The sequence below is a fragment of the Passer domesticus genome, chromosome 31, assembly GCF_036417665.1.
Source record: "Passer domesticus isolate bPasDom1 chromosome 31, bPasDom1.hap1, whole genome shotgun sequence".
Lineage (NCBI taxonomy): Eukaryota > Metazoa > Chordata > Aves > Passeriformes > Passeridae > Passer > Passer domesticus.
In genome coordinates, this window is record NC_087504.1 from 1,383,247 (window position 1) to 1,509,846 (window position 126,600).

General features: G+C 49.9%; 7 protein-coding genes, 2 long non-coding RNA genes and 1 pseudogene across 12 annotated transcripts; 8 read left to right on the top strand and 2 right to left on the bottom strand.

Annotated features, from left to right (window-relative positions):
• The first annotated feature begins 15,258 nt into the window (after window positions 1-15,258).
• Window positions 15,259-20,745, top strand: LOC135287816 (keratin, type II cytoskeletal 4-like). Its single transcript, XM_064401034.1, has 9 exons — window positions 15,259-15,714; window positions 16,712-16,926; window positions 17,295-17,355; window positions 18,028-18,123; window positions 18,672-18,836; window positions 18,916-19,041; window positions 19,285-19,505; window positions 19,762-19,790; window positions 20,270-20,745. The coding sequence occupies exons 1-9, from the start codon at window positions 15,259-15,261 to the stop codon at window positions 20,743-20,745; spliced, it is 1,845 nt and encodes a 614-aa protein (XP_064257104.1).
• A 2,797-nt stretch (window positions 20,746-23,542) lies between these two features.
• LOC135287847 (uncharacterized) lies at window positions 23,543-27,573 on the top strand. Its single transcript, XR_010351328.1, has 3 exons — window positions 23,543-23,968; window positions 26,745-26,873; window positions 27,465-27,573. It is a non-coding gene; the product is annotated as an uncharacterized LOC135287847 (long non-coding RNA).
• A 9,275-nt stretch (window positions 27,574-36,848) lies between these two features.
• On the top strand, window positions 36,849-43,824 carry LOC135287815 (keratin, type II cytoskeletal 7-like). Its single transcript, XM_064401033.1, has 9 exons — window positions 36,849-37,394; window positions 38,532-38,746; window positions 39,771-39,831; window positions 40,089-40,184; window positions 40,919-41,083; window positions 41,561-41,686; window positions 42,215-42,435; window positions 42,794-42,822; window positions 42,937-43,824. The coding sequence occupies exons 1-9, from the start codon at window positions 36,849-36,851 to the stop codon at window positions 43,356-43,358; spliced, it is 1,881 nt and encodes a 626-aa protein (XP_064257103.1). The 3' UTR covers window positions 43,359-43,824.
• Window positions 43,825-48,186: 4,362 nt separating this feature from the next.
• LOC135287807 (keratin, type II cytoskeletal 5-like) lies at window positions 48,187-54,274 on the top strand. Of its 3 annotated transcripts, XM_064401024.1 has the most exons (12): window positions 48,187-48,652; window positions 48,692-48,709; window positions 48,755-48,900; window positions 49,725-49,945; window positions 50,750-50,810; window positions 51,336-51,431; window positions 51,538-51,702; window positions 51,824-51,949; window positions 52,249-52,469; window positions 52,582-52,616; window positions 53,063-53,173; window positions 53,279-54,274. In XM_064401024.1, the coding sequence occupies exons 1-12, from the start codon at window positions 48,187-48,189 to the stop codon at window positions 53,539-53,541; spliced, it is 1,929 nt and encodes a 642-aa protein (XP_064257094.1). In that variant the 3' UTR covers window positions 53,542-54,274. The 3 variants fall into 3 exon arrangements, with proteins under 3 accessions (XP_064257094.1, XP_064257093.1, XP_064257092.1); XM_064401023.1 differs by having other exon boundaries at window positions 48,187-48,628; window positions 53,063-54,274; XM_064401022.1 differs by lacking the exon at window positions 48,692-48,709 and having other exon boundaries at window positions 53,063-54,274.
• Window positions 54,275-59,269: 4,995 nt separating this feature from the next.
• On the top strand, window positions 59,270-65,880 carry LOC135287814 (keratin, type II cytoskeletal 6A-like). Its single transcript, XM_064401032.1, has 9 exons — window positions 59,270-60,031; window positions 60,588-60,802; window positions 62,419-62,479; window positions 63,089-63,184; window positions 63,434-63,598; window positions 63,972-64,097; window positions 64,299-64,519; window positions 64,814-64,848; window positions 65,005-65,880. Exons 1-9 carry the CDS (start codon window positions 59,462-59,464, stop codon window positions 65,295-65,297), a joined length of 1,782 nt encoding a protein of 593 aa, XP_064257102.1. The 5' UTR covers window positions 59,270-59,461; the 3' UTR covers window positions 65,298-65,880.
• A 618-nt stretch (window positions 65,881-66,498) lies between these two features.
• On the bottom strand, window positions 66,499-72,672 carry LOC135287845 (uncharacterized). Of its 2 annotated transcripts, XR_010351326.1 has the most exons (4): window positions 71,541-72,672; window positions 70,184-70,228; window positions 69,692-69,805; window positions 66,499-67,886 (listed from the first exon to the last, which is right to left on the bottom strand). It is a non-coding gene; the product is annotated as an uncharacterized LOC135287845 (long non-coding RNA). The 2 variants fall into 2 exon arrangements; XR_010351324.1 differs by having other exon boundaries at window positions 70,184-72,672.
• Window positions 72,673-72,710: 38 nt separating this feature from the next.
• LOC135287822 (keratin, type II cytoskeletal 6A-like) lies at window positions 72,711-77,342 on the top strand. Its single transcript, XM_064401039.1, has 9 exons — window positions 72,711-73,304; window positions 74,238-74,452; window positions 74,961-75,021; window positions 75,215-75,310; window positions 75,523-75,687; window positions 75,859-75,984; window positions 76,226-76,446; window positions 76,693-76,724; window positions 76,831-77,342. The coding sequence occupies exons 1-9, from the start codon at window positions 72,810-72,812 to the stop codon at window positions 77,025-77,027; spliced, it is 1,608 nt and encodes a 535-aa protein (XP_064257109.1). The 5' UTR covers window positions 72,711-72,809; the 3' UTR covers window positions 77,028-77,342.
• Window positions 77,343-81,409: 4,067 nt separating this feature from the next.
• LOC135287818 (keratin, type II cytoskeletal 75-like) lies at window positions 81,410-86,018 on the top strand. Its single transcript, XM_064401036.1, has 10 exons — window positions 81,410-81,536; window positions 82,238-82,711; window positions 83,092-83,306; window positions 83,573-83,633; window positions 83,743-83,838; window positions 84,084-84,248; window positions 84,503-84,628; window positions 85,020-85,240; window positions 85,495-85,529; window positions 85,649-86,018. Exons 1-10 carry the CDS (start codon window positions 81,438-81,440, stop codon window positions 85,837-85,839), a joined length of 1,683 nt encoding a protein of 560 aa, XP_064257106.1. The 5' UTR covers window positions 81,410-81,437; the 3' UTR covers window positions 85,840-86,018.
• A 4,277-nt stretch (window positions 86,019-90,295) lies between these two features.
• Window positions 90,296-95,700, top strand: LOC135287776 (keratin, type II cytoskeletal 75-like; annotated as a pseudogene).
• Window positions 95,701-107,165: 11,465 nt separating this feature from the next.
• Window positions 107,166-117,697, bottom strand: LOC135287826 (keratin, type II cytoskeletal cochleal). The gene is made up of 9 exons (XM_064401044.1): window positions 117,088-117,697; window positions 116,127-116,335; window positions 113,524-113,584; window positions 112,792-112,887; window positions 111,957-112,121; window positions 111,310-111,435; window positions 109,742-109,962; window positions 109,188-109,222; window positions 107,166-108,340 (listed from the first exon to the last, which is right to left on the bottom strand). The coding sequence occupies exons 1-9, from the start codon at window positions 117,472-117,474 to the stop codon at window positions 108,153-108,155; spliced, it is 1,488 nt and encodes a 495-aa protein (XP_064257114.1). The 5' UTR covers window positions 117,475-117,697; the 3' UTR covers window positions 107,166-108,152.
• Between the last annotated feature and the right edge of the window lie 8,903 nt (window positions 117,698-126,600).

Sequence of the window (126,600 nt, forward strand, 5' to 3'; positions counted from 1 at the left end):
ACAAAAACTTAAGACCAACACAAATATTCAGGTCTTGGACCACATGAATTTAAGACAAGACCAAATTTCTGAGGTTTAGACACAAGTTTATGTTCAAGATCAAGTTTTAGGTCTTGGGACCACAAAAACTTAAGACCAACACAAATATTCAGGTCTTTGGACCACACAAGTTTGAAATCAAGGTCAAATTTAAGGTGTTTGGACCACAAAAATTTAAGACCAAGGCTAAATCCCAGGGGTTTGGCTCACAGAGATCTAAGACCAAGCACAAATTCAGGTTTTCAGACCACACAAATTTAAGACCAGCACCAACATTCAGTTCTATGGACTGCAGAAATTTACGATGAAGGCTGAGATTCAGTTCTTTGGACCATTCAGATTTGAGCTGGGGAGATCAAGAGGATAATTTTCTTTCCAGTGCCAAAGCATATTAAAAATGTGTGGAAAAATAAAAAAAAAAAAAAAGCAATGTTGATGTTTCCATGGCCATGTCCACTGCTGGCTCCTCATTGGCTCATCCCTAAGTTCATAGAACAACAGAATATATCCTGAACTGTGTGGGACCCACAAGGATCAGGCAAGGCCAGCCTCTGTTTCAAATGCCAATTTGAGATCACCCATGAAAATGCCACGAGACTGACTCCATAAGGCTGCAGACATCTCAAGTTTTGGCATTCAGGGGCTGAGCTGAAGCTGTGAGAAGAAGAGGGAGCCCCGGCTGATGTCTTGGTGTGTGTTTTCCATCACCATGGATGATGCCAAGAGAAGGAGTTTGCTGACACCCTGTGCCCAGGCAGAGCAGGAGCCTCTGGGAGTGCTGGTGGATGAGCAGGATCTCGGGAATGAGGGGAGGACAGGGAGAAGGGAGGAGCTGGAGGAAGGTCAGTTCTCTTGGAAGCTGCTGGTAACTGTCTCATTGCTGGTTTTATGCCAGAGGTTCACACATGTTGTACAGAACATGCCAGGCTGAGTCAGCCTCGGAGCATGAGTCCATGGGGAACGTCAGCTTCCATGGATTGAGTACCTCGTTGTCCAAATGCTGTCCTGAATATTATCTCCCACTGCTTGTGGCATCCTGGGAGGTTCCTGAGTACTTCCAGGTGTGAACTGGCTCATCCCATGGAATCACAGAGCTATGGAATATCCTGAGCTGGAAGGGACCCACAAGGATCTTTGAGTCCAACTCCAGACCCTGCACTGACACCCCCAAAATCCCATTAATTACAAAATCCCTCCTCCTGAGAGCATTGTCCAAATGTTCCTGGAGCTCTGGTAGCCTTGGGGCCATGATCATTCCCTGGGGAGCCTGGGCAGATTTTGACCATTCCCCAGGGAAGAACCTTTTCCTGATATCCAACCTAAACCTCTCTTGACACAGCTCCAGCCATTCCCTGGGTCCTGTCCCTGGTTCCCAGAGCAAAGATTGGAGCTGTCCCTTGGGATGAAGCTTCAGCCCACAATGAATCTCCCCTCAAACTCCTCCAGCCAGACAAATCAACCCTCAGCTGCTCCTCATGTGGCCCCTCCAGACCCTTCCCCATCCTCACAGCGCTGCTTTGGGTGCTTCAGGATTCTCCAGGATGCTCCTGGCACCCCCAGGAACACAGCAGGGGCCCAAATGCACTAGATACCACCATCTAGTGGGAGGAAAAGGTTGTGCTGTGCTAGTGTGGAGCTGGTCTTTGCCCCACTTCTCCCAGTCTGACTAGTGGAGGTTTTTACATCTTTGCTGTGCAGATGTGACGAGAACAACATGTTCCCTCCTGATTTACTTTGGCAAAAAGCCGTGAAATTAGTCATGGCTGTATTGTAGAACCATCAAAATTATGGGGCTCATTGCTGGGCCTCTTTCCAAAATTCCTGGTGATTAGAAGAGCGCTGGCGAGCTGTGATTACCCTGGTACAGAGGCCACATCCAACCCTCCCTGTCCTGGGAGGTAGCTGCAGAAAGGTGACTGCTCTGACACAGATACACTGAGTTCCACCTGATGGGTGGGAGAAGTGGAGAAGGCTTGGTGTGCTTCAAATTTGGGGACCTTCGGCTGTCAAATGAGGCAATATTTGATCTCCTGCAGCAATTTGTGTGGGATGGGGTAGAACTGGGAGAGGGAGGCAGAGCTGATGTTGTGGCCCTGTAAGCTACAGCCTAAGGGTGACATCAGGTGGCCTCAGGTACCTTTTGGGGACCCGGGGTCGTTAGGGGTCAAGTGGGCTGGGAGCCAGAATAGGGTGATCCAATGGATGAATCTTTTGTGACATCCATGGCTGTGAAAACCCAAATTCAGGAGTTTGGCTTAGAAAAGTAGAAGAAAACTCAATTAAACCATCCATGACCTTTTGCAATTTATTCTGGGAGGACAGCCTGGACCCAACCATGAACCTGTTGTCTCTGGCCACAGGAAGGAAATAAAGACTCACTATATTCACTATGAAGGAAATAAAGCTCACTATGTGAACTCTTTCTTTGCTTGAAAACCTCCAAAATTTCAAGGCAGGTGCTGTTAGAACCCTGCTCAGGTCCATTGGGGTACCAGGAGGGGGACTCAGCAGAGCCCAAGAAGAGATGAACTGGAGGCAAAAATGAAGCTGAATCAGAGCAGCTCCAGGCCAAAAGTCCTCCCCTGGGCTCCAATCCTGCTCTTCCAGCTGGGAATGCCATGGACGCTGCCTCTGTTTAAATGAACATCCAGACTTCAATTGCTGCCCTGTGTGGGTGTAATTGATAGCGCTGTCAAGAACCCCTAATTAAGCTGCTTGTCTTTCCAGCTGTCTCATCCTATCAATTATCTCCCTTGCTGGGCCGAGGGCAAAGTGTTCCAGAACAGAACATTTGCAAATAATGAGGTAAAGGGAAACCTTCGGCACCAGCTGATTTTGGAAACAGAATTCCAGCAAGGTTCCTTGTAACCAGATTGGTTTTTCATCAGCTTTCTTGTGAAAACCACTTTGACAAGCCCAGGAACTGAAAAAATAATTTAAAAATTAAAAAATTCCTGAAAAACCAAGGAGTGAAATGAGCAGGGGAAATATGATCCCATTTTTTGGTGATTTGAAATGCTTAAATGTTTAATGGGCACAAAAACACTGAGGTTTGAGCCCATTGAAAAAGTTCAGGATTGATCTGGTGGAGTAGCAGAGGAAAATTGTTTCTTCTAAGTGATCTGAAATGAAACCTTCACCACATTTTGTTTTGAAAGAGACTTTGGCAGGAAGCCACAAGCAGAGAGATGGAATCTTGACTCCACCTCTCGGGCTCTCAGCAACTCTGTGAAACTTCTCAGCCTTTTCTTCTCCACCTGTCAAGACACTCCAATAAATCCTTTTTTTTTTGCCTTGAGCTATCCCAAGGGTTTTAATTACAAGCTCCCATATAAAGGATAGTGACAAGGAGTAGCAGATGGATTAATAAGGAATTTTGCAGGATACAGGTTGCTTTATGCTCTGCCCATCACAGCCAACTTACCACTACTCTCAATTAAAAGATTAACCAGTGTCCAATTAACAGACTTGGGATAGAGCCTCCTAGTTTCATAGTTTTTATTGTCTTCTCCATGTGAGTTTTATTTTCCAGGTGTTCTACACAAAGCCAAAGACTTAACAAGAAACACAGAACCATGGATTGGGTTGGAAGGAAACTTAAAATTTGTCCAATTCCACCTCTGCCATGGGTGGGGAAAACTTTCATTTCCAGGGTGCTCCAAGCCCCATCCAACCTGGCCTGGGACACTTCCAGGGATGGGGCAGCAGCCACAGCTGCTCTGGGAAATCCATTCCAGGGCCACACCACCCTCACAGCCAGGAATTCCTTCCCAATATCCCATCCAAACGTATCCTCTGGCAGTGGGAGCCATTCCCTGTGTCCTGTCCCTCCATCCCTTCTCCCACATTCTCGCCAGCTCTTCTGGAGCCCCTTTAGGGACTGGAAGAGGCTCCAGGGTTTCCCTGGGGCCTTCTGTTCTCCAGGCTAACACCCTCAGCTCTCCCACCCTGTTTTCATGTCAGAAGAAACTGTCCTTGGAAGAAATAAACACTCTCCAAGCCATTTCCTAACCTGTATTCACTGTAAGGAAGGGGAACAAACTAACCCAATAGAAGAATCCAAGCTGACTGCATTTACACCTAGAGAAATTCCATTGGATTTCACAAATGTTCACTTGTATTGTATATTGAAACTTCCTAATTCCTAGCCGGTACTGCAAACCCCAGGAAAAGCCCAAATTATTCCTTTTCATCAAGCAAGCTCCACTCCTGATATGTGTATAAAGGAGCACAGACATGTCAGGGCAAAGGGATCCTTCTGGGCTGTGTCCTCTCCTCCATGGTGTCTTCCAGCATGAGCCAGCAGCTGTCAGCTGGGTGCACTTCCCACGGGAGAAGATTCTTCTCACCATCCTCTGCTTCTAGTGGGTTGATCCTTGGCTGAACCAGCACTTCTGCCTCCTGGCATTGTTTGGGAGAGGATATGGAACCTGGAGCCATGGCCAGAGACTCCAAAACACAGAGGGATGGAAATGGGTTTGTTCTGGGCTCTGGGGAGTTCAGGGGTGCTGGGGCACCAGTGGGTTGGTCAGCAAATGTGGAGGTGCTCACCTCATGCAGGTAAACAGGGACCTCCTGCAGCCCCTGGATATGAAGGTCAACCCTGAAATCCAGTGGATCTGAAAGCAGGAGAGGGAGCAGCTGAAGGGCCTCCACAGCCAATGTTGCCTCTTTGATTGACAAAGTGAGAGTTGAGAGAAGACTTTGGCGTCCCAGACTTCGGTTTCTCTTCTTCTCCACTGCAGTTCATGAGCCTTGAGCTGGTTTTGGTATGTGTTACCCCGGTGCCATGAATGCAGGTCAAGCACGTTATGTTTTTTTAATCTGGTTTATGCTTTTAAATACTTTGATAAACTGCATCGGGTTTTATTATTAATAGTGGGAGGGGGCTGGTCCTCCAAAGTGTTCAGCAGGGCTTTGGCACTGTTGGCTTCTTCCTGCAGCCAGATTTTTTTCCATGGTCTCCTCTCCATGAATGAGGATTTCTACTTTCAGCCCATTGATGCAGATATATTTAAAAGTTTGGTGTTTCATTAGCTGCCACAAAAGCTGTGCTGTCCAGGACTTCCTTGGAGAAGGGATGAGCAGCAGGCTCACCTTGCTCTAGGATTCATGGAATCATGGAACTACAGAATATGCTAAGTTGGAAGGCTCAGCCCACCAGGATCATTGAGTCTAACTCCTGGCCCCACGCAGGACACCCCAACAATCCCACTATGAATAGCTTGGGTTGGGATGGACCCCAAGGATCATCCAGTTCCAACCCCTTTCCATTGCAGAGACTCCTCCCACTTGATTGTAGGTTTGGGAAGGTCATGTTGACCCCCTTTTTCCTCTCATCTGATTCAACGAGCCTGGGGACTGCTGGCCCAGAAGAGCAGATTCCTTGTGTCGCCCCACTCCTGTGGTCCCAGTAGGAGTCATCCCAACACGCACCTGAACAGGTGGCTTTGCTCTCTGGGTGCAGGTGAAGCTTCTGGAGCAGCAGAACAGGGCGTTGGTTGCCTAATGGGATGTCCTCTGGAAGCAGGAGCTGCCAGCCCAGAGGGACATCAAAGATGTCTTGGGCAGCTTTGCCTGCTGCTGGTGGCAGTGGCTGGACTCACTGCAGTGGGAACAGGACCAGGTGGAGCCCGAGCTGAGCCACTCTGAGGAGTTTGTGCAGGAGTTCAGGTGCCAGTGAGTGAGGAGAAACTACCCTCGGGGCAGGAGCTCCAAGAGCTGCACTAAGGGGACTCTTGGCTTGGGCCATATCAATAGACTTCCAAAAAACTGAGATAATGAAGGCTGCGAGTCAAAGGGCTAAGACTTAAGGAGCTGAGATCCAAAAGGGTGATGTGCAAAAATCTGGGATCCAAAAACCTGAGACCCAAAAAAAGGTCACCCGAAATGTTGAGATCCAAGAGCCTGAGATCCAAAAGTTTGATATTCAAAAGTTGATATCCAAAAGGTTGAGATCCAAAAGGATGGGATCTGAAGCACTTGTCCGCTAAATATCCACTCAAACGAGGTCTCCACTCTTGGCATGACCCCTTCACTGGTCTCCTCTTTTCCCCACCAGATATGAGCAGGAAGTGAACAGATGTGCCACTGCTGAGACTGACTTGGTGTTGCTGAAGAAGGTAAGGAATTGGGATCAATGTAAGGTTTGGGTGCAGAGACCCAAGGGGTTTCCTCTGATCCACTCCTTGCAAGGCAAGGGGCAGGTCTAGAGAATCTTAGAAGTCCTTGGACAGGTGTGGGGTGTGGAAAAACCTGCCACGGAGAGAATATTTTATTTTAAACTGGTGTTTTTTTTGCTCCTCATGCTTGAATTATGATAGTTTTTCAGCAAGAACTCTTCAATATTGGATATATTCTTGGGAACCCCTTAGCTGTTGCTGATCAGGAGATAACTGAGTTTCTCAAACAAAATTTCTTACTCCAAAAATATAATGGAATTGCCTTAGATCCTTGTGTAGGCATAGTTTTTTCTCCTAAATATCTGGAAGCTCTTTTAGGATGTGCAGTGTGTCCATCTGACCAAAACAGAGCTGGAAGCATAGGTGGAAACCCTAAAGATGGAGTTCTTGAAATGTATTTCTGCTCAGGTAGGCATGTTCCTCTCCCAACCGTTCCTCGTGGCAGCTCTTCCTCCCACCCACTCATTGTCTATATAAATGTGGGCCAGATTAACCAATCAGGCTCTTTTTGGGAATCCCAGTCAGGAAGATTTTGAGATCTGAAAAAAATAAACCAAACCCACTTTCAACTCCTGGGCTGTGGCTCAGGTCAGATTCTCCATGGTGGTGTTACTCCCACTGGGATGTGAGATAAGAAATCCAGACAGGGATGCTCTGGTGACTTATGGCTGCCCAGCACGGCTTCTAGAAAAAAGTGTGAGCTGGAGAGAAGTCCCTGTGATGCCTCTGTCACTGTGAAAATGGACAACAGCTGAGCCCTGGACAGGGGGTATCCTTGGGGGCATGGAGTGCAGGTGTGAGGGTACAGCTTGGAAAAGCAAATCCCAGCGGGAAGCATTGTGCTGAGCCACGGTGGGTCTGGTGACAGCTTCTTAAGCCTTTCACTGTCAGAAATAACAGTGCAAAAGTGGTGGGATTTGTTTCCTGTCTTCAGTAAGTGATTTCTGGATCTAAATTTCCCTTCTGATAAACTCTGTGAGTCTCAAAGCTGGGAGAACACCCCTGGAACAAAGGTGATGGCATGTGCTGGGAATAGGGAGTTGTAGGTGAATTGACTATTTTCTGCTAGCACTCTCAGGATCCACAAATCTTTTTTTCAAAACTGAGTTTAATTCACTCTGGAAAGAGACACAAGGCTCCTATGTAAGCCACAAATATCAACTCCCAGCTCTCTCCTTCCTTACTAACAGTTCTAAGAGCTTGAGGAGGAAAAGTGGAAGCCCTTCAAGAAGCTGAAGTCCCACCAGCGAGAGATGAAAGAGTTGAGTTTTGTGATCCAGAGGAGGCAATATGACCTGGAAAACGTGAAGGAACAGGTGGGAAGGATAGGATTTAATATCTGCATCCTATGTGTCATATCCCAAGTTGTGTTTTCTACACCTTTGTGGCATCTATAAAAAAAATGGGAACAAATCTTTTAGCAGGGCCTGTGGCAACAGGACAAGGGGTGATAGTTTTAAACTCGAGGTGGATTTAGATTAGATTTGAGGAAGAAATTCTTCCCTGTGAGGGTGATGAGGTCCTGGAATGGATATCCCAGAGCAGCTGTGGCTGCCCCACCCCTGGAAGTGTCCAAGGCCAGGTTGGATGGGGCTTGGAGCAGCCTGGGATAGTGGGAGGTGTCCCTGCCCATGGCAGGGGTGGGACTGGATCAGCTTTAGTGCCCTTTCCTGCCCAAACAATTCCATGATGCCACAATTTCTTTCATCTTTATCAAAGTGAGTTGCCTCACACTGGTTCCATCAGTCTACGGAAACTCTTCCCAGAGCTGAGCAGGGAAGAAGGATTATCTCCCTGCCTATTTTCTCTTGGATCCTTTTGATTATTGCAAAGAACTAATTGCACCAAATTAGATCATGGGATTAGCTACAGCTCTCAGAAAATTGCTGAAATTGCTTCAGCAGGAATTCTGCCTTCTGACATAGGTTCAAAGCATCCAACGAATGGGTAGAATTATGACTCACCAGTAATTCAGCACCTGTAGAAACTGGTATAATTTCCAGACCATCTAATTCATTATATAGTTTATAACGGGAAGCAATGGGAAACCTTAATTATTAGTTCCAGTTAGGGCAGAGTATTGGTATTTTCCAAACAAAACTCAAACCCAGTCTGGCAGCACAGGGACATGTTCAGACTTCTTAGAGTATTTTATAATTGATTATTGATTTTGGGAATGTTTGGCTTTCCTAAAAAAAGCCCCAATATCCCCCCAGTTTAAGACTCTCAAAATAAGCAGGATTTTTTCATTTAGAGGTGGGAATGATGAGAAAGAAGACACAAAAAGGCAGGATGCCTCATGCCCCCCAGAAGGTGTCTTTGCAAACATCACCTGGTGACATTGAGCAGCACAGGAGTCATGCTCTCAGAGATGCTTGGGGGAGGCACAGTGAGCTGCACAATGAGCTCCAGAAGGCCAAGGATGAGCTGACATGGATGCTGCAGGATTCCCAGGAGATGTGGAATGGCAAGATGGCCCTGGATATTGAGATTACAACCTACAAGACTCTGCTGGAGGGGGAGGAGAGCAGGTAGGCTCCACCACAGCCATGTGTGGGCAAAACTCAGTCCTTGGGGCTTCTCCACAGCCCCAGGAGGGTGAAAAGTGCTAGAAATGCTCATTGCATCATGGATAACCTTGTGACCTCGTTCTCCTCTGGGATCTGCCTCAGGAATCCTGTTGGAGTGTGTAAGATAAAGGTTTTTAAATTTCCTTACAAAATTAAACCATCTCACTGTGGCTTGGAGAGGCAGAAGAAGGAGGAGGAAGAGGAGGAGGAGGAGAAGGAAGTCTGCATCCTCTCCATGAGCCACTCCCATTATGTTTTCCCACAACAGTGATTTCCATCAGCTCTGGGACTGACCTGGGATGTGGGTCTGGACAGCCCAGAAGATTCAAGTCCTCCCGCAGTGCTGCATCCCAACCCCACGACACTTGTGCCTCTCATGGACAATTCACCTCCAGAAGTGTAGCTAGCTCCAAAGTGAGGAAATTTATTCTATTCCTGGTTGCATCCCCAGAAGAGAGGAATTTAGGGCTAGAGCTGGGGCTTAGCCTTTCCAGATACTGGGGCACTTGGGAGGTGTGGGAAGAGCTGCAGGGCTGCCAAGAGCATGGGCAGCTCTGCTCAGCCATGGGGGATGTGTGGACCAGGGGTGAGGATTTCAACTGGACGTCCTTGTCCCAGGAACAGCCAGATCTGAACTTCAGCTGTGACAAGTAGGATTTAAGGGCTAAAGTAGAAAAATAAAAGTCCTGCTCCACTTTTAGTGCTGAAAGTAACCTCAACTCCACCTGAACAAGAGGGAGAGGCAGATTGGGTGTGAGAACACTGGAGCATCAGGAAACCACATCAGAAAAGCTCCTCCACTGGGATCACATCAAAAAGGGACACTCGAAACATTAAAAAACCCCAAATCCTTTTGATTACCACTCTTTCTTTAAAGGGTTGTTGGTTGTGTTGGGGCACTTACCCTCTTATCACTCAATTCCTGTTTCCCTTTTATTTTTCCTCATTAAACCTTTGCTATCTCTGTGCCGCACAGTGAGATTTAATCCAGAATCTTTTCCCTAAAGTGTTCTGGGAAGTGTTTCTGGAAAAGGAACTCATCAAAGTCTCTCTGATGTAGCTTTAGGAGACTTAGTGGAGGTTTGTGATGTGACACAAAGTCAAGGAGAGGAAGGAAGGATTTTAGTGATGTCCTGGGAATGATTGGTCATCCATGTGCAGGCAGGGAAGCCATAAAGAAAATCTTAATTCAGAATTCCACCTGCTGGAGCCAGCAAAAATTAATTACTCCACTGGTGCTCCTTGGACACACATAAATTACACCTACCTCACCTCTCCTGGGTGGCTTTAGACCTGTTGCTCCTTTTCCAGTAAAATTAATGGAGAACCAACATGTTTCTCTTTGCTTTTAGGTGTTTACCAAAAGTACAGAAATGCCCATTCCTTAATTGCACAAGATATATCTAATTATTAGAAGTCTTAATGAAACAGAGGAGGCAGAGAGATCTGGAGAGAGTCATGGAATCATGGAATGGTTTGGGATGGGAGGAACCTTAAAGTCCAGTTCCACACCCTGCCATGGGAAGGGACAACTTCAACTGGACCAGGTGGCACCAAGCCCCTTGCAGCCTGGCCTTGGAGACTTCCAGGGCTGGGGTGATGTGGATCCAATAATGTAGATCCAGTCTTTGGTTGGTGCAAATTTAAGGTCTTTTAAGATGATTTGCACCAAATTTGACTCCTACCTGAATTCAATGGGTGTTCTCAAATTCAGAATGAAATCATGTCCGCCTTTGTGTTTTTATGTTCTGTCTGTCGCAGATATAAGATGACAAAACACATTTTTGATAGGTCTTCAAAATCTGCTGGAAGAGGTTATTAGGGCAGGGAAAGCCTCGTAATGTGCTTGGTTGGTTTTTCAACATAGTTTTCATGGTCCTATGATTATGATTCAGGCTTTTAAAAAGATCAAATGGGGATCTTTTTGTTTCATTGTACAGTTGAGCAGATTAAAAAACAAATCAGAATTGAGTAACATAAATCAACATAAAATCAAAAATAAAAAAAGTATTACAGTGTTTTGTGATTAGACTGATGAAACAGCACAACAAAGAAGTGAACCTGAGGTTGGGCAGATACATGTTACCAAAGGCAAAATCAAGAATAAAGGTTTTTTCTTGCCGAAATTATTGGGATTCAGAACTGGAAGATCTTCTTCTCCCCCCACACTCTCATGTGATAAGAAGTTATTTCCCAATCAAATATGAGAAGCAGAAAATACGTAAGGCTCAATTATTAATGAAGGAAACCACAAGAAAGTTTGACAAGAAAAGAGCAATCAAACAGGTATAAATATTCATTAGGAGGGCTCTGATTGCCAAAGGTTTCCCATTGGAAACAGGCCATCCTCTCACTTTTTATGCAAGAGGAGAATAATCAGTGCAATGACATGGAATTAGGGTTATTTCTTTGCCTCCAAACTTCCCTATCACAGTTTCAAAATGTGATAAATTAATTTGGCAAGTGTTGAACTTAAACCCGGCCTCTCTGAACATCAGACATTCTGCAGCACCTCCCAAAGCTGCACCAATGCAATCCAATCCAATCCAATCCAATCCAATCCAATCCAATCCAATCCAATCCAATCCAATCCAATCCAATCCAACCCAATCCAACCCAATCCAATCCAATCCAATCCAATCCAATCCAATCCAATCCAATCCAATCCAATCCAATCCAATCCAATCCAATCCAATCCAATCCAACCCAATCCAATCCAATCCAATCCAATCCAATCCAATCCAATCCAATCCAATCCTTTATTTGGGCACTGGACTTTTGGCACAGGAAGAGCTTTCCTCCTGGCTGAATATGCTTCCCACTTTCCACAGGCAGTTCCTTCCTTGGGATGGCTCAGGGAATCTCTTCAACTGGAAAACTGCTTCACCTGGAAGGGATCAGCAATCTTGTGGATTTACAGGGACATTTCTGTGACCTTTTTACAACTGAGGTACTTTTCTCACCTTTTCTAACACTTTTGCTGTGCCAGGCATTGGGATACCATCCTGACCCAGGATTGCCATACATCCCACATTCATTTCCACTGCAGGAGGAAGAAAACAACAGGAGGAAGATCAAACCAAGCCTTTGCTTTGTTGGGAGCCTCAGCTCTGGTGCCTCCAGTTGCAGGATCGGGCGATGTGGCACTGAGAGCCGAGTGGATCCAGGAGCGTGGGATGTTGGGGCTCTCATTAGGACTTCAAAGGTGCTGAAGAAATGTAGTGCCCAAAGGGTGGGACTCATTTCACCTCCCTCAACCTCCCCAAGCAGGCGCCGGGGCCGGTGTCTGGTTGTCTAGACGGCCTCTGGTCTCCAGGAAGAACAGAGGGAAGGAGCTGCAGAGGTGGATTCCTCCCACCTGCCTCCACTGCCTATTTTGGGAGGTGATGATTCACTGTCTGGAGATGCCAGATCTCTTTCCATGAGCCAGAGAGGGAGTCTCAAAGAGGAAATTAGAATCCACGGCCAGGTTGATGGCTGAAGGAAGGAGGAAAGTGCACCCAGGCCCAGTGTTTTATGAAGTTTATGAGGAATATCCCTTGAAAATCTCAGCTTTGATTTCTCACATGGATTGTTAATGAGAGACAAAAACATATGACTGAATTTCAAAAGCATATGACCGAACAGCCTGAATTGCCTTGGATAACTTTGGCTTTAGGATACAAGAGGCTGCACTAATCAAATCAATCCTCCAACATGTCATTAATAACTTGGAAAAGAATCTGCCCAGTCCAAGAAACTGTAAAAGTCCATGTTCCAACTCAATCTTACATGGATCAAATGGTTGTGGCACAGGCAGATTCCTGCCATTGTCCAACCTGACTGTGAGGAGGTCTCAATGGCTAAGGATAATAACAGAGCCCTTTGAGACTATCGCATAAAACACCTTCTGAGAGCTCATCTGGATTCATTTCCAGAGGCAACAAACAAATTAGTGAACGCCACTGTTCCACTAATGAATTCCCTTTTCGGCAGCGCATTCAGGGAGTGAAATGCTGACAAAGGAAGCGGTTGCAAGTTGTCAAAATGACTCATCCAATCCCTCATAAAAATATTTTCCTTTTTGATTTCCTCACTTCTTCCCCCCTTTTTTTTTTTTTTTCTTTTCTTTTGAGTAAAAAAGCTGCAGGTTTTTCTTCAGAGTGCTCTCCCCTTTCCCACATCCATATTCACAAAAGCAAATTGGCTATTCTTGAGGTCTTATGCACCACTTATTATTCATTGGAAACACCTAAAAGACATTAAATGAAGCTGCCTTACCACTGGGATCCAGAAGAAACCACAGGAATTTGGCCAACACACATTTTACCCAATGCTGAGCAACTTTACCCAAAATCTCTTCCCTCTCAGGAACCCAGTGGCTCTCAGGAGTTTGGGAACTGGGGCTGCTGCAGCACAGCTGTTTCACAGATGTTTAATTGCAGCCTATGCTGCATTCCAAGTGTCTCCCACACATCTGACTATGGGATAATGGGGTGCAGAGTGGGAATGGGGCACATCTTCATTCTGGTGATGAGGCTGGTTTCCTCCACAGGTTCCAAACAACTGCTCTTCTTTGGAGTCAAATCTGCATTTTGCTTCTGATAAATCTGTTTAGAACTTCAAGGACTAAACTGCAGTTCCAAACTGCAGCTTTTGAAGCACCTCATATTTGTTTAATCTGATTTTTCCAACTGTGCTGGCAGTCCAGTTTACACTGTAAGCCTGAACTACTACAAACAAAGGTGTAATCTGAACGTGGTAAATATCTGGAATTATCCCTTTTGGATACAGCAAAAGTAGCAGTTTACACAACTAATTTATACCACCAGACCCTCAAACTCACAGAAGTTGCAATTACAGGTTCAATTAATGGCTTTGAGGATCCTGGAGCTGCAGTCATATCCCGTGGTTTCCATGTGCATCGTCTTTTCAACCAGTAAATATTAGAAAGTTGCATGTTTAGAGGAGGATTGGCATAATTTTTGTCATCCTGACTCTTGGAAAATGTTTTTGGAGGAGGTTAAAGAGGATGAGGGAACATAGAACCTGGGTGTCTCCAGCTGCCATCCTGTGATATAATATGGAGATTCCTCCAAGCATTGCTCCCTTGGAAAGGAAGGACTGAGGGTGTTCAGTTGTTTCAACTATAATGTCCTTTTTTTCTCACAAACACTTCTTCTGTGAAGGGCTGAAAGAGCCCTTTTGTTTTGACTTTCCAACTGCCAGTTTGGAGAAGGCCTCTCTAGGTTTCCTGCCTCACCTGCTTGGGCTGGTGATTAGGAGAGAGAGGGATTCATCTCCCCAGTGTGAGTCAGAGCCTTCCCTGGTGTCCAGCCTAATCCACTCATTAAGACTTCCTCTGTTGGTGCAGAAAGCCCAACCCCCGCGGAGAGCAAATTGCCCCCATTCCCCTGAGCACAGCCCCAGGGACTCCTTGCCTTGGAGCTGTCTCCCCAAGTCTCAAGGACATGTCTGGCAAAGTCACCCAAACCCAGCCGTCACTTGGTGAATGGGGCGGATCTCACCAAGCTGGAACAGACTATTGTTCCTTTTTTGTTCCCCCTAGAGACTTCCAGGAGGTGAGTCTGAAAGCGCTCTGACACCCAGCCTTGGGAGAAGCTCCAGAGTAGTGAAAGCCAAAGAATTAACTGTCACAAATAAGAACTTCCAGCTTAATTCTAGAAAAAATGATCACTGATGGCACAGAACACACACCTGTGAGCAAACAGAAATATGTCACGGATCCTGGATGAAACCTGATCTGCTTCACTGGTGTTTCAGGGAAGATCATCGTGAAATGCTGCACATTCTCAGGCTTCTGCATATTCCCAGAATTCCCAGAATTCTGTGATTCTGTGGATGTAACTGGGAGATACTTTGAGTCCTTGCATGCAAACCCAGACCTTAAGCTCAGTGAATTTACTGGCATTTCAGATACAGAAATGATCCATTATGACACAACTTCCACAGCGTTTGTTGTTCTACAGTTGACTTTCTTCTTTTATTTTTCCTTTGAGTTACTTTTCCGCACCCAAAATTGTGAAATTACCCCCACAAAGTGCAATTCCGCAAAACATCCCATCACACACAGCCCTATGAGACACAAAACCCCAAACGACACACTGCAAACAAATCACAAAGAGTTCTTCAAAAATGTTCCTAAACTATAATTAGCACTAAGTTAGGGGAGCACTTCAAACTGTAATGTATTCGAAGGCAACTTGCAAACAGAGCACTTTTAGATTCCTTTTTATTTCCTCAGTAGTTAGTATTTGCTGGGCTGGTTTGCATTTTGAGGAGCATTTATTGCTGCCAGGCAAACCAAACCCTTAAGTACTTAAATTACCGTCCTGATCCTATCAAGGCCAGCTTCCCAAAATATATATAAGGGACAGCATCTCCGTGTCTCTCCAGTGGGATCCCTGTTCCTATCCTGCACCAGAGCAGCCCCATAACTTTGCTATTCCACCTCTAAATAAGCCACAATGAGCAGGCAGGCACCGACGGTGAGATCCGTGCTGGGACGAAGAGGCTTCAGCTCAGCCTCGGAGATCTGTGGTCGCAGCTACGCCGCGTCCGCCAGCCAGCCGGCGCGCTGCGGCGCCTACAGCAGCAGGAGCGTCTGCAACCTGGGCGGCAGCAGGAGGATCTCCTACGTCAACGGGAGCTGCGGCACCGGCTGCTTTGGGGAGATGGGGTTCGGAGGCATGAGCTATGGGAACGCTGGAGGAGGAAGGGTTGGCCTGTGCGGCCCCCGGGGATACAGCATTGTGCGGGGGTACCCCGAGCGCAAGGCCGACGGCATCCAAGGGATCTGCATCGACGAGCGGCTGCTGAAGCCCCTCTGTGTCGGGGTGGACCCGCTGGAACACGAGATACGCTGCCAGGAGAAGGAGCAGATCAAGACCCTCAACACGCAGTTTGCCTGTTTCATTGACAAGGTGAGTCCAGACCTGGTCCAGAATTGCTCTCCCTCCAGGAAAATAAAACCTAACCAAACCCTTCCCAAACCCATCTTGTGCCATGAGTCCATCAACCTTCTCCAAAGCCTCAGTCCAGCTCTGCCATGAGTCCCTGAGCTGGGTCCATGCAGGGGTCCAACTTTTAAGAGAGAATTTAAAGATAAATCTAACAATTTTTAATAACTAATAATCATTTTAAGATCATGTTGGTCCAGACTGAGATTTTTTAAATGGGGCTCATTTCACCCCTGTCCCTGCTCTGGCATTCCATGGCCTTTGAATCATGGTCATGGTTTCACGGCTTTCTTGCAGGTGTTTCCTCTTGGACAGTCTCAGTTTAAACTGGATTTCTTGCTGCAGCTTAGGTGGAAGTTAAGCCCTGATAGGTTCATCTTTCTGTCCTGTGTTAAATAATTTTAGTGATTCCCTCCTCTCTTTGACTTTAAATATAGTGACAGTTGCAAAAACTTTCCTGAAGGCAAAGGTGGTTAATCTTGATCCAGACATATGAAAGTTAGAGATAAAATCTGATCTGTCACCCAACGATCCCTTTGTAGAAAAAGCAGAGACAAAGCAATATCACTATCTGGGGACTAATTTTTCTCCTAAAATATATCAGAGGCACCATCTGGAGTTTTGTTCCTAATACTTGTTAAGAAAATGCAGGTTTAGACACCAGGCTCCTGAATTTCTAAATTATGTAGACATGGGACTCTTTGATTTCTAAATAATGTAGACATGACATTTAGATTTCTAAATAATTTACATGTCTGAATTCTAGATTTTGAAATAATTCAGACTCGTGGCATAAAGACTTTTTAATAAGGGCAGATAACTTTCAGATCATGGTGCCGTATCATCTCTTACTTCCTGAAAATCCCATTCCTGCACCTGTGGTTAAGAGCAGAGACTTAAACAGGTGCTGAGTCCCTGCCTTCACCTTTTTACTTGAAGAATTGCTATCTTTTGCCTTCAGGTCCGCTTCCTGGAACAGCAGAACAAAGTGCTGGAGACCAAGTGGGGCCTCCTGCAGCAATACGTGCTGCCAAAAAAGGGGAAAAACCTGGAACTGTACTTTGAGAATTACATCTGTGACCTGCGGAAGCGCCTGGACTGTTTGCTGTGTGAAAAGCAGAAACTGGGCAGTGAAGAATGTGCCACAAGCCAGCTGGTGGAGGAGTTCAAGTGCAAGTAAGGACCTTCTGGGCTCCTCTAGCTGGTGATGTTTTGATTTTCTGGTTCATCTTGGGCAACTTCTCCAAGACTTGTGGCATGTCCCCTGTGGGAGTGCCACATTCTTCTGTCTCACTGGCAAGCTCTTTGCATTGGTAATGTTGTTGCTCATGGAGAAGCTTCTGATCTTGGGATGATTTAATGCTGGTCTCCAGACACTGATCTGGCAGTGCCCGGTGGCAGTCCCACCAAGAGAGAGTTGTCATTTTCACCTGGTGGTTATTGTCATTTATGCCTGAAGTTATTATAGTTTATACCTGATGGTTGATATCTGAGTGTCTGAGCATTTTTTGTTCCTCAGCCCTTTTTTCCTCCTTTTCCAACAGGTATGAAGAAGAAATCAACAGACGCACAACTGTTGAAAATGAATTTGTGGCACTCAAAAAGGTGAGAAACTCAAACAACATTAATTGTTATATATATATATATATATATATATATATATATATATATATATATACACACCTGTAGTAGGTTTTTTTTTGGAGCAAACCTTGGCTGAAATAGTTAATTATTAACAAAAACCCACAAAAGTATTATGATGAGTTGGAGGGAAACTTAGAAAGAGGCACAGGGTTGGGAAAAGAGGCAAGTAGAAAGTAAAAATAATGTCTCATCAAAGTTTACATCATCAGCACTACAGCACCAGTTTTGTTGCCTCAAAAACATTCCTGAAGTGTGGGAGGGGGACAGAGAAGGACAGGTCACACCAGAACACCAGGTTATTTCTGTCTGTCTCTCCACATCCTTTATTCTTGGACATCAGAAAAGCAGGAATCATTTGAAGAATATTAAAAAATTTTGTTTAAATACTCATTAGTCAGTTGTGGGTTTGTAGCTGCGTCCTAAGTGATAAATCAACTAATTCCTGTAAGTCATGTTGGAATGGTTTCGTTTTCCTTCAGGAGGCACCAGGATATCCTGACTCACCCTCTCACACCTTTTTTCTCTTGAAATCTTGTTGAGACACATTTCTGTCTTGTTGGTGTTGCCTCTGTGTGTTTCTCCAACATTTACAGCCAGGTTTGGGCTGGAATGTGTGTGTTTCTCCTCTTGCAGGATGCAGACTGCATCTTCTTGAACAAGGAAGAGCTGGAGGTGAAAGTGGATCTGTTAAGGAGGCAGCTGGAGCTGCTGAAATGTGTGTTTGAGGAGGTGAGTTCCTCTGGTACATCCTGGGACTTCAGTGGTCCTGTCCTCTGGGATGTGGCTCACACAAAGCTCTGAATAACTAAAAGTGTGGAAGTACAAGGTTGATAATAAAATTAACATAATTATGCTGGAGATAGGGTGGTTCCCCCTTCCTTCATGCAGCTCCAGGTAGGAATTGGCTGTGTCCTAACTCTACCCTGGAGAAAAGATGAGTCCGTCTCGTTCCTCCGGATTGCAGCTGCCTGATTAGAGCTGAAGCAACTCCCAGCTCAGTCCTGTCATTAAATCACTCAGGCAGCAGGAGATGAGAGGATACTAAGGGTTAAGTCACTCCAATTCCTTGCCCTTGATGTGGACAGAATTGCTGCAGGTCAGCACGTAGGTCAGCAGTCACAGGTGGCAATTCATCTCACCGCAAGATTTTCTGCTGAGCCATCCCAAGGGACATTTCTTGACTTGTTCTATCCCTCAGCCACTCCGTATCCCAGCCCTTCCCTCCCTACAGAGCCTGAGAGGTGAGAAGAGCTGACAAAGCCCTTCTCACCCCGCAGGAAAGGGCCCAGGTCGATCGCCAGCTCTGCGACACCTCGGTCATCGTCAAGATGGACAACAACCGAGACCTGGACATGGAAAGCATCATCAAGAACGTCGAGTGCTGGTACCAGGAGATCGCCCAGAAGAGCAAAGAAGAAGTCGATGCTTTCTACCAGAACAGGGTGAGTAAGAGGCCAGCTGGGTCTGGGCCTGGCAATGTCACAGTCCAAAAGTGACGACTGTTCTATTTCTTTGTTCCAGTTTCAGGAGCTGCAGGATAAGAGAGGGAAATACTGCCATGACCTGCAGAGCAACAAGTGTGAGATTTCAGAGCTGACCCGGATGATCCAGAAGCTGCAGTGTGAGCTGGAGAGCGTCAAGAAGCAGGTAGGAGATGTTTCCAGAGAAGTAGGACAGCTCAGACACAGGGCAAGGTGATGCATTGATCTTTAGAAGATTTTACATCTGCTCTAGGCCCAGCTGGAAAGTGAAAAGTGGGTGCAGAGGGATGGGATGCTGGTGGATTTTCCCTGTTTGCAATAGGAAGAGAAGATTTATCCAAACCCAGAGTGTCCAAGAACTAGGATAAGAAGTTTTATAGACACCTACACTGCTGTCCTCCTCTGACAGGTCTCCTGCCTGCAAACCTCCATTTGTGACGTTGAGCAGCGTGGGGATTGTGCCCTCAAAGATGCTCGGGAAAAGCATGTTGAGCTGCAGAATGCTCTGCAGAAGGCCAAGGACGAGCTGGCCTGCATGCTGCGGGACTATCAGGAGCTGCTCAATGTCAAGCTGGCCCTGGACATCGAGATTGCCACCTACAAGACTCTGCTGGAGGGTGAAGAGAGCAGGTTGGTGACACGTTTCCCTCCTGTGTATCTGTGGCCATGGCAGTTCCTGCTCCCAAGTGAATTCTACCTCCAAGGTCTCCCCAGGCTCACAGAAACTGGACCTGGAGAGGTGCCTGGAGGCCATGAAGGCCACATGGGTGCCAGCAAAAACAGTTCCTGTCTTAGGGATAGTGAGGCGTATTGCAACAAGGGACTAAGTGGTCTGGATTGTGGCTGGAAGTTGTGAGTAACATGTGTTTCTCTTTTCTCCCCACAGGATATGTGTGGGGAACCCTGTGAGCGTGTGTAAGTAACTGCACCTTTTTCAGCCATGAAGATTTCTTGTTTTAGGACAGATACATTGGGGAGCAGCATTATCTGTCTGCCCCAGGTCCCTCTGCCTCCCTTTTCCAGTTCTGGAAAGTTTAGCCCCAGAAATCTCAAATACCTTTGAATTAAAAAAAGCCCAGCTTTTGGAATGAGGGGAGAAGGTCAAACTCAAGACCCTTTTCCACCCTTGGAGGCAACAGGGAGATGTCCTAGGGACCATGGGATTTGTCCCATGATATACTGAACCTGGGAGGCACCAGCAACATGGGAAGGGGAAGGATCCATGAGGGGATGTGTTGGGACACGGGGGAGGAGTAGGAAGGAGTAGGGGCTCAGACACATTGGACAAATCTGGAGGAAATGAGGTTTGGTTGGTTCTGTCGCTTGTGGAAGTGCCTTGTGGAAGTCATCCAGTTTTCCTCCCTAACTGCTGACTCCCATGGGCTCTGTTGCAGCTGTGGTCAGCAGTGGCTATAACATCCCTGATGACTGCGGGATGATGGCCAACGGGGCCGTGTGTGGCTATGGCTCCCTGGGCAGGCGGGCCGGGCGGCACAGCTCCCAGACCGGCGGATTCAGCTCCCGCAGCGCTGGCATCCACCCCAAGAGAGTCCTCAGCTCCGTGGCTAAGCAGTGCATCCCAGAGGTGTTTTGCCAGGCTGGAGGGGTTAGCTGCAAAGCCGGGGGCTTCAGCTCCCGCAGCGGCGGGTACCCAGCCCGCACCGTGGTCAGCACTGGGAGCGCGGGCCTGAATGCCAGGATGACGCCCTGCCAGGCTGGACAAGTGCTCAGCTTTGGGAACCAGGGCTGCGTCATCCGGCAGCTGGCGGGGCCCCCCGTCGTTGTGTCCAGCAGCCCTGAGGTCATGGGGTGCAACAATGGCGTGGTGGGGAATTTTGGGGTTGTCAGAGACCCCTGTGTGGTCCCATAGGACAGCGGCGCTCAGATGCGCCAGCCCCGTGCCAACATGATGGAGGGTGATTCCTCTGCCCGTTAGTAGCAACGTTTGTCACCAAACCCATTCCCACATTTATTAGCCCCAGATTTGTCCCCCCGAGCTGTGTGTTCAGAATCCCCAAGCCTAAAGACCCCTCTAGAAATTTCTCCTGCAGGTGCTCAGCACAGTGTGATTTCTGAATCCTTACTTTAGGTTATCACAGCTTTAAGGGTTTGTTTGTTGTGCTGCTTCCCCTTCTGTCTTTTCCCATAACAAGCAGATTAATTAACAATATTCCCCCCTCCACGAGCCCTCTTTTTTCTTCCAGCCCCTCCCAAAGCATTTCAGAAAAGAGAGTGAGGATTTAACTGCTTAACTTTCCCAGGAGATGCTGCAAAGGGCAGACTCCCTCTATTTTTATCCTGTCTTTTTTGGTCCAAGAAAACCCTGCACTGCAAATTTATGCTTAAATATGAAACAAGGCAATTTTCAAAGCACCTGCTGGTTACTTCACAGCCATCAGCTTTTTATTTGTGTGTGGAATTTGCTCATGGATGAACACATAGTACTTTTGTTTGCTTCTGCATGTTGGGGTGGCTGGGTCAAGGTGTGCTGATTTTTAGAAGAGATCACCCCTTTTCCTTTTCCATCCCCCCAAAATGCCAAGGGAAGTTACTGGTGAATAAATTGTCCATGTTGACATGTGGACAAATGGAGCTGTTCCCATTGACTGCTCAAACTTCCAGCTTCTCACTGTGTCCTCAATAAACTGCTTTGAAAGGACATCTTTTGTCTCTCAGTTTTTCCATTGATAGTATTTAAAGAAACTACAAAATAGGTGAAAAAATACTCTGGGGAAAATAAGAACCAAAGACACCTTTGGATTCTCTGTGGGCAGTTTGGGGACATGGTGGGGCTCAGGTGTCACTCAGGGTTACTGTGGTTTGTTTATCTCCTCATATCACATAAGATATTTTACAGACCAGTTAACAATTGATGTCAAAGATTTCTAGAAACCTCCAAAATAATCCTGAGCACCACATGGTAGTATTTTCCAGCCTGTTGCAACCTCCAAACAATATATTTGTTTGAGCCTTTCAAGTCAGAACAGTTGAATGAAGATGAATTCAGCATTCTGGGCTCATAGGTCTGGTGGTCAGGGCTGTGGGACCAGAGACATATTTCAGACACGAAAACTTGGCTTTAGTGGCTTTTTTGGTAATGACAAAGTGTTAACAGAACTGTGTGACCTAAAAGGCACTGAGATCTCTTGGCCATAGTGAGGTGGGATTGACTTTGCCCTGGTTTTGGAGTCTCCCATGTTGAGCTCAGCAGGGTTGCTGGGGATTTATTTCATGGAAGAAACGACATTTCCACAGGGTGATTCATCTGGCCAAACACAGGTGCATAATTTAGCATGAAATGCATGGAGCTTGAGGCTGTCTGCACCAATGGGATCCATCCTGGCTCTGGAGGCAGCCCCGGGCAGGGGGATTAACCCAAACATGGGTGTCCCATGCCAGGCGCCTGCAAGTTCCCAGGAATCCTCCCTGCCTCTCCCCGCCGGACTTGCAGACGTTATTATCACAGGGAATTTCTTCCTGTCTCCAACCCAGGAAGAATTACAGGCCACGCAGCCCCAGTAATCTCTCAACTCTCACAGGGCAGCATTCTAATTGCAACCTGAAAAAAGGGGACAATTAAAGGGCGAGGAGGGGAAGAAGATCAGCACCTTTGGCGAATGGCAGGGGATGTAATTTCTGTGCTGAGAGTGGAAAATGCTTCATCCAGCTCTGACCAGCTGCACGTCAGACCCTGGTAGGGTGAGGTGGATGGCTGTCCTCCACCTGTGCCCCCTCTCCAATGAGGAATCCCAGTTCAGCAGTTTCAATTTTAATGGGCTCCAAGTAGACGGGATGGAGCCCACTCAGTGGGGAATTCTGCATCTGAACTTGCTTCATTCACCACTTGCAAATGGAATTTGGAAACAGGAGTCCCTCACATCAGGCAGCTTCCATTAATTGTGTGAACATCATGGATTTGTAGTGTGGTGTCCAGATGTCACTCAGCCTTGGCCAAGTGTTCAGGAAATTCTGCAGCTCCAAATTTGGGCCTTGTGTCTGTGAGGAGGCCTGGCCATCCCTTTGTTATGAATAGAAAGTTGTAATTTTTTTTAGGTTTCAGAGTTAAAAAAACCAAGCCAGACCGAGTCAGACTTCTTTAGGTTCCCTGCGAAGAAAAGCCCTTAATCACTCGTTGATGGTGGGTGATTAACCGATTGTTTCCCTGATGCTGGCTGCATACCAAGAAGATACCAAGAGAAACCCTCCAGGGTAAAGAGACAACCCTCCAGTGACACCAGAGACAACATGCAAATGAGAAACGCAGTGCACCCTGGATTGTTACAGTTTTACAGTTTTTATAAGAAAAACCCCTAAAATCACGAGCCATAAGTGACTTAAAGTGACGTCTAAGGATGGGAGCATTGTCCCGTACCTGCTTAAACCTTTTTATTTCTCACTCTAACTTGAAAAGAAACTGATTAAAGAGACCCCCCCGGGTTTCTAAACCAACAAACCAAGGACTCAACGACTCTCCCGTGAGGACAGAGTCCCCAGTTCTGTCTGCAGACCAGCGGACAAAACTGCATCATCCTCCTGCTTCGTGCCACGCCTGGGAGCGGCGGCGGCGAGGGCGCAACCCGTCGATTTCTTCCCACCTGAGCTGATTCTTCTTAATAAAGGCATTAAAAAGGAGAAAGATCTCCTGCCCATTTATTTCACCTTCACAATCCTTACGCAGCATGATTCATCTTGGCTTTGTGCCGAGGTCACTTTCTGCTGGGTTTTGCTAAAAATATGGCTTCTTGAGGAAGAGGAGGGGGAGGAAGCCCTGCTTTGGAGCTGGGGTTTGGTCCTCACCTGGTTGACCTGACCCATTGCTCTTCCCCTACCTTCTCTGCCTTTATGGCCTGGAAAAACAGGAACTGGCTTTGCAAGGCATTCCCAGCTCAGAGGGGCGGGGGCCTGGCAAGCCCCAGGATTTCCAGAGCTCCCCCCCTGACCATTAAAGTCAGACACTGAGGCAGCCCCAGGTGAGAGAGGACTCGAGCCTGGGCTGTCCCTCTGGGGCCTTGGGCTGAGCTCAGACAGAAGCCTGAAATATTCGGAGCATTACCAAGGGTGACTCTTCCCATTCCTGACTGAGGAAGCAAGAGGTGACTGCCTAATTTCAGAGGAATAATTAACTTTTACTAGCCTGAATAACAGAGACAAGAAAGGGAGGTGATCCTGCCTCACCCCAAACAAGGGCAGCTCCTTTCCTCCTCCTCCTCCTGGAGCCAACACCCAAATATTCTGAGCTATATTAGCAAACCAAAGAGGGAAATGAAGGCTGCATTTATTTTTCTCTCTCTGGCTACAGCTCTTAAAAATTTTATTTCAGGCGCAAAGGGAAAAGGTTCATCTCAAATGGTTTTTAAACCATTCATTAAAGCTGTAAAACAAGCTCAAAATTCTCTCCTGGCAAGGCATTGCTACCTGTCTTCCCAATATTTATTTTGTGTTTTAATCTTGGGGATTGTTTTGACTTTATTATTTTTATTTCCTTTTTAATCTTAAGGAGTGTTTTGACTATTTTTCCCTTCCTTTTCAATAGCAACAAGTTCAAACACTCTTTATAACTTGGGGAACTGGAATTCCAGTCAATTAAAAATAATCAAAGAAAACATGTTGATACTGGAGCAATGTCTCCATGAAGTTCTTCTAGCAATAATAATTAAAAAAAATTAGAAATAACATTCCAGGAATTTTATTCTATTAAATGTCTTGGGTTTGGTTGACTAATTTAATAAAATTAACGTCATCCCAACCAAACCCAGGACACTAAATCAAAGCCTACCATGGTTGAGGAGATGAAGAAGAGCATGGGCAGAAGCAAATCCATCCAGGCTGAGTGTACAGTCCAGGTCTCTTCCATCATCCAGGGGACACGTGGACCAGTCAGAGGGCTCCCCCTCCAAAAAACAAACGTGTGCTGACAGAAGAGCAAAATGAGGAGAGGGGAGACTTTTGTCCTGCATCAGAACCCTCCCCACCCTTCCTAACAAGCATCTTCCACTTCAACCATCCTGAGCAGGGTGGGAAAATTCTGCCATAAATTCATCTTTGAAACAGGAGAGATTCATGGCACCAACCCACCCAACCTGAGCTTAATTTATAGACTAAAAAGGTGAGGGTTGGGCCTAGCACAGGGTGCCCAGGGAAGCTGTGGCTGCCCCATCTCTGGAAGTTCCAAGACCAGGTTGGACAAGGCTTGGAGCAACCTGCAATGGGATGGGCTTTACGATCCTTCAATGGGATTCTCCTTCTCCTACATCATCTCTCTGCACTGATTGCACCAAGACTGGAATGTAGGAAGAGGAGGAAGACGTGGGGCTCTGACAGGAACAGAGAGAAAGTAATCTCCCAGAAAACCATCTCCCAGAAAACCATCTCCCAGAAAACCATCTCCCAGAAAATCATCTCCCAGAAAATCATCTCTCAGAAGTCCTGGCCACAGCGTGTCCCTGCAGCACAAGGCAGGAACAGCAGCACAACTGCAGCCACAGCAGGAAGAACACCCATCACAGTAAATAGTTGAGCTGGTAATTAACCCCTGCAGAATGAATGGAACAAGGAAATGTTCTCTGAGCCAAGGTTGTCATTTAAGATTTTCCACTTGCTCATTATTCCCTGTGTGTAAGAGTTGCCAAAATGTGGGGGTTTTTTTACGTCAAAAGCTGACACCAACCATCACAAACCAAACAAAACCAGGCAGGCTCAAGAGACATTTCTTCAATCCAGCCTGGATAAGGAATCCAAGATAAAGAATTTTCTTAGGTCTGCCACTAGACAGGCTCTTTCCCTGGCCTCTCTGCCCCTTCCTTCTCTCCTGACCTGGAATAAGATAAAGATGCTGAACCTCTGCACTTTAGCATTGAATTAGGAGTTTTTCAAGCCTTTTAGCTCAGGAGCAGCAGAAAAGAGAAAACCAAACTCAACCAACCTTTGAATCAATAGCAACAGAAAAAATTGGATCAGATTTACAGGAACAAGAACCTTCTTTGGCCCCTGTGATGATGGTGGTGGTGGAGCATGTCAGGAGGAGGCAAGAGGCCCATGAGGGGAGGACGTTTCTTAGGACGTGTCTTAGGCTTGACTTTAGCAATCTCAGAATCTGGGGAGTGCAGAGATTTGATGTTCTGGCAGCAGAGAAGTTGGAGGATGAATTCTGGTCATGGTGATCCCAGTTGCTTCCACTCTGCAAAAAAATTAAATAGCTGGAGCATGAGCAGAGATCCTGGGATGAATCACCTGGGACTGTGAGAGAGATATAGAAATCTCAAAAGCAAATCTGCCTCCTTTTCTGACAATGTAGGAGTGGGATTTTTGCTTTACTCCATGGTGGATTCCTTACGGAATCAAACTGGGAAGTTCCCAGTCACACCACAATTATTTGGGTTGGAATATCTCACTTTAAACCTAATCAACTTGTACCATTTCAGCTTTTGATTCTAGGTGTTAACAAAAAGGTTTAAATGTCTCAGAAGTTGTTTCTGGAGGACAGAGGGTGACTGGTGAGTTCCCATCCTTGGAGGTATCCAAGGAATAACTGGACATGGTGTTCATAGCTCTGGTATGGGTGACAAGGTGGGGATTGGTCACAAGTCGGACTTGGTCATCCTGGAAGGCTTTTCCAGCCTCAGTGATTCCAGATTCTGTGGGGTGGATGCAGATTTATGGCTTCTTTTACCCAGGGAATGAATATCAGGAATAATCTGTTCTTCTTTGTTTTCAGCTATCCAATTATCATTCTGTTTCCAGCTCCTGGGAAGTCCAGTGGTTTTTTTTCCCCTTTCTGATCCCAAATGAGGTGTCTCTTCTCCTGAGACATTGCTCTCTATTAATTACCAAACACACAATTTACTACACCCATTACTCCATTGTTGCTAGAGCCAAATGGGGGACTCCTAGCTGCACTGATGGGAAATGCAAGGTTGGATTTTCAGTCCTGCAGCCCCGAGGAGGTGGGAACAAACAAGACCCAAAGAACCTGAAACAGAGCAGATGGTGGATAGATAGGTAAGAAATTAGTCCCTAATTAGTTCCTCCTGACAACATTCATCCCTTGCAGTCAGATGGCTCCACAATCCCCGCTTTATTCCAAAGCAAGTTGTTCCCTGGGATGTGGTCAGTGTTACTAATGGGAGGGAGGGGGAGGGTTTGGTCAGAGATCTGAGTTGTGAAGGGGTGGATCAGGGCAGGACAAAGATATTCCAGGGCTGTGGTCCAGGCTTAGTGTGTGGGGAGGATTCTCCACCTCCTTGAATAAAGCAAAGTGGGATCGTGCAGGGGTTTTTTCTCCTCTGCCTAACACAGCTTCCCTTTAAGGTGGTTTTAGTAGAAATCCCAATGGTTTTTTTAATTCTTCAGCCCTGGAACATGGGGAACATTGTACCTATTTCTTTGGTGGCCAAACCAAATATCTGGGTAAATTCTAACCTAATTTTAAGGGGTTCAAGGTTTTTTTCTATTACCATGAAACCTCAGGAAATTTGCTCTTCCCAGAGCACAGACAAGCAGATTTATCTCTGTAAAAATTAGGCTTGGTGATCCTTTTGAGTCCCTTCCAACTGAGAATATTCTGTGATTCCTCCTCTCCTCTTTTTCCAGGTCTGTGTCATTGAGGCGGCTTGAGGAAGCTCCTGACCACAGACAACACCCTCCACAAATCTGCTCAGAAGAAAGGAAAGGAACCCATGCCCTAGCCAGCCATGCAAAGCAGCCAAGTGTGAACCAGTGTCACCGGTCCTGTACAGGCTCTGGGAGCTGGAGGTGCTGCAAGAGCCCCTGGGGCAGGGTAGGCTGAGGGAGGCAGGAGCTGGGGCTGCTGAGATGGGTTTGAAGAGCAGAAATGCCTCCCTTTCTGTCCATAGGGAAATGCAGGTTGGATTTGCTTTTTTTCCTTGAGACAGCCTTGTGTTCAGCACAGCCTAGTTTGGTGGTGACAGAGCTGGGCTGTGTTACCCACCAAGGTTTATGGGCTGGTTCTATATGGGAACAAAAATACCACCAATATTCTTCAGGGTTCAGGTGGGGAATCCTCTGTCTCCACCCAGCGCTCACTGGCCATGGCCCAGCACAGGGGATTTATTAATTTCTGGGATTAAAGGAGGTTTTGGTGGTTTCTTCTGCACTGAATCATCCCAATCTGGGCTGTAGCTGCAGGAGGGAGACTCCCATTAGATAATTAGTTCTGCTTTTCCCCAAAAGTGATGCAAATGAGGGGGATTCACTCTGGACAGCAGCTTTTCTACAACCTTTAGGCACAAGGTTTGTGACACCTCCATTGCTGTGAAAATGGACAATTTCTGGGATACAGGCCCTGTCAGAAATCACAAGGCATAGCCCAGAGCAGACTTCAAGACTTGAAACTGTAAAGGAAGGAGGAATCAGCTACTGAATATTATTGCACAAGAGCACTTCCAGTTCTGGAGGAGCCCAGACGTTGATCTGGGACAGGGAATTAAACAGGACCTCCGCCAGCTGCCTTGAAATGTGTTGTTCTGTACAACAAAAATTAAATTGGCAGTTGCTATGTGAATAAAGTAAGGGGAAAGAAGGGAAAGGATAAAAACCTTTCAGATTTCAAGGTTTTTGTTCAGTTTGGGGGCCAAAGAATGAGAATCCAGGGGAAAGGAGTGAACTGTGCATCCAAGACCTCTGGATTCAGAGTGGTGGCCAACAGGCTGCCCTGCAGAGCTCTGTGTGTGACAGTGACGAGGGTTTGGGTGGGAAGGAGCTGCTAAACCCTGCAGGGTGACAGGCATTTATGCCAAACCCAGTAGCTAGTCCCCTTTATCATGAACTCTTGGAATGACTTGAAAGGAGTTGCTCAAAGGGGCAGTGATGTTTTGGGGACAGCCCAGGGTGTTTGTCAGCCCTTAATGAAATGAGGCTGAGGAAGCCACAGTTGTCGTGCTCAGTAATTAAGGGGAAAGTAAAGCCTCCCGTCTGTGCTTTGGGAGCAGCCTGGCTGCAGACAGGATCAGGAAGGCTAAGCTGAGCAGTGACACCATTGCAAAAATGCCCGGGAGGAAAAAAAACAAGGAATGATTTCCAGGTGAAGCCAAGGAGGAGCTTGGAATACCAGGGGTGCAATTTCTGGGATGCCTTGAACACCAAGCTGGCATTGAATCATTGAGATTTCCACATGCAAACCATTCTGTATGGGGAACAAGAGACACAGGTGCTTCACCCTCCCTGGGATCACATGCAGTGCCCAGCAGGTGGATTTCCCCATGGGATATTAAGGGAGAAAAATCAACCACATAATAACAAGAACAAAGGGAATAACAAGGCCAAACACTGATGTGTGTTTGCTGCTCTGAGAAATTGCCCTGGAGTTCCCCCAGTGAATGTCCCCAGTGTGTCTATCCTGCCAAGCCGAGGGGGAAGAGGGAGCCTGAATCACTTGGGATCACCCAGGTGCTGAGCTGGAAATGAGAATGTGAATTTCTAAGATCCCACTCAGCACAGTTTGCCCAGAAAAGTGTAGGTTTACCTAAAGTGCTTTCTTTGATCCTCTAACAGAGCATGGCCAGAGAGTCCTGTTGGCAGGAAATAGAGATTCATGGAATGGTTTGGGTTGGAAGGAACCTGAAAGTTCATCTAATGCCACCCCTGCCATGGGCCGGGACACCTTCCACTCTCCCAGGCTGCTCCACACTCTATCCAGCCTGGCCTTGGACCCTCACAAGGAGGAATTTCTTCCCAAACCTTGCCCTCTGCCAGTGGGAAGCCATTCCCCCCTGTCCTGGCACTCCAGGCCCCTGTCCAAAGTCCTTCTCCTGCTCTCTTGGAGTCCATTTAGGTACTGGAAGGGGCTCCAAGATCTCCCTGGATTCTTTTTTTCTCCAGTCTGACCCACACATGCATCCAGTGCCACCCCTACATGGACAAGGACACCTTCCACAGCCCCAGGCTGCTCCAAGCCTTGTCCAAACTGGCCTTGGACACTTCCAGGGATGGGGCAGCCACAATTTCTCTGGGGAACCTGTGCCAGGGCCTCCCCACCCTCACAGGGAAGAATTTTTCCCTGATACCTAATCTCCACTTTCTTTCAGTGGGAAGCCATTCCCCCTTGTCCTGGCACTCCAAATAGTCTCTCTATATGATCCTTGTTGTCTCCTTCGGGCCCTGGAAGGCCACAATTAGGTCACCCCAGAGCCTTCTCTTCTCCAGGCTGAACAATCACAATTCTCTCAGCCTTTCCTCATAGCATCTGCTCCATCCCTTTAATCATCTCCATTGCCTCCTCTGGACTCTCTCCAGCAGCTCCATGTCCTGCCTGTGCTGGCTCCCAGGGCTGGGGTAGCCCTGCAGGTGGGGTCTCACCTGAGCAGGGCACAGTGGCAGAACCACCCTCCTTGCCTGCTGCCCACGATGGGGTCTCAGCACAAGACAGGATTCACAGGAGGATTTTCCATTCCCATTTCTCTGTGCTGTTTCTTGGCTTTCTTTTCCAGTCACTCGGTGATGGATGTTCCTGCAGCCCAAGTTCCCAAGCCTGCTGCCAACAGAGAGGGCCCTGCTGGATTTAAAAGCTAGCATGGGCACATCTCTAGCCATGAAAGGAAGAGTTTCCCAAAACAGGAGATTTAGGTCAAGCAGTGAAGGAATCTCCATCAGAAGCAATGAAATCAAAGTGTGACTTTGCACCTTCAAAAGAAGCTATGGCTGTCCCTTCCCTGGAAGTGTCCAAGGCCAGGCTGGGTGAGGCTTGGAAGAAGCTGGGGTAGTGGAACTGGAATTGTGTCCCAGCCCATGGCAGTGGGGCAGAATGAAATGAGCTTTAAGGTCTCTTCCAGCCAAACCATCCCGTGGTTCTATGATTCCATGACCTTGCTCAGTGGAGGGAGGGATCATCACTCCAGAGGTGCTGTGACTGTTGCTTTGCTGCATTTCCAGGAACGTGTGGTTTTGTGGCAATTCAGGGTGTTAATCTCGGGAAATGGAGGTTCCAACCCTGCAGGCTTTGCTGAGCCAGGGAAATAAAGAGTGCAGAGCCCAAAGCTCCATCTGGCTGCTCCAGGGCACTGGGGCTTTAGGGAACGTTGGAGCAGGTGTTCCTGAGTATTAGGGCTGCAATGGAGGTGGTTGCCAACTCCTCCAGGACAAATCCTGCCTTTATCTCCACTTATTTCAGTGGAGAAACCATCACACACAGCACACACATTGAGCTACCACCGCTGGGGTGACACACCGAGGTGTTCTGCATGTTGGTGACAAAATGAATCACAAAAGTGACTCCAACCTTTCATTAAGGTAATAGGTACGTCCTCCAGAAGCTCAGCTTTCTGTCATCTCCTTAATCTGAGTGTCCATCTGGGAAGTTTAATGAATAGGTGCTCACCACACCATTGTTATTTCTTCTGCTTCAAATTTGTTCCTTTATTTTGCTGAGGCAGCTGTGGAAGATAAGAACAACTGCTCTGGGACCCTCCATGGACCCTGCTGACTCCTGTCTCCTGCAATGGTGGCTTTAGAAAACAATCTTTTCCTTGATGATCCCAAGCTCTCTCATTGGCTGTTCACGGTCTCTCTCTTCAACTTGGTGCCCGATTTTTAGGCATCTGAATTTAGGTAAAGGACTCCCACGCTGGAAGTATTTTTATTTACTGGTGATCTCACTTGCAGAGTTGTTTTTACATGGCCTGTGAGGAGGCTTTGTTCTCTAACCAGTGCCTCTTCTTGTCCTTCTTCACTTTTAAATTCACACAGAGATTGTTTTGCTGATAAAATCTCAGCGTTCTCTGCTCTGCTGCCAGCAAACAGCATGAAATATTTGTGCATCGTCTCCATTTCATTTTTGCTTTAAAGAAAACTCTAAAACAAAAGTTTGCAAAATTAACTCTGTTACATCAAGCACCGAGCAGCTCCTCCCCGTGGTACTGCAGATACTGATGTGACACACAGACAGATTTCCAGACTTATCGATGGGAACTAGTTGAAATTCTGAGGTTAATTTCCCTCCTCCCACACTCTCCCCTTTCACTCAGCTGCTAGAAGGCACCTCTGGAGTCCCCAGTTGGGTCTGTGCATGAAGGAACACATTTTCTGATTAAAACCATCTGTAACATGGAAGAGACGAGACAACTATCCTGTAAAACAGCACAGTCCTATTTCCCACCTCCACATCTGATGCACTCCCCATGGGAGATTTTTTGCCAACCTTTCCCCAAAAACTCTTCCAGTGGACACCTTGTGCCTTTGGGGGACTCATTCTCAACAGGGTGACTCTCTCCAGTGTTCCTTTCTGGCTGTTTTGCTTTCATCCTGACAACACCACTCTGATCCCACCCCATTACTTGGAGCCCTTGCGGTCCCTCAGCCCCGAGCACTGGCACAAAGTTGTCTGAATGATGTCAAAATTCCTCACAAATTCCTATGCAAAGGAGGAATATTACAAAGGGGGTGGACACTTGCGGTGGTTGGTATGACACCTCTTTGTCTCTTGCAAAAGGTTGTTCCTCACGTGAGACATTCTGCCAGATAGGTCTGCATCTCAGAAATGGGATGGGACCCTGACTGGTTGCAGATTTAGGATTTATTATCTGTCTGTATCATACAAGCAAAAAGCAAGACACACAGGAAAATAAAAACTTTCTAAAGTCTTTTACCTTCTTATATTCCTACAAGACATCACCGTGAGGGGGGCATTTTATAGAACCATGGAATATCCTCAGTTGGAAAGGACACACCCAAATCAGTCCAGCTCCTGACCCTCCACAAGACATGCCAAAAATCCTAAAAATTGTGTGCCTGAGAGCACTGTCCAAAGGCTCCTGGAGCTCTGGCAGACTTGGACCCATGACTATTCTCTAGGGAACTTGTTCAGTGCCTGACCACCCTCTGCGGGCAGAACCTTTTCCCAGTATCCAACCTGACCCTCCTGACACAGCTCCTGTTCCCTGGGGCCTGTCCCTGCTCAGATAGAGTTGCCCCTTAAGATGAAGATGCAGCCCCCGAGGAGTCTTCCCTCAGTCTCCTCCAGGCTGACTTCATGTGGCCCCTCCAGACCCTTCCCCATCCCCATCCCCATCCCCATCCCCATCCCCATCCCCATCCCCATCCCCATCCCCATCCCCATCCCCATCCCCATCCCCTTCCCCCTTCTTTGGTCCCTTTCCAACACCTTTAGCTCTTCCTTATATTGTGGCACCCAAATCTGTGCCCCAAATGGAGGTGAGGCTGCCTCAGCCCAGAGCAAAGCAGGACAATCCTCCTCCCTGGCCGGGCCAGGCTGGGCTGGTGCCCCCAGAAGGTGATGTCCCTCCTGGCTGCCAGGGTACACAAGTGGATCCTATTCTCTCACTTTGTTCTCTGAGCAGACTGTTAAACACCCCAACACTGGTGATGGGACCACATGGGTCACCCACAGTCCAGCAGAAGGAAGGGTGAAGTTTTGGGAAAGTTGTGCCTGGAAACACCTCAAATGCAAGCGGTACATATGGGCAGGAATCATGGAACAGCCTGGAAGAAACCTCAGGAATTCTTTTCCATCTCTTTGCCCCAAAGCAGCATAAATGGATGGGGACGACCTAGGCTGAGGGTGAGGAGTGGCTGTGGAGCAAGGTTACTGGTTCCCAGTTTCAGACCATCATCTCTACCCCTGTCCCCACTAATCCCTGTCTGCTTTGATGTGGGAGCAGAATCAAGCTGCACTTAAGAGATGGGGAACAGCCACCTTTGGAGAGCAGGACCAGCAAAACCAGTGGGAGGTGTCCTGGGGGCCTCATTAACCCTTTTAATGGTGACTTTGTGTCCCTTCCACGGGGAGCCACAAAAACTGCTGAGCCTGCAGGGAGGAAGGGAGCACACCACCAGCACCAGCCCTGACAGCTGTGTTTTTCAAGGAAAGGGTCTTAAAAATTGCTCTTCTCACTGGGACAAAGCAGACTCAGGAGGCTGTTGGATGGTTTTTTCACCCAGAATCCCAACAATAGGTTGGAAATGCCCCCAGGCTCTCACTGTCTGCAGGGGTGGCTTAGCAGGTCCCAGTTTAGTAGGTGCTTAAGTAGAATGAATTTATCTGGGCACATGCAAATCTCAAAGGTTCTAAAGTCTCATGAAAGCCACCACAGCTCAAGGAATGTTTAGAGCCAAGCAACTCAGGGGTTTTCCCTGCAAACCTGGGTGGAAGCTGTAGGTTTCAATCAAAGATGAATCCCTGAGAGAAGCGGTTTCATGACCTCCTTGGAAAGAAGGTTGGGTCCCTCTCTGCCAACACCATCTCACCCACAACCAGCCAGGACAAAGTGTGGACACATGAAAAGATCTCAAGAAAGACAACCTGTGCATGAAATCCATTGCAAACCTTCTCTTGGGAAGCCCAAATCCCTTGGGAGTCCTTCCTGCTTTGAAGTTGGTGGAACCTCCACCATGTGACCCTGAACTGGCTTTGTGAAAGCTCAGCAGCTGCAAACCACAGGTGCTGCCCTGGACTGACTTCCTCTGATGTGCAAGGCTGGGCACCTGGAAAAGCCACCTCTTAGGGACAGGAGCAGGAGCCAGAGGTTGAAGATCAGGTTTGTTGTGGAGGAACAGCCCAACAGCTCTTCATACACAAGAAGGGATCTCAGGGCTTGCAGCTGGTGGAGGGTGATTGTCCCATGAGCAGCATTTTCCCTGTTTTCCAACAAAACCCGGGGTTTGGAATGTCTACAGCCCTAAATGTGTGTCACCCATGTGGTGCAAGGCACTCCATGGTGGCTGAGCAGAGATACGGGGGATAACTGGGACCTGACCCCAGCCAGATGCAGATTTCTCACAGCTGGAAAAACTGGAAAGTTGTCCTCAAGGGAAAAGGGCCATGTCTTTCTTGCCATAAAGAGGACATGCAGTGTCTCTGTGGTTCTGCTGGGCAGCAGAGCTCAGAGCAGAAGCTGCTCCTGATCCCGCAGGTGTGCAGGGCTGAGCCACATGGAAAGCAGGACAAGAGCCTGGCTTCTCCCTCTTTTAGGCTTGCCCATCGTTGTGCCAGCCTAAAAAAGTTCATGAAGGTCATGTCTGGACCTCCCTAAGGGCTCAGTGATGCTTTGTCCTATCCGTGAACACCCTGTCCCCAGGCAGTGCTCCATGTTTGGCTTCACACACCCAGAGTCTTCTCCAGGGATTGCACCAATGCTTTGGCTCAAAATAAAACTCATCTCCAAAATATTTCTTCTCTTTTCACTTACATGCAAGAGGTCCCAGTGCCTGGGTTACCTCGAAGTGACATGAAGGGCATGGTGCCCAAAAGCTCCTTTGATTTCTCCAGCTATCTGCGAATGAGAATAGTCTGGGAGAGTGAAGGGTCTCTCTGACCAGAACAGGGAGTTGCAATGAGATGAATTTTATGGTCCCTTCCAACCCAAACCATTCCATGATTCCACAATTCTATGAAAGTACCTCTCATTGCAAAATGTGCATCTGTGTATACTCAGACCAACATAGCTATAATGGAACCACTACATGATTATAATTAAATATAGCATTTTTTTCATTTAAACCAATTATGAGATATGTTAATTAAAAAAAAAAAAAAAAAGAAAGATCCTTCCAGGAAATACTCCACAAATATTCTAAATATCCCGATTCTTCTTCCTGCCTTCCTGTGCAGTTCACATTGACAATAGCACTGAGTCCTCCCAGAACCAGTTAATTTTGCCCCACCAAAGATGTAAAGATTTCTCAGAGCAAGCTCTGCAATCCCTTTTGTTTCTGTGATTAGACCTCTTTTTTAAGACAAAAAAGGAACTTTGTTTCCAAGCAAATTCAAAAATCTTTTTAAGGATTTTTATTAAGATGGGACAATGCCTTCTTATTACCAGATACTACTGGACAGATTTAATGTCAAAAAGGTGTGTCAAGGGGTGACCAGAGAAAACCTTCACTCCACCTGACATTTCTCAACCTGATTGTAACACTTCCCTTCTTTGTTACTTCTCCTGTTCCAGTGAATCTGCTGTGTGTCCTGGTCCCATCATGCCCATGTTCAAAATTTAGCACTTTCCCTGAGCACATAATTCAGTAATAAATCACTCTCATTTCCGAGAAATGCCTTATCTTCAATTTCAGGTATGCTAAGGGGCAGTGGAAGCCCCGTTGGGCTGTGGCACAGGTCATCCAGAGAAGCTGTGGCTGCCCCCTCCCTGGAAGTGACCAAGGCCAATTGCATGAGGCTTGGAACAAGCTGGGACAATGGAAGGTGTCCCTGCTCACGGCAGAGGGTGGAATGAGATGAACTTTAAGGTCCCTTTTGAGCCAAATCCATGATTCTGTGAACCCTCAGTTTCCCAGAGCAACCTCCCCATGACCAAACTCATCCTCAGCACCACCTCACGCGGTTCCTGCTCCATCCATACGGAAACCACCAACCCCATCCTGACGGTCAGCACCCGAATTGTCTCCAAGAGCCACAGCCATCCCCACAAGAGGAAGGAATAAATGCTTACGAGAGCGCTCCCAACAACGTCAGTGCTGAGCCGGGATGGATCCGCCTTCCCTCTCCCTGTCAGCAGCGGTCATTGCTCAAGAGGCTGCCCGGAGCTGGCCATGGATCCTGAAAGGGGCGGCATCCCCACGACATTTTGCAGGAGGTCCTGAAATGTAATTAAACGCTGTGGTGAAACCAAACCGTAAACAAGCCATGAATAAAAACCCCTTGAATTATTTTGCTAAACTATAATTACACAATAAGGAAGCAGATTAATTAAGTAAAATATAAGTCCTGAAACTGAAGCTTGCAAGCAAAGCAGTTTATTTTAATTTCCACATTATTTCATATGAGATAGAAGTGTTTGCTGTGGGTTTAAAATGTTGGAAGCCATTCCTTGCTGCCAGGCAGACCAAACCCAGTGGATAAATTAAATTTTTGCATCTGAGGCACCTCCTGAAATGTATATAAGGAGAAGGGTTCTGCCTCAGAGGAGCTAAAGGAGATCTCCTTCTTCCAGTCCCTGCTCCTCTCTTGCTCCTCCACGTCGCCGTCACTGCCCACCTACCCCAGCCACCATGAGCCGACAGTGCTACACCTCTGGCTCCATCCTGGGAAGACGAGGCTTTTCCTCGGCATCCGCTGTCTGTGGCCTGGGCAGGGCCAACAGCAGCTCGGCCTCCGTCTGCCAGCCCGTGGGACGGAGGTGTGGGATCGGTGGCTTCAGCAGCCGCAGTGTCTGTGACCTGGGCAGAGGGCAAAGGATTTCCTTCGGTGGGAGCTGCCGCAGCGGCGTCTACGGTGGTGCCGGCGTTGGGCGCTGCGGTGTCGCTTACGGCGGGGGCCGCTTTGGCACCGTCGTGGGCTTTGGGAACTGTGCCAGCTTCGGGGGCCTGGGCAGCTACAGAGGCCTGGGGGATGGCGTGGCCATGGGGGGCTACGGCAGTGGCATTGGCATTGGCCTCAGCGGAGGGAGGTCCGAGGGGATTCGTGGCGTCAGCATCCACCCAGAGCTCCTCAAGCCCCTGTGCGTGGGCGTGGACCCCGAGGAGTGCCAAGTGCGGACCCACGAGAAGGAGCAGATCAAGAACCTCAACAACCAGTTTGCCTGTTTCATCGACAAGGTGAGACCCTGCTTTCCCCACCCTGTGTCCCTCGGCTCTGAAGGGTACGTGTCCCACAGACAACATGAGGAGCTATTTCTCCTGGTGCCCTGGTACTGAAATGTTTCTTATGAGGCATGGTGGTCCTGGCCTGGAGACCCTCTGGATTTTAGCCTTTCACCAAGGCAACACCACCAGTGTTGTACCCTTGGATGGTTACCAACCTGCTAAAGGGGTCAGGACCAGCTCCAGGGATATAGTAAACCCAAACCTGTGAGTGATGAGATGAAGACACTGAAGGATAGGAAATTTTATTTCAAGTGTATAATCTGATGTTGCTCTCACAAATCTATAAACTCCAAAGGACTTCTGCATTCTTAAAATAGTTTGTGTTTCATGAAGGTGATGTGGAAGGATGAATTTAACTAAAATGGGAGGAACTATTTTAATTTCTCTGTCCCTCCGCTCTGTGTACAAAATGATTTGGTGATTTCCTAAAAATATGTAATTTTTCATTGTTTTCTTTGCTACATTTAAGGGTTTTCATAATTCTTTAGAGAGCTGTTATGGGAAAGAATTTTTCAAACAGCAAAGAAAATCTGCTCTGTCTGATCTGATCTTGATTTTCCTGGAGAGTTGTTCTGCAACTGGAAAAACTGAATCCACCCAGGAGCAGCAACTCCTGCTTCTTCCCATTTGTAAAATGACTTATTCATGACCCATCAAGCTCCTAGAGAGCCCTTTAATCTAGAAGTGGAAAGGCATGATAAGTATTCACGATTGGAGTTTAAATCAGATGCATCCAAATGAGGTTCTGGATGGAGCTTTTAGTGCTGAGAAAGACTTGTTACTGCCCTGGGCCCATAGGGAGGCCGAGGATCCAGTTCTGGGGGAGGAGTGGAGGTGTCTGGCTGAGCAAGCGTTGGCTGAACCCAGGCTTGGTCTCCATGCAGAGTGAAGGCACTGATGTTGCTCAGCCTGAGATTCGAGTCCTGGGTGGGACCAGTTTAGCTCAGAGAAGATGCTGGTCCCACTCAACCCCTTGAGACAGCAGCACCTGACCATTTGCAATTCAGATCTGATTTCCCCTTTTCCCTTTGGGAAGTACAGAAGCCCTGGGACAGGAAAACCTGAGTCTCCCATCTCTTCCCTGCCCAGGTGCGGCTGCTGGAGCAGCAGAACAAGGTGCTGACCACCAAGTGGGAGCTGCTGCAGCAGTATGTGCTCCCAGCATCCCGGAGAAACTTGGAGCCCGTGTTTGAGAATTTCATCTGTAACCTGAGGAAGCAGCTGGAGTGTGTGATGGGGGAGCGTGAGCGGCTGGAGAACGAGGAGCGGTGCCTGCGGGACCTGGTTCAGGAGTTCAAGTGCAAGTAAGTCACAGACAGGGAAGCTGCAGACGCGGATGTTGCTGGGCTGGGTGGTGTCCCTGAGTGTGAATCTAAGGAAATTGCACTGGATGGGTCAACAAACTGGGACACAGGGCAAGGCACCGCAGTACTGGGCAAGTTTCCTGCACTGGGCATCCAGTGCTGCACTGGAGATGGACTGGGAGATGTTTTCAAACCCAGTTTTCTTTGGGAGCAGGATAGGAAACCACTCTTCCTCTGCCTCCTGCACACCCCTGAGGTTTGCCATATCAAATCTCCCCACCACCTGTGCTTATGTTTTCCCCAGTGCCATCCACTCCCACAAAACAAACAAAACCCTCAGCCAATTTTCTCCACTCCACTCTTTACCCACATCATGTTGGGATTCATTCTCTTCCCAGAGGGAATGTGGGAATTTCTTTTCTTTAATCTAAGCTGTAGATACTCCTTAATATCTCCCTGTGTGCTCTGCTAAGCCACAAAGGTCACTGGATCAACTTTCCCCAGAGTTCATAATTTCAGGTCTTATTTTCTTGCTGAGCCACCATCGAGCAGGTCAACTCACAGAATCAGCATCTTGTGAAAGTTCTTGCAGGTCCCAATTACTGATTCATTATGCCCTGACTGTGCTCCCCCTGCACCCTGGAGTTTCATAGGTTGCTCAAGCTCCTGAACTTCCCCTAGGGCATTTTGGCCAGTCTCCCCATAAACACTCTGAGCACAGTCCTGGATGCTTTGGAAAAACATCTCACAAAGCAGAAGGGCTGGAAGCAGCAACCCAAGCCTCCAGCTTTGCATTTCTGGTGGTTTGGCTGGATTTTCTGTCCTCTGACTCCAGCCACCCAAACCACTGGCATGGCTAAAACTGCTGAGTAAAACCCAGTGAGGGGGAAAGAAACAGCAATGAAGCAAAAACAATGATAAAAAATGAGGTGCAAAGTGAAATCTCATTTCCCACGGTCTGGATGGCTGGGTGATGGAGATGGGACCCCCAGGGCTCAGCATCCCCCGCTCTGCTTTCCTGCAGGTATGAAGATGAGATCAACAAGCGCACGGCAGCAGAGAATGAGTTTGTGGTGCTCAAGAAGGTGAGTCAGGGCCAGATAAGGGTGGGCAAGCCCTGGGCCTGGGGTCAGTGGGAGAAGTGGGGGGTCCTGGCACCATGGCACAGCGTGATGCCCCAAAATGGGGGAAACTCAAGGAATCTGGAGGGCCCCTCTGAGGTTTTCAGCACATAGCGCTAAGGGCTGGAAATAGTGGGGTTTTCTCCTAATCTAAAGAAAACCTGGGATTTGCCACAGTCGTTCCTTCACCTCTTTTCACCAAATGCCTGATATCTCTCCAGGATGTGGATTGTCTCTACCTGACCAAGGAGGAGCTGGAGGTGAGGGTGGGTCTCCTGAGGCAGCAGCTGGAGTTCCTGAAGTGCATCTACGCTGAGGTAAGAGCACCTGGCCCAATCTGCTCCCTGGGGTGAGGCATCATCTCCTGCCCTCCCCACCCAAGTCTTACACCAAGAGTGAAGGGAAAGGTGTCTTTTCTGAAAATCCTGGCACTGCAGCCCAAAACTATGTCTTGTAGATGTATTTGATAGCAATGCTGTCAAACCTACTTTGGGAAGGCAAAGAGTGTCTTGGTTGCTACTTTGCTGCCCACAAGGGGAGGGATATTTTGCCTGAAAACCTCTCAAATTCTAGTTCAAATCATCCCTGGGTTGGCTAAATGTTTCTAGCACTTTTTTTTTCAGTAGTCAAAATATTTTTATGAAAATAACACTTCTGTTTAAAATCCCACAAGTTTTTAACAAAACACACAGAGGGGACACTTTGCATTGACACCTTTTTGAGCTAAACCCCCTCAGTAGGAGTCAGTGGGGCTCAAAGAACATGAGGATTCCCAATCCAGGAGAGCACTGGCACAGCCAGGAATGCAGAAGTGGCTTGCTTCATCAGGATTCCCCACTCTTCCTTAGGGAACTGCATGCAGCCATCCCATGTTGTGCCACCAAAACAGGTCCCAGCTGCCACCTCTTGCTGGACACAAGTTGGCCAGCTGGAAAACCCAATGTGGGGAGTTCAGGGGAGAACCTCCTCCAATCAGACCCCTGTGGCTGGGGTTGCTGCTGGCCTGGCTGGGGCTGGTTGAGGGAATGGAACTGATGCTCTGGTCCTGCAGGAGAGGGCTCAGCTGGACTGTCAGCTGTGTGACACCTCTGTCATCGTGCAAATGGACAACAGCCGGGACCTGGACATGGAGGGCATCATCAAAAGTGTGGAGTGCTGCTACGAGGAGATTGCCCAGAAGAGCAAGGCCGAGGTGGAGGCTTTCTACCAAACCAGGGTGAGTATTCCATTAATTTCTGTGATAGACCATTTCTGAGACCATTCCCGAGACCATTCCCATCCTCCATGATGCAACTTTAACCTGTCTCACACTGTGTATTGGCTTCAGTTTGCTTAAGAAAGTTGTACCAAAAAACCCCAAACACAAACCAACCTTAAAAGTGTGGTTTGAGACATTTCAGTACAAGCAGAGCAGATCAGAGTGTTCAGAGATGTCCCCTTCGTGCTCTCTGAGGAGCATCACTGCTTCCCAAAGGGCAAATAATAGAACCTTGAGTCTGGAAAAGACCTCCAAGATCAGCAAGTCCAGGACTCTCCTGAGAATCTTGCCTTATCCAGACTGAGGCCATATCTGGGTGGTGCCCTGGGGACACCAACCTGGTGCAGCTGCAGAGATTTCCATCTTCTCGGGAAGGTGGGAGCCCTGGGAAGGGGGATTTGGGTGCATTGACATCATCCCCTTCCTGTGCAACAGCTGGAGGAACTCCACAGCAGCCGGGGCAAGTTCTGTGATGACCTGAGGAACAACCAGAGTGAGATTGCTGAGCTTAACAGGATGATCCAGAAGCTGCAGTGTGAGTCGGACAACGTGAAGAAACAGGTAGGACGAAGGGATGGATCCACTTGGGAGTGTAGCTCCTCTGTCAAGGGACATTGTCCTACCAGCTCCCACCCTGTGGAGCTGCAAAGAACCCTCTGCCCCAGCTTAGGTCTATTTTAACTTCTCATCTGCTGCTTGTGAACACAAGAAAGATTTATTTCTCACTTTGCAAATAAGAAGTGTGTTGATTTGGCAGTACCAGAATAAGTGTTTGCTGTGGGCTCCCACCAGGCTGCAGCCACCAGATCTCATCCCCTTCATCCCAAATAGTTTGGCCACCACAAGTCCAGCCTAAATCTTGTCTCTCTGGCACTTCCTGGCTGAGGAATAGATGAGCAACGCTGTGGAGATACCCCTTAATATCACCCTTGGCTGCCCTCTTGCCCAGAGGAATTGTGCCTGGAAGTGTCCAAGGCCAGGCTGGATGTGGTTTAGAGCAGTCCGGGCTAGGGGAAGGTATCCCTGCCCTTGGGCTTTACTCTACTTGACTGAAACTTTGTGGGAATGTCCTCCTGTGGCTGTCCCCAGATCTCAGCCCTGCAGACAGCCATCTGTGATGCCGAGCAACGAGGAGACTGCGCCCTCAAGGATGCCCGGCAGAAGCTGGTTGACCTGCAGACAGCTCTGCAGCAGGCCAAGGACAAGATGGCCTGTCTGCTCAGGGACTACCAGGAGCTGCTCAATGTCAAGCTGGCCCTGGACATTGAGATTGCCACATACAGGACGCTGCTGGAGGGAGAAGAGAGCAGGTAGGAGCAGCCCTGGATGCACCTTGTAAGGATGATCAGCAAAAGACAAGGGGAGGAGAAAGAAATGCTGCACCCAGGGCTGCAGAGGGGAGCAGGGTCCCTTTTCCCTTCCACTGGGTGCAGAGGGGGTCACACTGTCATCCAAAAAGAGGATAGGCTATTAGCTGACCGTGGAATTAGGGACCCAACCCTGCAGTGCTTTGGCGGGCAATTTGGACGAGCACCTCTCAGCAGGGTGCACCTAAAGAGCCGTAGGACATGTCAGGTTTCTAAGGAGGCAGTGGCTGGGCTCTATTTGACTGTGAATTTGAGAAATATGTCCCTAAATACATCTCTGAGACATTTCTTTCCTTGACAGGATATGCACCGGCAACCCTGTGAGCGTTGGTGAGTTAATGAACCCCGTCTTGATTTCCTTACAAGCTTTTTAAGCTTGTAGCACTCATTTTAAGCCGGGTTTTCGCTGCTCTGGGCGTGACCGAGCCTGTTCTTCTCCCGCAGCCGTGGTCAGCGGCGGGGGCACGGTCGGGGAGTGCCGATCCCTGTCTGGAATCGGAGGCAAATGCACCGTGAAGACCGGAGCGGCCGGCGCGGGGCTGGGCATGGTCTCGTCCTTCGGCAACGCTGGGTTCAGCACCCGGAGCGTGGATTGTGTCCCCAAGGTCGGGGCAGGGTTCGGGGCCAGGAGCGCGGTGGGCTGCGTGGGGAGGGAAGTGCTCACCGGGGTGGACGGGGTCCAGTGCGCCACCGGGATGGGCAACCTAGGGAACCTGGGCAACCTGGGCAACCTGGGCAACCTGGGCAACGTGGTGTGCGCGGGCGTGGAGCAGTGCGGCCCCGGGGCTGTGCTCATCCCCGGGGCCCCGGGGGTCTGCGGCAACCGGTTCAGCACAGCCGTGCGCGTGGTCAGGACGACCCGGTAGAGACCGGTGGGGCCCGGCACGCCAGATTTTATAATAATCAGCATTTCTGCAATAAAACAGTATTCCCCCTCCCTCTGACAGCCACAGGGATCACACAACCATGCGCTAGGACATCGCTCTGCCTAAACTCTTAGCCTGACAAAACCCACCCCTCTCCCGGATGTTTTTCTCGGGGGAAACTCCCCCCTGCCCCCCTCAGCCAGGTGAGATTTTAATTCCAGAGACCATCCCTGTCTCTACTCATCATCTTGGCTTTTCAGTCACCCTTCACTGCTTGACCCCTTTCCAGTAGATACATCTAATGCAGCTATTGCAAAAGGATGAAAAATTTGGTCATCCTGACTTCAGAGAGAGAAGCCACAATTTAATTGTCCAAGACAAAGCTGCAGCTGTAATTTACTTCTTTAATGACAGAAGAAAATCCAATTTTTCCTGTTTACAAGAGGGTTGGGAATGCTTATGCAAATTGGTCCAGGTTGCTACATTGCGTTTGGTAGAGCAGATTTTAATTACACCCCAATGAGCACCTTATATTTCTGTAGTTAAATGCATGTGTTGTTTTTCCTGTGTGCAATAGACGGAGTTAAAGCTTTTCATGTGTAAGTGAACAGAGTTATTACCCTTCGCTTACTCCAGACTTTCAGCTGTACCTTCAATAAACTCCATGCATAATTCATGCTGCACTGCCTGGGCTTTATTTCCCTCCCTCATATTGCAAATCAAAGAAATTTCCTCAAACCTGAGTCTCCAAATAGGAGTTTGGAGCTTCAAGAAGGTTTTGTCTGGTCTCCTTCCTGAAGCACTTTTGCATACCTTTATTCCATCCACTGATTAGTGTGGCCACAAGGAAGTCTGGAAAAGAGGTTATTTAACCATCTGTGGGTATGCAGTTTGCTTGGGATCTCTCACAGTGTCTGGGATCTCTGGAGATGGAACAAAAAGGCAGCCAGGCCCTTGTTTAAGGAAATCAGTGAGAACCCGCTCTGGGAGGAAGAGGAAAATAATCCCACATCATACCTGTGAAACCCTCTCACGAGAGCGGGTTGATTGTAGAAGTAAGAGCAAAGTGCAGTTTCCCAAAATGCAGCACCAGCGGCTTCTTCCTCAACCACCACCTTCCTTAAACTATGTGAACTCACACAAAAATCAGAGTCTGGAGATGTGGCTAGACATGCCCCTCCATCATCCAGGGAGGGAAAACCCTCTCTCACAATTTTAGGAAACTGGGGTTTAGGAGAAATCACACAGTCCTCTCTTTTCTCTGTGAGGTTCTTAGAATTATGGAGTATTCTGGGTGGGAAGGGACCCACAAGGATCATTGAATCCCAGTCCTGGCCCTGCACAGGACACCACAGAAGTCCCACCAGATGTTTGAGTGTTGTCCCAGCACTCCTGGTCTTCTGCAGGGCTCCCAGTTCCCCTGGACCGTGACCCCTGATGGGTCTCTGTAACTTGGCTGGGAGGATCTTGCCATGGTGACAACTCAGCCCAGCTGGATGGACAGCTGGAATCACAGGAAAACAAGCCAGCCCTGCAGCTCCTCCCTTCCCACAGCTCCCCGTGGTGCAGCCAACAGGCCCTGAACCAGCTCTGCATCACCCTTGGAGAAATCCCTGTGTCCAGCCTGGAGCAGCACAGGGTGTGGGCAGGATCATGTGCCCATGAAAGGCTCAACAAGAACCAGGGGCTGGAATTTGTTCCCCCATGGCCTACTCTGCTTCCAAGACTTCCCTGCTGACTCACGGCTTCTTTCCCTTGACCTCTGCAGGCTGGAGGATGAGCTCAGCCCCCATCCCAGACTCAGTCTGTCTTCGCTGGTGGGCTGGGGATGAACCCAGTATGGGATGAGCTCTGGCCTCTGCTGCTCTCCCAGCATTGGGCGTTCTGGCTCCCCTCGTGGTATATTGGATGTGATCAGCAGGGAGCAGAGCACTAATTCTGTTTTAATAAATGCCACAGTTCACTGGGGGGTAGTGGAAGCCAAGTGGGTCAGCCCTTGGTGAGAAAGCAAAACTTACTCTGCTAAAGATGTTTTTGGAAACATCTTCATCTTTTCTGCTCCATGAACACGACACAGGCTCCATCTCATTTCTATGTAAATACCAAGCAGAAACACCCAAAACAAGAAGCTTGCAGTGCCCCAACAGCTCATAATTTATGTTGATCATCTCCCAGCAAAGCAATACCTGAACACCAAACACCAGCCAGCTCCCCAGGGGGCAAAAGCTGTCTGGCAGCTCTTGCATTTCTGGGAAAAAACCTTTAATCATCCCTGTCCTCAAATCCCAGCTATTGCAAAAGCCATGTTTGCTGCTGCCTGCTTGAAGATGTTCATGTAGATCAGGGTATTTTGGAGAGAAAAAAGCCGGGAATGTGGGTTTGGGGTGGATGGAGGTCAAATCCTGCACAGTGTAAATCTGGACAGACCCTTTTGTAAATTGATAGAGTCCAAAACTATGGATTTATGGAATGGTTGGGTTAGAAGGATCTTATAAACCATCTTATTCCACCCCCTGCCATGGCCAGGGACAACTTCCACTGTCCCAGGTTGCTCCAAGTCCCATTCAGCCTGGCCTTGGACCCTTTGAAGGATGGGGCAGCCACAGCTTCTCTGGGAAATCCATTGAGGGCGGGTGACCCCACCCTCACAGGGAGGAATTTCTTCCATATATTCAACTTTGACTTTCCCTCTTTCAGCTTGAGCCCAGAGCCTGGCAGAGTTGATCCAAACAGACATTAAAAAGGTCACATCTGCCTCTGGGTTTGGAGGCTCAGCCCTCAGCTCCTCCACACCACCAACCGCCCCAGGAAGGAAAGGGAGCGTTTTTCAGGTGGTCTTTGCCTCGCTCACATACCCTGTGGATAACGAGCCGAGGGGAGAAGAGTGTGGGAGCCTGAAGTGACAATTCCCTCTTTCTTCTTGGCAGCCCCACCTTTAATCCCATTACATTCATTCAGCTCTAACATCTGATCTGAACCTGTTCTTCAGCTTCAGGACAGGCTGCCTTTACTGGGGTCAAGGAACCATGAACACAAAATCTCATTTTCCCATCGCACCCTGGCTTTGAATTTTATGCAAATCATTGAGGCAATGGATGCTCATGAATTTCAAGTGACATTCCAGGTTCAGACCCACATTTCCCAAAAAGAAACAAGCTGACTTGCACCATCCTGGAATAATTTCTCACTGCAAAGGGAAATTCTCTTTCAGTGCCCCAGCTCTCCCATTCGAGCCTGTCCGGCAGCATTTCTGCAGCGATAATCAGATATTTGGTCTTCTGTATTCAGTAGCACCTGTTTAAACCTTCTTCCAGAGAAGCCAGTGGGATTTTAGCTCCTTAATGGTTTTGTAGCTCTGGGGCACAGGGATGTGTTTTGAAAGACAAGTAGAGTCCTGTCCTGTAAATATATTTAAGCCCCAGACCTGCAGAATTCAGGCAAAGCCACCAGGGCAGCCCCATGCTGAAAAACAGCTGAGCTCTGGAATGCAAGGGATAAAATACTCTCAACACTGCAGTTCCACAAAGTCTGAGATGCCAGAAAATGTCACCACACCCTGTTGAATTTATCTTTTTTCCCAAGGACTCCAGAAATCAAAATAAGGAGAATTTGTGGGAATATTTTTAATGCTGGTTAAATCCGCTTTTGGCAGCATTTTAGATGGAAGGTTCAAAGGTCTTTAAAAGAAATCAGAGCTAGAGAGAGCCAGAAACTCAGGACTGACTACATCCTAAAGTGGGAAAATGACATCATTCCACAGAGCTGGGCAGAGAGTTTTTGAGAAAATCTGCCTCTTTTTTTGAAATGTTTTTTAGGTCAGGATGAAAATGCATCAATCACATCATCAGCTAGCTGGAGAAATTACAACACAGCCTCTGCGTGGAATGGAGTTGTCCTCTGGAAATGCAAATATCCAGAAGAAAAGCCTACAAAGCCTGCCATAGGCTAAATACTGAATACAAATGGGCAAAATTTGAAGTAGTATTTACATCTGGAAAAGAGAAAGAGGAAAACTTGACAGTACCTCTTTGTCAAGTCATCCCAAAGAGATGGTCCCTGCCCAGGGAGTAGGAACCACAAACTAGGTAAGTTAGAGCCCCAGAAGTGATGTCAGGTTTCATGAACATCAAGCTGCTTTCTGCCTTCAGGTGAAGAAACCCCATGAATTATTTTTGTTTAGATTTAACCATTTTGTTCTCACTGTCTTTCACTTGAGTTAGTCCAGAGGACTCTCCACTGATCTCTGTGTTGATATGCTGCATTTTTTAAGTTGAATTGGGATTCCAAGACATTATTTCTGGCTTTATAACATTTAAAATTTATTTTCTTTCACAGTAAGGAAATTATAGAATCATGGAATCCCAGAATGGTTTGGGTTGGAAGGAATCTCAAAGCCCATCTCATTCCATCCTCCCTAAGAGCAGGGACACCTTGCATTTACCCAGGTTGCTCCAAGCCCTTCGCAACCTGGCCTCGGACACTTCCAGGGCTAGGCAAAATAATACAAAATAAAATAACTCATCTCTGCAAGGTGACAGAGGTTTTGCATCAGGCTGAGCTCTCCCTGTGAGAAATCTGGGTGTTAGATAACTCTTCCAGCTGAGCAGATCCAGCCCCAGGAGGTGTGTTTGGGTGCAATCAGGGTTTAACATGTCTCAGGGAGACAGCTGCCTCCTGGCACGTCAAAACCATGAAGGCACTAAATTGATCACTGGACTTCCATGCAGCCAAGCCCAGATCCCTGGGGGATAAAAGGGGCAGCCTATTTGCTTTCCTCAGAGAGCTGCAGAGTCTCTCTGGCTGTGCGGGGCCCTTCTCTGCTGCCACAATGAACCGGACGCTCAGCATGAGAGCAGGAGGTGGAGGCCGATCCTACAGCGCTGCCTCGGCCATAATTCCCAGCAGCAACAGGGCTGGCTTTAGCTCTGTGTCTGTGGCACGATCAGGAGGAGGAGGAGGTGGCTTTGGGAGGCTCATTGGAGGAGGTGGTGGTGGCAGTTCTGGCGCTGGTGGAGGTTTTGGCAGCAGGAGCCTCTACAACCTTGGTGGTAGCAAGAGAATTTCCATCGGGGTCGGAAGCAGCTTCCGAGCTGCTTTTGGAAGTGGAGCTGCTGGTGGCTCTGGCCTGGGGGGTGGCAGCGGAGGGGGTGGCTGTGGGCTTGGCACTGGTGGAGCTGGTGGATTTGGTAGTGGAGCTGGTGGTGGCCTTGGGCTGGGGCTTGGTGGTGGAGGTGGTGGATTTGGCTTTGGTGGAGGTGCTGGTGGGCTTGGTTATGGTGGTGGTCATGGAGGTGGTGGAGGGTTTGGCTTTGGTGGACTGGGGGGTCTGGGAGGATTCCCTGTGGGGCTGGGTGGTGGCAGGAACCCCCCAGGATTTTCTGGTGGGCCATCTGGAGTGGGTACAATCCAAGAAGTGACTGTAAACCAGAGTCTACTGGCACCGCTGAACCTGGAGATAGATCCAAACATCCAACAGGTTCGGAAAGATGAGAAGGAGCAAATCAAGACCCTCAATAACAAATTTGCTTCTTTCATCGACAAGGTGAGACTTCATTGGGTGCTGTGTATCTGTGGTAGAGGAGGAGTGAGGATCTAGTAGGTACCAAAACACAGCTTCAGAGATCTCCAGTCTTTCACCCATTTCCTCCCTGCATGTCTTTGTTAACTCCCTTAGACAATAATGTCCTTCTGAACATTGACAGAGGAGAAAACAAGACAAGAAAATTTAAGTAATGGGATTAGATCCAGGTTTTGTGCCTGGGAAATAACAGAGATTAGTTGAAATGGAGTAAGTCACTTTTGGGTCCAGGTCTAGTGGCTCAACCCAGCTCTCTCTGGGTGATGACAGCAGATGTCTTGGTCTTTGTTGTTTATTGCCTGCAAGATAAAATCCTTTTTATATTGACTCAATTGACTCAACCACTCAAGTCCTTCCTCAGCTTTTAATTGAATAAATATATTTTATGTGTGAGCAAAAGGAAAGACAATTAAGCTTTTTAGCATTAGTACTCAGACCTTGGCTTTAATGAAGAAAGATATGCATCTTACAAAGAAAGAAACCCCAGAGGGTGTGAAAGAAGAACTTCACTGTCTGGTGAAGAAAGAGCTGAACCCAAATTTTCTTATCATTGCTCGTTTGCTTCCTCAATCAAATTGCCTCTGAAGAGAACTGTACACTGAGGGTGGATTTGCTCAGCTACAGGTTGGGCTAACATAGCCCTGGATAATCCAGAGGATATTCCCAGCTTGGAAACTCTTAGTTCAGGAATCCTTTGGCTCCTACCATGCATCACTGCCAGTGTTGAATATTGGCTGTCAGCTCACAGGTATCTTCTGCCTAAGCCTCTTCTGCTTCCCAACGCTCAGGTTCGCTTCCTGGAACAGCAGAACAAGGTGCTGGAGACCAAATGGACCCTTCTGCAGGAGCAGGGCCAAAAAAACAATTCCAGCAAGAGCAACCTGGACCCGCTGTTTGAAGCCTACATCAACAACCTGCGGCGGCAGTTGGCCAACCTGCTCAATGAGCGGGGACGCATGGATGGGGAGCTGAAGAACATGCAGGACCTCGTGGAGGACTTCAAAAACAAGTGAGTGTGAAATGGGGTGTAAACAGTTCAGCTGAACATTGAGCAGCAGGAGTTTTCACCCAGGCTCCCCAGGGAATGGTCCCATGGCTGCCAGAGCTCCAGGAGTGTTTGGACAATGCTCTCAGGCACAGGGTGGGATTGGTGGGGTGTCCTGTGCAGGGACAGGAGTTGGACTCAAGGATCCTCATGGGTCCTTTCCAACTCAGCTGAATCTGTGATTCTATAATTCGGGAATTCTAGGATTCTGTGATTCTATAATTCTATGATTCTGTGGTTCTATGATTCTGAAATTCCATGGTTCTATGATTCATGTCAAAAAATTCAGTTTCTGAAAGGCAAACATCCAGACTGAAGGATTAATGGAAATTTCTCTAGGAAAGGGGAAAAAGTGTCTCCAGTTTGTGCTCCAACCCATAACACAGAACATCACTAATCACCTCCAATACTCCCTGCTCAGAGGTATCTCTCCCTGCAGGACCCATTTTCCTCAACAGCACCAAAAAGGGTACATCAACATTTTTGCCATCAAAAAATGGAGATTCAGCCACCACACAGCACCTTGTGATAGCTGTGGCAAAGGAAAATCCTCTAAACCAGCTTTACCTACCTTGTTCCATCTGCATTAAGTCAAAAATGTCCTTTCAGTCTTTTGAGAAAGGGCAATCTCACACATTGGAGCTGGACAGTTCCCAGGAGGCTGATTTGGAGATTCCATCCCCAGTTCAGATCACTTTTCAGTCCTACCTGGACACTTGTTCTTCTTCCCGAGGTCTGATCCAGCACCTCTTTCCCTTTATCCTCTAGGTATGAAGAGGAAATCAACCGGCGCACAGCAGCAGAGAACGAATTTGTGGTGCTCAAGAAGGTGGGTGAGACAGGAGGCACTGCAGATGCTGAGCCAACCCCAACCATTGCACAAACTGGGAATATCCTGAGGGGTGGGAGATCTCGTGGACCTGCATCCTCATCCTTTAGAAGGATTTTAAATCACCATTTGTTCATAGTATTGTGGGAAAGGAATGGAGTGGCTTGTAGGAAGGAAGCAAAATCTCCTCCCACTCTGGTCCCACAACACACATAGGTGCAAAACAGACCATGTAGAGACAAAGGGGATCAGTCATGCTTGGGAATCCCAGGTACCAAGGCCAAAGAGCCAGGACCTCCCTCCTTATCCACTTCCAAATTACACACAGCACTTTTCTGGAGCAAGAGATGCTGTCTTGGTGCTCTTCCAGTGGGATGTGCCAAGCACAGCTTCTCTACCAGGCAGCAGGGAAAGGGGCAGCCTTGTCTCCAGGCTTGGCCATTTCTTGGCTGCGGCTAGGAAATTCTTCCTGGCTGAGAAGAGGATCCAAGTGCCACAGGTGTTCCTACAGCTGCTCTTTTCCAGGATGTGGATGCTGCTTACATGAACAAGGTGGAGCTGGAGGCCAAGGTGGATGCCCTGAGTGATGAACTCAACTTCCTTCGAGCTCTCTATGAGGCGGTAGGGACAAATCCATGATTCCTGTCCTGCTGTTGTCCTTGGCTGGAGAATGCCACCACTCTGAGGGTTGGGAGAGGTAAATGCAGTGCCTGTGTGCTTCCCACAGGAGCTGGCCCAGCTCAGTGCCCAAGTGTCCGACACTGCTGTCATCCTGTCCATGGACAACAACCGGGACCTGGACCTGAGCAGCATCATTGCCGAAGTCAAAGCTCAGTACGAGGACATCGCCAACCGGAGCCGCGCCGAGGCCGAGGCTTGGTACCAAACCAAGGTGAGCTGACCCATCAATGCCACACAAAATCCCTGCTGCCCCTAAGAGGGGCTGTTTGAGCCACGTCTTGTCCAGCCAGACACCTCAGATGGTTCAGGTTACATCTTCCTTCTCACGTCAGTTTGAGGAGCTGCAGGCCACAGCTGGGAAACACGGTGATGACCTGCGCAACACCAAGGGTGAAATCTCAGAGCTCAACCGGCTCATCCAGAGGATCCGCTCCGAGATAGAGAACACAAGGAACCAGGTAGGAATGGCAAGAGGAGCCAACAGAGCCCCATTCTGTTATCCCTCAACACCACAGCTCTGCTGTGCTGATCAGGGACTTTTCCAGCCTGGTTAAAGGTGTTGAATTCCCTCCTGGAACGGGCTTCACACTGTAAAATTTAACTATTAAGTCATTCTTGCCAGCCTGGCATTTCAACTCCAGCCATGTTATCTCAGCTGGAACATTTTCCATGAATGACCCAGCCAGAATAGGTTTCTTCCTTGGGTGACTCTCACCCAAAGGGAAGAGCAGCTTTCCAAGCCCCCTATCCCTTGCAGTGTGCCACCCTGCAGACAGCCATTGGAGACTCTGAGGAGCGCGGGGAGATGGCCCTCAAGGACGCCAAGGCAAAGATGATTGACCTGGAAGACGCCCTGCAGAAAGCCAAGGCTGACATGGCCCGGCAGCTCCGGGAGTACCAGGAGCTCATGAATGTCAAGTTGGCCCTGGACATTGAGATTGCGACCTACAGGAAGCTGCTGGAGGGCGAGGAGAGCAGGTGGGAGCAAAATCCTTGTGGGGATAATAGTGACTATCCCTTTTCCCATCAGAGATTGGTTCTTCTGCCTGTATCCATAATTTTGCTCTAATCTTCTCTAATCCCCCAACAGGCTCAGTGGGGAGGGACTGAACCCCATCAGCTACTGTAAGTATGACAGTTCTGGATCCCAAAGTTTGGCTTTGGGAACAAGGCTTAGGAGAAACCATGGGAAAAGGGAAGTTTTGCCCCACATAAGACTTTTGGGACCCTCTCCTGTCATTACGGGCTTTTGCAGGGGATGAAAGTTGGGTCTGAGTCCTGTGGGTCAAGGTCCTGATGACGATGCTTCCTGGAACTGGGTGACTCCCCAGAGAAGCTGTAGCTGCCCCTTCCCTGGAAGTGTCCAAGGCCAGGTTGGACGGGGAGGGGAGCAACCTGGGATAATGGAAGAAGTCTTTGCCTATGGCAGGGATGGGATAACTTTTATGGCCCCTTCCATCCCATCCCATCCCATCCCATCCCATCCCATCCCATCCCATCCCATCCCATCCCATCCCAGATTCCACGGCTGACAAGCAGATGTCCAACCCTCTGGTTGCTTTTCCTTGCAGCAGTCATCAGCTCCAGCTCCGGCATTTCTGGTGGAGCTGGCTTAGGAGGAGGATTTGGTGGACTGAGCCTGAGTGGAGGAGGTGGCGGAAGTGGTTTTGGCCTTGGAGGAGGTGGTGGAAGCAGCTTTGGTCTTGGAGGAGGTGTTGGAAATGGTTTTGGCCTTGGAGGAGGCGGCGGGAGCAGTTTCGGTCTTGGAGCTGGCAGTGGAGGAGGAGGAGGAGGAAGCTACAGTTTTGGAAGCGGAGGAGGACTTGGACTTGGGGCTGGAGGTGGATTTGGAGGAGGGAGTGGTCTGGGCACTGCTGGCAGCTACAGCCATGCCGGGGGTGGCAGCAGCACCCTGAGCACCAGTGGAGGGAATTTCAGCTCTGGAAGTGCAAAAGGCACCAACCCAGGTGTGAAAATCGTCTCCAAAACCTCCTCCAGCAAAAAGAGCATAAAAAGCCAAAGCCTGAAGAATGCCACAGAGCCCGAGTAAAGCCAAGTCCAGACCCTCCTATGGTTCCTCTGTTCCTCCTGCCCACCGTTGTCCCTCACCTCCACCCTTCCAGCTGCCCCTGCCCTGCTCCTGCTCTGTAATTCTCACACATTTGGATCTCAAGTCAAGAAAAGCAGTGGAACACACAGAAACCAGAGCTCTCCAAGTCCCTGGAACGGGAGCTAAAGGAAAACACAGGCCTAAGTGATTGTTCTGAATGGGTAATTGTTTTGGTTTTCCATTTGTTTTTAATAAGGCCAAGCAGTTTGTGATTGTGGCCACCCACAGCCATCAGCTAAAACACAGCAAATGGTAGGGAAAGTTTTAGCTCAGTTCTGGCTTCTTCATCCCAGAAGCCCAGGGGTAGGCTGGGAATGTGTGTTTAGCTCACCCTGCTTTGCCTTCACTGCTGGAATGAGCCCAACTCGCTCCTTCACAAGAGAAGCTCATCTGCATCAGAGGTCTGGGTTACTTTTCTGCTGTCTAGAAATAGTCCTGGAGGCTACTCAAAGATCCCAGGCAGTGGCTTGTAATGTCCCTCTTAAAATTTTCTTCACTCTGAGTCACTCTGGTGAGATGGAAAATCCCTTTTTCCTCCATTCACAGCCAAGTTTTGAAAGATATGATTATTCCAGATATTGCCAAGTTTTGCTGCTGAGTCAGCTCAGGCACTTGAGCCTGACCAGGGATTCAGAGCACTAATGTTGGAGCAGCAACCTGAGATCCCTCTACCCACAGATACCCACAGTGTGCCACAAACTTATCAAAAATCTTTTCCCAAATCACTCTCCCATTCCTGTCCTTTCTCTTCTTAAATGAGTTTTCCACAGTGGTCCTTACATGTAAGTTTGGGGATGGTTTTTGTTAGAGGATTCACCAGCGATTGATCCAGAACCTATAAAAAAGGACTTGTTTTCTAAAGTATAAGATTTTAAAATTCTAAATAATGTCTGACACAACGAGTTCTTCAAAAGCAAGATCAGTGCTTGCTGTTAAATGGGGTTTCTGTCCTGTCCCATGCAAGGTGTTGCTGGAAGGTCTTAAAAAATTCCAAAATCCTCCAGCAATCCAAGTCCTGCTCTCTTTCCCCACGGTCTTGGTTGCAGCAACTGGGAAAAGTCAGGGACTGCAAAAATCACACTGGAAAAGCTGCCCGAAGGGCCATGTCCACAGCTCCTGGGGGAATTCCAGCATCTCTTCTCTGTGTGGATTCCTCTGCCACAAGAAAGACCTTTGGGAATCTGGGAAGTGCAGCAGGTTCCAGCCCAGTGTGTGGGAAACAAGGCAGTCGAGAGCAGGATCCCAAAGGAACTCTAGCATCCCAAATCTATTTTCCCCTTTTCTGGTGGAATTTACTCCTCTAGACTTCCACTGTGTCTTCTTATTTTTGGAAAGCACCATTACAAAATAAAATTGCAGCTTTTTATACTTCCGTAATAGTGATGCGACTCCATGTTTCCCTTCCTCTCTCTGTTTAGAACGTGTTCAATAAAACCACATTGTAATTTATTTGTTCTTTTTATTTATCTTTTTATTCTAAACCAGAACCAGCAATAGAAAATATTTCCAACCTTCATCAGAATGAGCTGGAGGCGTATTTTTTTTACTTCCAGGGAAAAGCTTTGAAATTCTGATTAAATTATAATGAAAATCTTGAAATTGGTTGTCCCAAAATAAATTGAAGAATTGGAGAAAACTGGGGGAGAAAGAGGAGGAAGAGAAGGAGGTGGAGGTTTATCCATAAGTGACAAGATAATTAATCACCATTCATTTCTTAACTTATTTGGGTTAATCCAAAATATTTTCTTCTATGCAAGGGAGGGTTTGGGGCATCCAGGCAAAACCTCAGGATTCAATTTTTGCTTTCTTAAAAAGCCAGAGCAAACCCAAGTGTCTGCAGGGCTCTTGGGGAGGCTTTATCTGGAAGATCTGCATTGGGGATGGGTGCTGAAGCACAACAGCACTGATGCAGATATTTCAGTCAGTCATTGCAAAAGGAGAATAAAACAAAGAAAAAGTGGAGAAAAAACCCTCAGCCCAAAGTTATTGCAAAGCCCTTATTGAATTTCAAAGGTCCAGATGCTTTGTCTGCCCTCACCTTGCAACATCCTGGCCCTGCATAACTCTGGGCAGAAGCTGGGAAGGAGCAGGAACAGGGGAAGGAGCAGGAACACGGGAAGGAGCAGGAGCAGACATGCCAGCGTGTCCTGGCAAGTTCAAAGGAGACGTTTCAGCAAAACCTTTCTCAAACCCAGGTGTACCAAAACACAGCAACATCTCATCCCCTTTGCCCAGGAAATCAAAGGAGCCTCAGTGAAAGACTAAATTCAGGGATGAAACCAGACTCAGAGTCCCAGAACCCCGGAATAGTTGGGGTTGGAAGGGCCCTCTGGAGCTCATACAGTCCAACCCCGTGCCAAGGCACAGACACGTGGAGCAGGTGACACTGGAGGGTGTCCAGATGGGCTTGGAATGTCTCCAGAGAGGGACAATCCCTGCCCTCCCAGGGCAGCTCTTCCAGGACTCTGCTACCTCCATGGAAAGAAGTTCCTCCTCATGTTGGGGTAGAATTTCTTGTGTTCCGGTTTATGGCCATGATTTCTCCCTGCCCAGGGAGGTGGCAGAATCACCATCCCTAAAGGTGTCCAGGGGTGCCTAGATGTGGCTCGCAGTGCTCTGGGCTGGTGATGAGGTGGGGATCGGGCACAGATGGGACTCCATGATCCTAGAGGTCTTTTCCCACCTCAGGGATTCTGGGATCCCTGTCCTGTCACCGGGCACAACTGAACAGTCTGACACCATCCTCTTTCCACCCCTTGGAGATATTCACATGGATTGATGAGAGACTCTCTCAAATGAGATATTTTAATGAACATTTGGATATTCTTATGATTTTTGGGATCCTCTCTCAGTCCCCTCTTCTCCAGACTGACCATGCCCAGCTCCTGCCATTTCTCTTCATCAAAGAGATGCTCCAGACCTCTCATCACCTTTGTGGCTTCCACTGGACCCTCTCCAGGGGCTCCTTGTCCTTCTGGAACTGTAGAGTTCAGAGCAGAACACATCACTCCAGACGTGGTCCCACCAGGGCCAAGTAGAGGGGCAGGATCCCCTCCCTGACCTGCTGGCCATGCTTTTCCCGAGGCATCCCAGGATTCCATTGAGAATTCCATTCCTTCTGATCATGAACACTGCTGGCTCATGTCATCCTTGCCTGTCATCCACCAAGACTCCTCAGTCTCTGTTGTCCAAAGGATGTTGCAGACAGGTCAAAAAAACAGTGAAGGTTAAAAATAAACTCTGAGTAGCCTCGATTTCTGACCTCACCAAATTGCACAGGTTGGGTGTGAGGATTTAACACAGCTCATGACAACCCAACCTTAACCAACCTGGAGAGTTTTTAACATCTTTTTTCCAGTCCCTTCTGAAAAAAATAGCAAATCAGAGCTCAGAGGCAGCTGAGCTCCTGCAGACAGGAGCCCTGTTCCTCGTCCCCTTTCTCTGCAGTGCCCTCACCCCCCAGACAACCTCCCATGACATGTCCTGCCTCTTCACAGGGAACTGTCCCACCTGAGGGGCCAGCACAGCCCCCCTGCAGCCCTCAGCACCTGCAGTGGGACGCTACATGTGAGCGACACAAACTGAGAAAAGAAAGTGTGAGTGACTCTGAGATTCCACAAGAATTTTCCTTGTTTTGGTGCCTAAACACCATCCTTTGCTTTGCTTTTCCAAATCCTTTGTAATAGTCAACTTAATTGCCATTGTCTGCAGCAACAGGCTTTCCTAGAAGAGCTGGGGAAGTAATGATTCCCTTCCACATGAATCCTTTCCCTCTACTTTAATTAAAACCTGTGCTCCTGTTCCCAGGTGTGACTTTGCATAAGCAATTTGGGAGTCAAAGGCAAGTTCCCTGCCTGGCCCCCATCCGCAGGCTCCTGGCACAGTTGTGCCAGTTCACATGGGCAGGCATAGGAAAGCAAATCTCCATGGATCTGCCATGCTTGGAGCAGAGTTTATTTATTTTCAGTAACACTGTGTTATTTTCAGCACCCAGAGGTCTCATGGCTGAGGTTGCTGCTGCTGTGAAATCGGGAGCCACTGGGTTTGGACGGAGCCAGGGGTGAAGTTTTCCCAGCAAAATGCTGCATTTCCAGCAGGATATCCCCACATCTCCACTCCCGGGGTGAGAGCACCCCCTTGCTACAGCCCAGCCGCCTCCCGGTCGCGGGAGAGATTTTGGATCAGCCTGTTTGGGGATCAGCTCTGATCGCGCCCACAGTGACTCACTATCGGAATCGGGAGCGTCCCAAGGAGATGGGAGTTGGGAGCGCTGCTGATTGCAAGGAGACAAAACCCAATCAAACCAAACCCGACCAAACCAAACGAAACTAAACCAAACCCCTCCTGCTCAGGCTCTTTCAAGTTCCCAGACAGAAAAAAAGCAGTGGTTGGAAACACATCAACACAAACAAGCTCTGAGACGCAGCCGATCCACTTAAACGCCTCCTTTTGGATGGAGCTCCTGCACTTTTTGCTCACGTAGATGAATTTAGGAATTTTTTTGGTTGAGCTGCTCAGGGTCTCATCTCTCTGTCTTTCACTATTACTTCACCTGGCCAAGGTGGGCAGAATCCAGTTCACAAAAGTGAGGGGGAGGCATTTTGAGTGGGAATGAAGGGATTTCTTCTCCTGTATCTCGTGTCCAACTCTTCATGGACACAAGTGAAGGAACCCCAGCTCTCAGGCCTTTATAAGACCCAGATTCATTGTGGTGGTTGAAACTCCTGCACAAGGGTTCATCCAGTAACAACATCAAGAGGCAAAAGCTGTTTTAGAAAGTTTTTCCAACTGTGTGATCTCAGTGGAGTGAAGGAGGGGCTGGGAAGGAAAGTGTGTGAATTCCCCTCCACAGAACATCTTTTAGAGCCAGCAATGACGTGGAAACTGTTGGATAAATATAAGGGGGGGGCGGAGGGAGGCAGAAAAAGTGATAAAAATACCACTTCAGATGGAGCTTTTGAACCCTGAGCCTAACAAGGAGGTACTATAGAGCCACAATAATTTCAAGCAGTTTTTTAGTAGTATTTTATAAATCTCTATTAAGGAAAGTAGTATTTAATCTATTTTGATGTGATTTTGGAAAAAGCATTTACTTGCTGTCTTTCAAAATTGTGTTAACTAATTCCCCACATGCCCCTGGAATGAGGGTAGATGATTTTTGGTAAGACCCCAGAAAATACTGCCATGACACAACTTCCACTCAGTTCATCTCCTCAAGCCCATGACCATTTACATCCAAAAAAAAAAAAAAAGTCAAACTTGAATGTTAAAAAAAAAGCACAATGTCAGCAGTGATCATTAAAATCACCTTCAGACCCAACTTTCCCGAGCCAACAACAGGACACGCATTGCCAGTCACAGAGCTGGAAACCTTGGAAAAGCCCCTATTTTTCTTGCCTATGCAACGTGTTAAACCTGAAAATGCGACTTGCAAAATCTTCGCTTTGCTCAAGCGAGCAAGTCCTTGTCTCGCCTGAGGGAAAGCAGCTCCCAGGGTCTTGGGAATCATGTTGCATCCTGCCCTGAGTGCAGACCTCGTCCCATTCAATGCTAATTCCATGACTCAGAGCGGCGGCTTTGGTGGAGGGGGGAGCTCCCTCTCGCCGTTACTTTCCTGCCTGCAAACAATGCATTTTTCAGCGCCTTGCCATAGCTGAGGTGTGTTTGACAAGGCAAGTTGCTGCAAGGCACGTCAAGTTCTGAATTCCCGTGCCAAGTTTTCCAAGCAGATAAAAGAGGAGGCTCCCAAGCTCTCCCATTACAGGGGTTTCTGTCTCCATTGCCCTCTGCTCTTTTCCTGCTGCGCAGCCTTTTTCAGTTTTCCTCTCTCCGACTCTTTGTCTTCCCAACTGAACCAGCCATGAGCCGTATCTCTTTCAGATCATCTACTGGAGGGGGCATGAGGGGCTTTAGCTCAGGCTCTGCTATTGTAGGAGGTAGTGGTGGTGGGACCAGAAGCAGCTTTAGCTCCGTCTCTGTCTCCAGAGTTGGAGGAGGAAGAGCTGGAGGTGGAGGAGGCTTTGGAGCTGGCGGTGGCTTCGGCAGCAGAAGTCTCTATAACTTGGGTGGAAGCAAGAGAATTTCCTACAGCTCGGTCGGTGGAGGTCTACGGAGTGGAGCCGGGGGCGGATATAGCTTCGGTCTTGGCTATGGTGGCGGAGCAGGCGCTGGCTTTGGCTTAGGAGGAGCCGGTGGTGGTGGTGGCTACGGGCTGGGAAGTGGATTTGGGCTGGGAGGGCCCGGATTTGGTGGCCGAGGTGGCCCCGGGTTCCCTGTTTGCCCACCTGGTGGCATCCATGAAGTGACTGTCAACCAGAGCCTCCTGGCACCCCTCAAGCTGGATATCGATCCGGAAATCCAGAAAGTGCGAACACAGGAGAGGGAGCAGATCAAGACCCTCAACAACAAATTTGCCTCCTTCATTGACAAGGTGAGAGTTTGGTCTGAACCATCGAGCCACGCATGCTATCAGTTGCCTCGGGAAAAAACTTCAGGAAGAAACTTCATTTGGATTTAGGGACTTGCCTGAACTGATCCCAGCCGACAAACAACATGGGCTTGGCTGAAAACTAAAAACTGTTTAATGTTTCCTCTTAGCAAGGATGAGTTTTTCAGCACCTTTATATTATAGATAAAGTACTTCTCTCTCTTCCTCGTAAAAACAATCCTGGGGTGGATGAATCTTCTACTCTACAATGGGATACAACCAGTTTAAACCAGTAAGGTGGGCTGAACGTCTACTGGGGGGAGAAACATTAAGTTGCAAGAACGGGTGTTTGGCCTGATTAAAACTCCTGAAAAAAATCTTGCTAAACATCTCCAGAAGCTTCCAATACTTTTAAGAATCCAACGCCCTAAACTGGTACGCTCCTAATAATTTCCTTCTGATTGTCCCAACACCTCTGGACCTTTTCTGTTGATGATTCCACCTTTTCCTGGCAGTTGTGAGGTTTTTCACATATGTCCCTGGTTTTGTTTCTCCCCAGGTGCGCTTTTTGGAGCAGCAGAACAAGGTGCTGGAGACCAAGTGGACCCTCCTCCAAGAGCAGGGTCACACTGTCACCAGGAAGTCCCTGGAGCCCATTTTTGAAGCCTACATCAACAACCTCCGGCGGCAGCTCGACAGCCTGATGGGAGAGAGGGGCCGGCTGGACTCCGAGCTCCGGAGCATGCAGGACATGGTGGAAGACTTCAAGAACAAGTAAGGGATCCCGCTCTGCAGCGTGAGTCGTTCCAGCCAGGAAAATCTGGGCTGGTGCTCGTTCCTGCTGGTGCACACTTGATGTTTGATCCGGGTTCCTCTTCCCAGCATAAAATATGTTCCCAGAATTACCCCTTGTTATTTTACACTTATCACAGGCAAGGTCAGTGTTTAGCACAGAATTCCTGGGGAACTGCTCCAGCACAACAGAGGTCACAGTCTGATCCCTGGACTTTCCTGAAATAATATACCAGGAGACAGAAAAAATAGTAAATTGTGAGGATAATAGACAGGCAAAACCAGAAATGTAGCAAATAAACTTCCAGCTCCAAAAATCCCCCATTTCCCATTATGTGAAGGAAATTTCCAGAGGGTCCAGGTGACTGGGAGTGCTCGGGCTCGCTCAGCTCCCATCACTTGGAAGATGATCAGCCCTTTGCCAAAAATTTCCCTGGGGAGGGCATTAGCCTCCTGCTGGGATCCAGTGGAGGGGGGATGGATCATTCTCAGGACATGCCAGTCAGCACCTGCTGCCTGGAGGGGATTTTTTGGGGGGGATTTTTAGGTGAGGCCATTGACTTTTATTTGGCTGAGAACAAACAATATGTCTCTTCTTCAACCAGTCCTGGCTGAAAATTTGAGAATCACCCTGCAGGGCTGGAATATGTTAATATTAGGTAGTTAAGCATGGGAAGAGACAGATTTTTAGGAGTGGGACTGGGAAGACAACACTTAGATCCAACAGGAGGGACTGGCAGAACTTCTGGTGTGGTTTTGGGTGCTTTTGAGGTCTTGAAATGTGTTCTGGGCTTTTAGAAATACTGGTTAGGCCCCAAATTATGAATTCTACAGTCTGGATTTCAGAGTTACCTCCTGGGAAAGAGAACACATTTTGTTTTAAGTCTAGAGTTTGTTCCCAGTCCACTGGCTTATTCCCACCTCTTCCTTTGTCCACTAAGAGATCCAGCTGCAGGGAAAACTCTGCCAATATTGGTGAGAGGACTGGCATGAATCTGCCTTTGAAAGCCAGGTTTTGTCTCAATAGCCTGCATGTTTTGTCTACTTTCTAGCTAAGCCCTGCCCTGATTATCTGATGAGAGAATGTTGCTCAGAGCCATAGAAAGTTCCACAGAACCACTGTCAGAGCAGTAATGATCCTCTCTTGCACAACCATGGAGTTTTTTGTTTTAATTAAATGCTGCAGTGGGTTCTTCAGAGTCATTAGCATTATTATAATATCAAATACCAAATGATTGCTTTATTATACATTTGTAGGCATTGCAGTGCAGCTTTGTTGAAAGTCTTTTGCATAACTTTGCTTGGAGCGAAGGTCACCAGGAATGGCTGCTCCTGCTTCCTGCCAAAACGGGCTCTGAATCTGCACATTTATGTATGAGCTTGACTTTATGGGCAGTGATTAAAATATATTAATTTAACTGGGACTACTCACACCACTGAGTCCCACAGTTCAAAGACACTAATATTTGCTCTGCGTCTGCTCTGGATAAACAAGTGGGAGTTGGGAACATATCCATGAGCCACAACTGATGATTTGGGAATGAGGCGCTCCCACCTCTTCATTCCATCCAATCCCCCTCACTCTTTTATCCTGGCAGATATGAAGATGAGATCAACCGGCGCACAGGTGCTGAGAACGAGTTCGTGGTCCTCAAGAAGGTGACTGGGTTGGGAATTATGGGCCAGGAAATAGAATTAACTCACCTTGCAGAGTTCAAGCAAGACTTGGTGGGAGTTGGGGTCCTTCACCCTCACGACTGGGTCAAGCTGGGAGATCAGCACATGCTGGGCTGGGTCCTCCTGAGGCCAGAATGGGCACAACCTTCTCTGTGCCAACAGGGCTGCCCTCTTTTCTGGTCTCTTGCGGCTCAGCTCAATTCAGTCTCTGGTCACGTCCTTGTGAGTCAGAGCTTTGCCTTCTGCCCATGAACCTGGTTCTGGCTCACAGCCAATGTCCAGCTTTACATTAAAAAATACCTTGATCACAGGGACTTAAAAATGAACCAAAGGAACTGCTGGCAGTAGCACAGGTTGCCTAGGGAAGCTGTGGCTGCCCCATCCTTGGAAGAGTCCAAGTCAGTATGGTCTGTTGGAAGATGTCTCTGCCCATGGCAGGGGTGGGAATTGAATGAGCTTTCATGTCCCTTTCAACCCAAATAATTCCATGATTCTATGAATAACAGACCTGAAGCAGACATGGTCCCATTGGTGTCCTGAAGCCCCTTTGTGTTCTGGTTTCTTTAGAAACCATTGGTATCCTCTCTTTAGGACGTGGATGGTGCCTACATGAACAAGGTTGAGCTCCAGGGCAAGGCCGATGCGCTGGCAGAGGAAATCAACTTCCTGAGAGCTCTGTATGAAGCGGTGAGTGGTTCCTGGAGAGCATCCCCCAGCTCCTGCCCCATGGATCTCACACCCAGGGCTCTATGGGACCAGAGGAGAAGGTGGTCCCAACCTTTTGGGAATGATAATGCAGAAATAAGTTACAAAATGGAGATGGAGCAAGGAAATACAAAAAACCATCTTGGCGGGGAGGACTCCCAAATCACCTCATCTCTGTGGTTTCCACCATGGACACCAGATCATTAACTTCATTTTTTGCATCTTCTGCAGGAGTTGTCTCAGATGCAGCAGCAAGTGTCTGACACCTCAGTGGTGCTGTCCATGGATAACAACAGGAACCTGGACCTCAACAGCATCATTGCCGAGGTCAAGGCGCAGTACGAGGACATCGCCAACCGGAGCCGCGCCGAGGCCGAGGCTTGGTACCAGAACAAGGTGGGTAACCGGGGTGACCATTTCTGTGGTCAGAAATGATCAGAAATTATTTCCCATCAGTTGAGGGGAGACAGGGATGAGATGTTCAAAAGTTTTGACTTTGGGCTCACAGAGTCACTGGCAGAACTGGCCTTAAACACTTCCCCTTCCAGCTTCTTGTAGGTGATAATGCCCAGGTCCTCTGTGCCATCAGGCACTGCCTTCCCAGCAGATATTGAGAGTAAAGAGCAAGTGCCATTATTGCATGGGCAGATTTCAGAGAAATCTTGTCCCTTTAATCCTCATCCAGACCTGCACTTTGTCCCCTGAAGTCCCCTCAGCTTTCCCTGAGCTCCGAGTGCTCACCAGTGCTTTCCTCCTTTCCCTGCACCAGTATGAGGAGCTCCAGGTCTCTGCTGGGAGACACGGGGATGACCTGAGGAACACCAAGATTGAGATTTCAGAGATCAACCGGATGGTCCAGAGGCTGCGGAATGAGATCGACAGCGTGAAGAAACAGGTAGGAGAGGGATGGTCCTGCAGAGCAGGAGGAGGTGGGTGGGAGGTGATGGTGGTCAGACACAGCAGGAAGAGCCAGGTCCCATCAGGAGCCCTCAGTGCCATCCTGGGGGCCACCAGGCACTGTCCACAACCCCCCAGCAACAGAGAGAGTGGTTTGGGGAGCCCAAATGAAACAACTGCCTGTTCTGCCCACTCCCAGTGTGCCAACCTCCAAGCAGCCATCGCTGAGGCCGAGGAGCGAGGGGAGATGGCCCTCAAGGATGCCAAGGCCAAGCTGACCGAGCTGGAGGATGCCCTGCAGAAAGCCAAGGCTGACCTGGCCCGGCAGCTCCGGGAATACCAGGAGCTCATGAACGTCAAGCTGGCCCTGGACATCGAGATTGCGACCTACAGGAAGCTGCTGGAGGGCGAGGAGAGCAGGTGAGGACACGTGGACCTGCTGTGTGCTGACCAGGGACCATCTTCTTGGGGTCAACCAGCTCTTCCTGAGGGGCTGGAGCACCAGGGCAGACAGACAGGTGGTTGAAGTGGTGAACTTTGTAGGCAAAGTTTTGTTTCTCCAGCTCTTGCACCTGATACTGATAAAAATGAGCACTGTCACCTTTCATCTGTAACACAGACACACCCCACCCTACTGAAGGCCATGCAGGCCTAATTAGATGGTCTCATGGACAAGGTTTTGGCATTATTGCTCACTTTCCCCTTTCCCAACAGGCTTGCTGGAGAAGGAGTCGGATCTGTCAGTGTCTGTGAGTATGACCTCCCTTCCACCTCTTCATATCCCCCTCCTTCCACCTCTTTGTACCTGCCTCCCACCCACCCTTCACCAAGGGGGTGACGCTGCAGATCTCCCCACCTCGGGAGTCCAGCTGTCCCCTGACACGGGTGCTCCTGGTTTGTTCCAGCCGTGGTCAGCAGCTCCAGCGGGATGGGCTACGGCGGCGGGAGCTGCCTGGGCCTGGGCGGGGGGCTCGGCATGGGCGGTGGCGGCGGCAGCAGCAGCTACACCATGAGCAGCAGCGGCTTTGGAGGCGGCAGCGGAGGCTTCGGCGGCGGCAGCGGAGGCTTCTCCGGGGGGCTCAGCTATGGTGGAGGCAGCTCCTTCAGCTCTGGGAGCAGCCGGGGCGTCAACGCCAGCACGGGAGGCAGTGTCAGGATCGTTTCCAAGACCACCACCAGCAAAAAGACCATCAGATAAGGCTGGCAAGCACATGGCCGTCGGCAATTCCGGCCTCTGCCCTGCAGATCATGGTGTAAATAGCTGCGCTAGAGCCTCTCCTTCCTCCGTCCTTCACCTCTGGGGCAGCAGGGGGGACCAGGACCCCTCTGTGAGAATCTGGAGCACCTTTGGCTGAAGCACAGGTTGTAACAGGTCACTGGCCGGGCATGGACCCCATGGTGCCCCTCTGTCAGCAAGCCCTTGCTCTCTCCTCCAAGTCAGGCATTCAAAGGGAAACGGAAGCACTATGGAACAGGGACAACCATTTCGTTCATCCCATTCCAAGGGTGAATCACAGTCTTGTGGAACCACAGTCCCAGGTCCTCAGCAGTGAAAACACCTCCATGAGGCTCTAAAAGCCTCTGCCCCCCAACACATGTTACAACCTCCAAAGGTTTTGTCTGCAATTCAAGGTTTCTTCCAGCCCCTTCTTTTTTCTCCGGCACTTATGGGAAAGGTTTTTGCTTTGTGTGTATAAGATTTTTAGCTACTCATCCTCGTGGCTGCAGCCTCCTCACTTCCCTGCCTAACCAACTGTAAGGTCCAATAAAAGAGCATTTGTAATTTTTAAACTCTGCTGGGTTTTGGCTTTTCTTCCCTTGTCCTGCTGTGGGTGTTGGTCTGTGCTGTGTCCCTGCTGCACTGGGGACACCCTGAGGGCAGTTCCTGAGACGGGATTGGCTCCTTGAGGAAACAAAATTCAGTTTTAGGACTTGGGCTCTAGGACAAACTGGGGCAAATGGAAAGGAGGGTGAGATGAGCAACCTGGTCTATGGAAGGTGCTCCTGCCCGTGGCATGTGGGTGGAACTGGATGGGCTTTAATGTCCCTTCCAACCCAAACTATTCCATGATTCTCTGGATGGAAAACTGAGGCACACGAAGGAAAAGCTGCCTCAGAACAGAGCCAAAAGCTGGATGAAGCCCACTGCGGTGGTTAACTGCAAAGTTGCCCTTTCTGCCTGTCACTGCAGGAGGAAGGAAGTGCACGGAAGTGGGGAAAAGGAAGGTGATTCCCAAGGGTTTATTTGGGATTCACGGGCTGGCTCATGCAGGGCATGGCTCAGCCATTAGCTTGTACAAACAGGAGTATATTGTACATCAGAGGAGCCCACCTCTGGCATCAGCACCATGGCAAGGACACAAGCGAGATTGGCACACAGCAGGGAGGGCTTGGAGCAGGTGGGTATTGCCCTGGTTGGGAAGAGCAGCTGCAAGGGCAGGCACAGGGCGAGGCACCCAAAATCTGCACACACACAGTTTGCACACTGAGGTTTCTCTGGGATGTGCAAATATCCTATGAAACATCCTGGCTGCTCATCTGCAGGGGCAGTTTCAGGGCCTCAGGTTCATTTGGAGTGGACCCAAGGTCTGCCAAGGTGCCCACAGCACTTCAGTCTCCTGGTTTCCACCCAGCTGCCCGGGAGATTTCCATGACCTGCCTGGGTGGGGGGGTCTCAGCCGAGATCTCATACCAGCCCCGGGCTCCCTCCTGTGGCTCCACAGGCATCTCCTTGTCCCTGCCAGTGCCAGGTGTGGATCCTGGCAGGAATGGGGAGCACCAGGCAAGGTGGGAATCCAGCCCCCATGGCAGGACAAGAGACATGGGCAAGGAAAGAGCCAGGGCAGAAGGGGGGCAGATGAGGAATGTCCCACAGCCCTTTGAGAATGCTGGTCCCAAAAGGAAATGGTCAGTGCCCATCAACCCATCCCTCAATCCCTGCAACCTCCAGCCAGGGGTGGAGAGGAGAGGGGCTGTAAGCCATGTCTACCAGAAAAAGCCCCTTGTGCAACATTCCAGAGCTGCTTTCCAGGGAAAAGCCTCCAAGCTCCCACTCCAAGGGGACCCCCTCGTCCATCACCTGGTGCAGGTGTGAGAATCCCAGCCAAGCCAGCCGAGCATCTCCAGCAGGTGGGGACCCAGAGCAGGGAAAGGGATGGTCCCGCCCAATGGTCCTGTGGTGGGGTGAACATCCTGAGACTCCACTCCAGCACCTGGAAAGGGCCATGGAATGATGTCTTGGGAGAGCTGGGACAGCCCATTTGCACCAGAGGAGGTTTTATGGTGGGTGGATGGTTGGGCTCCATTAATTGAAGAGTTTCACCCACTTTTCAAGCATCTGGCCTTGTTTCTTAGAATGATTTGAGGGAATGGGGACAAGCTCCCAGAGCTGAGGTGGTGGTTGGAGGCAGAGCAGCCCAATTTGTTGGGTTTTATTACTGAAAATGTCAAATCTGATGGTTTTAATCCAAGTTGCACAACACGTTGGACCATTTGCCACATCAACACATGGGTCCACCACCAATGAACCGTCCATGAAACATCTTTGCCAAATTCTTACCCATCCCCATGGCACCAGAACAGCTCCTAAGCCTCCGTGAGCCAGTGCTGGGTCTGTCTCCTGCACTCTGAGGGTGAGGATGCAGCCAAAAAAGCCCTGAGCAGCTCTGTGTGTTTTCTGTTTCCAGTGAAGTGTTCTAAGAGCCCATCCTGGCACGTCTTCCTTGTGAATTTGCAGAGCAGATGCAAAAAACTGTATTCAACTTCCACCCTCCTGATTTGCAGAGACCTGAAAAATTTGACATATTCAAGTCAAATGTGACATGTGATTTTAGCAGCCACCAAAACACCAGGTGAAACATTTTCTAAAACCCAGCATTTAATTTCAACATTTCCTATGGGAATGATCTTGTCCCAAAACACTGAACCAACTCCCCTTAACAATTCCAAAATGAAACTTTGCAGCTTTTTTTGACTCAAAAGCAGAATTTCCAACAAAGAAAATTATTTTAATTTGCAAATTGTTTATTTGCACAGGCTGTAAATGAAACAAGACACGAAATGCCTGCAGGGAAGGCAACACAGGATGCAGCAAATCCAGAGTGGAACAATATTCCCAGCTGCCATCTGCTCAGCTGGAGCAACATTTGGCTGCCCAAAGCAGTTGGAGGTCAGGAATGGAACCAATCCCTTGGGACAGCTGAGTGGTAAATAAACACGAGGCCCCCTGGAATCGCTGCCCTATGACTGGATCCACTTTACAGGACATATGGATAATCCTTGTTTGTCTTCCCAGCTCCTTGTGGTGATCCAGGTTTGTTTTAAGAGGGAGAATTTAAGCTCCACACCTGCACTGTGGGTCTTCAGAAGGAAAACCAAGCCAGGAGCAGGATGGAGCTGAGGGATGTGGAATGTGCACAGAGCTTGCTAAAACTGTGGGACTCCCCAGCCACACTGTTTCCAGGGCTCTGTGTTTTTTACTGAGAGAATAGATGTGCCCCAGGGCCAGGAGAAAGGATGGGATAGAACAAATACCCTGTGACCACCATCAGCCTTTGGAGTTCATGTTTTCACGTGGGGTCACAGCCCCAGCAGCCCAGCCCAGGGCAGGGGATTCTCCAAAGGCATTACAAGGAGATGTGGAGGATCCAGGTTCCTTCAGGGGCAATTAGCCAGGCACCAGAACAGGCTAAAGGAGGTACCAGACCCCTCTAAAATCTGAGGGTATTTCATGATACAGCAGACCCCAGGGAGAACAAACCCTCCCAGGCGTGTGCCAGGCAGCAGGGATGGAGCTTTGTAAAGCCTGGAGTGCACCAAGAGTCTCCATGCTGGCACAGAAAACAATTATCTGGGGAAAGCAGGTCACACCTACACTTCAAAGTCGCCCAGGAGCTGGAGCTGACTGGCCTCCAGATACTGCTGGGAACAGGCCCAAAGGACCCAGCACAGGGCAACACCTATGGGAAAACTTCAGAGGAGCTTGTCCTAATTCATCCCTTCAGGAAATGGGATTCATGGACACTCGCCTCCCACCCAGAAGGTCTCAGAGGGGCCTGGCCCCACGGCACAGGGATGCTGTGAGTTCAGTGGTCTCCTGTGGAAAAACCTCAGTCTTGCTGGCCTTCATTAACGTGAGATGAAATAGTAAATTACGCCCAAAATGAGTCGGGTTTGAATTTAGCTTGGAAGCCCAAGTTTAACCCAAAGGCTTTAATTTAAGAAATTAACCTAAATTACAGCCTTGACTTTGCTGATAATTAAACTGAGATTAGGTAGCACAGGTGAACCAATGCAAGGTACTTTGACATGCTCTTGTTTTACAAATATGGTTATTTTTTGCAAACAAAACACAGAGAGGAACATCCAAAAATTTCAGCCTGAGAAGTTGCATCAGATGTAGGATTCTGAGATGGATCCTGGACAGGAGCAGCGGAGTAGAGGGATGGAGAGGAGGTGATGAGAAGCTGTTAGAGACATCCCTGTTCACTAAACCACAGTAAAATGGCTCAGATTTCTCACTAAAGGGGCTGGAATAGCATTTATTGCCCTGACAGAGGCAGAACTCCCTAATCTCAAAGGAGAAGTTTTTACCTTGACAGCAGCATGGTGACAGATGCAAATTCAGCCAAGACTTTACTCCCAGGTTTACAGCGTTTGTAAAGTGTTCTCCTGCCTCTCGCTCTGGGCTGGCAGCGACTGCTCATCCTGGTGGAAGGAAATGAGGAGGGGGAGGGAAGGGAGCTCCAGAGCCTCCCCAGCCCCTCTCACAACAGAGGAACTCTGGCCCAAAGGGACCTGCCCAGACACAGCTCCTGAGGTGGGATCAGGAGGAAAAGCTCCCGAGCAGTGGGTGAGCTCCAGCACCATCCTCTGGAGCCTCTGTATCAGGAGGTCCCTGCACCAGAGCAGCAAATCCATTCCATGTCTGGAGCTGCAGGAGCATGGGAGACACTCCCCCAGGAGCTACCTGGAAACTCTGTGTTTCATCAACAGAGCAGGGTGGGGACCCCCCTTTCCATCAGCCCATACCCCAAACCTGTAGCTACAGCTCCTTGTGCTCCCAGTTCTGCCTTTTGTAATTACCTCTGAAATTCCTTCCGGATGAGTGACGACCACATCACCTCCACCCTGGCAGAACACGGAATGGAAAGAAATTAATTCCTTCTCAGTTGCTTGGAGGAGCTGCATTATTACTACTGTTATTAACCATGGGCTCCAACGCACTCAGTGGATTCCTTAGCCAAAAAAAGACAAGTTTCAGATGCAAAGGGAGCCTGAGGGGAAAAAGGAAAGCACTGACACATCCCACTGGGAGAACTGGGGGAGCTCTGCCCTGCACATCCAGACTCCCCACGTTGTGTATCTCCCTGGGGAGGATCTGCCCTTTGGTGCTGATCTCCACTGGAAAAATTGGAATAAAACTCATTTCAGGTACTCAGAGCTAGGGGAGATGGAGAGAGCTGAGAGAGTATCCCCAAAGGAACCATGGGCTGGCAATGTCCAGCTGCTTTTGGATGTCTTACAGTCATGGAATGGTTTGGGTGGGAAGGGACTTTAGAGCCCACCCCATCCCTGGCATGGGCAGGGATGCCTTCCACTGTCCCAGCCTGGTCCAGCCTGGCCTTGGACAATTCCAGCCACAGCTTCTCTGGGCACCCTGTGCCAGGGACTCATGACGCTCACAGGGAGGAATTTCTTCCCAATATCCAACCTAATTTTCCCTTATTTTTCAGTTGGAAATCTTTCTGCCTGGGACTGGAATCCAGCATGTGGGAATGAATTGCATGACCTCAAGTCCTGATATGTGTCTGTTGGTGGGCAAAGCCCCCAGACTGATCAATAATCCTTTCAAAAGTGCCCTTTGGACACAGACTTTGCTTCTAATCTGTTTGCATCCAGCTCCCAGGGGTTCAGAGTCAGACTCAGTGACACGGCCTCACTGTGCAAACCTGCAGGATTCAGCCCTTCCTTGCAATAAAATCTCAGTCTGGCAATAAACATAAAACCAACCTGACAAATCCTGCCTAAGAATAACATTCAATTTAAAACCTCCATTGCAAACATCTCCTCTCAGACAATTGGAAAACAAGGCTGACACAAGAAATTTCTGGGAGTTTCCTGCATTTGGATACGTCACCAGGCAGGGGCAGATGGAAGCACAACTGCCCCCACCAGGGTGATTCCTCATTATTCTGTTGATTCCTCATTATTCCGTTCTTCCTGTCCTCTGCTCTGCAGCCAGCACAAGGAGAAGCTGCTCAGAGGTATACATTTACAATTTCAGCCTTTTGTATAAATAAATTAAATACAAATCCTGTTTTCCTGAACAACACAAAACACCACAAGCACTTTTTGTCCCTCAAAATGAATTATTTTTTTACATTTTTATCTTTTATTTTTACTCAAACCACCTGTTAAATACAAAGGGCTGTGCTGATACCTGTGGTGGGAAAGACCCAGGATGTCCTAGAGTGGTCCTGGGCAGAGGGAATCCTGTGCTTTCCAGTGGATTTCAGCAGGCAGGATCACACTTCCAGATGTGCTGAAAGAGCTGATTAAATCCTTGGGAAATGACACTGTGTTCATTAAGTGTGCATTGGGAACAGCCCCGGAGCACTCCATTTTCACAGAGCCAGTGGAGTCAAAGCAGTTCCCATTCCCACAATCTTTCCTCCTATGTCTATATTTCTGAGTTGTTTGCTTGTTTGTTTTCATCCTGCTAAAATAAAGTCCAAACCCTCAAACCTGAGGCGGCAGCACATATTTGTGACAGAGCTCAGTGGCAGCTGTCAAAATCCACACAGGAACAAAATGATCTTGTCAAAATATTCCATTTTTATTCATGTAATTATATTTTTTAAGACAGTGCAATAAGCCTGGAGAAGCAGGATTTCCAGCAGCATTTCCAGAGGGACCTGAGCTTTTTAGAGATGGGAACAAAACTGTATCTGCCAATTCCTGTGGTGGCTCCATGTGGTCCATGGAATCACAAGATGGTTTGGATGGGAAGGGACCTTAAGGAGCATCTAGTCCCATGGACAGGGATACCTTCCATAGACCCAGCCTTGGACACTTCCAGGGATGGGGAGTCCACAACCTCTCTGGGCAAATTTCACAAGAATCTTATCACAAAGTTATCCCAAAACCCCAGGATAAAACAGCTGGCTGCAGGGCTGGCTGTGGAACTGGCACCGGTCCCACTCCTAAGGCACAAGGATTTAAACTTTCCCAAGCCCTGCTTGTGAACAAAAGGGGCGAAAGCAATCCCGAGGGATGAAGTTTTCCAATGACAGAGGTGTTGAGTGACAGGCACTTGAGCGGTGTTTTGCTGCCAGTGCCCAGCGTGATTCATCGGCACTTTCCAGCTTTGAAATGGGGACGAGTCTGGCTGTCTACAAAGACCGGCGACAGTTATTCCCAAACAATTCCCTGTTGCTGAGAACCTGGACTGTATTATTTCAGCAGGGCGTGTGTGCAGAGTGAGTTCACTCTCCAGAATGCTGTTGGACATGCCAAGCCTAATTCATCAGAAAGATGATCCACCTCATCCAACCCATCCCAGGCTCATACATGCATAAAAGGGCTCTCCCCAGCCCTTGCAGAGCACAGGTTCACCTCTCTCCTTTCCCTCCTACTCCTTGCTCCAGGCCAGCACCTTTGCTCCTTTATTCTAGCTGCAGCATCCACCCCAATCCAAAAAGCCCCAGCAATGTCTCGCCAGTCCACCGTGAGGATTCAGAGGGGGAGAAGTGGCTTCAGCGCTGCTTCGGCCATGGTCCCCAACACGTGCCGGACCAGCTTCAGCTCCTGCTCCGTCACCCGCCTGGGCAGCTGCAATGCTGGCAGTGGCTTTGCCAGGGTCGGGGGGGGCTTTGGAAGCAAAAGCCTCTACAATGTTGGTGGCTGCAAGAAGATCTCCGTGGCTGGAAGGGGTGGCAGCTTCTATGGCTCGGCAGGGTTTGGTGGTGGCGCCGGGAGTGTGTACGGGGGCGGCTTTGGTGTTCCAGCCAACCTTGGCTATGGATATGGGGCCTTTGGGGGTGGCCCTGGATTCCCAGCTGGGGGCATCCACGAAGTCTCCATCAATCAGAGCCTTCTTAAACCGCTCAACTTGGAGATTGACCCTAACATCCAAAGGATCCGAAAAGAGGAGAAGGAACAAATCAAAACCCTCAACAACAAATTTGCCTCCTTCATTGACAAGGTGAGCTTTCCTAAATATCTGATTTTTTTGACAGGGACACTCTTATTTTCTGCTTGATGAGGACAAAAGCCAATCAAGGAGGAATAAAAGTGAGGACTAAGACTGGAAGATGCCCTGGAAGCTCCAGGGAATGGCACCTGTTTCATAGCGGTTGCCATGAATTAATCATCCAATGTTTGAGTTCCTCCTCATTTGCTGCTCCCACATCTCACAGGCAGTAGGGAAAGAAATCTCCAGAGGAGAATCCCACCCTTCTGGAGACTTTAGGCTAAGTATTTCAGGAGCCTTGGGAACAGCTTTGTAGATGATCAAATGAATTGCAGATACCTACCTAAAATGACCAAGAAATTGGCACAAGGGAGAAGCAGCTTCTCAATGCTTGAATTCTCTCAAAGGCATTTAAATCTGTCACCAAAGTGTTTGGATTTTTAGCTTAAAATACCAAAATCTGATCCAAATCTGTCTGTCCACCACATTTCACTGATGCATAAGAACATCTGCTCAGCTCCTGCTCTGGTCAAGCTGCTCCTCTGTAGTTTGAAGGAAAATGCTGCAATATTTTGGACATTAGTAGGGTAGGGGAGCTCTACAGAAGGGAAGGAGAAGCAGCACCTTAACAATGTTATTTTAATTAAAGAGCAAACTCTGCTTTGCTCCTTATGTGATTTTGCTCACATTTTTCACACAAAATCCCTGTACTTGGTTTCAATTTAAACAATGAATGGGAAGCCAAAATATCAAGGGTTTTTCCAGAGTTTCTAACACTGCACAGTCCCTGCAGTCAAACCTCCCAACAGATGAGAATTTGCCTCTGAAAACCAGCTGAAAGGAGCATTTTACCCTCTCAGCCAGTTCTGAGACCCTCCCATTTGCAGGGATATTCTCCCCAGTCTCTATTCTTTCAAAGCCCCTTCAGGATATTTCTCCTTCCAGGTCCGATTCCTTGAGCAACAAAACAAAGTGCTGGAAACCAAGTGGAGTTTGCTGCAGGAGCAGGGAATGAAAACAGTGAGGAACAACCTGGAGCCGCTTTTCGAGACCTACATCAATAACCTGCGGGTGCAGCTGAACTCCTTGCTGAGTGACAAGGGGAGGCTGGAGGGAGAACTCGTCAACACCCAGTACCTGGTCGAGGACTTCAAAAAGAAGTAAGTCTTGAGCTAATGCTCTACTCACCTGGGCAGGTGCAGCCTTTCTCCTCTCAAAATCCTTAAACCAACTGGGGCATCCAGGAGAGTCTGGGATCCTGGAATTCCCGGCGATGACATTTTCTCAAAGAGAAATTTTCTCAGTAACGGAGAAACAGATCCGAGTACGCCAACATTTAGGGAATAATTTGGAGCATGATCAAAGACTTATTAATTAAATTACCTACTGAGAGGGAAAAATTACACAGTAGGTCTGAAAGTTTCAGAGCAGCACATTTCATTTGCTTAAAACAGCAGAAGGAGGATGACTAATGGCCAGAAATAAGTAAAAAATAATGGATTTGTTCGAATTGTTTTGATGTACTTGTTTTAACTGGTTCAGCTCCTGGTCTCTCATTGAGGGAAAAGAGCATTGTATGCAAAATGCTCTGAAGGAAATTAATTCCAGCAAACTCAAATCTTTCTGTTACCTGCCCAAACAAAAACTCCCTGTGCCGTCCTCTTTTAGGTATGAAGATGAGATCAACAGAAGGACCATCGCAGAGAATGAATTTGTGACACTCAAGAAGGTGAGAGCAAATTCCAGGGCACTGTGGGATGGCTCATTATAGAGCTCTGATCACCCACTCAGTCACAAATCCACCCATTACAATTGCAACCCCTTCAGTTTCATTATGGTTTCTTCCCTGGACTGTTATCACAATGCATGTTCCTGATTTACTGATAGGGGTGTAAACCACCCAAGAATCTCTCATCCCCCAGGATGTAGATGCTTCCTACATGAACAAGGTGGAACTCCAAGCCAGGGCAGATGCGCTGACTGAAGAAATTAATTTCCTGAGAGCACTTTACGAAGCAGTGAGTACAACCAGCTCCAAAACATCCCGGCCCCCAGTGAAGAGCTTCTCTCCCTCCAGGAGATGCTAAATCCTTCCCCTCTGTTGAGTTGCACCAACACATGAGCTGTTCAGATAACGATCTGTAACAGCCTCTCCCAGGTCTGCAGCTCACCTGGAAGGGTGAAAAGGCATCTCCCAAGGGGATTACCTCATTCCTTGTGCTCTTTGCAGGAGCTGTCCCAGATGCAGACCCAGATCTCCGACACCTCTGTGGTTCTCACCATGGACAACAATCGGAACCTGGACCTGGACAGCATCATCTCTGAGGTCAAGGCTCAGTACGAAGACATCGCCAACCGGAGCCGCGCCGAGGCCGAGTCCTGGTACCAGACCAAGGTGAAGGATCTGGGGTTTCCATGCTCTTCATATCTTGTCTGGATCAGATAAAGACCGACTCTTCCAAGAAAATACTCCCACCTGTTGATCTGGGTGGGAGGAGGGACTCAGGCTCCTGGTAACTCCAAAAAAGTGGATTTTCCTTTGACTGGTTGTTTCTCTCTGTGACAGTACGAGGAACTGCAGGCCACGGCTGGCAGGCATGGGGACGACCTCCGGAACACCAAGCAGGAGATCTCGGAGCTCAACCGCCATGTCCAGAGGCTCCGATCCGAGATTGACAGTGTGAAAAAACAGGTAAAGGGCAGCAAACCCCACTTTTAACCAATTTACCCCCAGACTTGCAAGGGAGAGGAAGGAAAAGGTTGGCGCAACCTGAGCAGTTCAGCTCAGTTTGACTCTTTTTCATTCAAAAAGAAAACTGTCACTAAATCTGGTGGAGCTGATGGTGCTGGGATAAAACCTTGTGATTACAGCAGGCGTAAAGAACAACCTGGGTCTGGGGTGGGGACTTTGAGCAGAGCTTTGTGTTCCATAGTGTGCCAACCTGAAAGCTGCCATCGCCGACGCCGAGGAGCGCGGGGAGCTGACCCTCAAGGACGCCAGGGCCAAACTGGCCGAGCTGGAGGATGCTCTGCAACAGGCCAAGGCTGACCTGGCCCGGCAGCTCCGGGAGTACCAGGAGCTCATGAACGTCAAGCTGGCCCTGGACATTGAGATTGCGACCTACAGGAAGCTGCTGGAGGGAGAGGAGTGCAGGTGGGTGGGAAGCATCCAGCCGTGGCGCTGGGGATGGCACAGGAGAAGCTCAGCATTTCTGGAATGCTAAGTAAAATCTCAAGAATGGGGAGATTATCCCAGATAATAGCAATAACAAAAATCCATGAATTATGCTGTGATTTTACTTTTCTCCCCAAAGGCCTCTGGGAAATGTATTTTATTGTTTGTTCCCCCCCAATATCAACAGACTTCTAATCCTCTTCCTTGTGTTCTATCCCTGAACAGGCTGGCTGGAGATGGGGTCCCAGTGAATATCTGTAAGTGTCTAAAATATAAGAATTACCCTATTTAAACACTCCTGTGTCTCTACACCAAGAAGCCAATGCCCAGAGATACTGAAACATTTCCTTCTCCTCCTTGCAGCCGTCACCAGAACAACAGTGGGAACGGGATACGGAGGAGGGAGCAACCTCAGCATGGGAGGGGGGATCTGCAATTTGGGGAACAGCTTCAACTGTGGCAGCGTTCCCGGGGTGAGCAGCACCACCCTAGGAGCTGGCAGCAGCTCCAGCATGAAGTTTGTCTCCAGCTCCTCCACCAGAAGAAGTTACAGGAGCTAAAATTCTCCTTCCAGTCACCGCCACGCACCATAAAACACCAAAACTGGTCCTTTACTGGAGCGTGGCAGGGTGAGCACAACCAGGGCCACCTGCACCCCAAGTCCTGTCCCACAGGAGCCTTACTTTAGGAACTCTCTCTCAACTGTGTTGTCTTGCACACATCCTGCTGGGGCTCAGCCCTGGAACCTGAGTCTCACTGGGTTAAATTTGCAGCTAGCTTGCTCCAGCTCAGCAATTTTTTGGCCGGATTTTGTATATAAAATGTGTCCCATGACTGTTCGTCTCTCTTTACTTTCTGGAGTTTGTCTAATAAAAATGCACATGTAATTTATTCTATTTTGTAGTCCTTTTAATTAAAGAGGTGCAAGAGCAAATGCAAACACAGGTAACAAGAACTTTCCCTCAGGCCCTGACCAGTTAAAGGCTCAGATTTTTGCTCCTCACTCAGATTTACTGAATTTCACTGTCAGCAGCCAGAACACCCCAGCCCAGCAGAACCTCAGAGGGAGGTTTGGTGTTGATTTCGACATTCCCTCCCCTCTGTGCAGGGAAAACACCTGGAAGCCAAACACCAGGACACGCCAAGGCAGGAGTCAGGCATAGGGGAAAAGGTCTGAGCTTCATTTACTTTCAGCTCCCAGCCCATCGAGCATCCAAGGGCCTGGATCCTGGGGGTGGGATCCCAGTGCCAGCTGTGTGATGTACTTGCACAAACCTCAAACAAGAGGGAATTAACTCCCAGGGGAGCCAGAGCAACCCCCTGGCCTGTTCAGGTGAATCATCCATCCCAAACCCCTGGTGTCACCCACGCCTTGGAGCCAGCAGTGCAAACATGTGCCTGAGCAGGCTGAGAGCCCTCCCTGGTGCTCATGTTCCCTCCCCTCTAACCACACAGAGGGGCAGGATCAGGTCCATACTCTGGTCAGTAAGAATTATGAACCAGATATGGCCCTACACTGAATTAAATGTCACAAATCCAGTAGCTATTTAAAAACCCAAGAAAGGGGTTTGTTTCACTGTTGAAAAGTGAAAGTCTTCAAGATCCAGTGTTTCTTCATGTTCTTAGGATATGTTGGAGACAAGGTCTTGTTTGGAGAAGGTGGAAGAAAAACCAAAGGAGGTGTAGGGCTTTCAGATGTGGTTCTGACTAATTGGGAGAAATTAATGGAGAAGTAAAAGCAGAGAAACATCTGCAGTGACAGATCTCACTTATGGAAGGCCACTTGAATGAACAAGTGACTGGAAAAAACAGGCCAGCCCTCACTCCCCGGATTTCAATAGGTTCAAGTAATGAGTAGAGGGGCCCTCTTAAGAAAATCCTCATGGATTTGGGGAGATAGAAGGGAACTGGGAGTGCTGGGAAGACAGACTGGATTCAGGGTTTCCTTCAGGACCAGTAGTTTCCCACAGTTTTTTCTAGGATGCCTTGAGCATCCCTGAGGAAATCTCCTTCCTGAAATCTTGCAGGCTTGGTTGTGGATCTGCTGTGGGTCCCCACTCCTGCTCCACCACCTCTCTCAGCAGCCTCCAGGGAAGGAACAATATCCTCTCTCCCTCAGAACAGCAGCCTGGGCCAGGTCACCCAATGGCCTTCCTTCTGCTGCTCAAACACACCCTCCCTAACCACGAGGATATGGGACTGTATAATCCCAGAATCCCTGAGGTTGGAAAAACCCTCCCACATCATGGAATCCAACCTGTGCGATCCCCATCTTGTAACCCAGCCCACAGCACCAAGTGCCAGATCCAGTCCTTCCTTGGACACCTCCAGGGTGGGGACTCCAAACCTCCCTGGGCAGCCCCTGCCAATGGCCACGGAGAAATTCCCCTGATGTCCAACTTCAACCTCCCCTGGCACAGTCTGAGGCTGCTTCCTCTTGTCCTGTTGTTCCCTTGGAGCAGAGCCTGACTGTCCTCTGGCTGCCCGCTCCTGTCAGGGAATTCCCCTGAGCCTCTTTTCTCCAGGCTGAGCTCCCCAGGTCCCTCAGGAGTTCTCCAGACCCTTCCCTGGTGCTCCAGCCCCAGTTACATTCCCATACTGGACACACTCCAGCCCCTCATATTGTGAGGGGTCACTACATGGGGCATTGACAGGAGTCTTGGAGCACCTGCCACCAAAAATATCTGGGGAGTGGGAAGGATGTGGAGGGAATTTTATGAACAGTGTTCTCAGACCTTTTCTTTCTGTGAAAACTGTCCACATTCCACAGAATCATCAGGGTTGGAAGAGACCTTCAGGATGACCCAGTCCAGCCGCCAGCCTAGCACTACCATGATCAACCTACACCCAAATGTGCCAAATCACCCTGATCAAGAAACATCAGAATCTGTCCCAGGAGGGAGTTTCCATCGCTTGTGACACCAACACTTCTCCCATGTCCAACAGGGACATCAGGAGGTGTTGCCCACTGCATCCACACCTGGGTCACAGCACAGAGAGTTCAAAGCCTGTCATCCAGCCCAGGAAATACCAGGGCCAGATATTTGTTCTTCCAGGGCATCACACTTCTGGATACTCAACCAACCTACAGCTGTCCTTGCTGAAAAGCAGGGCCCTGATCTCCAAGCTGTCACCTCCTGCATCCCAAAAGATTGCAGCCATCACCTGGGGCTGGTATTCCAGCAGGAAAAGATGATCCCCATTAATTCCAGCCCAGCCCAGATTAAAGCCTTAGTCATAATGACATGGATGGTGCTGGCACTCAGGGGCCTGGATTTGCAGTGTGTGGAGGGAGCTGATTGCAGGTTGGTGCCCATAAGGATTTTACAGAGTTCTTTAGGACAGCCTGAGGCTCAGTCACAGGAGCTCCTCTCTCTTAAAAACGGCTGCTTGTTGTAACACAGAGGAGCTGAAACACTCCCAAGACAGTTATTGTCATTCCAGGGTGTGTAATGCAAATGTTACAAGAACAGAGAGAAAAATAGAATTAAAAATAAAAAAACTTGGCTGAAAGGCAAAAAGAGATGGTGGGAAACTGCCCATTTCTCTCCTGAGACCTTCTGGTCCCACTCACTTTTTTGTTCAGCTGCCACGTGTGCCAGGACAAGCTCCTGAAAGATGCACCTGCAAAGACTTGTGGCATGTCCCAGTGCCTGAACATGGCTAGAGAAAGCTATGGATTGTCGCTGTTGAGTGAGAAATGACACAGGCTCACCAGAAAGATGATTGGTATAACATGTTGTTTATTTTGGACTGCCTTTTTTTTTTATAAGTTCCTTTGATTTAGATGGACTTGATTGGCTATTTAATTAATATATTTCACTTGGTTGGTTAATTAACAAGATGTCCTTCTCAAAAATAATCTTTGAGAAAAACAAGAAAACAGAGAGTAGGAAAACAACACCTGCAGGTTATTTATAATAATAAGTTATCATTGCTTATCTTCAACTTTCTGAAGTCTTGCAGGCTGATTCTGGGAAAACTAATTTAGTTTTCTCACTCCCTGACCAGGTTGGCACATCCACAATGGATTCCCAGAAATGCTCTGTGGAAGGGCTGCCATCTCCTCCAAGGAGTGGGTGCTCAGCTTGGGCTGACAAACCCTGAGGGCTGCAGGGGCTGGGAAAAGCATGCCCACTCCTGGGCACCCAGCCAAGGCACCAGGAGATTCTTGGGAGCATCTTGCCTGCTCTAGGACAATCCTGTGTGTACTGGAGCTGAGACGCCGTGTCCTTCACCAGGGAAATGTCCTGTTTGGCTTTTCCTGGAAGCCACAGGGGGTAGGAGTGAAGAGAGGTGTCTGCAAGCAATGTTGTAAGCACTGAATTTCCTGGTGAGTAAGACGGCAAAAACAACAGGTGTGGGGAGGGCAGCCTGGTAGCTCCATGTAGAGACAAAGTCGTCCCATGAGTCAGGAAACAGATCAAAAGTCTGCACAGGTGAAGCCCTAAGAAATTGCAGAGTCAGGGTTTGTGGCATCACAGATGACAGAAACTCCCTTCTGGAGCAGGTTCTGATATGTCACCATCTGTTGTAAGTCCAAATCAGGGTGACTTGGCACATTTGGGGACATGGTTTAGGGTGCCCATGGTAGTGCTGAGCTGGCAGCTGGACTGGGTCATCCTGAAGGTCGCTTCTAACCCTGATGATTCTATAGAACATGGGCAGTTTCCACAGAAAGAAAAGGTCTGAGAACACTGTTCATAAAATTCCCTCCACATCCTTCCCAATCCCCAGCTGGTTTTGGTGCGGGTGCTCCAAGACTTGCCCATTACCACCCTGGCCCTCCCTCCATCACCTCTTTCCCTCTCCTGTACCAGCTGTGCTTTAAAGAATTCTAGTTTAAGCACAAGAAGAAGAGTTCCCATCAGGTTGAGACCTGAGGTGCTGTTGCCCCTCTGGAGTCACCATCTGTTGTAAGTCCAAATCAGGGTGACTTGGCACATTTGGGGACATGGTTTAGGGTGCCCATGGTAGTGCTGAGCTGGCAGCTGGACTGGGTCATCCTGAAGGTCGCTTCTAACCCTGATGATTCTATAGAACATGGGCAGTTTCCACAGAAAGAAAAGGTCTGAGAACACTGTTCATAAAATTCCCTCCACATCCTTCCCAATCCCCAGCTGGTTTTGGTGGCGGGTGCTCCAAGACTTGCCCATTACCACCCTGGCCCTCCCTCCATCACCTCTTTCCCTCTCCTGTACCAGCTGTGCTTTAAAGAATTCTAGTTTAAGCACAAGAAGAAGAGTTCCCATCAGGTTGAGACCTGAGGTGCTGTTGCCCCTCTGGAGTTTGCTCAGAACCACAACACATGATCAGAGACTTCAGATCTCAGACCCTCCACCAGGAATCAATGTTCCAAAACCAACCATATTAACCTTACACAACCTGGATTGATTCATCCATGGACTGGAGATGAGCAAGCCCTTACCCAACAAAGAACCATCTCCTTCAACAGTGGAAGGAGGGAGTGGGAAAGGGGTGGCTGCAAACAAGAGCTGAGAACCCACTATCGAGGTTTTCTCAGCTATTTCAACACAAAAAAAAATGCAACCTCTGCCCTTTTTTGAAAGCCCCATGGGTGCTCATGGTGAACTCACTGTGGGTGTGCCAGGCCCAGTTAATCAGCGGGATAAACCCCACACTGGATCCATCCCCACCTCAGGAGGATATAAAGGGCCAGTCCCAGGCTGGGGGAGCACTTCACCTCCAGCCACTTCCTCTCATTCCTTCATTCCTTGGATCACCCCTGGCAGCTGCCATGTCCCGCCAGTGTACCGTGAGGAGCCAGGCCAGAAGGAACTTCAGTGCTGCTTCTGCCTTCTTCCCAAATGCCAGCAGCTCCAGCCTCTGCCTGCGCCCTGCAGCGCAAGCTGGCAGCTGCGGGGCCACCACTGGCTATGGAAGGTTCACTGGAGGGTTTGGAAGCAGAAGCCTCTACAGCCTTGGTGAATGCCAGAGGATCTCCGGAGCTGGAAGAGGTGGTGTCTCCTACGGACCTGCAGGTTTTGGTGCTGGCAATGGGATCTCCTATGGGTTTGGTGGGGCAGTTGGTGGTCCGTTTGGGATTGGTGGTGGCCCTGGATTCCCTGCTGTCCCAGTTGGGGGCATCCATGAAGTCACAGTTAACCAGAGCCTTCTGAAGCCACTCAACCTGAAGTTTGACCCCAATATCCAGAATATCCGTAAGGATGAGAAGAACCAGATTCAAACCCTCAACAATAAATTTGCCTCCTTCATCGACAAGGTGAGACCTGAGATTCCTGGTTATGCTGTGGTGATTATTTGGTGGGGAAGCACAAACAAGGGTGAATTGTATCTTTGGCCACAATTTTGCTGCTTCTGTACTGTCAGCTCTAAAATCCCAGCAGCCTGGGAACGAATCCTGAGGGTTTCCAGCTTTGAGACCATTTACATGTTTCAGGAATGCTGTAGTGAGACCAGAAAACAGGGACAAAGTGGTGATACTGGATGTAAGGAAGCTGAGTTGGGAAAGAGAGCAGGAGTGTTTAAATTGTCAGCTGTTCCTGAAGGGCTGAGACCTCCCACCTTCCAGCAAGTGAATCCTTGCAGGATGTGCCTCACATCTCCAAGGAAAACCATGCTAAAATACCCTTCTCTCTCCAGGTCCGATTCCTTGAACAACAAAACAAGGTCCTGGAGACAAAGTGGGCTCTTCTGCAAGAACAGGGGAACAAAACAGTGAGAATGAACATTGAGCCCCTGTTTGAGACCTACCTGAATAACCTCAGGAAGCACCTGAGCAGCCTAATGACAGAGAAGGAGAACCTGGGAGGGGAGCTGAGCAAGATGCGGAGCATTGCTGAGGACTTCAAGAACAAGTGAGTCTGTTCATGGTCTACCTGGGCCTGGGTGGGCTGCAATAGATGCAGAAAATGAGCGGGGAAAAAAACCTTTTTGCTGACTTACTCCTCTGAGAAAAGCCTGGGTTTAATACAAGATATGGCTGAAAAGTAACAGGCAGAAAATTACAGGGCAAAAAGACCAAGGTGCAGAGCTGTACATACAAAAAAATTAGAGGCTTGTCCTGCAAACATGAAATAATTTTAAAACAAGCCTAGACCACCCCTCCACCTCCATTCCACAGATATGAAGAGGAGCTCAACAAGCACACAGATGTCGAGAACGAATTTGTGACCCTGAAGAAGGTGGGTGCACTCCCAAGTGGCCTCCCAGCCCTGCAAGAAACCCCTTCTCCAGCTTTTCCTCTGCTTCTTTTAAACTCAGCTCATTCTGATAATGTGTTTCCTCTCCTAGGAGGCGGACACTGCCTACCTGGAGAAGACAAAGCTGCAGGCCACGCTGGATTCACTCACAGAGCAGATTGACTTCCTCAGAGCCCTCTACGAAGCTGTGAGCACCAGACCTTATATCCTTCTCCCAGTCCTTGCCTTCCTTTCCCATTTCAGAGCCCCAGGGCTGATTATTTTCCCCTGTGTTGCACTAAATAATTCAATACTTTTTCCATTTCACATTTCTGCTTGAAGCTGTCTTGGAAAAATCCTTTTGTTCACCCAGCTCTCCCCTCTAACCCTGGGGCTTTCCATCCTCCAAGCAACATTTGTGTTGTGACTCAGGAATATTTGCTGCTTTTGCAGGAGCTGTCCCAGATGCAGAGCAAGATCTCTGACACCTCTGTTATCCTGACCATGGACAACAACCGTAGCCTTGACATGGAGGGCATCATCGCTGAGGTGAAGGCGCAGTACGAGGACATCGCCAACCGGAGCCGCGCCGAGGCCGAGTCCTGGTACCAGTCCAGGGTAAGCATCTGGGAGGCTTCTGAAATGGGAAAACCATCCTCCCATCTCCAAATTCCCCTGGGGAGGTGAGTCCCACTGTGATTTTGAAACACAGAATGTCTTCAGGTTTAATAACCGTATGAAATTCGGAAGTGTTAATTTGGGATTGGGAACACACGCACATTTTTGAACACAAAAACACCTCCAAACCTACACTCTGCTGGGCTCTAAATCCAGCTCATTTTCCTTTGACTGGTTGTTTCTCTCTGTGACAGTACGAGGAGCTGCAGGCCACGGCTGGCAGGCATGGAGACGACCTCCGGAACACCAAGCAGGAGATCTCAGAGCTCAACCGCCACATCCAGAGGCTCCGATCCGAGATTGACAGTGTGAAAAAACAGGTAAAGGGCACAACCAGTGCATCAAATGTAACCCTTCCTGTGACCTGACCTCTCAGTTGCCCAGGGAATAAAAATAAATTCAACCGAATTCTGCTGGATCAGGAATGAACATGACTGGATTTGTATCAGAGCAGTGACATCACCAAGAGTTACTCAGTGTAGTATCAATCACCGCAAGGAGATTCTGAGAGTTGTGGAAGTAAATCCAGATTGTGACCCGGCTCAAAACATGGATTAGTTCAATGAATTGAATTCAATTCATGGATCAGTGATGGTTAAGATCACACCTATTCATGTTAACCCAACATGAGATCTGGGATTGGGACCTCAGGATACAAAGAGCTGGGTTATGCTCTCAATAAGGAATGAAAATCTGGATTTTCCCCTGCAGGTCACTGGGTTGCAGACATCCATTGCTGATGCAGAACAGCGTGGGGAGTCGGCCCTCAAGGACGCCAGGACCAAACTGGAGGGACTGGAGACAGCCCTGCAGAAAGCCAAGGCTGACCTGGCCCGGCAGCTCCGGGAATACCAGGAGCTCATGAATGTCAAGCTGGCCCTGGACATCGAGATCGTGACTTATAGGAAGCTGCTGGAGGGCGAGGAGTGCAGGTGGGTGAGATTTTATATCCCAGTTTTCAGAGGTGCAATGGAGTTGCTGACCCTGGTCAGGCCCACATTCAGATCTGAAAGCTGTTTAAAGACCAGTGAGTGCCTGTGAGGAGGAGCTGCTTGGGAACAGCAGCCTTTCATACAGACATCCCACCTTTCAAAAATATTCAAAGGAAATTTTCCTGCCTTTGTGAGCAGGTCCTGCTCATGGGTTCCCTTTGAAGTCTCACTGGCTCTCTTTTGTTCCCTGACAGGCTCTCTGGAGAAGGTGCTGGCTCAGTGAACATCTGTAAGTAACTTTTAGAGACATTTAGCACTTTCGAGATCTACCTCCCACCCCTGCTCAGAGCCTGTCCCACTCATCCACTGCCTGTGGATTCCTCTCATGAGGGTGTTTTCCTCTGGCAGCTGTGACCGGTTCAGGAATGGGATATGGAAGCAACAACTGCCTGAGCTCCAGTGGTGGGGCTGTAGGTGGGGTCTGCGCTGGAATGGGAATAGGCTCCATCTCTGGAAGTGGATACGGCACAGGTGGCTCATGCATGCTTGGAGGCAGCAGCTCCAGCTTCAAGTCCATCTCCACCAGGAGATGTTATTGAGGAACTGACTCCAGGCCCTGGTGCCACCAGCACTGAGGCTTCTCTTGGGTCCAGTCCTCATCCAGCTCCTTCAAAAGATTTGGAAATCAAACCCATGTGTCATTATGTATGTAAAAGGTGCTGTGCTCCTGTTTGTCCTTTGACCCTCAACATCCCTAATTTCCCAGTGTTTGTCTAATAAAAGGCATGTGGAATTAATTATGTCGCATCCTCTTTTAAATTCCAATTCTTTTATCTTACCTTGTGGTAAAGGGTCGTTGGTGCAGCACAGTAACTTTGCTGCTTTGAAGGTAAAAAAGGCACATGCAAGTTGAGACATCTCCTTCGTCTCCAACTCCATGGACCTCATAGCCAACAGGAAGAAAGCATTTGGATGTTCTATTTCCATGAGAATGGGAAGATATGTACCCTTCCTACTTGGCACAAGAGAAAGTTCTTCTGTCTTAAGTCCTAATTATGACATCTCAGCATTTTATGCCACAGTACTTGTGCCCAAACCTCTGTAATCAAATGGGATGAGTCATGGAGGCATATAAATTTGATTTTCCCAAGAAAATGAGTGCTGCAGCTCATCTGATCTGCACACACATCTGCAGGGACTGATAAAACACCTCCGCTGCCATTACCATAATTAGAAATGGGAAACACCCATTAAACCCCCAAAGCAACCCTCTTTGGGAGGAATAATGTCCCCAGGGGAGGTTGTGAGACAGTGAAAGACCCTTGGGGCACTGAAAAGGAAGTGTCTTGTTGTCTTCAGCACCAGCCCATCTTTCTCCAGCCTCTCGAGTCCACATCCCACTGGCAGCAGCAGAGTTGGAGTTTGGTTTGTTATTTAAGCACTGTCCAGCATCAAAGCTCCATCCAGAGCTACATGGATAGGGAAGGGTCTGCAGGGGCCACACAAGGAGCAGCTGAGGGTTGGTTTGTCCACCTTTGAAAAGAGGAGACTGAGGTGAGACTCCTCGGGGGCTGCAGCTTCGTCCTGAGGCACAGTTCCGATCTCTGCTCTGGGGACCAGGGACAGGACTCAGGGAATGGCTGGAGCTATGCCAGGAAAGTTTAGGTTGGATATCAGAAAAGGTTCTTCCCCAGAGGGTGCCAGGACACTGAACAGACTCCCCAGGGAATGGTGTGCTGGTTTTATCATTGGAGCCACCACGGAAGTGAGTTTTTCTGAGAGGAGCTGCTGAGAGCTTCCTCTGTGCCCGGTAAAATGAATCAGTGAGTCATTCTAAATATTGACACTTTGTTAAACCACTAGAAAGCTGAACACAGCTCTGTAAACACACATGTTGAAAACGAAAAATCCTGGAAATTCTCTTTTCAGGCCTGAAAGCAGGTCGACAAGCCCAGCCCAGCTCCCATCTTGGCCAGGCTGGGCTGGGCAGGCTCTGCCATGGGGCTGAGGCCCTTCCCGGGGAGCCCCCCAGGCCCCATCGGCTGCTGGGCAGGGGAGGGGAGGCTGTGGGCCCAAGACTGGGCCGTGGCTGCGGTTGCCAACACCTGGCTGCTACTAATCCCAGCCCTGCCACCAGCCCAGGCCGAGCTGGGTTTGCTGGGACCCAGGAGCAGCCCTGGGCCGGGCCGGCTCGGCCAAGATTCTGCTGCCATTGAGGTTCACCTGCAACCACCGGGCAGGGGAGGGGAGGCCACAGGGCCAAGGCCGGGCCACGGCTGCAGTTGTCAATATGTGGGCACTACTAAGCTCTGCCCTGCCGCCAGCCCTGGCCGAGCCAGGATCCGCTGGGCCCCAGGAGCAGCCCCGGGCCGGGCCAGCTCGGCCAAGATTCTGCCATCCTTGGGGTTCACCCGCAAGCCCCGGGCAGGGGGAGGAGAAGCCATCGGCCCACAACTGTGCTTCTGTTGTGTTCTTGCCTGGCTGCTGAGATCCTGGCCCTCCCCCAGCATGGCCGCCAAATAAATCCTCTACTGTAAACAGTTCCAGCACTGCCCCGCAGAAATCACATAGCCATCTGCAGGCCTGAGTGAGATAATGACTCTTTCAGTACACAGATGAGACCTACAGACATCAATCCTCCCTCGGGTGAGAGAAAAGAAGAGTGAGAACACATAGAGAAACAACATGAAGACACTAAGATCAGTGAAGAAAGAGTCAAGTCCCAGGTGGGAAGGATGAGGAGATACCTTGATTTTGGGGCTGAAATCCTTTTGTAAAGCTATGGAGAAAGATGTAATTGATACATCAGACTCTTTTTCCCTGTAACTCATTGAAAAAGTATGAGGAGATTAAGTGTTCACATTGTAGATATGAACAAAGGCCTCTATGCTAAAGTAAGCGCATGTTAAAGTAGCTGTGATTCCATGAGAAATTTGAATAGAGAGAGAGGGAAGAGTGATGAAGACCCTCTGCCCCATGGAAAGAAGAAGACCTCTGTTCTCAGAGATTAAGATAATCTCAAAGATCGATAAAGAAAATCTTTGCTCTTCAACAACTCATCCTTAAAATAGTACTCCATAAGTTGACATGACCTGTAAACACAGCTGTGGGAAAGCTGTGAAAGATGGGAGGGACTTCATGATTGCAGATTCCTGGAGGGCTGCTATTCGTGGAAATTAAAAGCCATGAGAGAACTGTTTCCTTGTGGAGAAGTCTCCACAACATTAACAAAAGGAACTTCTCTCCCAAAGTGAAGTGAAGAAAGACTGTTCTAGAAGTGATAAACTGACTGAATTGTTAGTAGGACAGAAAAAGTTCTGGGGGGAGGAAGTGTTCTAAAGATTTTCTTCTGATTCTTATTTTCTTTCTTTTAGTTACTGTTAATAAAGCTTTCTTTATACCCTTTTAAAGTTTTGAGCCTGCTTTGCCTTAGTCCTAATCCTATCTCACAGCAGGAAATGAGTGAGGATATTCTAGTGGGTGCACTGGAGTGTGGCCAGCGCTAGACCCATCACATTAATTGGTGCATAGGCCAGGAAATCTCAAATTGGTGAAGCAAAACCACTAGAAATGGTCATAGCCCCAAGGCTGCCAGAGCTCCAGAAGCATTTAGACAATGCCCTATGGCACAGGGTGGGATTTTGGGGTGTCTGTGCAGGGCCAGGTGTTGGATTCGGTAGTCCCTGTGGGTGCCTTCCAGCCCAGGACATTCTGTGACTCATAAGCAGGACTTTCACACCTCAGTTTGTTTTCTATCAGGGACCCTGGACTTTCAGCATTCTTATTTCAGAATTCTGGGCTCCCAGAAGGGTACTGGTGTCTCCCAAATCCCTACCTTTACCAGCAGCACTTCAGTGCAGATGAAGTTCTGCCTGGAAAGCTCAGGAGTGCAGACCAAGCCAGGAAATTCTTGCCTAGATCAGCACAGGTTGTAATACCCTACAATGGCTGGAAATCTGGGGGCAGAGTCAGGATTTTTCTTTAGCAAAGCACATCAAACTGTCATTTTCCCAATCTCTGGATTCCCTCTTGCAGCAACTTCAGTCTCATCAGCCTTAAATTAACAGGAACTACTTTAACCAAGCTAAAACCAAGCCCAAAGGCAACTTGTGGATGGAAATGGATTTTTTTTTTTGCCCCACCAGTAATCTCCTCTTTGAAAAGCAGCTTAGAAAATACGGGTTGGAAAGTTTTACGAGCTGTCTCTGCCAGCCTGTGGCATTAGAGCTGGTGGGGGTGACTGAGTGCTAGATACCAAACCCATGAGCTCACTCCTTGACCTGTGGTCAAGCCCAGCTCTCCAAAAGCATAAAAGGCTGAGAAGACTCCTGATCCCAACTCCCAAAGATTCCTGTGTGGGAGGTGGCCATGGGGAGGACAGAGACAGAATGCCATGGGAAGACACCATGGTAGAGATCAGGATGAGAGTCTCCCCATGATCCCTTGTTTGCCCATGCAAATGTGCTTCTGTCAATCGGTTGCTGTTCCTCCCCTGGTTCCAGAAAGTTCTACCCCTCCTGTTCCCCCATTGGTCCTCCCTGAGAAACCACTTCCCTCTCCTTCCTCACTGGTTGACATTGAGTCACCCCATCCCAGCTCCTCCCTTCTTCCCCCAATCCCATTGGCTCGTTTGTACCCTAACTCCTCCTACCTTCCCCCAGTTATATGCCCTGGCCTCTCCCTTGTTCTTGGGTCCTTGCCTTGATGCTCCTCTCTGTTCCTCTCACCCTTACCCCACCTGGACCTTCAGACCTTCCTTCAATAAACCCTGCTGGATCTACCAAGCAAGGAGTCCTCCTGTCTGTCTGGTCAGGCTTTTATTACCACATCTGGCTCGAGTGCTGCGTGGGCTGAGGGAGCTGGTCGTCGGGACTGGGAGAGGATCGCTCTCGGGAAGGTGGTCACCCTGACAGCACCTGCCCAGGGGTTCCCGCATTCCTGCTCCTCTGCTACCTCACCTCATTGTCCTCTTTCAGTGTTGGGTCTCTTGGAGTTGGTGCTGCTCCTCCATGATGCCTATCCTGCACAGCAGCCGCAGCTCCGTGTCCGTGTCCCATGGCCCTGCTGGAGGCACAGGAAGGGCCGAGGAGCCTTCAGCAGGAGGAGCCCTCACAGCCTCGGGCTGAGCTCAAGGATGGCCATGAGTGGAGGGCCTGGGGCTGCCAGACCAGGATACAGCCCAGGGCAGGAGGCAGAGCTGGAGGAGCAGGGCTTGGATGTGGCCCTGGAGGGATACAAAAGGTCATGGTCAACCAGTGCCTCTTGGTGCCCCTGAACCTGGAGATTGACCTCAACGTGCAGCAGGTGCAGCAGGAGGACAAAGACCAAATGAAATCCTTCAACAACTAATTTGCCTCCTTCATCAACAAGGTGAGGCATGTTCTCCAGCTCTGGCATTACCTGGAGATGGAGTCAGAAAGTTCTCAACATTAGAAATATAATTCTAAATCATTAAAGCAGAGTTAAGGATTTTGTGCAGGACTTTGTTCCACATCCAGACTGTCCATATAGATACTTTTGACAACCCGGATGCAGAGCAAATGATTTCTCCAGGTTTCCTTGCAGCTGAATATTTCTCCTGGCTCCCAGATCTTCCCAGCAATGATCTTTGGGTGACATGCCCATCAAATCATGCTTTAAATTACAGAAAACATTTACAACCCCTGCCATATTAAACTTCCATTTCATGAAAAGCAAGGCAAGTTTTGAGTTGAGGATCCTGAATTATTTATATTGTTCTGGTGGCTTTCAGGTGCAGTTCCTGGAGCAACAAAACCAAGTTCTGGAGACCAAATGGAGCCTCTTGAAAGGCCAGAAAATTGTGCAGAATAACCTGGAGCCCATGTTTGAGCTGTACATCAGCAACACGAGGTGGCAGCTGGAGGCTCTAGGACAGGAGAGGCTGCAGCTCAGCTCTGAGCTCAAGGCCATGCAGGATGTGGTGGAGGACTTCCAGGTCAGGTAGGCAACACCCACACAAAGACCTGTCCAGTTTTACTTCACTCTGTTCTTCCTGCATCAGTGAAAAGGCCCAAGACAGCCCAAAAAAGCATGACCTCAGAATCATGGAAAGTTTTGGATGGGAAGGGACGTTAGAGATCATCTCATCCCACCCCCTGCCACAGGCAGGGACACCTCCCACTATCCCAGGCTGCTCCAAGCCCCATCCAACCTGGCCTTGGACACTTAGAGGGATGGGGCAGCAACAGCTTCCAGCGAAATCCATTCCAGGACCTCCCCACCCTCACAGGGAGGAATTTCTTCCCAGTATCCTATCTATCCCTCCCTCTGGCTATGGGAAGATATTCCCTGTGTCCTGTCCCCCTATCCCTTGTCCCAAGTCCCTCTCCAGCTCTCCTGGAGCCCCTTTAGATCCTGGAAGGGGCTCCAAGGTCTCCCTGGAGCTCTGTGTTTTGCTTGAATTGCTTGGAGCTGTATCTCAGTGTTTGTCAGCTGAGAAGCCCGCTGTGGAGCCACCCCAGCCATCAGTATCCATGGGATCACAAGATCCCAGAATGGTTTGGATTGAAGGGACCTCAAAGCTCATCCCATCCCACCCGTGCCACGTGCAGGGACACCTTTCACTGTCCCAGGCTGCTCCAAGCCCCATCCAACCTGGCCTTGGGCACTTCCAGGGGTCCAGGGGCAGATACAGCTGCTACAGGAATTCCATTCCAGGGCCTCCCCACCCTCAAAGAGAGGAATTTCTTCCCAACATCCCTAAGAGATTTATTCCCTAAATCTCTCCTCTTTTATTTTAAAACTAAATCAGAATTAGTTCAATGTATTGGATAGTTTGAGCACTTTAGAAAGCGAGGAATTACCTCCCACCCATGGAAAGTCACCAGGATCCTGGGCCCGAGTTTCAGCTCAGCAGGTCTTTGGGCTGTTGGGAGCAGGAGTACCCTCTCTCCTCCACTCTTTGCACTTCAGGAAAACATCCATCCAGTATTTGTGCCTGCTCCCATGGCCACGAGGGATCTCCTGGGAATGGATGTGAATAAATGAGGAGCTTAAATTGTCAGTGTGGAACCAGAAAAATGAGATGTGGGAGTGAGGTGCTCATCCCAATTCCCAACAAGGGCACATGCATCCTGCCTGAATCCTCTGCTCTCCTTTCCCAGGAGATCACGTGCCTGCCACTCTGTGCCGCCTTTCCCAAAAGGAAAAGTTCCTTCCAGCATTGAAACATCCTTGACTGCCCTGGGGAAACAAATCAGCACGCACATGAAATCCTTGGACAGTCAATGGTCACATCAGAGAAGCACTTTAGACTTTAGAGCTCTGCTTGTGTCTGACAAAGTGGCAAGTATTCCTTTGGCATCAGTGGATTCTGGGGTGAAGCTCAATGGCACCACACACGTTGCTGGGCATGGACCATCCTCTTGCACCTACATCACAACATCAGGCTCCTGCCCTGCTTCCTAGGAATTTGTTCTTCCCACCTTTAACTATTTTAAACTTTTGAATCCCAAATTTTCTTCCTAATATGGGAATTGGAATGACATTATCTTTAAGGTCCCTTCCAACCCAGACCTCTGATTCCTCTGGGCCAAACATTAATCCAAAGCTGGAAAACAGACATTAAATTTTCTCTTCTATGTTGCCAAGAGCTTCAATGCCCACAAATGGATGCAAAGCTGGGGCTCTGCTTAATGGAAATTATTTTCAGGGATGGATATTCCTGATGGGAATAAATCTTCCCCCATGAAAGGGCCAGGAGAGACCAGTGGTTTATTACCTGCACGGACTCCTTCCTTTGAACTCCTCTCTTTCTTTCTTTCATCTCCCCGATTTTAACATTCCATGGGAGCTGGGCATGGGTCCAGGCTCCCGCTGGGTTTTGACCTTTCCCAAGAGTGTGGCCTTAACTCTCCCTGCCCCGGCCACCCCCCGCCCTCCTCCCCGGCCATCCCGCAGATCCCGGCTCTCCTGACTAACCAGGTGTGCCGATGAGCTCACCCCCGGCTCCACCCAGCACATTTCGGGACCACAAGGCTCCCATTCACGGGATAAAAGGTGCCTTTGATGAGAGCCTTCAGCTTTTCTAGACGGCCCCTCCCACCCTCCAGCCTAGGGTGCTGCCTTTTCCATCATAATCAGTGACACAGAAGTAAAAACAATAAAGCTCCATCAAGGACTCTGTTCCAGCACTGCTCCCTCCAAAAATCTGTGGATTGTTGGTAAACGCCTGCAGGAAGAGACCCTTTGGTCTCTCCTGGTGTGGAGAGCGGGTTTGCATGGGGTGGAGGCTCTGAAGGGATTCTGAGCTCTCCCTCCCCAGAGGTACTGGAGGAGATCAACAAGTGCACAACAGCAGAGAACAACTTTGTCGTGTTCAAGGTGAGGAGGCACCACCACCACCAAAGCAGGAACAGCTTTGGAAAAACCGCATTCAAATCACCCTTTGTATCCAGCAATGCCAGGCCCAGAGCATGGGGCACAGGTGGAGTCATCCCCAGAAGCAGAAACACCTGGTTGTGCCAGTGGAGCAGTGCTGGGCTGTAATTCCTCCTTGTTTCAGGTCCCTCATCCCAAACTCAGGGGTGTCCCACAGATCCCACTGATTTGGTCCCCCAGATCAGCTCTGGGTCATGCAGACCTTGTGCCTCCACCAGATGCTCTGCCAGTCCTCAGCCTTTCTGTGTCCAATCCCAGCATCCACAGCCCCCTGGTCTCCCCTGCAGGAGACACAATAAGAAGCTTCTGCTGTTTCAAGTATTGTACAAAATATCTGCCTGGCAGAAAAAGGGAAATTCAGTGGTGTGACATCATTTGGATTCATGGACATCTTCCCTCCTCCCCTCCCAAAAAAAAAGGTGGAGGTGAGAAATCGCTTTACTCTTGGCTCTGCTTAAAGGTGCAGAGAAATCCTCCATTAAGAAATTCTCCATTTCTGGTTTAATAAAATTTCAGTTCTCAATTTCATCTGAAACTCCAAATGTTTGTGTTAGATACAAAGACTTCACCCAATGACCCAGAGAAGGTCTGGTCCAAGCTCCGTTGTCACCATTCCAGGTGGATGCTGCCTGTGTGAACAAGGCATCATCAGGGGACCAAGGCGAGATGAGATAAACTGGCAGATGAGATAAACTTCCTGCAAGCCCTCTACAAAGCAGTAAGAGTATCCCAAATTTCCCAGTCTGCTGTTCCCCCATCTTCCCAGTCTCTAGAGGCTCAAAGAGCCCAAGAGCTGGTCAGTGTGATAGGTGAGTAATGCAATTGTTGACTCTCACAATTAAAAGGCAAATATCATGTATATATGTTAAGAGAAGTTTTATAGATTTATAGTTATGTTTTACCCCTTGTCTTGTTATCCGGAGGCAGCCTGGGCTTGGGACATTTGGGAGGGTCGGCTCATTACTATGGCAACAGCTGATCTCCAATCAAGATGTAAGGAAATTAACTCCCCCACTGGACAGCAAAGAAGGAGTCAATGGACAAAACTTTGGGAGGGACTAAAGCGTTAAAAGGTGAAACCTCCATTGTGTGGATGAGCACATGGTGGGAAAAATCTTCTGCTGCTCCTGACGCCATAATATTTTCTCTATTCAGTCTTTTGTTGCATTTTTGATAAAGTTTAATAAACCTTTCTAAATTTTTGGAAACGAGTAGCATCTCTCACATCAGTGCTGCAGCTCCTCCCCAGCACTCTTCTACAAAATAACAACGAAATATTTGGAACAGAAAATGAGTTTGTTTGACTTACAGCAGCTGTGCCAGATGCAGACCCAGATCTCTGACACCTCGTTGGTGCTGTCCATGGACAACAGCCAAAACCTGGACAGCATCATCGCCGAGGTCAAGGCACACTATGAGGACATCACCAACTGGAGCCGTGCCGAGGCCAAGTCCTGGTACCAGTGCAAGGTGAGGGGGTGGAAACAAACAGGGAGATTTTTGTTTAACATTTCCAAAAGACTAATTTATACTGGAGAGAACAAGCAGTGAGGACAGGGGGAAAAGGTGTAAAATGAAGTGGATTTGGAGAGGAGTTCAAGTAGTTCCTTGGAGATGTTTGGCAGTTGGACTTGATGATCTTAAAGGTGTTTTCCAACCTTCCATGATTCTTCACAACTCTATGGGAAAATGCTGCCTTGATAATGAGAGATGGAGGAGCAGAAGGACACAAAAGGAGGAAGCTCAAGGGGATGAGTGTGGGAAGTCCTGGTGAAGAGAGGATCAGAGCAGGGTCAGTCTCTGCCTGTCCCCCACGTCACCTCCCAGCCCACCCAGTACAGGAGGAGCTGCAGCTCTTGGCTGGCTGGCACAGGGATGACTCCAGAACACCAGGGTGGGGATCTCAGAGATGAACCACTTGGTCCAGCAGCTCCACTCAGACATGGACAGCGTGAAGGTGCAGACACAGGACCTCCCCAAACGTGGGGCACTCATCTCCACCCCTGGCTGGAAGGGACCTGGAAATTGAGATCCACACCCACCACATGACCACTGGAATTGTTCCTGCAGGTGGCCAAGCTGCAGACGGCCATCACTGACATGGAGCAGCATGGGGACATCACCCTCAAGGACATCAGGGCCAGGCTGGAGAAACTGGAGACCGGTCTGCACAAAGTCAAGGCTGACCTGGCCCGGCAGCTCCGGGAGTACCAGGAGCTCATGAACGTCAAGCTGGCCCTGGACATCGAGATCGTGACTTACAGGAAGCTGCTGGAGGGTGAGGAGAGCAGGTGGGAACTCCCCCCTGCAAACCAAATCACGTCCAAATCCAGAAACGTTCTCACCTTTGCCTTGCAAGGAGGTGCAAGTGTCACAAAGTTTTGCAGAGGGAATTCACTCCCATCCTACACAGTAACAGGTGCCATTCCAAATCCTCTTGGATACTCCCCATCACACCCAGCCCCCACTGGGTCTGTTTTCCAAGGTCCTTGGTGGGAAAATATTGCTTGAGATTATCCTTATTAGGAACCCTGACTTCTCCATCCTCTCTTTCTTCCAGGCTGTCTGGAGGTGTTGGTGCCATGAATATTTGTAAGTAATCCATCTCACAAACAATATATTAAATGATTCCTTGATTGTACCTGGAATTGAGGATAAGACAAGGAAGATGCAGCTTGTAATTATCTGCACAAAAATTAATATATTTTTTCCAGCCCTTTAGGTGGGACTAGGGAGGCCAAAGAGCCTGAGACACATTTTCCTTGACCAAATTTGAACTTGAAGGGATTTGTACATTGAGATTGTCCCTTGGGAGACTCAGATGCCTCAGGCCGGAAGAAAAGCCAGAGAATAAGATGTGTGAAATCCAGTCAGTGATAGACTGTCCAAGAAATAACTGGAATGTGTGAAACTAAAGCTTGAAATTCCTTTGTACTCTTCCAAACAAACCCTGTGCCCCTGCTTTCCCATGGCAGTCGTGGTCTTATCTGGGAGCAGCTACAGAGGTGGGAACATACTGGGGCTGGGAGCAGGTTTCAACAGCAGGCTTGGAATGGGGGGATTCGGCTGCGGAGCAGGAAGCAGCTCCAGTGTGAGTTTTGTGTCTAAAAGCACCACCCAGGAAAGCCACGGGAGCTGACCCACTCACCTGGAGCACGGAAAGGCAAGCAGCACCTTCCCCTGCCAGCACAAAGCCTTGGAATCATCTCGGAATCCCTGCTTGTCACTTCGCCATGGAGGGAAAACCTTCCCAACGCTACTTCTCGGCTTGGGAGCACTCCCTCTTCCCATCCAAACCACTCTCCTGCATATCCCTCCCCCAGCTGGCAGTGCAGCTTGTCAGTGAACAATCAGCTGTCTCATTAACGAGTCTCATTAATGTCGGAGCTCAGCGAGCACCTTCCCAGTGCCCCAGTGCCAATCCAGGGGAGGGGCAAGAACTGTGTTTACCTCTGGAAGCAGAGCCTGTTCTTTCACCTGCCCAGGAATCCAAGAGAACTGAGCCCATGGTGCTCCCTCCCACCTACTCCTCCCACACTCCCCAAATTCTTAAGAAATTGAAAACAAAACGTCTTCCCACAGGCAGTTTCTCCATTCCCCAATTCCTCTGGCATTGCTGGCTTACTCCAGGGCTCTCCTGCTCTACCTACATCCCAAAATTCAGCTTTAATTTTCCATAGTTGAAAGGGCTCTCTCTAATGTCCAGTTAATTCCTCACCCACCCAGAAGGGATCATTTTAAGTCCAAAGCCCAAATAATGCACAGGTGTCGCAGCAGAAAATCATTACCTTTCTCAGAAGCTGGAGACAGGTTAAAAACAGGGCAAAAAAGAGTGTTAGAAGGGGGGGAAAAAAGAAGGAACAACAATTGTTGAACACAAACAATAAATTTTACATAACTTGGAAAAACATCTCTGGTTTAACACCTTTAGGTGCAGCTTTTTTTCTTTTTTTTTCCTTTTCTCTCTCTCTCTTTTTTTTTTTTTTTCTTTTTTTTTTTTTTTTTTTTTTTCCTGGGGAGGGGAGATAGGCAAAGAAAACAGTTGGGAGATTCTGTGCCAAAATGTAACCAGCTCGTTCCCCCCATTTTCTGCTCCTGCTGAACTTTTTATATTAATTTTATGAAATTTCTTCGATAAACTTCAATCAAACAATGAGCAGTGCAGGGTTTCTGTGCCACCACAAAATCCCCCTGTAAGAGTCATTTTAGAGTAATTTTAGAAGATTTGGCCTCGGCACCGGCTGCTGCTCAGAACCTTCCCATCTCCCACTCCTCCCTGTCTCTGTTCTGAGGAGAGAGGGAGCACTGGAGCATTGGGAGAGATCCCAAAGCAGCACCTTGGGAGGTGTCCATGATTAACAGCCAGCAGAGACCAGAAGGTGGGGCTGGTTTCACCTGGCCATAAACACCACCATGTCAACCAGCCAAAGAGCAGAAAGTCAATTTGGGGTCAAAAGTTGTTCCCCAGGAGCATCTCTCCCCCTTCATGGACTGAGAGCACTTTGGGCAGTCCCTGGAAATGCCAGAAGAGCAGGAATGCTCCAAGAAGTTTTTACAGGCAAGGAAGATGGATCCCAAGGATCAGAACTAAGCTTTCCAGATGAGGGAAAGCAGTCAGGCTTTTTCTCAATCCCCTGCCTGGAGCAGCTGGCAGAGCCACCAGGCCAGGAGTTACCAAGGATGTGATTCTACAGCAGGGAGAAGCCAAGGTTTGGGCCGGATCAGCCAGGCCAGATCAGCCCAGCTCTGCAATTAAACACCTGGAGACAACGAGGCAACTTCAGTCCTTCCACTTCCCAGGAGATGCCAACTCACCCAAGGCCTAGCCAGGAAAATGCTAAACTCTCTGAGCTCCTTTTAGGCTGGATCCCAAAGAAAGTGCTCAGCTCCAGAGCTCCCACACAGCTTTACCCTGAAACACTGAGTGTCTTTCGGGGTTACATGCAGGAACTTCTCCATGGAGCAGAACATGTTCCCAGGCCATGGGAATGCCAAGAAAATCACATAAAAGCACATCTAGAAGAGGGATTTCCAGGCCTAAGCCTTATCCCATTGCAGCCAAAGGAATTAAGTGTTCCCACCCATGGCACAGAGCCTTGTTGATATTCCAGCAAGGATGGGACTGAAAATCACCTATTTCATGTCTCTAGGAAAGATTTACCCACCTTCCCTACAGTTTTGTCACTCTGAACCCACATCTTTCACTGAAAAATAAATACATGAACAGTCCAAATTCACAGGGATTTGCCCAACAATTCCAGCAGAAAGGAATGCCCAGGTCTGGTTTTCCTGGCAGCAATTCCCCATGGAAGACACTCCTGCAAGCGATGAGAGGTGACACTCCATGGATCTTTGGGATGGCAAAGGCTGCACAAGGATCAGGATCTGCTCCAGGTGCTTGTGGGTGACTTCCATCAGCAGCTGCTCAGGTTGGGCATTTGGAGGTGGAAGAAGAGGATTAGATTAATGTTCCTGTTTAATCACGGAATATCCTCAGCTGGAAGGGACCCGAAGGATCATCAAGTCCAACTCCTGTCCCTGCTCAGGACAATCCCAAGGATCCCACCATGTGTTTAAGCTGAATAATGAGGAGCAAAGTGATGTTTCTTCCTCCCCTTGCAGGTATGAGGAGCAAACCCCCCATGCCTGTGCAGAGGAGGAGTTTGTTGGGCTCACAGCTCTTTCAACCAAGTACAACATTTTTTCCAGGCTTTTAGGGAGAACAGCAGCCAGTGTTGTCAGTAGAAAGGTGAGGCCTCCCCCTCTCCGGAGACTCTAGAGCAACCGAAAGGCCAACTTTTGGGGAGATTTTTATTTAAAAGAGTAGAATCCCACCTTAAGTAGATCATCTTTAGCTGAGTGTGTTCATTTGGGGTATTTGGAAACCCCAACTGGCCCCAACTTTCCTTCTCCTCTCTGTATCCAGTGACATTCATTGTCATCCTGAGAGGATAAGGGAGTAAAAAGCTTTAACAGCACAGGGAAATGTGTGTCCTTGAAGAGACCAGCCCTGGGACTTGGTCACCTCATTATCTGCTGGCATTAAACATTTTTCTTTTTCATTCCCCAAACCCTTTAAGTGCTCCAGGACACATAGACTGTGCCTCTGTGAGCAAAGCCGAGCTGAAAGCCAAGGTGGAGTGTCCCATCCAAGGGCAGTTAAAAGCCTCTGTAAAGTGGTAACAGCTTTTCCTTTGCTCTTCCTCTCTGCCATGTCCTTTCAGGGACCCTGTGGAACTGGGCTCCCACAACCCATCATTAAATCCCAGAGATTTTTGGTGTTCCAAGAGTATGTCAGTTGATTGCTCTGCATTTCAAAGGCGTTACTCCTGCACTATTTGGGCAATATACCAAGGAATCTGTTCCAACCTGATGGGGAAGAGAGATGCCAAGAGCTTAATTATTCAGATTTCCAAATTTATATTAAAAAGGCTTTTAAAAGGTCGATATTCCCAGCCCCTGCTGGGTTTCTCTGTGTGTGACACATCCTCTGTCTACTTCTTGCTGCTGCTGAGTCACTCACGTCCCCAGAAAAAAAGGTTTGGCCTTTGAGCTCCGGATCTGGGACTGCAGCCCCAAAACCCCACCAAGGGTTTGATCAGTGACTCATCTCCTCACTCGGTCTGTATTTCTCATGTTCCTGCTCTCCTCAACGTGAGGAATTGAGAGGAACCACTGGAATGACAGCAGCTCCTTGGACACAAAGACTGCAGTTGTGGAGGTGGTCCAGAGACTATGTGAAACATGGACCCACCAAAGCCCAGGGAAGGATGACTCAGGACACTGAGGTGTCCATTGCAATACCAAGCTGTGGTTTTCCAAACCTCTTACAGAGCATGGGAACAATAAAGGCAGTTCTGATGGGGTTTGGATGAGCTGCACCTCTCAGGCTCGTCAGTAACCTGAGCACTGAGTGAGGGGTCTGGTACAGCCAGTGACTGTACCACCAGTTGCGATATCAGTGGGGACACAGCAAAGACATCACCTCTGGAACTGCAGCAAATCCCATCGAGACCCCACCTCCCACAGTGTGACACTTTCCAAAGCATTTGCAAAGCACTTCCCAATATTTAATTCCAGGCATTTGAGGACCCAAATGCCTCTCCAATCAAAGAAAGGAGCTGCAGCCAGAGAGCCCCAAAACACAACCAAAGTCTGGGGCAACATGAGGATTGAGGACAACCGTGAGGTTAACTCAGGCTCTTCTCCTGCCCAGATCCCCTCAGAATGTCCAAGAGCCCTGGAGCCGGAGCATCCAGGAGGTCCCAAATACCTGCAACAAAGCTGGCGATTGTGGCTCTATTCCCAACCAACCACGGGACAAGGAAGAGGAAAGAAACACAAGGAACAAACCCAAACCCTTCATCTGAAACTTCCATCTTTTCCCTACAAAACACAGGGACATGGCTCCAACCATCTGGTCCTTCCAGGGATCCAACACCCGCAGGAACAGCAGGAAGAGCCCAATCCTGACACCACAAGGGCACAATGTAAGAGGGGAAAGCCCTTCCCGAAACCAGGCGGGACCAACCTTCAAGTGAGGGACGAGGAGATGCTGCTTTTCCAAGGATTTGGACAATGAGTGTCTAGAAAAAGCCACCACATTCCAGGCATTGGCTTCAGTTTAATCAAAAATTTCCTCAAATTAATGAATGTGCTGGAAAACACCCAGATCAGCACCCTGCAGGAAAATCACCTTAAGAAATAGATTTGGCCCTGCAGATGTTTCCTGGCATTAAAATGCAGCATTCTAACTTTTTCTAGTAGAACCAACAACAAAATGGTAATTTACCTTTAACCTGCCAGCCAGACTTTATTAATTCCTAGTAAATTCCCATTTATTGCTGAGAGTTTTATTAACCAGCAGGTTGAGTCACTCTTTCCTTCAAATCTCTATCTTGAAATCAGAGGGACCAGCAAAAAATTAGGATCTCCTTGGATAAAAAGCATTTTACACCTTTGAAGTCTCAATTTCAGTTTACCCAATCAGTAAAAAAGGGGAATTTTAATCTGAAAATAATTCACCTGACCCAAATTCCCTAACATTTTTTGTCCTTACACAAACCAACTATGGCCCTGTGACTTTAAATCATTCCTCAAATCTCAATAGGACAGATCAGGTGCCGCTCTGTCTGCCAAGCATGTTAACAAGAAATATTAATTAGTCCCCATTCTTCACATCACAAACATTTTGTGGAAGTTTTGTGCAGCCTCACCCCATTTGCCACACAAATAAAAGGAGAAAGTGCTCTGCAGAGGGAACTGCACCCAGGAACCTGCTTCCGGCACCAGCCCCTGTCCCAGCATTTGCCATGTGATGCTGCTCCTACTGCATCAGCTGCGGCCGTGCTGAAGGGAATTTTGTCTCTTCCTCCATAGCTCTTCCCAGGAACTGGTGTAGTTTCAGCACTGCCCTGTGTCCCTGGGGTGTTCTGAGCTGCTCCAGCAGCAAAAACTGTGATGGTTCATGGCCGGGGCCCAGAAGGGCTGGTGGAAGTTGTCTTGCAAGACATGGATACGGTTTTGGTGCAGCCAAAGCAGGGTTTGGCTACAGCAGCACCAACTTTGGTTCCAGGCTGGGCAGAGCCTCCTAGCCCTGCACCATCACCCCCTGCACCATTGTCCCCATCACCATCACCCCCTGAACCATCACGCCTGCACCATCACCTCCTGCACCATCACCCCCTGCACCATCACCTCCTGCACCATCGCCCCCTGCACCATCACCCCCTGCACCATCACCTCCTGCACCATCGCCCCCTGCACCATCGCCCCCTGCACCATCACACCCTGCACCATCACCTCCTGCACCATCGCCCCCTGCACCATCACCTCCTGCACCATCACTCCCTGCACCATCGCCCCCTGCACCATCGCCCCCTGCACCATCACCTCCTGCACCATCACTCCCTGCACCATCACCCCCTGCACCATCACCTCCTGCACCATCACTCCCTGCACCATCACCCCCTGCACCATCACCCCCTTCACCATCGCCCCCTGCACCATCGCCCCCTGCACCATCACACCCTGCACCATCACCCCCTGCACCATCACACCCTGAACCATTGCCCCCTGCACCATCACCCCCTGCACCATCACCCCCTGCACCATCACCCCCTGCACCATCACACCCTGCACCATCACCCCCTTCACCATCGCCCCCTGCACCATCACCCCCTGCACCATCACCCCCTGCACCATTGTCCCCATCACCATCACCCCCTGCACCATCACACCCTGAACCATCACCCCCTGAACCATCACCCCCTGCACCATCACCCCCTGCACCATCGCCCCCTGCACCATCGCCCCCTGTACCATCACCCCCTGCACCATCGCCCCTATCACCATCGCCCCCTGAGCTGTGGAGGCAGATGGGCATGCCAGACCTCTACTTTGGAGAGATGTCTCTTAAATGGGCTGTAACAAGATCATCTCAACCCTCCTGGACTGAGGAATCCTCTTGGTCATGGTGAGTTCCCACCATGCTTTGGAGCCTATGTAGATTCTTTGTAACCCATTGTTTTTTCCCCCTTTGTATCAAATCCACTTTTCCCCAAAAAACCTGCTTCTGTGCTGTTCAGGAGGGAGCTGTCAGCCCTGGCCTCATTTGCAGGGTGATGGAATAAAGGAACTCTGGAATAACCACATGGTGCTCGTGTCTCTTTGACCCTGTGTTGGCCTGGGGACACCTCGCAAGGCAGAGCTGAAATCACCAAGAGCTGAAATCACTGCTAAGAGCTGACCTTCCTGCCCCTTGCTGAGGTTGCTGGTGGCTGAAGGACTGCCTGAGATCCCTAGAAAGCTGTCTCCTGTGTGACCTCTCTCTGGGAAGGCTGCAGTGTCTGGGTCGAGCAATCAGACCCCCCCACTGGCCATCACAATGCTGAACCACCACCTCCCTCACCACCACCACCACCATCACACTCTGAACCATCTCACTCTGGGCCATCACCCCCATCACCACCACCATCACCATCACACTCTTAACCATCACACCCTGAACCATCACCCCCATCACCATTGCCCCATCACCACCCCAGAGCTGCTGCTCTGCCCAGAGCTCCATCCCAGTGTGCAGATGGTGAAGTACCAAGAGAAGGAGCAGCTCAAGACCCTCAACAATGGATTTGCTTCCCTCACTGACCAGGTGAGCTGAGAACCTCCCCCAGCTCCAGGTCCCAGGGTCTGGAGCCCAAGGGAGGTGTTGGGCATGGACAGGGCACGGAAAGGGCACGGACAGGGCATGGAAAGGGCACGGACAGGGCACAGAATCCTGGCAGGACAGCTCATTAGAGACATCAAGGGAACTTGCACAAGCTGTCAGGGGAGAACTTTGTGATTTACGAGGCCTCAGTGTCCAGGCACTGCTGCTCTGACCTCTGGGCTTGACTGGGGCAGGGAACAAGCTAAAACCAGTTCCAGCTGCCCTCCAGTCCCCTCTCAGGCCTCTCTGCACAGCCCAAATTTGTTGCAGAGCTGGTTTTGAGAATGTCTTTGCTTTTTTGTGCATTTCCACACGGATGCCCCCAAACAAAAGCTGTTGGATTGGGAAACTCTGCCGGGTGTGCCAAGAGCAGGAACACATCCCACTGCCAGGGCATCAGCACTTTGCCAGGGGTTACCTGGGCAAAGACCCACAGGGATCATCCAGTCCAACCCCTGGCACTGCACATGCTCCTCAAAATCCCACCCCGTGCCCAAGGGCATTGTCCAAACATTCCTGGAGCTCTGGCAGCCCTGGGGTTGTGACCATTCCCTGGGGAGCCTGTTCAGAGCCCGACCCCCTCTGGGGAAGAGCTTTTTCCTGATATCCAGCGTGACCCTCCCCTGGCACAGCTCCAGCCATTCCCTGGGTCCTGTCCCTGGTCCCCAGAGCAGAGATTGGAGCTGTTCCTCAGTCTGAAGCTGCAGCCCCCGAGGAGTCTCACCTCAGTTTTGTCTTCCCCAGTCAGACAAACCAAATGACCTCAGCTGCTCCTCATGGGGGCCCTCCAGACCCTTCACCACCATTGTCACAATCCTCACCCCATTTCCCATTTTCCTTTCTGGGATTCAGGTTTGGATCCTGGAGCAGCAGAAGAAGGTCCTGAAGACCAAGTGCAGCTTCCTGCAGAGTCACAGCGCAGCATCAAGGCCGTGCTCAGGGAGTTTTTCTGGAATTTGAAGGAGAACCTGGGAGCCCTCAGGAGCAGCAGAGCCCAGTTACAAACAGGCCTGAGAGCAGCAAAGCAGGTTTGCGAAACCAACAGGAAAATGTGAGTCAAAACTAGAGAAATGCAACTTCAGAGCTAAAAATGTTGCTTGAAATGTATGAACAGGCAGAAACACTGGACTTTTTGGGGTAGCAAATGGTTCCCAGAGAACTTGTAGGTGAAGATTAAATAGATTCACCTCCAGTAGATCCCCATGGTGCCATGGTGGGGGTGAAGAAGATGGAAAGATCTCCCAGGATCTCAGTAGAGAAAGTGACATCCACATTTACAGACACATGGAGGAAGAAGAATATCCCTCTTCCACATTTGCTTTCCCTCCTTCCTGACTCAGAAATTCAGATTTCCAAGTGTTCAGCAGCTATTTGAGGTCACACAAAAGCAGTTCTGCAGCAGAAACCTCTCTGAAAACACATTTGTTTTCCCACAGGCTACAAAACAAGAGTAAGGTATCCCAAAACACTGTCTGGGGAGAGGGAAAAGAAAAATCAGAGTTTCATTTGTGGCCTGAAGGAACTCAAAGAATGAGGGAATTGTGCTGAACTCCAGCAAAACCTCCCATTTTCCCACACAGGTCCAGGGATGAGCAGAGCCTGCAGACACATGCCCAGGAGGAGCTGCTTGTCCTGAGGAAGGTGAGCAAGGGACTCACCAGCTGAACTTTTCCCATCTGGTTCAGGTTTTTGGGTGATTGTGGTGGCTTCTTTCCCCAAGGCAGCACAGGAAACAAGTACAAGCAGAAGCTGGGTTTGCTCAAACTCCAATGCGACCCCAGATCCCAGGAGGCACCGACCCTGAGGGCAGCCCTGAGTCTGCTCTCCCTCCTCAAATTCTTCTTTCCATCCCCAAAGCATCTCCAGAACACAGAGAGAGTTTGGCCGAGCTGGAAGCCAAGGGAGAAAGGCTGAAAGAAGAGGATGAATTCCTGAGAACATAACAAATGAGAGGCTTCCCCAGGGCTCCAGCAGTAATTCCCATTTCCCAGCTGGATTTGGAAGCTGGTTATCCTGGGGGAGCAGGGCGTGGCCCCGGGCTCAGGGTGTTTCTTTGTGAAATGGTCACTGCAAAGGGGGACCCAGCTGGACATGGGGGGTGGCACCAGTGTGGGGCTGGACTGGGCACAGAGCAGGGACAGCCACGTCCCCAAGAGGGACAGCCATGTCCCCACCAGGGACAGCCCGTGTCCCCACCAGGAGCTTCACTGGCTGCAGCTCAGGTCCCAGACACTTCTGTGAGGGGCAGCAGCCGAGATCCACACCTGGATGGAGCCATCGAGGGCGTCAGGGCCTGGTACAGGGATGTGTCTGCAGGAGCTGGGCACGAGCCCAGGCCTGGCAGGAAAACAAAGTGAGGGCACCTGGAAAGGGTGGGGTGGGGCTCCCCTCTCTTCAGGCCAACTTCAACCCCACAGAAACACCCCCTGCTCCCTGATCTGCTCTGGTTTAACTCAAGATGTGTTTGGGGATATGCAACGACACCTTTTGAGCTATGGGACAAGGAGCAGCCTTAAGCAGAGGGAGGGAAGATTTAGATGGGATATTGGGAAGAAATTCCTTCCTGTGAGGGTGGGGTGGCCCTGGAATGGATTTCCCAGAGCAGCTGTGGCTTGATCCCTGGCAGTGCCCAAGGCCAGGCTGGACAGGGCTTGGAGCAGCCTGGGACAGTGGAAGGTGTCCCTGCCCACGGCAGGGGTGGGGTGGGATGGGATGAGCTTCCAAACCAAACCATTCCATGGCTGTGATTTTAGCTGGAGGGGATGAGAGTCACTGTAGGCAGCAACCCCGGACAGCTGAGCTGGCACAGATGGTCCAGAGACCGGAGGAGGAAATCAGGATCACAGTGCCAGGTGGGAAATCGCAAGCACCAAGGACCAAGTGAGAAGCTGGGAGCACAATGGGCCAGGTGAGCACAGCCACGGGTGGGAATTACTGCAGGGAGGGCAGATTGGCTGCTCCTGAGGATTCCACAGCCACCTTTCCTGATACTGGAGCAACTTGTAATCCAGGAGGAAGAAGGCCTAAAATCTGACTCGTCCCTCCCGTTAAAACCAGATTCCATTTTGGTCCTGAGCTCAAACCATGACTCTGAACAAACTCCCCCCATCCCTCTGCCCAGACTCCAGGCAGGCAAAATCCAGCCAGGACTGAGCTGTGCAGGCAGCAAACCCCAAAGCCTGCCCCTGCCCACAGCCCTGCTTCAGGTGACAGAGCCAGGGCAGGCTCCAGACCTGGCAGGAAGGTGATTCCTGCATGTTTTCCAGAGCTCCTGAGCACCCAGAGCAGCACAAAGAACTTGGCTGAGACTGGACATGCAGCTAAAAGGGAAACTTTAATAAATGACTCATGAAAGACATAAAAAGCATAAAAATCCAACCCAAACGCCAATGCCAGGACATGGCTGAACATCAACACAAAAACTGGGAGTAGGTCCTTGGAGTTAGTTCCCTAAAAACTCTTCCTACTGTAGTAACAACAATTTCCCTGGTATGTTGAAGACCCATTTTGGCAGGAACAAGGAGTTTTTGGAATGGGGCATCAACTGAACCATCACTGCAGGAGACTCCAGATATCACTAAATACCCTTAAATAGGGAGTGGTAAACAGAGACACTCAAAAATAGGGAATTAATCTCCCAATTCAGTGGGACACATGGAATTTGAAGCAGTTTTAGATCCCTTGAGCTTTGGGCTTCATTTAAAGAAAGGGAAAGGGTTTAGGAGGTTCTTGTGGAGTTATTTTGCTACAAGGAGTCTGAAATCAATCTGTCAGTGCTGCCTTTGTCAGAAACAGCTTCAGTGACAAGAGAATGTTGAACCCCAACCCTGAGCCCATTTCCAAAGAAAATAAGGGGAGAGCCAAGCTTGTTTTCTTCCTGGTATATTTAAAAAAACCCAACCCAGGGTGAGCCCTTGGCAGGGGCTGAGGAGCCTGAGGGATTGGAGTCTTCCAGCTCCTGTTAAGAGGGAGAGAATCTTCTGGTCTTTTGCAGAAGCACAGCAGAAATGTGGGATTTGCCTTTCCAAGGGTGAAATCCAGCCCAGAGCAGTGGGTACCAAGCACAAGGGTAACAGCAGGGATACCCCACCCGCATCCTGGGATAAACTTCACCCCACAGGCTTGATCCTGCTCCCAGAGGAATGGTTGAACTCCAAGAGTGCAGGATCAAGCCTGGCAGGGCAGGGGCACAGCCTCAGCACTGCAGGCATTTTGCAGCCAATTCATCCTGCAAAAGGCTCCAAGACTTTTCTTTCCACGGTTTCCCTCAGGTGCTGGGAATGCCAAGCTCCACTCTGGGAGTTACTTCCTGACACTTCTCCGGCTGGACGAGGTGGTGGTGATGGTGTAGGACTTGGTGGAGCCTCCAGAGGAGAACCCGAGTGCTCCGCTGCCCATTCCCGAGCCCAGGCTGAGGCCTCCTCCGATCCCAGTTCCCAGGAATCCTCCGGAGCTGGAATATCCGCCCCCGCCGCTGGAGCTGACCACGGCTGCGGAGGGAGAGGAGCAAAGGGAACGTGAGCACCCGGAACCCCCACCCAGCACCCTCAGGAAAGGCTCCCATGGGATCACGGAACAAGTAGGGTGGGAAGAACATTAAAGCCCATCCAGTGCCACCCCTGCCATAGCAGGGACGCCTCCCACTGTCCCAGGCTGCTCCAAGCCCCGTCCAACCTGGCCTGGGCACTGCCAAGGATGGGGCATCTTCCTGGAAATCCATTCCAGGGCTTCCCACCCTCACAGGGAAGAATTTCTTCCCAATATCCCATCTAAATGTTCCCTTTTTCAGGTCAAAGTCCTTCCTTCTTTTGTCACTCCCTCACCCAGCCTGGCTCAGGATCCCCTGAGCTTGGAGCCCTCATGGAGAACCCCTAGAAAACCCATGGAGCATCCCATTTCACAAACACACTCAGCTCATCTCCTGGTGGTTCTCCAATTCCCAGTAGGAATTAAGTGGCTGAAAATCAGAGCCACTGTTTTGGAGCACCCCTGAGAAAGCAGCTCCTGCCCAAGGTCCGGGCCAGGTGAGGATCCAACACTTCCCAAACCTGAAAAGCACCCTCTGCCATCACTAATTCCCAACCCAAGGAATACATTTCCCATTAGTGCTTTTCTATCCATACAAAAATGGGAGGAAAGGAAGATGAGTGCTGCCCCAAGTCCAATTTCATCTGGGTGAGTTGGAGCTGAGCTCGGGGTAGAGCCCCAGCACCACCCCCAGACTCAGGGTGCTCCCCCTAAGGAGGGGCTGAACTGGGTGAACTGGGACGCTCTGAGCCGCCTTTCCCGTGGGTTTAGAACAAGGTGGAACTGCTACAAACAACAAAATCCACTCACAGATGTTGACGTTGCCAACTCCATCCCCAGCCAACCTGAAAAGACAAAGACGAGGGGAGGGATTAAACTCAGCTTTCCTTGGTCCTGGGGCTCGAGGAGGAGGACAGAGGCAGGGAGTTACTACTCCAACTGCACCTGATCCAGGGAGGATCCCTGGGCCCTCCAGGGCTTTGTTCCAGCCCTGACTTTCCCAGTTCTGTTATTACCATTGGGGGGAGGACAGAGCACAGAGGTTCTGTCCTAATCCCACAAGGATTGCCACTTGGAAATGTTCTGCTACAGCATCAAACATGATGGAAACCATTTTTTTCCTTCTTTGCTTATTTTCCCCAGGTTTTTTGGTTTTTTTTCCCAGAATCTGCCAGTTTGGCTCTTCTGCCAAAGCATTTCCAGGACCAGAACTCAGTTTTTCAGAAGTTTCCTTGTCTGCATTTCCTTGTGGAAATCAGAATTGGGCTTTCACAGCATCCCCAGGCAAAAGGAGCAAAGGGCTGGATCCTTCCCAGAGGGAGCACAGGGAATCTTTGCTCACCAATCCCCTCAGGTGTCCTCACCTGCTCTCCTCGCCCTCCAGCAGCTTCCTGTAGGTCGCGATCTCGATGTCCAGGGCCAGCTTGACATTCATGAGCTCCTGGTACTCCCGGAGCTGCCGGGCCATGTCAGCCTTGGCTTTCTGCAGGGCAGCCTCCAGCTCCTCCAGCTTGGCCCTGGCGTCCTTGAGAGCCATCTCCCCGCGCTCCTCGGCCTCGGCCACGGCCGCCTCCAGCTTCGCTCGCTGCAGGGACAGAGCGGCCACATCAGGGGGCTCCTGATCCCCAGAGGAGGATCCTGGGCTCCAAACCTCTGGCTCTGCTGCCCAGACCCCCTTTGTGGATCTGGAGCTCAAGTGGATCCCTGGGAGTTTATCCCTACATGGTTTCTTGGGCACTGGATGGAGATGGAAACTCGTCTCCTTCCAAAGTCTCCCAGAAGGAAGACCAAGTTTTTCCCCACTGACTGCACTATTTTCAGATGATTCTAAGCTTCCCAATCCCCCACATCCCACAGACCCCTTGGGGTTCAGGAAAGCTCAGGTTTTCTCTGCTGATTTCCCCCAGTTTTTTCAGAGCTGGGCAGGCTCTGGCTGAGATGTGGGCAGGTGTGGGCTGGAGCACACCTGGAGCTACCAAACACCCAGCCCCACCCCAAGACCAGCCCTGTGGGGCCCCAGGGAACCCCCAGCTGTGCCCCCACAGCTCCCAAACCCCCATGTTTGGCACCCAAGAGGCATTTTGCTCCCATCCATTGTCCAAGGGAGCCCCAACAGGACAGCTCTTGGCTGGTGCCAGAGTCTCCCTGCCCTGAAACCAAATAATCCGGGATGAATCACCAGGTTTATCTGGAGCTTTTGGAGCTCCAGGCCAGGCCTGAGCCACGGCCCTGATAAGGCGATAAAACCCCAGTGAAAGCAAACAGAGCTCCCCAAATCTCCGTGTGTGTGCCCAAACATGGTGTTCCCTCCTGGGAAAGGGAGTGGACAATGATCCCAGGAACAGGAGGGCATTGTGTGGGGGCCCCTCTGTGTCCCAGGGGTGATTTCCACTCGTCCTCTCCCAAATCCACCTTCCTGGCAGGATCGCCCTGCTCTCAACGCTCCCCCTCCCCCAGCAGAACTAAAATCCTTCAGGATGAGCAGTGCAGCCCCCCCAGAATGGCTCTTACAGACCATGGCATTGTGAAAATTGGAAAAAATCTCTGAAATCACCAAGTTCAAGGGGTTGTTTGACACCCAGACCCCTGAAACATCCCTAACATCACAGAATGTCCAGAGCTGGAAGGGACCCACAAGGACCATCATGGCTCAGCACATGACAACCCTAAAAATCCCACTAACCCTGAAATTCAACACTTGAGTGTTGTCTGAAGGTTCCTGGAGCTCTGGCACCCTTGGGGCTGTAACCATTCCCTGGGGAGCCCCTGTTCAGTGCCAGACCTCCTCTGGGGGAAGAAGCTTTTCCCAATATCCAAACTGCTCAGACACAGCTCCAGCCTCTCCCTCAGGTGCTGTCCCCAGTCTCCAGAGGGATCAGTGCCAGATCCCAGCCCCGAGACCAGAGAAGACAGGAGAGGGGCAGCTCCTCACCTGGGCCTTGGCATTCTCGATCTCCCCCTGGATCCTCTGGATGGCCCTGTTGATCTCCGTGATCTCATTCTTGGTGTTCCTCAGGTCATCCCCGTGTTTCCCGGCTGTCACCTGCAGCGCCTCGTACTGGGACAGAGCAGTGGGACACAGAGTGATGGGGTGAGGATGGCAGGGAATGAGCGGGATAGAGCCCCCCCCACTCATGGCACAAGGGATACAGGTGCTGACAGAGCTGGAGATCATGGAATCATGGAATGGTTTGGCTTGGAAGGGACATTAAAGCTCATTCAGTGTCACCCCTGCCATGGGCAGGGACACCTTCCACTGTCCCAGGGTACTCCAAGCCCCATCCAATCTGGCTTTGGACACTTCCAGGCATGGGGCAGCAACAGCTTCCCTGGGAAATCCATTCCAGAGCCTCCCCACCCTCACAGGGAGGAATTCCTTCCCAATATCCCATCCATCCCTGCCCCACCCTCACAGGGAGGAATTCCTTCCCAATATCCCATCCATCCCTGCCCTTTTGCACAGCTTAGCGATTCCCTTTTTCTCACACTTCAGGCTGTCTCCAGCTCTCCTGGAGCCCCCTCAGGCACAGGAAGGGGCTCCAAGGTGTCCCTGGGTGCTTCTCCCCTCCCGAAGCTCACCTTGCTCTGGTACCAGGACTCGGCCTCGGCACGGCTCCGGTTGGCGATCTCCTCGTACTGCGCCTTCACCTCGGCGATGATGCTGTCCAGGTCCAGGTTCCGGCTGTTGTCCATGGACAGCACCACCGAGGTGTCGGAGATCTGGGCCTGCAGCTCGTTCAGCTCCTGCAGGAAAAGCAAGCCCGTTCATCAGTGAGGTTTTGGGGCCCCTCTTCTGGAAGCCAATTAAAAACAGAATCCAAGGAGAGAAGGGAAAGGGAGGCAGGTAAGAATTCCACAAAAATAATTATTAATTAGGAGGGAAGCAACCTTGCAAAGCACCGAGCAACAACCAACAGCAGAGCTGGAGCTGTTTATCCCTAATTTGGCAGCAGGGCTGCTTATCCCACTGTTATCCCATTCCTTAGACAACACCCAGCTAGCTGCAGAACCTGGAGGGGCCAAATTCCAGCACCTCTCTCAAGGATGTGTGTCCAGCTCAGGTAATCGCTGCTCTTGCAAACAGTGGCAAGGAGGAAAGAGCCTGGAACAAGCAGTTTTGTTTCATTCCTGTTACACAGCATCACCTCCCCCAGCCACTCGTTTTCCTCATTTTCATACAAACAGCATCCCAAATACCATGTCTGTCCCCTTATGTCTGAAATCCATCCCTCCCACATCCCACACAGGGAGAAATCTGTGTGACAATCCACAGAATTCAGAGGAATCACTTGACTTGCAGGTGTAGTTTTGCTTATGGAAGGAAAGACTCCATGAATCCATCACCTTCCCCAAGTTCACTTTCCCAGCCAGCATTCCCTGTTCTCCCCCTCTGAAGGAGCAGAAGGGTCCTCACCGCCTCATGGAAAGCCCTCAGGAAGTTGATCTCATCTGTCAGAGCATCCACCTTGGCCTCCAGCTCCACTTTGTTCATGTAGGCAGCATCCACATCCTGGAAAAATGAGGAATAACTCATTGAGATTGTGGAGCTTTGCTGTCTGAACCCACCCAGCCTCTGGTGGCTTCCAAAGAAGAGTTCCCCAAACCAGCTCCAAGTGTCCCAGTGGCACCCCGGGCCTACAAATGACTTCCCAGAGCACTGAACACTGCTGGAGTGCAGATCCTGAGAGTCCTGGGGATCCCTGGGATCCCTGTTTGCAAGTTCACTGTCAGGTTGGACACGGAGACCTCAGGAAAGATCCCAAAGGAAGACCTGGCATCAACTCAAATAACCCCTGGGACCCAACAGCTCTTCCCTGAATGTGTGGAGACCTCAAGGCCTCCCCTGAGCTGCTTTTGGATGGAATTCTGCCCTGCAGAGCTTCATCAGAGCTGGAGCAAACTGTGAGTAGGGCAAAGAGTAAACTGTGAGTAGGGGCAAACAGGGGGAAGGGCTGCACACACTGATGATCAATCCCAGGGAAGAGCCTTGGCTGCCCCATGCCTGGAAGGGTCCAAAGCTGGACAGGGCTTGGAGCACTCTGGGCCCATGGAAGGTGTCCCTGCCCATGGCAGGGGTGGGAATGGGATGGAATTTAAGGTCCCTTCCCACCTAATGTGAGATTCCCTGACCCACGATGATATTCACCTTCTTGAGCACCACAAACTCATTCTCGGCCGCCGTGCGCTTGTTGATCTCATCTTCGTACCTGCCAAAGAAAAGGGATTTCTGTGAAGTTAGAGCCTGGATAAAAGGAAAAACATCCCAGTGAAAGGTTATCCCAGGTCTCTTCTCTATCCCTCCATTTATTGGGAGTCAGCCCAGCAATTCCCCAGGGCTGGTGCACCAGTGGTGCCACAGGTCTGCTCTGGATGAGCTGCTCCACACCACCACCACCTGAAAAGCATCCCCTCCCTGCTCCCCCATAATCCTTAAAATTCCCTGTGCTTCAGAAGATTCCTGCTCCTCTTTTGAAAGGGCCCAGGCTGTGCCCTCACATTGTCACCAACCCTTCAGGGAGCAAATTCAAAGCAGGAGAGAGAAAAACAGATCCCACAAACTCCTCTGGGCTAATCCTAGCAACTGCTGGAGCTGCTTCCACTCTGCACTTCCCTACTCCTGGCTGCTGGCAACATTTTGCAGGTGTTGAACACACGGCACTGTCCTGGGAAGGGCCAAAGGTAATTAACTACCCTCATTCTCCTCCAACGCCTCACCAAATTCCAGTCTTGGTGACTCCCGTTCTTTAGGTGTTCACCCTCAGATGAGGGGCTCACCTGGAAATCTCCAGGGGTTCACCTAAAGGTCTCCAGCAGATAAAAATCCCTCTCCATAGATTTTACAGGCCCACCACTGATTTGCAAACCTGGATCTTGGAGCCCACCTAGACCTGTCTGTGCTCTCCCAGCCTGCCCAAACTTCCAACCCCAACCTGCTCTGGGGATCTGGGAATTCTGAAAGCCATCCAAGGAGCAGAGCAGGAGGCACTTTGGCTGTTTGGGAATTGTTGCCAGGTGAAAGCAACAATTTACATGGACCCTGCGTGGCCAGAGCTGGAATTTGCCTTCCAAAGCAGCAGCTGCTTCACCTGCCCAGCCTCCCTTCCCCTCCCTCCCACTCCGACCTGGAATCGTGCCCATCCACACCAGGATCAATGGACGTTGCCCCTCTGGAGGTCACTGAGCTGCCAGTGCAATTCCAGAGGAATAAATCCCGGGAAGTGACGCAGAGGCGCCGCCTCCGCACACAAGGGATCAGCAGAGAGAGGTAAAAACACTGAATTCCTCCAAAATGGATCATCAAATTCCTCATTTCCTTGGAGGCAGCTCCACCGAGCTGGTCAATGAGCTGGTAAAGCATGGAATCTTGGAATGATTTGGGTTTGTAGAGACCATAAAGCCCATCCCATTCCCACCCCTGCCATGGGCAGGGACACCTTCTGCTATCCCAGGCTGCTCCAAGCCCTGTCCAGCCTGGCCTTGGGCACTGCCAGGGATCCACGGGCAGCCACAGCTGTGGGGAAATCCATTCCAGGGCTTCCCCACCCCTACAGGGAGGAATTTCTTCCTAAATTGTTCAATATTGTCCCAACACCCCTCTGAAAGCCCAGGGCACTCACTCCTTGGAACTGAGCCCCACGGGCAGCATGACCCCAGCTGGCTCCACACCCTCTCCCACTGCAATTCCCGAGTTAGGAGCTGGTGTCAACCCTGGAGCCTTTCCTCCCCTAAATATCACCTGGGAATTCCTGTGGAAACCAAACCTATGGGAAAGAGGCCACAGGCACTCCCAGAGCACATCATGGTTTCGGTTTTCCATCAATAATTGAAATTTTCTACATAAAGGTGAGCAGCAGGTGCTGCATTCTAGTTACTGCATCCTCACTCCCTCGTCTCCTAATTCCTGCTTCCCTTCCATTAGCACACAGAGGGTTTGGCTTTCCATGGATCTGTAGGCTAAAGGAATAAATCCATGAGTCCATGGACTGAATCCATGGGAAATCCAACTAAACTTTGGGGCTTAATTCCTCTGGCTGCAAACCAGCTCCTTGCAGAGATTCCAAGGCAAACTGTGGATGGAATAACCAGGCAGGGCTGGGGGCAGCATGATTCCCAAGCAGCTCTTTGGGAATCTCGGGGTATTGACTCTCCCTAAACACACCCTGGGGATTATCAGCTCTGTTTGTTTGCAGTTCCTGCCTGATCCAGTTTGCCAGCTCCGTGCTATTCTTCCCTTCCCTTTTCAGAGGCATTTCCCGGCTGGGCTGGGCTGGGACAAAGGCCACCTTTCTTCTGGGGCTCCTCCCAGGTGACACTGAAAAGTCACTGAAGAATTGCAGGGCAGCTGCTCCGTTCCCTGCCCTAGGAATCAGCTGGGAGCTCCTGTGGAGCTCTCGGGGCTGCAGCCACCCCAAAGAGCCACTTCTGACCCTGAGGAGGCCCCAAAGCACCACCTCCAACCCAGGGAGGCCCCAGAATGTCACCTTGAACCCTGAGGAGGCCCCAAAATGCCACTTCCAAGCCTGAGAAGGCCCCAAAGCAAAGCCAAGAGGATGGAGGCACCTGCCCATGTAGGAACAAGGTGCCAGAACCAACAAGCAAGAAGAATCCAGGCAGCTTCCCTGGACTAAACACCTCACTCCAGGCCTGAAAACATCTCCCTCCCTGGCACGAGAGCCAGGGACATCCATGCCCAGCCACTGGCCCAGCCAGCAGCTCCACCACCCCATTAGGGGGACTCTGATACTTTACTTGGTCTTGAAGTCCTCCACGAGGTCCTGCATGTTCTTGAGCTCTCCCTCGAGGCGCCCCTTGTCCGCCAGGAGCCCGTCCAGCTGCCGCCGCAGGTTGCTGATGTAGGTCTCGAACATGGGAGCGATGTTGCTTCGCGTGGTCTTCTGCTCCTGGAGCAGGCTCCACTTGGTCTCCAGCATCTTGTTCTGCTGCTCCAGGAACCGCACCTGGGAGGGAGCACAGGGGTCATTTGGGATGGTGGGAGAGAGGGGAGCTTACAGGGGATGGAAGGACTGTGCTGCAGGTGGGAATCCCAGCCCAGGAATTTGGGTGTTCATGGGAAGCACCAGAGGAGGGTCATGGAGACCATGCTATAGAGCTTGGCTTCCATGCTAAAGAGCTCGCTCTGTGACTTTGAGGCTTTGGAGGAATTAAAGGAAAGCAGATTCTGCTGGGCTGACACTTGACAGAAGCCTGCCCCAGACATCAAACCCTCCAACTGCTCCAACTCCAGGGCTGGATTCCTCACATTTCGGGGATTCCAGAGCAGGATTTACACAAGGTTAGTTAGTGCAAGAGAGCCAAGTTGTGCAGGGCAGCATAAACACCCAGGGCAGGCTCTGGTTCCATCTGCTCTCCTGGGACAGTCTCTGGTTCCATCTGCTCTCCTGGGACAACTCCCTCCAGGAGCCTCTCCCTCCCCAGATTTGGTGCTGGGGTGGGGGTGCAAAGCCTGTACCCCCATTTGGGCAATCCCAGGTAAATCAGGGCTGCAAAGGCAGCCCGAGCAAGGCGACCTGTTCTGTTGGCAATGCCAGCAGGGCTTTAATACACCGAATAATAAAATTTATTTGATTGCAGTGGGCAAATCCCACCACATTCTCCAGGACTGATCCTCACCACATTTGTGATTAAACCCATTTTGGGTCCCACCTACTGTTCAGCACCCCCAGAGCTCCGAGCCACTCCAAGCCCTCACCTTGTCGATGAAGGAGGCGAATTTGTTGTTCAGGGTCTTGATCTGCTCCTTCTCCTCCTTGCGGACCCTCTGGATGCTGGGGTCGATCTCCAGGTTGAGGGGCGTCAGGAGGCTCTGGTTGACGGTGACCTCCTGGATGCCGCCGGGGCTGAGGCTGCCCCCGAAGCCCGCTCCCCCATAGCCGTAGCCCGAGCGGACGCTGAAGGAGCTGCCCCCTCCCAGGCTGATCCTCTTGCTGGCCGAGCCCAGGTTGTAGAGGCTGGCGCTGCCGAAGCCGCCGGCGCGGCCGAGCCCGGAGCTGCGGCTGGAGGACACGGAGCTGACCCGCACCTGGCTCAGCGCTGGCCCGGCGGCCGAGCGGGAGCTGAAGGTCACCGAGCGGGACATGCTGCTCCGGGGGACGGTGCTGTGCCTCGCTCTGCAAAGCTCGGAGAGGCTGAGCTGGAGCCCAGGGGAGTGAGAGCGCTCCCGCTGCCTCCCCTTTTATCCGTTAGAAAAGCTGGGCTTGGCCCAAGGGCACCGCAGGGATCATTTTACTGCTCCGAGCTGGGTGTGCCTGGCTGCATTCCCACCCTCCAGCGGCGAAGGGAAGGGCCGCAGGGAAGGGACAGGACACACCTGGCGCCGTGTCCCCGCTACTCTGCCACCTGTGCCCCGGTCCCCGGTCCCCCCGGATTCCCCGTGCCCGGACGGGTGCTGCAATGGGCAGGGGGGCACAGGGAATACACACGGATTTGGAAGCGCTGCAGGCAGGTTCTCCCCTGGGCACGGCCCAAAGCTGATAAAGGGGCCCCGGCGCCAGGTCCTGGCTGTTTAATATAAACCACGGCACTGCCAGCACTACCCAGAGCCTGCCTACCCAGGGGGATATGTTTGCCCTTCCCTCTCCTGCTAATCCCTCAAATAAATCCTTAAAACCGAGGTGGGTTAGGAGGGTTGCATCCTACACAACTTTTAGTCCACACTCAAAAGGAGACAGGATTAAAATCCTGGCTGAATGTTCTGGGTCCCTGCTTGAATTTTTGGAGTTCTATGAAGAAAAAGCAGAGAAAAATTGGGTTTCAGGGTTTTCACCATTTCCAAATAGTTCCAGAGGGCCTCAACCCTTTACTATCAGGTTGTAAATTCCCCAGGAGATTTCAAAGTCTGGCCTGAAAGTGTCACCCTTCAGCTTTTCTGTCCCCAGGACAGGGAGATAAGGCTGGCTGCAAACTCAGCCTGCTCAAAATCCACCCGTCCTGCTCTGGAGGGAGAGGAGAAGCCTGGCTGATGAAGGGAAATTCTCTTTTTGAAGAGGGAAAAGGGGGAATTTGATCCAGCAAGAGAAAGATGGGGCAGGATTCCTGCAGGATTCCTGCCAGCCCTGCACCTGGCTCAGCTCCCACCATCACAGGTTGCACTCAACGATCTCAGAGGTCTTTTCCAGCCTAATTGATCCTGGGGTTATAAAAAAAAAATCCAGTGAGTGTAAACGAAGTGGAGTGTTACAGACATGCCCTGCACCTCCCCTGGGGCTGGAGGACTGGACAGGGACCTCTCCATCCATCCATCCATCCATCCATGCACAGCTGGGAACAGGGCAGTGTCCAGCCTCACAGCCAGGCTGCTCCTGGAACAGCCCCAGGATGCCCCAAGAAAGCAGGGCTGGAAGCCCTGGAGTGTGGGCTGACACTCAGGCAACAATTCCGACCCGGCTCTGGCTGTTGCCAGGCTGGATTCCAGCCTGGATCACCACACAGGGACTTCTACACAACACGAGAGGCTGGAGGAGGAGCAATCCCGGCAGGTGAACCCCAACCTTTTGCCACAAAGGCAAAACTTATCCCAGCAGCCTCCAGGAACTCCAGTTTGGCTCTGGGGAGCTGGACTTCACCCTGGATTTGGGTGAGGGTGAGCCCGTCTTCAATCCAGGTCCAACTCTCCTTCCTGCACCACGAGCAATCCAGGTGGGAGCAGGAAGCCTCATCCCCTGCTTGCTGTTCCCAGGTTTGCTCCCTTCCCCCCCTGCCAGGTGGATATTCCCCGTTTGAGCCCAGGCTGAGGCCACGTGGCCACCAGAGGTATCCCAGGTTTGTTGTGTTGTCGTTCCATGGCAACCCGGGGTTGTTCCACAACTGCTCCGACCGGTAAATTCCTCCCAGCCCTAGTGAGTGACCCCAGGGGTTGGGGTTTGGTGACACCGAGCTCACTTTTGACTTTTTAGGGAAGTGATTTCCCTGCCTGCCGTGCTGGGAGTCCCATCCTCCCTGGCCCTGCACACCAAGGACTGGCTCTGATGCTCCCAGAGCAGCCAAACCCCCACAAACGACCAATCCCTCACGAATCCTTGGGAAAACAAGCCAGGCTCGCAATTCCAGCTGGAAAGTGCCAAAAAAATTTAACAAACTCAAATATTGTAACGGAAGAAGAAAACCTTTGCAGGTGAGTGAAACTATGTGTTGGGAATGGGCAAATATTTAATGGAAGAGGAAAACTCAAATATTGTAATGGAAGAGGAAAACCTTTGCAGGTGAGTGAAACTGTGTTGGGAACATGTTCTTGTGGGGTTTCCACACCTCCTGTGTTATCCCAGGGGATCCCTCCTGCTGCCTGCCTGGATTTCCATGTGTGGATTGAGAGCTTTTGGGAGCAGGAGCATCCGTAGGTTCTGCTTGCACAGGCCCTGCTGGTGGCTCCTGATCCAAAGGGCTCTGGCCCTGGATCCCACATCTGTTGTTCCAGCACCTCCCAATGCTTGCATGGGGGATGGATATGGGATATTGGGATCAATCTCCAGGCCCAGGGGAATGGCAACCTCCCAGATGGGGCACTCAGGGCAGTCAGAATCCCAGGATCACTGAGGCTGGAAATACCCTCCCAGATCATAGAGTCCAAGCTGTGACCAATCCCCACCAGAGCCCTGAGTGCCACATTCTTTGGATACCTTGAGGGATGGGGACTCCACCACTGGAGTGCCTGACCAGCCTCTCCCTGGAGAAATTCCTCATCACATCCCAAGAAATTCTCCTGATGTCCAATGGCACTGCCAAGCTCTTATTCCTGCTAAACCCACCCAAAATCAAAGGGAACACAACAGCACCTTTCCCAAGACCCTGAAGATCTCCCTACACTGTGAACCCAGATCCACTTTCAGGATCAAAGCAGCCTCATTAATCAAAATTTCCAGCTCATCATAATTCCTGCGAGTAGAGACTGGTCAGAGGGAACTTGTTCTCCTGCATCCCAAAGGCAGGTGTTGGATGTCACCAGGCAGGAGCTGGCCTCGATGACCCTCAGGATCCAGCTCAGGATATTCCACAACTGGAGGATTATCAGGATGAGGTTTATCAGGTTTATCAGGATTTTATGGATTCCAGGCCCATTTCCTGTGTCACCAGGCCACAAAGTCAATGGAATGACGCAGCTCCAGCCCAGAGCCCGGTGACAGGGAGTGCCCTTTCCAGCCTGGCAACAGCTGCTGATCCGCAGGGATCGTCCGTTCCAAAGGTTGGTGCCTCCCTCCCGGCAGCGCTCGGGGCCCTCTGTCCCACTGGATGTCCTGTCAGTGGTGCCTGGTTTCATTTTCTGCCTCTGCCCAAGCACTGCAGTGATTCCTGTGAGCCTGATGGGATTCCCCCATTGATGGGAATCATGGAAAGGTTTGGGTTGGAAGGGACCTTAGGGTTTATCCAGTGCAATCCCCTGGCCTGGACAGGGACACCTTCCACCATCCCAGTCACACCCTCTGAGCTTTATCCCACACAAACAGAATGGGCAAAAATCCTCACATTCCATGAAGTGGCTTTTCTGAGGACCTGAATTCCCTGCCATGGCCTCTCCCTGCTCCAGAGCCTTTGGCAAAGGCCAGTGGATTGTTCAGGATGCAACTTCACATGGATTTACACATGGAAACTTCATTTTCTTCCCCACTTCTCCAGCCCTGCACCGGAACAGGAATCAGGCTCTGCCAGAGGCGGCCAGTTCCAGGCTCATCCAAACAGCTCCAAGGCTTCCAGGAACTCCTCATCCTGGCATTCCTCATCCAGGCATTCCTCACCCAGGAATTCCTCATCCAGGCATTCCTCATCCAGGCATTCCTCCTGCTGCAACACAGCAAAACCCAAATATGAATTATCACAGGGACCTGTAGGAACAGAATCATGGGATCATGGAATCATAGAATGGTTCGGGTGGGAAGGGTCCTTAAAGCTCATCCAGTGACACCCCTGCCATGGGCAGGGACACCTCCCACCTTCCTGGGCTGCTCCAAGCCCCATCCAACCTGGCCTTGGACACTTCCAGGGATGGGACAGCCACAGCTCCTCTGGGAAATCCATTCCAAGGCCTCCCCACCCTCACAGGGAGGAAATTTTCCTAAATCATTCTTCATTCTCCATGAGCCCCAAGGTCCCTCGGGGTGCCCAGGGCACTGTCTCAGCTTGCCCGGGGTGAGACAGCCAGCTCTGTATTCCCAAGGCTTTCCACAAGCTCCTAACTCCCTCCAGGAGCTGCTCTCCTCTGGCTCTGCCCACCCTGCTGAGGCTGGCAAGTTCTCAGCTCAGCTCTTGGCCACTCCTGGAAGCTGCTGGCCACGAAATCCATCCCTGGGAAACAGCTCTTGGAGATCAGAGTTGCGCACACTTGTCCTGTTTGCTGCCACCCAAAAGGGCTATCAGCCAAAATCCTAAATGTTTGGATACAGCACAAACCAGTCACCAGCACCTCCAGGAACTGGGACCAGGGACAGGACTCAGGGAGCACCTGGACCATGCCAGGGAGGGTCAGGTTGGATACTGGGAAAAGGTTCCTCACCCAGAGGTGCTGGGCACTGCCCAGGCTCCCCAGGAAGGGTCACAGCCCCAAAGCTGTCAGAGCTTCAGGAGCGTTCAGACAGCATGCTCAGGACTGGCATTTTGGGACTGGGGGGATTTTGGGGTGTCCTGTACAGAGCCAGGACTTAGAATCTATGATCCTCATGGGTCCCTTCTATCTCAGGTTTTTCCATGATTCTATGAACAATCTGGACCCCCCAAGGAGTTCCTCCTGCTGGAATCTCTCCCTCCAGCCCCTTCTGGGTGCTCAATGCAGTGATGAGGCTGCCCTTCCTCCATGGATGGAGCCCCACATTCCTCCTGCCCTCTTTGCAGCTTTTCCACCCCCACTGCTCTGCCCACTGCCAGGAGCTCCTGGACACACCAGGAAACCCAGCCCAGCCCAGATCCTTCCCAGGGATCCTTCCTGGGGACATGGAACGTGGCCTGACACACGGGGAAGGTGTAAAATCAGAGGGTTTTGGGAAAGCTGCAGAAGGCAGGCCTCAGCAACAGCAGAACTGCAGTTAGAGCTAAGCAGTAGCCACAAGATTTGTCCACAGAAATGTTATGTGAGATATAGAATGTAAGGACAAATAGAACAACAATCTGTGTATTAATGCTTGGCTAGAATAACTCCCAAAGCTACAGAAAATAGTATCTAGCAAGATATTGGGAAGTTCTAAGCTTAATAATGGAGCTCTGTGTATTGTATTTTAATGCTTACAAGCAGGTATTGTACTTGAAACAAGCAAGCATTGTTTTAACCGAAGGTACGTGTGCTTATAGTAGTTGGGTAGAAGTACTGCCAATATGCTTTTGCTTTGTGTGATTGGTGAAAAAACTTTTAAGTGAGTTGTAACATTGAGTTCTTTGGCTGCTGCTGAGGACGTGAGCTGCTGACATCTTCCCATTGTCATAACCATGTAATGAGAGTGATGCTGGAAAATAAACAGCTTGAGATGCGTTCCTCTGCAGTCCCGTCCCGTTCGTGATTTGTACACAGACCCCTGGCCAGCAACACCAGTATCCCATCTATGCACTTTCCCCCTCTCCAGCTCATTGGACAAGGGCCTAAAGCTGTTTTTTTCCCCTTTCCCCCAAATTACAAGACCTTGTGATTACAAGAAAACCAGAAGGAATATGGATAAATATAGTTATAATTATGGATAATCACCATCACCTGGATAATTTTGACATGAAAGTTGAGAGTCCCTCCCACAGCCAAAGCCTTAAGGAAAAACAAACAAACAAATTAAAACTTCAATTCTCAGTGCTGGGTGAAACTGCCAGCGCTGGGAATGCTGGGCTCATTTTTTCTGGAAAAGACACATCTCAGGAGAGGAGGAAAAACTCCTGTTCTGTCCTCACAAAATTCCATCTGGCTTTGGTCTGCTCCGGTTCCAGGGGTTGATCTGGTAGAAACTGAATCCTCTCAGGAATAGAGCAGATTCCAGACACCCTGAGCTCAAACAGAGAATCCCAGGACTGCTGAGGTGGGAAAAGCCCTCCCAGACCATCGAGTCCAAGCTGTGCCCAATCCCCACCTTGTCACCAGCCCAGAGCCCTGGGTGCCACATCCAGTCCTTCCTTAGACACCTCCAGGGATGGGCACTCCAAACCTGCCTGGGCAGTCCCTGCCAATGGCCAACCACTCTTCCCATGGAAATCCCTCCTGGTGTCCACCCTGAGCCTCCCCTGGCCCAGGCTGAGGCCGTTCCCTCTCCTGTCCCTGTTCCCTGAGAGCAGAGCCTGACACTGTCCCCTCCTGTCAGGAGTTGTGCAGAGCCACAAGGTCCTCCCCAGCCTCCTTTTCTGGAGGCTGAGTCCCCCAGGTCCCTCAGGTGTTCTCCAGACCCTTCCCCAGCCCTGTTCCCCTCTCTGAATTCATCCCAGCCCCTCAGGGTCTTTCCTGAAGTGACACAATCCAGGCTGATCTGCCCTAAAACACAGAATCATTAGGAAAATCCTCCTTTCTCCATCCATATTTCTCCAGGTAACCTTCCCAAGGTGAGGATGCTCTGGATCACCCCTGATGGTCCCGTGTCCCCACCACTCCCTGGCCAGACTTGTCCCCCTGGGATCCCACATGGCCTCAGCAGCTCCTCCCATGTCCCTGCTCCCGTTAGCTCCAAGCTCAGGTGGCCTTTCCTGAGCAGATGGGAACTGTGAGGTCACTCTGAGGGAACACCAGTTTATGGGAGCTGGAATAGACCCAGGATGACAGAGCTCAGGGTTATTGCAGGTGTCTGGGGCCTGGCTCCTGCCCAAGCTGGAGGGAACGGTGCAAGAAACAGAGCCAGGAGGGAGATGATCAAGCAGAGTCATCCCAAAAATGCTCTTATCAGAGCCCTCGTTCCTCTCCGTGGGCAGAGTCACTGACACAAAGCCACTTCCCACCAGTGGATCCCATTCCTGAATCCAGGAGGGATCTTGGAAGGGTTCCACTGCCCCCAGAAAGCTCAGTCCCCATCAGCAGCCATCCCAACTCCGTTTGTGCAGCCCTTGGCAAAGGGAATGGTGGGCCAGGACCTGGGGTCTCAACATCTCCCACAGAACCCAGCGCCATCCTCACCCCAAGAAGGACATGGCATGGAGCTGCTCCTCACTCCAAGGAGGACACGGGATGGAGCTGCTCCTCACCCCAGGGAGGACAGGGCATGGAGCTGCTCCTCACCCCAGGGAGAACACGGGATGGAGCTGCTCCTCACCCCAGGGAGGACAGGGCATGGAGCTGCTCCTCACCCCAGGGAGGACAGGGCATGGAGCTGCTCCGCACCCCAGGGAGGACAGGGCATGGAGCTGCTCCTCACCCCAGGGAGGATACGGGATGGAGCTGCTCCTCACCCCAGGGAGGACAGGGCATGGAGCTGCTCCTCACTCCAGGGAGGACAGGGCATGGAGCTGCTCCTCACCCCAAGGAGGATACGGGATGGAGCTGCTCCTCACCCCAGGGAGGACAGGACATGGAGCTGCTCCTCACCCCAGGGAGGACAGGACATGGAGCTGCTCCTCACCCCAGGGAGGACAGGGCATGGAGCTGCTCCTCACCCCAAGGAGGACAGGGCATGGAGCTGCTCCTCACCCCAGGGAGGACAGGACATGGAGCTGCTCCTCACCCCAGGGAGGACAGGACATGGAGCTGCTCCTCACCCCAAGGAGGACAGGGCATGGAGCTGCTCCTCACCCCAAGGAGGACAGGGCATGGAGCTGCTCCTCACCCCAGGGAGGACAGGGCATGGAGCTGCTCCTCACTCCAGGGAGGACAGGGCATGGAGCTGCTCCTCACCCCAGGGAGGACAGGGCATGGAGCTGCTCCTCACCCCAAGGAGGACAGGGCATGGAGCTGCTCCTCACCCCAGGGAGGACAGGGCATGGAGCTGCTCCTCACCCCAGGGAGGACAGGGCATGGAGCTGCTCCTCACCCCAGGGAGGACAGGGCATGGAGCTGCTCCTCACCCCAAGGAGGACAGGGCATGGAGCTGCTCCTCACCCCAAGGAGGATACGGGATGGAGCTGCTCCTCACCCCAGGGAGGACAGGACATGGAGCTGCTCCTCACTCCAGGGAGGATAGGGCATGGAGCTGCTCCTCACCCCAGGGAGGACAGGACATGGAGCTGCTCCTCACCCCAGGGAGGACAGGGCATGGAGCTGCTCCTCATGCTCCATCACCAGAAGGGAATTCCAGCATCTTCAGCAAAATCAAAGATTTGTCGCCTGTGGAAAAGGAACTCAGAGACAAACTGTCCTGCAGGAAGGACGTGGGAAAGGCAGGAGTAGAACCGGTGTCGTCTCCATCGCTCCCCAAACATGGAGTCACCAACCTGTGGCTCCAAAAATTCCTTGGAATCTTGGAAAAACTCCATCATTTTCAGGGCAAACTGTCCTCCTGCTCCAGAGGGTGGACAGGACCAGCCAGAATTCCAGAGGTGGCACCTCCATATCCAGGAGGATGAGGGATGACCAAGGGTTTGTTCACCTCAGATGTTTTCTATGTATTTCTTGTATTTCTTAAATACCTCAGGAATTTAAGAGATTTGACTGGTCACAACAGGAGGGTGAAGGACCTTCCCAAACCAGCTCCAAGCTGAGAACCCAGAGCCCACTTTGGGGCAGGAGAAGGAGCAGGAGAGCAGAGGGGCTGGGGGAAGGAGCGACGCCTCTGCCCCGTGAGTCACTGGCTGCACTGGAGGGATGGGAGCAGAGCAAACAAAGAATATTTTACAAGGATTTTACAGCTGCTGTAACCCCTGACGCCGAGAGGCCAACCCAGCTCGCAGAGGGTTCTCCCAGCTAGGGAGAACCAGCTCCAGAATCTGGGATTTCAGCCTTCCCACCTGTCACCCCAGTCAGGGATTTTATCTCAGCAGCAGGAGCTGCTCCAGGGCCAGACTGAATCCAAAGATGACAGTCAGAAGCTTCCAGAAGGAAGGTGCCATTCCCTCCCTTGCTCTGGTCTTCTCCAGGGTGGAGACCTGGAACCAGGAAGGACAGTGGGAGCAAAGGGCAGGATTGCAGCCTTGGAGCTGCTGCAGCCCAGCCCTGGTGCTGATGGAGCAGAGGGTGGGGCCCGTCTGTCTGTCTGTCTGAGGCCCCTCCTAATCAATGCACTCAGCGCTGACAACAATAATTACAATTATAATTGTAACGATAATTGTCTTGGACCCGCCCACACTGCCGAGGACATGGATGCCGCCCTGGGAGGGGAGGGATGAGCAGGTG

Bases quoted from the DNA above. Each gene is read 5' to 3' on its own strand.
- LOC135287816 (XM_064401034.1), top strand. From the start codon at position 15,259: ATGAGCAGGCAGGCACCGACGGTGAGATCCGTGCTGGGACGAAGAGGC. The intron at 17,356-18,027 runs GTGAGAAACTCA...CTCCTCTTGCAG, and splicing joins AATTTGTGGCACTCAAAAAG to GATGCAGACTGCATCTTCTT. The intron at 19,042-19,284 runs GTAGGAGATGTT...CTCCTCTGACAG, and splicing joins TGGAGAGCGTCAAGAAGCAG to GTCTCCTGCCTGCAAACCTC.
- LOC135287815 (XM_064401033.1), top strand. From the start codon at position 36,849: ATGAGCCGACAGTGCTACACCTCTGGCTCCATCCTGGGAAGACGAGGC. The intron at 37,395-38,531 runs GTGAGACCCTGC...TTCCCTGCCCAG, and splicing joins TTGCCTGTTTCATCGACAAG to GTGCGGCTGCTGGAGCAGCA. The intron at 42,823-42,936 runs GTGAGTTAATGA...CTTCTCCCGCAG, and splicing joins CGGCAACCCTGTGAGCGTTG to CCGTGGTCAGCGGCGGGGGC.
- LOC135287807 (XM_064401022.1), top strand. From the start codon at position 48,187: ATGAACCGGACGCTCAGCATGAGAGCAGGAGGTGGAGGCCGATCCTAC. The intron at 51,432-51,537 runs GTAGGGACAAAT...TGCTTCCCACAG, and splicing joins TTCGAGCTCTCTATGAGGCG to GAGCTGGCCCAGCTCAGTGC. The intron at 51,950-52,248 runs GTAGGAATGGCA...TATCCCTTGCAG, and splicing joins TAGAGAACACAAGGAACCAG to TGTGCCACCCTGCAGACAGC.
- LOC135287814 (XM_064401032.1), top strand. From the start codon at position 59,462: ATGAGCCGTATCTCTTTCAGATCATCTACTGGAGGGGGCATGAGGGGC. The intron at 62,480-63,088 runs GTGACTGGGTTG...TCCTCTCTTTAG, and splicing joins AGTTCGTGGTCCTCAAGAAG to GACGTGGATGGTGCCTACAT. The intron at 64,849-65,004 runs GTGAGTATGACC...GGTTTGTTCCAG, and splicing joins AGTCGGATCTGTCAGTGTCT to CCGTGGTCAGCAGCTCCAGC.
- LOC135287818 (XM_064401036.1), top strand. From the start codon at position 81,438: ATGGTAGTGCTGAGCTGGCAGCTGGACTGGGTCATCCTGAAGGTCGCT. The intron at 81,537-82,237 runs GTCTGAGAACAC...ATGTCCCGCCAG, and splicing joins AGTTTCCACAGAAAGAAAAG to TGTACCGTGAGGAGCCAGGC. The intron at 83,634-83,742 runs GTGGGTGCACTC...TTCCTCTCCTAG, and splicing joins AATTTGTGACCCTGAAGAAG to GAGGCGGACACTGCCTACCT.
- LOC135287822 (XM_064401039.1), top strand. From the start codon at position 72,810: ATGTCTCGCCAGTCCACCGTGAGGATTCAGAGGGGGAGAAGTGGCTTC. The intron at 75,688-75,858 runs GTGAAGGATCTG...TCTCTGTGACAG, and splicing joins AGTCCTGGTACCAGACCAAG to TACGAGGAACTGCAGGCCAC. The intron at 76,725-76,830 runs GTAAGTGTCTAA...TCCTCCTTGCAG, and splicing joins TGGGGTCCCAGTGAATATCT to CCGTCACCAGAACAACAGTG.
- LOC135287826 (XM_064401044.1), bottom strand. From the start codon at position 117,474: ATGTCCCGCTCGGTGACCTTCAGCTCCCGCTCGGCCGCCGGGCCAGCG. The intron at 113,585-116,126 runs GTAAAGTATCAG...TTTCTTTGGCAG, and splicing joins GTGGAGGACTTCAAGACCAA to GTACGAAGATGAGATCAACA. The intron at 108,341-109,187 runs GTGAGTGGATTT...CTCCCTCCGCAG, and splicing joins AGTTGGCAACGTCAACATCT to CCGTGGTCAGCTCCAGCGGC.